At 38.2% G+C, this 126110-nt stretch overlaps 8 protein-coding genes and 1 long non-coding RNA gene across 9 annotated transcripts in view; 2 read left to right on the forward strand and 7 right to left on the reverse strand.

Annotated features, from left to right (window-relative positions):
* Positions 1–4611, reverse strand: part of LOC306902612 (myosin heavy chain, fast skeletal muscle-like) — a gene marked incomplete at both ends in the record, with an annotated part of 9698 nt that extends 5087 nt beyond the window's left edge. The window contains 21 exons of the mRNA XM_079471319.1: positions 1–93; positions 173–428; positions 542–678; positions 772–895; positions 982–1099; positions 1209–1296; positions 1382–1446; positions 1570–1870; positions 1957–2127; positions 2212–2361; positions 2446–2564; positions 2659–2797; positions 2882–2985; positions 3058–3156; positions 3234–3297; positions 3409–3501; positions 3603–3711; positions 3817–3844; positions 3949–4105; positions 4189–4332; positions 4405–4611. The exon at positions 1–93 is cut by the window's left edge and continues 150 nt beyond it. Coding sequence (XP_079327445.1) covers positions 1–93; positions 173–428; positions 542–678; positions 772–895; positions 982–1099; positions 1209–1296; positions 1382–1446; positions 1570–1870; positions 1957–2127; positions 2212–2361; positions 2446–2564; positions 2659–2797; positions 2882–2985; positions 3058–3156; positions 3234–3297; positions 3409–3501; positions 3603–3711; positions 3817–3844; positions 3949–4105; positions 4189–4332; positions 4405–4611 — 2766 coding nt within the window. The remainder of the gene's footprint in view (positions 94–172; positions 429–541; positions 679–771; positions 896–981; positions 1100–1208; positions 1297–1381; positions 1447–1569; positions 1871–1956; positions 2128–2211; positions 2362–2445; positions 2565–2658; positions 2798–2881; positions 2986–3057; positions 3157–3233; positions 3298–3408; positions 3502–3602; positions 3712–3816; positions 3845–3948; positions 4106–4188; positions 4333–4404) is intronic.
* Positions 4612–13279: 8668 nt separating this feature from the next.
* Positions 13280–26446, reverse strand: LOC306891154 (myosin heavy chain, fast skeletal muscle-like). The gene is made up of 41 exons (XM_079451189.1): positions 26389–26446; positions 26218–26255; positions 25616–25841; positions 25394–25537; positions 25159–25315; positions 25030–25057; positions 24815–24923; positions 24620–24712; positions 24432–24495; positions 24259–24357; positions 24083–24186; positions 23859–23997; positions 23654–23772; positions 23405–23554; positions 22940–23110; positions 22558–22858; positions 22371–22435; positions 22198–22285; positions 21764–21881; positions 21554–21677; positions 19133–19269; positions 18792–19047; positions 18470–18712; positions 18211–18387; positions 17982–18127; positions 17809–17899; positions 17338–17727; positions 17133–17259; positions 16870–16988; positions 16592–16788; positions 16316–16499; positions 16065–16230; positions 15820–15944; positions 15057–15365; positions 14762–14965; positions 14559–14684; positions 14285–14455; positions 14013–14117; positions 13824–13919; positions 13582–13713; positions 13280–13395 (listed from the first exon to the last, which is right to left on the reverse strand). The coding sequence occupies exons 1-41, from the start codon at positions 26431–26433 to the stop codon at positions 13381–13383; spliced, it is 5898 nt and encodes a 1965-aa protein (XP_079307315.1). The 5' UTR covers positions 26434–26446; the 3' UTR covers positions 13280–13380.
* Positions 26447–37277: 10831 nt separating this feature from the next.
* Positions 37278–47102, reverse strand: LOC306891156 (myosin heavy chain, fast skeletal muscle-like). The gene is made up of 39 exons (XM_079451191.1): positions 46890–47102; positions 46674–46817; positions 46434–46590; positions 46302–46329; positions 46087–46195; positions 45899–45991; positions 45718–45781; positions 45542–45640; positions 45366–45469; positions 45142–45280; positions 44928–45046; positions 44676–44825; positions 44421–44591; positions 44034–44334; positions 43844–43908; positions 43671–43758; positions 43444–43561; positions 43234–43357; positions 43004–43140; positions 42635–42890; positions 42312–42554; positions 42033–42209; positions 41801–41946; positions 41631–41721; positions 41160–41549; positions 40956–41082; positions 40617–40735; positions 40330–40526; positions 40055–40238; positions 39721–39886; positions 39481–39605; positions 39040–39348; positions 38710–38913; positions 38501–38626; positions 38217–38387; positions 37945–38049; positions 37766–37861; positions 37527–37658; positions 37278–37389 (listed from the first exon to the last, which is right to left on the reverse strand). The coding sequence occupies exons 1-39, from the start codon at positions 47094–47096 to the stop codon at positions 37375–37377; spliced, it is 5796 nt and encodes a 1931-aa protein (XP_079307317.1). The 5' UTR covers positions 47097–47102; the 3' UTR covers positions 37278–37374.
* A 3879-nt stretch (positions 47103–50981) lies between these two features.
* On the forward strand, positions 50982–53216 carry LOC306888883. The gene is made up of 5 exons (XR_013786141.1): positions 50982–51080; positions 51588–51757; positions 52314–52374; positions 52547–52647; positions 52915–53216. It is a non-coding gene; the product is annotated as an uncharacterized lncRNA (long non-coding RNA).
* A 16025-nt stretch (positions 53217–69241) lies between these two features.
* On the reverse strand, positions 69242–82385 carry LOC306891155 (myosin heavy chain, fast skeletal muscle-like). The gene is made up of 40 exons (XM_079451190.1): positions 82188–82385; positions 81631–81856; positions 80610–80753; positions 80375–80531; positions 80247–80274; positions 80032–80140; positions 79838–79930; positions 79660–79723; positions 79487–79585; positions 79311–79414; positions 79087–79225; positions 78882–79000; positions 78633–78782; positions 78173–78343; positions 77786–78086; positions 77599–77663; positions 77426–77513; positions 76996–77113; positions 76786–76909; positions 75129–75265; positions 74789–75044; positions 74467–74709; positions 74208–74384; positions 73979–74124; positions 73806–73896; positions 73335–73724; positions 73130–73256; positions 72847–72965; positions 72569–72765; positions 72293–72476; positions 72041–72206; positions 71796–71920; positions 71032–71340; positions 70737–70940; positions 70534–70659; positions 70260–70430; positions 69975–70079; positions 69786–69881; positions 69544–69675; positions 69242–69357 (listed from the first exon to the last, which is right to left on the reverse strand). Exons 2-40 carry the CDS (start codon positions 81835–81837, stop codon positions 69343–69345), a joined length of 5796 nt encoding a protein of 1931 aa, XP_079307316.1. The 5' UTR covers positions 81838–81856; positions 82188–82385; the 3' UTR covers positions 69242–69342.
* A 1119-nt stretch (positions 82386–83504) lies between these two features.
* On the reverse strand, positions 83505–93236 carry LOC306902619 (myosin heavy chain, fast skeletal muscle-like; the record flags this gene model as incomplete). Its single annotated transcript, XM_079471329.1, has 39 exons — positions 83505–83519; positions 83654–83785; positions 83896–83991; positions 84084–84188; positions 84356–84526; positions 84634–84759; positions 84839–85042; positions 85164–85472; positions 85563–85687; positions 85809–85974; positions 86075–86258; positions 86351–86547; positions 86630–86748; positions 86904–87030; positions 87128–87517; positions 87600–87690; positions 87794–87939; positions 88022–88198; positions 88332–88574; positions 88684–88939; positions 89036–89172; positions 89271–89394; positions 89480–89597; positions 89701–89788; positions 89872–89942; positions 90019–90319; positions 90402–90572; positions 90658–90807; positions 90920–91038; positions 91254–91392; positions 91474–91577; positions 91664–91762; positions 91843–91906; positions 92026–92118; positions 92221–92329; positions 92436–92463; positions 92568–92724; positions 92808–92951; positions 93030–93236. The coding sequence occupies 39 exons, from the start codon at positions 93234–93236 to the stop codon at positions 83505–83507; spliced, it is 5802 nt and encodes a 1933-aa protein (XP_079327455.1).
* Positions 93237–104442: 11206 nt separating this feature from the next.
* On the reverse strand, positions 104443–111147 carry taok3b (TAO kinase 3b). The gene is made up of 8 exons (XM_079451318.1): positions 110638–111147; positions 109273–109509; positions 108680–108808; positions 107398–107601; positions 106882–107121; positions 106466–106678; positions 106056–106238; positions 104443–105931 (listed from the first exon to the last, which is right to left on the reverse strand). The coding sequence occupies exons 2-8, from the start codon at positions 109456–109458 to the stop codon at positions 105770–105772; spliced, it is 1317 nt and encodes a 438-aa protein (XP_079307444.1). The 5' UTR covers positions 109459–109509; positions 110638–111147; the 3' UTR covers positions 104443–105769.
* A 1607-nt stretch (positions 111148–112754) lies between these two features.
* On the forward strand, positions 112755–114447 carry m17 (IL-6 subfamily cytokine M17; the record flags this gene model as incomplete). Its single annotated transcript, XM_079471345.1, has 4 exons — positions 112755–112836; positions 113304–113461; positions 113802–114222; positions 114428–114447. The coding sequence occupies exons 1-4, from the start codon at positions 112785–112787 to the stop codon at positions 114445–114447; spliced, it is 651 nt and encodes a 216-aa protein (XP_079327471.1). The 5' UTR covers positions 112755–112784.
* Positions 114448–116452: 2005 nt separating this feature from the next.
* Positions 116453–121154, reverse strand: tescb (tescalcin b). Its single transcript, XM_079450965.1, has 8 exons — positions 120860–121154; positions 120223–120292; positions 119903–119983; positions 119333–119472; positions 119117–119178; positions 118909–119016; positions 118198–118245; positions 116453–118071 (listed from the first exon to the last, which is right to left on the reverse strand). Exons 1-8 carry the CDS (start codon positions 120921–120923, stop codon positions 117994–117996), a joined length of 651 nt encoding a protein of 216 aa, XP_079307091.1. The 5' UTR covers positions 120924–121154; the 3' UTR covers positions 116453–117993.
* Between the last annotated feature and the right edge of the window lie 4956 nt (positions 121155–126110).

The following is a 126110-nucleotide window of genomic DNA, read 5'->3' on the forward strand; positions in this document are numbered from 1 at the left end:
CTCAGTCGTCTCTTTGAGTTTGGCTTCAAGCTGGATTTTGCTCTTGATCAGACCCTCACACCTCTCCTCAGCATCTGAGAGATTATCAGATTCCTAAAGAAAAAAAAGATTCCTTTTTAAAACAAATATAAATACATTTCAAATAAATTGGCATTCTATAAAGTATACTCACAGAGGCTACTTGCATCTGCAGATCATTTTTCTCTTGCAGCAGAGAAACCATCTTCTCTTCAAGCTCCTTCTTTTTAGCTTCAGCCTTGGCAAGATCTTCTTTGCATTTCGCAAAGTCCTCTTTCATACTTGACAGCTCCTTCTCAGTTTCCGCACTCTTTAGCAGAGGCTTAATCTTGTAGTAAACCTTCATCCATGGCCAGTGTTTGACATTCATGAATGAGCGTATGTTGTATTGAATGGTGAAAATGGACTCCCTATGAATGAATTGTCATAATTGTCAAATGTGGGATTATGTTATTAAAAAAGTTTTTTATCATCTTTAATGACATTAAAGATGATATTAAATATGATTCATGACATCACTCACCTCCTCTCCATCATCTTCACGAACTCTCTCCTCATGAGGTAACCACGGCAGAGAGCCTGGGTCATTGTGACCAGAGTAGCCAGCTTCTCATCACGCATCTCCTCAAGAGTACCCAGAAGACCAGCTTTGAAGAACACCTGTATTTATGAACAATAACCCAGAGATTAATTTAAACTAAACTAGATATCATATTTTCTGTAATTTTGCACATTTTAAAGCAGAATGTGAACCTTTGTGTGTCCAAATCTGTACTCTTCGTGGTCAACATCGATGGAACCCAGGAGTTTCTCAGAAGCTTTCTTGTTGTCCATGAATTGTCCCTCAGGGATAACACTGGCGTTCAGCACCTTGTATCTGTGGATGAATCAAACTGTTTTACATCTTTGAATAAATTAAGATTAGACTCGAACAGAAAACGGTATTTCCATGGTCCCATTTACCTCTGTTTGAAGTCACCATAGAGGATTCTGCTGGGGAAGCCCTTTCTGCAGATTCTGATACCCTCCAGTACACCGTTACACCTTAGCTGATGGATAACCAGATGGTTTTCCATGAGACCTATAAAAACAGGGGATGGCATGAATTTGGTAGATGGAGAACACCTCTCATTAACATAACTGTGTGTCCTTTTAATAGCAGAATAAATGTTAGTGCTTCATGATTTTACCTGGAGTCTTGGACTCATTGGGAATCAGACAACGTACAAAGTGAGGGTGAGTGCTCCTCAAGTTGGTCATCAGCTTGCCGAGATTTTCCTGTACCATTGCCCACAGTTTCAGCGTTATCATTCATCATTAAATCTATCATTATTTAGTTTTATAATTTTGGACAATGACATACTCTGAACTGAGAAGACACAGTCTGCATGGAACCACCCTTCTTCTTGCCTCCCTTCTTGCCAGCCTCTATTTAAAAAAAGATGAAGATGAACACATATAATAGGATGAAAATAAATCTGTCCAAAACATATTAAGAGTTTGATGAATTTGAAATATCATTATATTTACACAGTAGGTTTTTTAAATTACCTTCAACAACAGGTGGGTAGAAAGTACCCAGCAGTTTGACAGAAGACTTCTGGTACAGCTGCACAACAGACTCGTTCAGTGGATCCTTGTTCTTGTCCAGCCAGCCAGTAATGTTGTAGTCCACAGTTCCAGCATAGTGAACAAGAGAGAAGTGGGCCTCAGGCTTGCCTTTGACAGGCTTTGGTTTCTGGAAAGCATTACACTTGCCAAGATGCTGATCATACAGCTTGTTCTTGAACGTTGTGTCTGAGGCCTTGGGGAACATGCACTCCTCTTCAAGGATGGAGAAGATACCCATGGGCTGTTAAAAAAAGTTGAGTTTTACTTGTGACACACAGATTGAAAATGGAAAAGGTTTGCATGAAGAGTTTATAAACCAGTCAAAACCTTCTCAATGAGCTCAATGCAAGCAGCCAAGTCCATGCCAAAGTCAATGAACGCCCAAACTATGCCCTCCTTCTTATACTCCTCTTGTTCCAGCACAAACATGTGGTGGTTGAAAAACTGTTGCAGTTTCTCGTTGGTGAAGTTGATGCACAGCTGCTCCATGCTGTTGTACTGGAGAGAGAGAAAAATAAACATTTACTGGTAACTGGATATGGAGCAGTCAAATTTGAATGGAGATAAGTGAATCATTATTACATCAAAGATCTCAAAGCCAGCAATATCCAGCACACCAATGAAGAACTGTCTGGCTTGTTTTGTGTCCAACATCTGGTTGATACGAACAACCATCCACAAGAACATTCTCTCGTAGATAGATTTGGCCAGAGCGCTAACAGAGTTGTATACCTGGAGAAAGAATACAGTGTACAATTAATCTGGTTTTATTAATATAAGGCAATGTTTAACAGCTGTTTGCATGTTAATACATACCTGTGGCACGGTCTGACCTTTGGTCACAAACTCATTCCCGACCTTCACTCTTGGGTAGCACAAAGCCTTAAGCATATCAGCAGAGTTCAAGCCCAAAAGGTAAGCGACTTTGTCAGCCTCTGCAATTTTGTGGTCGAAAATGAAAATTAATTCAACTGAATGCCATGAACAGTTAACATTTTTTGACATGCCAATAGACTAATAAAGTCTCACCCTCTGTGCCATCAGGCTCAGCCTGTTCCTCACGCTGCTTCTGCTTGAACTTCATGTTACCATGATGCAGCACAGCTCCAGTGAACTTGTAGATGCCCATCTTCTCCTCACCACTGAAGCCCAGAATGTCAATAGCAGTCTGGAAATCACAGATGGTTTAAACCATAGCACCTGCCAAATATATGTAGAGTATCATTGCCATTGTCAAATAATAATGACTCACATCAGTGGCAACCAGCTCCTCTTTATCATCAATGCTTGCCACTGTGATTTGACCCTGACTGCACATGGGAAAGTCATAGGGGTTGGTGGTGATGAGCGTCATTTCTGTAAAATACAAAGTGCATTGTTGAGTATTTTACAACATTATCTACCATTTTAAAGTTCTGAATGACCTACCAATCAGCTCAGGCTTGTGGTTGGTCATCATCTGGTAGAAGATGTGGTAGCCTCTCTCATCTGAAAGCTGGAATGTCACTCTAGACTTCTCCAGCAGGTCTGGTCAGGGAATTAAGTACTTAGGCAATTGTTTGAATACTACTATGTCAGACTGAAAATTGTTACTTGTCTCTTACATGTCTCAATATCAGCACTAGCCAGTTTTCCAGTTGTGCCAAAGTGAATTCGAATGAATTTACCCTGTTTAAATCATACGAAGTTTTACTTGCTATTGTGGCAACAAGACTTTCACAATAAATGTCAAAGCATTAAGAGAAAGACTAATTGTAATGTATGAAAATAAAAACTTACAAAACGAGAGGAGTTGTCATTTCTCACAGTCTTGGCATTACCATAAGCCTCAAGCAGAGGGTTAGCAGCAATGATCTGGTCCTCAAGAGATCCCTGTGAAGTTAAGAGGGTAATATATTAACAAAAGTAATGATAATAATATTAGAAGAGATTTTTATTTTTATGTATTAACTACATCGCTTTTTGTATCAAACCTTCATTTGGCTGGCAGATTCTTTCTTCTTGTCAGTATGCACTGCAACTGTGGCAAAGTACTGAATGACACGTTTGGTGTTCACAGTCTTTCCAGCACCAGATTCTCCACTGGTTTATAGGAGATGATTATCAGACAGAATAAGACATGTAAAAGTTTCTTGAGAATGATATAAAGTAGAACTGTTTTAAAATCTCATAAAAGTAAATACATACGTGATCAGGACAGACTGGTTCTCTCTGTCTGTAAATTGAATGGTAATTTTGTTTAGATAATTGTTTCATTAAAACCAGAAACCATAATTTCACAAATAAGAATGACCTTTCCATTCAAAGTGAAGCTCTTACCAGTGAGCATGAACTGATAGGCATTGTCAGAGACAGAGAAGATGTGGGGTGGGGCCTCCATACGCTTTTTGCCTCTGTAGGCAGCGACCACTTCTGCATCATACACTGGAAGCCACTTGTATGGGTTCACAGTAGCACAGAAGAGTCCTGAGTAGGTCTGACACAAACAGAGAAACCATCCGATTGCAGCATCACAGTCATGATGAACTTGAATGCTGTTTAACTTTCTGCTTAACATACATAGATCATCCATGCTGCGTAACGCTCTTTGAGGTTATACAGCACAGAGGGTTCATTGAGATGGGTCATCATGGCCATGTCCTCAATCTTGTCATACTTGGGAGGATTCATTGGGCAGACATCTTCCTCTTTAACAGTTTTCTCCTATTAAAGTGATTCAACAGACATTAGGTTTGTACTTTTAATGATTATCTTTGAGAAATGTGTATATTTTACCTGTTTAGTGTCATTCACAATAACAGTGACTTTGGCACCATCTTTGCTCTTGATTGTTCCTTTGACGTACAGCTCTTTGTCATCAGTCACATAGCAGGCAGCCTTGGCGTCAAAGGGTTTGCTTTGAGCCTCAATTCTCTCCTTCTCAGGCTTACGGAGGTAAATGGCAGCTTTGCCATAAATGGCCATCTCAGCGTCTGTACTCATGGTGGCGGCTTACTGGAAAACAATTGATAGAAGTCAATTGGTAATAAAAAAGAATAATAAAATTTTATTAATAAAATTCCTCAATCCCAATATTTAATGCATCACACATGCTATATATATATATATATATATATATATATATATATATATATATATATATAAGGGCTAATTTAGCAAAAAACATTTGCTTTAGGAGGTGGCAAACAATGAAAAATAGCTACTCTAACCCCGCCCCCAAACCTAACGTCACAGGGGCAAAGTCAATTCATAACAAAACATATGATTGAGAACGTAGGAAAAAGGTATTCACTCACTCGACAAGCCACTTTGTAAAATATGCATAAAAACACATCAGATTGCGTTGATATTTATATGTATGAAAGATACAGCGTATTAAATACGTTAGACTAAAAGACTTTTAATAGATTACAATTCGTGACAATATCTTAGGTTACCAGAAAAATAGGCCTTGAGTGACTGCATAAACACTCAACACAGATGAAAGCATACATTCTAAGACAGTAGCCTAGTGAAAACTACCTACCTTCCTTATCCTTGTAACCAGACTTATTTCCCAATGCCCTGCAAAAAAAATACATTTAAACTTGAACTATTTTTATTTTATTTTGTCATAAAAAAATCTCATTTTGAGGTCACTGTCAATAAGTAATTGTAAAGTTAAGAGCAAAGACGCTTACCACCAGCTGGCTCCTCTAGTCTCCACTAGGGCTCATCATCCCCTCCTCTCTTATATGAGAACTTGCATTCCAGGCAGACGCTAAATATGGCTATGCATTGCAGGTTTAATTGCTGTATATAGAAGCTGTCCATTCACAGAAAGAAAGGATGTAACAGTCTATAATAAACCAGACCCAGGAGAAAGCAATACGTCATTTAAATGAATATTCATTCAGACAACCTAGGGATGTCTGTGCGGATGTCTTTAGATTATTAAGATGTCTGCAAATATGTATTGGCTTAATAAGAAATGTTATTTTAACACCTTAATTTGAACAACGGATTGTAAGTTTGGGAATGTTCTTTATTTATGAACATAAAATATCCCAATTTGTGGACATGGAGAGTTTTTGTTCGAGATATTTGTATTAATATGCTTAATAAAAGATCACAATACATGTAAACCGAAACCCTACACACGTAATAATTCCCATAATCCTCTAATATGTCAGTTAGCCTACATTTCGGACATGCTGATCAGTGTGCATTGGACTGAATTTCTTTCATTGTATTTCTATTTACGTCCTGCACAACTAATGCGTTATATCTGGGCATATCGCCATATGGGGCGGAGAATCCTGTGGTGGTGTTCATTTATGTCACTTTTATGGTCACTTTTATGGACAATATCCTATTTCCACGGTGGATTGTCCATAAAAGTGACAAAAAAATAGTGGCCACGTAATTAAAATGTTTCATGTAGTATGATCATATGCAATGTATTCATACGCTAGATTATGAATAGTATCAACAGATAACAGTTTTCTTTCTTCTATCGATATTATTTTGTTTAAAAAATTGTTGAAGCAACCAAACCAACCAAATATTTTAATCTACAGTAGGCTAGTTTATTCCTCGAAAATATGTATACATCCTAAAGACCCAACATTACGACTTTAATGAAATAATATTCTTAGAACATTCATTTTATTTGAATGGAAGTATTTAGTTAGATCATCAAACGTTATATAGCTACGTGTGATGAGGGAGCGTTGTCTTTATAGACCCTTGATAAAACATTAAAATGTTGCATTTAAATCTCAGGCACAGCTCCTATAGCACCAGCTACTGTTTTCGCCGGTGAACAGCACGACATTTTCGGCCAAAATCCCAAACCTTGTTTTTGTTGTTATCATCAATGTGTTTCAAAACCTTATTCTTTATATGCAAGATACGAATTCCATGTGCAAATCTCAAATTAGCCTAAAGGTACCGCACACGTTGTCGAGGATGACAATCCAAGGACGAGATTTGTTCCTGCAAAAGGTGGCGCCAGAGGTGTAGGAACGATATAAAAAGGGAGCATTGGACACGTTATGATCTCAAGTAAGTTAAATGATCATTGCTTATAGGGAATTTCTCAAGCAATGGATATTTGCTTATATAGTAATGGTCATGCTTCTGCATACATCTTACAATTTACATGGTTTAAGAAAAAATTATAGAATTACTGAATTTGTTGACATTCTTAAAAGGGTATAATGTTACTCTATGACTGTTATGTTTTGTGATAGTTATTTATGAGTATCTTGCTTGTCCTGAGACATTCAACTATCCACTGACCATCAGAAAACGCCCTTCGGGTCTTTACTTTTGCAGTATCTTTTGCATATTTGACCCCTGCCCAGCAGTGACTGTGTGATATTGAGACTGATCTTCACAGTTGCACAGTCAGGAAAATTAAAAGACTAAGAGACAATTAAGAGAGAACTATTTACAAACATTCATAGAACACAGTACAGTTCACTCAGCATAAAGTCGGGTGTATGTAAACCTTAGAATAAATGGTGTAAATTGTTATTATTTTGTATTATTATTATCATGTATGCTGTATATCTTATTTACCATCTGCAATACATATCTTGTATCTTTCTGTCCAGTGACAGTAGGCGCCTACTAAAATGGCTAGCAATGCAAACCCAAAGACCCCTTCAATCAACATACAGCCCTGTAATGCACTCCTGGCTTGGAACAATGCATATTCATAGACTTTAAGTCACTAATACTCCTACAGTTACTTACTTGCTAAACTGATTACCTCAGGGTGTCGTATACTATACAGTATATGCCATCATTACCACTAAGACTTTATTCTCTGTCTGGATCATATATAGTATTGTTAAACCAAAGACCAGTTAATGTCAACTTGTAATGTTTCCGCCCAGGTTTGTAGGTTGTTTGAGCTTTCCAGTCTTTTATTATGTGGATCTGTCTTTCTCTTTCAGTGCTGCAGTGCAGACTTACAGTGGCGGTTCTTTATTTAAATACATTTTATCTTGTGTACTGCACCATTTATTATAACTTTCAACTTTTTATTTATAGCACCGTTCAACATTCATGCTATAAACAGCATGAATTAAATGACAGAACAGCACAGAGGAACCAAATAGAAGAGTTAGCCAGTGCAATTAAAAGCAAGAGAGAAAAGTATCTTTTGATTTAAGCTCATGAATTGTTACAGCAGATCTAACATGAACTGGTAGGCTATACCACAGTCTTGGCGCAGCAAGGAATAGCAAATGCTCCATCTCCTCTCACTTTAAATTTAGCACAAGGAACGTCTAATAGCCTCTGGGTGGATGACCTCAGAGACCTTCTAAGATTATTAATGGATAAAGAATCGGACAGGTAACCCGTTCATTATAATATACTGTAGGCATCTACGGTTGAAGTCAAAAGTTTACATCACCGCTTGCAGAATCTGGAGAATGCTAAAAAATGTAGGAACAATTATAAAAATTAAGGTTTATTTTTAATTTAGTTCTGCCCTAAACAAGTTAATTTACGAAAGAAATCTTAACGTAAAGTTTACACCAAAGAATAATAACAGAAATTAGTTTTTTGATGTGTTACTTTTCGCAAAGCAGCATTTTACAGATTCTGCAAGGGGGACTTCAAATGTTATAGCGTACAAATTTGTTTTATTATCTGGGATACTGTAACAGATATGTGATCTGTCTTCTGTACCTAATAAAACGAGTTACAGTGTCCAAATGTCTTAAAGGGGTCACATGACACAAGTTCATGCCCATTCAAACAGAGGGGCCTGATGCTTACAAATGGCTCTTGTGATACGTTGTATTTGTCAGGGGTTTGGTAGGAAGAACCCAAGCGCAGGCAGCCGTGAAGGGGTTAACATATAACACGATAAAAAACAAAAACCCATGAGGGGGAAAAAAACAAGAACCGGGGACACGATAACAACACACGAAATACTGATAAAGAACTAAACACACTGGACAAGAACTTAAACTGAACACTCAAGTGGACTAGAATATAACAAACACAGAGGATTTCAGGACAAGCGAACTGGGAACAATTTAACAAGAATCCTTGGACAAGGCAACAATCACAAGACTTTGAACAAGAACAGATACAGTTACAACGACCGAGCACAAGACAATAGACATGAGTGCATTAAATAGTATACACTAACAGAGGATAATTAAAAAGGGACAGGTGTGGGTAATGAAACACTCAGGGGAACCTAACAAGGAAACGAGAGGGGCGGGCCAGGGAGACCGGAGAGAATGACAGTATTAGTCTGCGTAGTCAAACAAAGTGAATCACTTTTATGTTACAGTTCAATGTCATGGTGCAACGACTGACAATACTCTTAAAGAAAATATATTTTCTCAAAATAATCCATCAATCTAAATTTTTATAATTGAATATCAATTTGGAAATAAATAGAGTGGTATTTAAGTTTTATTATGCAATATTTTATATAAATCATAATGAATTGACACTTTTCAATTATTAAGATGCACTTAAATGAATGTATTATGTAATATATTGCATTATATATTTTTGTTTCATAATGGAAGGAATTTTGTAATGGATAATAAATCTGTATTATGGGCAATATATGCTCTCTGTTGATTAGTATGCAAACAATTTCTCTTTAACTACTATAGCACAAAATGTACAAGATATACAAACCACACCAGACTGATACATTTACCCTAAAAATTCTTTTTACTGGGAAGAAGATTCATGTATCAATCAGATTGTGTTTTAAATTTAATTCTCGCAAGGATTTGTGCAATGTTTTGAATACACTTAAGAGATATGCTCTATAATATTGCTTTAAATGTATGTATTTGTACATATAGACCATGTTTCTGTGTGTTGTGCACACTATGCCCCTGTAAAATAAATGGATGCATGACGCCCCACATGACACAACTAAAACGAACATTATCGTTTGTTTTAGATGTAATGCAATGTGTATACACGATTTAAGGTTTAAAATGCTGTATTTTTCACATACCTATAGCATGTTCGTCTCTCCTTTTTGTCCCTCCTCTCTGAAACACACAGATGTTTTACAAAAGTCATCGCTCTGAAAAAGCGAGGTGTGCTATGATTGGCCAGTTAACCAGTGAGTAGTGATTGATCGAATACTGCAAGCGTGTGACAGAAATGTGACACTTTTTACCATATTTGGAACATCGGGTTCCAATTCAATTGTACTGACAGGTACGCCCACCTTACTAGCCTATACATTTGGGCAGTCTTAGTCAAATCATACCACGAACTGTCATGGTTTGTGGGTGTGTGTGTGGTTACACGAGGCGTTTCAGGAAGGTCTGGGTGAGCATTCGCTTTTACAAACCCGATTCCAAAAAAGTTACAGGGACACTGTACAAATTGTGAATAAAAACAGAATGCAATGATGTGGAAGTTTCAAATTTCTATATTTTATTCAGAATACAACATAGATGTTTAAACTGTGAAAATGCATAATTTTAAATTTCATGGCATCAACACATCTCAAAAAAGTTGGGACAAGGCCCTCTTGTTTTTATAACAGTCTGCAAACGTCTGGGGACTGAGGAGACAAGTTGCTCAAGTTTAGGAATAGGAATGGTGTCCCATTCTTGTCTAATACAGGCTTCTAGTTGCTCAACTGTCTTAGGTCTTCTTTGTCGCATCTTCCTCTTTATGATGCGCCAAATGTTTTCTATGGGTGAAAGATCTGGACTGCATGCTGGCCATTTCAGTACCCAGATCCTTCTTCTACGCAGCCATGATGTTGTTATTGATGCAGTATGTGGTCTGGCATTGTCATGTTGGAAAATGCAAGGTCTTCCCTGAAAGAGACTACGTCTGGATGGGAGCATATGTTGTTCTAAAACTTGGATATATCTTTCAGCATTGATGGTGCCTTTCCCGACGTGTAAGCTGCCCATGCCACACGCACTCATGTAACCCTATACCAACAGAGATGCAGGTTTCTGAACTGAGCACTGATAACAACTTGAGTTGTCCTTGTCCTCTATAGTCCGGATAACATGGCGTCCCAGTTTTCCAAAAAGAACGTCTGACCACAGAACAGTTTTCCACTTTGCCACAGTCTATTTTAAATGAACCTTGGCCTGGGCTACTGGATTATGTTTAGACGTGGCGTCTTTTTTGACCTATAGAGCTTTAGCTGGCAACAGCGAATGACACGGTGGATTGTGTTCACCGATAATGCTTTCTGCAAGTATTCCTGAGCCCATGTTGTGATTTCCATTACAGTAGCATTCCTGTATGTGATGCAGTGCCGTCTAAGGGCCCGAAGATCACGGGAATCCATGGTTTTCCGTCTTTGACCCTTACGCACAGAGAATGTTCCATTCAATTGTTGGATGATACTATGCACTGTAGATGATGATACTTCAAACTCTTTGCAATTTTTCTCTAAAAAGAGTCTTTTTATACCCAATCATGTTGCCAATTGACCTAATAAGTTGCAAATTGGTCCTCCAGCTGTTCCTTATATGAACATTTAACTTTATCCGGCCTCTTATTGCTACCTGTCCAAACGTTTTTGGAATGTGTAGCTCTCATGAAATCCAAAATGAGCCAATATTTGGCGTGACATTTCAAAATGTCTCACTTTCAACATTTGATATGTTATCTATATTCAATTGTGAAGTTTATGAGATTTGTGAATTATTCCATTCCTTTTTATTTACAATTTGTACAGTGTCGCTACTTTTTGGGAATCGGGTTTGTAGATGAAATGGCTTAGATCTTATTTATGCGACCGTTTCCAATATGTAAAAATAAACAATGAGGTATCATGCAAATCGCAAGTCCAGTACGGTGTACCACAGGGCTCAGTACTAGGGCCTATGCTCTTCGCATTATACATGTTACCCCTAGGAGATATAATAAAGCGACACGGAATAAGCTTTCACTGCTATGCTGATGATACGCAACTTTATGTTTCCTCGAAGCCTCACGAAACACAGCAATTCCATCGAATAGTGGAATGCATAGTCGATATAAAAAAGTGGATGAATAGCAATTTTTTATTACTGAACTCGGACAAAACTGAAGTGCTACTTATCGGACCGAAAACCACCCTACGTAACAACCAAGAATACTGCTTAACCATTGATGGATGTTCCATAAAACCCTCATCTTCAGCTAAGAATCTTGGCTTTATATTCGATAGTACTCTGTCATTTGAGAACCAGGTCGCCAACACCTGTAAGATTGCGTTTTTCCATCTTAAAAATATATCTAAATTACGTCATATGCTGTCATCATCAGATGCGGAGAAGCTTATACATGCCTTCATGACATCAAGACTAGATTACTGTAATGCACTATTAGGTGGTTGCCCTGCAGGCCTATTACAAAAACTCCAACTGGTCCAAAATGCGGCAGCTCGAGTTCTTACACGTACAAAAAAGTATGAGCATATTAGCCCGGTTCTGTCAACCTTGCACTGGTTACCTATAAAGCATCGCATAAATTTTTAAATCTTGCTTATTACCTATAAAGCCTTGCATGGTTTAGCTCCTCACTACTTGAGAGAACTTCTTACGTATTATAGTCCATCACGTGCACTACGCTCTCAGGCGTCAGGTCAGTTGGTAATACCTAGAATTTCAAAATCAAGTGCAGGCGGCAGATCCTTTTCCTATCTAGCGCCTAAACTTTGGAACAGTCTTCCCTGCAATGTCCGGGAGGCGGACACACTCTGTCAGTTTAAATCTAGACTAAAGAAGCATCTTTTTAATCTTGCATACACTACATTATCATAATATATGTATTTCAAAGATCTAGGCTGCACTAGTTAGATCAACCGGAACCAGGGACACTTCCAATAACAACTGATGCATTTGTTGCATCAAAGAGTGCAGAACAGTACTCTACTCTCAGCCAGTCTTGTCTCATTGTACCAAGGTTACAAGAGCGGAGCGGGCAGGGCGCAATCCATTCCTAGACCTGACAAATGCTGGACGAAGGAAGTGACGTCCCTACAAAACTTCAGCCACTATTAGATTATTAATGATAATTTTAAATCTAACTTTTTTATTTTTGCCTTGTTGTGCAAGCACTGTCAAGCTTGTGCAGAGGCTGCAGTTTTTGCCAGAGGGGAACTGGAATCCCCTGGTTAGGCCTGGTTTCCCTCCGAGGTTTTTTTTCTCCTCCAATGGAGTTTTGGGTTCCTCGCCACCGTTTGCATACTGTTTTGCACTGTTTTGCCTAGCCGGGGGGGCTGCTAGAATTTGGTAGTCTTATTTAATTAACACTGCATATAGGAATTTATTGTGTGTCTGATATTTGACCTGTGTTTTGAATTCCATAACCTTTTATGTTTTACTTGGTCATTTTTTCTTGTACAGCTGCTTTGTAACAATGAAAATTGTAAAAAGCGCTACATAAATAAAGCTGACTTGACTTGACTTGACTAGATAGAATGCATCAACCAACACTTTAGTTTATTAGCCAAATTCTGCAGTCTGTAGACCAATGTCTGTCAAATGCTGTGCTGTTTAGCTAGCCTACAATTATAAAGGTTTAAGTACTAATAACTAAAACTACTGAACACAATGCCGTGCTTAAGTGATTTTCTAATGTGTCCCAGTAGTTGTATGCTGGCCTTGACACAATTTCTTAAGAAAATAAAAGAAATCAAGTACATACAGTCTTTATCTTGATTTTTTATTGTAAAAGGACATTCTACAAAAATATCATATTATATGACTTAAGTAGTTGTTCTCATCAGGTTTATGTTGTAGGGTTTCACTCTTCTTTTGCCTAAAGGAAAAAGATGCAGATTAGACATACTGTCAGTAAACTATGTTTAATCATAATCTGAATGCAGTCTCTATGCTTCTCTTGTATGAATGTATACACATTTTCATTTAAATAAAAAAGAGAAGTTATTTCAACTAAGTAAATGCAATTATATACGCAGTCCCTGTAGAATGTAATTCAATTGACCTTTCCGGAGTCGCGGCTCTTGGCTCTGAGTTTGTTGACCTGAGACTCAGAAATGTCAGCACGTTCCTCAGACTCCTCCAGCTCATGCTGCACCTTCCTTAACTTGGATAGGTAAGAGTTGGCTTGTTCCTCCTTAAAAAATATTTTTTAACATGTAAGCAACTATGCTTTGCAAGTCAGTTTGCTATTGTATCAATTTCTAGTAAAGAATAAACGACAACATCTGGATTTGTTTTACATACCGCCTCTTCAGCCTGCCTCTTATATCCTTTCACTTTCAGCTGAAGCTTGTCAGCCAGATCTTGAAGTCTTGCGACATTCTTCTTATCCTCCTCTGTCTACAAACAATACAAATATTTGATTTTAAATGATTAACGATAAAATACGTCTAATTTTTACACTTGGATCTATAGACATGGTTAGATAGATACCTGATAGGTGAGCTCCTTTACTCTCCTCTCATATTTGCGGACACCTTTAACAGCATCAGCTCCACGTCTCTGTTCAGCCTCAATTTCAGACTCAAGCTCACGAACCTACAGAAGAACATAAAGGGTAATAGAGAAATTAACAATTTGGTTAGTGCCTGTTAGTCATTTTGGTACTTGGTATTACATTGTATGTACTACATCTGTCAATAATGATGATGATAACAACTTCTAGACAAATTCTTTATGAATTATGTTGGTTCTGAAATACTCACTCTGCTTTCCAGTTTCTGAAGTTGTTTCTTTCCTCCCTTCATGGCCAGATTCTCAGCCTCATCCAGACGGTGCTGGAGGTCCTTCACTGTGACCTCCAAATTCTTCTTCATCCTCTCCAGATGAGAGCTGGTGTCCTGCTCCTTCTTGAGCTCTTCGGCCATCATGGCAGCCTGTAATTCAAAAGGACATTCTGTCACTTCAAATTGATTGCAAAAACAACATTACGCTTCAAATAGGTAGGACATATTAAATCTGTAGCTCTCCATTACTCACATCAGTAATGGCCTTCTTGGCCTTCTCTTCTGCATTTCTTGCTTCCTGTACAGTGTCATCAACTTCACTCTGGATCTGAACAAGGTCAGCCTCAAGCTTCTTCTTGGTGTTCATGAGACTTGTGTTCTACAGAATGGAAAAAGACAATAAAATGGAGATCACTGTTCAAAATTAAATAAATAAATAAATACAACAAATGTTACCTGAGAATGCAGCAGTCCAACACGCTCACTGACATCCACCAGCTCTTGTTCAGCCACTTTGCGGCCTCTCTCTGTCTGTTCCAGAGCAACTCTCAGCTCCTCAATCTCAGCCTGCATCAAAGTATTTCTGCGCTCCACCATGGCCACCTGCTCCTTCATGTCTTCTTGTCCTCTCACGGCATCATCAAGGTGGAGTTGTGCATCCTGAACATATCATTGGTTTTTCTAAAAGCCTGTGTCTAAACTCTACCTAAGATACTTCAATAATATTCTACAACGCATATGGTATTCATACCTTGAGTTGTCCCTGCACATTCCTCAGTTGTTTCTGAGCCTCAGCAGCCTGGCGATTGGAATGGCTCAACTGAATCTCCATCTCATTAAGGTCTCCCTCCATCTTCTTCTTGATTCTCAGAGCATCATTTCTGCTCCTGACTTCAGAGTCCAGTGTGCTCTGCATGGATTCAATGACTCTCTGGCTGTTTCTCTTGATTTGCTCCATCTCCTCATCCTTCTCTGCAATCTTTCTGTCAATCTCACCCTTCACCTGGTTTAACTCAAGCTGGACACGGAGAATCTTGGACTCCTCATGCTCCAGGGTGCCCTGTAAATTGAGGAAAACAAGATGGCGCGAGTATATACAAGCAGCACACTGGATATATAGATCACTTTTTCTCTTCTCTCCATTAACATGAACCTTTTGAAAAAATACTAACCTAGCCTTTAACATTAGTTAACTGCATTACTAGTCTACTAATACAACATTTAAAATAGTTAAAATAATACAGCAGTTAACAAACCAATTTGAAAAATGTATTATGTTTTTTCCCGAAAAATGTATTTGTTCTTCTAAAATGATTCTAATGGTATGTTTAAGCAGATAACATATACTGGACAAACATATGGAGATACAATTGCACGCAATTTAAACAATAATGTTGATACGGCACAGTGATTTCCAAAAAATATTACACGGCACATCCTGTATAAAAAGGTTGCCAAAAAGATAGCATTCATCTAAAGTCTACTTTCTTAATCTTTCATCTCCAGATACTCACTTCAGCCTCCTCCAGGGCGGTCTGAATCTCAGACTTCTCAGTCTCTACTGTTTTCTTGGCTTTTTCCAGCTCATGAATGCTCTTACCAGTCTCACCCAACTGCTCGCTCAGATCTGAGATCTCCTCTACAGAATAGATATAAATATTATCAATCCCAAAATGAAAAGCACACATACTCACTGATATTTACCAATCCAGACAACACACATTAAGGTTAATATTGCATTTAACAATGTTGTTCTTACGCTGGAGATTCTTGTTTTCTCTCTTGAGTGTCTCCAGGTGATCCAGAGTCTCCTCATAGGAGTTCTTTAACTTGAACAGTTCAGTGCTGAGTGAGCGAGTCTCTTTCTGGGCACCTTCAAGCTCTGCCTGACCCTCTTCATACTTCTGCTTCCATTCTGCCAGAACCTTTGGGCAGATTAAATATTATTAGTTGTAGAATGTTGAAAATGTTGATCTTATTTCTGAAAACCTAATGACAAAATTACATTACCTTGTCGAAGTTCCTCTGTTTCTTGTCAAGGTTGGCAGCGACTGCATTTGCTCTTTCCACATCAATCATGAGGTCCTCCACCTCACTCTGGAGTCTCTGCTTGGTCTTCTCCAGAGAGGCACATTTGGAGTTTACTGCCTCAATTTGTTCCTCTGCCTCTTGCAGACGCTGAGCCAGCTTCTTCCTGTTTTGTATTTTAAAGTCATCAGTCAGACGAAGCATTCAATTTTATATACTATTAACAAATGTATTTATCATTTCTTTTGATAGTCATACTTGGACTCTTCAAGTTCTTCTGTGCGCTGGATAGCATCCGTTTCATATTTGCTTCTCCACTGAGCCACCTCACTGTTTGCTTTAGACATTCCCCTCTGGAGCTCAGCCTTTGCCTCCTGCTCTTCCTCAAACTGTTCACGGAGCAGGTCACAGTCATGACGGGCTGACTGCACTGCATGGGCCAGGGCATTCTTAGCCTAGAAGAACAAGTCAGATTCTTCTATCTTTGTTTTGTAGTTATTGACAAATGTGAGGGACCAATGCTTCTGTTATATTACCTTAACCTCCTCTTCAGTCTGTCTCTTAAGCTCCTCAATTTGTTGAGTGAAGGCTTGTTTGCCTCTGGTGAGCTGGGAAACAAGAGCTTCCTTCTCCTCCAGCTGACGGCCAAACTCACCTTGTGAGATTTAGAATAATTGTGCTTTATCTCTTTAAGTCAGTTATTAAACTCTATGAAGTAGATTTGTTGCAATCACTCTTTAAAAAAATCCTTTGAATATGCTGTATTCATGTATTGCTAAACACTCTTTTCCTTTGTTACCATTTTCAGTTTGAAGTCTTGCTCTGTGAGCACTGAGGTCATTTATTTGGCGAACATTCTCATCATTCTTGGTCTTGATTTCACTGAGTTGGTCCTCCAGTGTGCGGCACATCTTCTCAAGATTTCCCTGAACAACAACAAAACGATAGATGTTTGAAAAACTAAATCATGTTTTATATATTCCTCTAAAAAATTAATTCTCAACCTTTGCTTTGGCAACAGCCTCCATGTTGCTGGAGAGATCATCAATCTCCATTTTGTATTCACTCTTCTCTTTCTCAAGCTTCTGCTTGACACGCTGGAGGTTGTCGATTTGCTCTCCCAGCTCAGCCACACTATCTGCCTGTTTCTTGCGAAGGGCAGCAGCGGTAGCTTCATGCTGAAGGGTGGATTCTTCCAGATCACGACGAAGCTTCTGTAATTCAGCTTCACGCTTCTTATTCATCTCGATCTGAGAAGCAGTTGCTCCTCCGGCTTCCTCAAGCCTCTCGCTGATCTCCTCAAGTTCCCTGGAGAGATCAGCTCTCTGCTTCTCAACCTTTGCTCGGGCAGCACGCTCAGCCTCAATCTCTTCCTCTAGTTCCTCAATGCGAGCCTACAAGAGCAAATAATGACACATGCTTTAATAATATTAAATTAACCTTTTTAAACAATGTCACAAACAGTCTAACAATACCTGAAGCTCCTTGATCTTCTTCTGAAGTTGAGCTCCAAGAGATTGTTCATCTTCAATCTTGCTGAGCATCTGACTTGTTTCAAAGTCTTTCCTGTAGCCATTTAACAAAACCATGTATGAAACCTCACGAGAAAGCAGTTCAGTTTTTTATTGAAGCATGATTTTTTCATTACTTTTTTAGCCTCTCCTCAGTTTGCTGCTTTTCATTCTCCAGGTCCATGATGGACTCCTGGGCCAGTTTCAGGTCTCCTTCAAGCTTTCTCTTGGCTCTCTCAAGGTCCATACGGAGCTTCTTCTCTTGCTCCAGGGAACCCTCAAGCTATGAGAGAACATAGACAATGTTTTCAAAATAAATGTAAGCAAAACATAATTTTGATTTATTGGTTGAGAACAATTACCCACATCATCAACTTGTTGCTCAAGTTTTGTCTTGGATTTGGTCAGGGTGTTGACTTTGTCCTCCTCTGCCTGGAGATCATCCAGAGTCTGCTGATGTGACTCTTGAAGAGCTTTCTTCTCTTTTGTGAGCTTGGCATTGCACTCATCCTGAGATGCCATTTCCTCAGTCAGGTTCTTGACCTGATATAAGATAACATAAGATTTTGTTTTTTTCAATTCATATTTTATAAGAAATGTGTAACGGCAAATAAAAAACACAAACCTTATTCTCAGTGGCATGTTTCTCCTTCTCAACTTTAGCCAAGGTGAGCTCCAGGTCATCAATGTCTTTCTTCAGTTCAGAACACTCATCCTCTAGTTTCCTCTTCTTGGCTGTAAGTTCAGCATTGATTTCTTCTTCATCTTCCAGTCTCTCAGTCGTCTCTTTCATTTTAGCTTCAAGCTGGATTTTGTTCTTGATCAGACCTTCACACCTCTCCTCAGCATCTGAGAGATTATCAGATTCCTGAAGAAAAAAAAGATTCCTTTTTAAAACAAATATGAATACATTTCAAATAAATGGGCATTCTATAAAGAATACTCACAGAGGCTACTTGCAGCTGCAGATCATTTTTCTCTTGCATCAGAGAATTCAACTTCTCTTCAAGCTCTTTCTTTTTAGCTTCAGCCTTGACCAGATCTTCTTTGCATTTTGTATAATCCTCTTTCATACCTGACAGCTCCTTCTCAGTCTCAGCACTCTTCAGCAGAGGCTTAATCTTGTAGTAAACCTTCATCCATGGCCAGTGTTTGACATTCATGAATGAGCGGATATTGTATTGGATGGTGTAGATCGACTCCCTGTGAATAGTCATATAATGTCATTTACATCAGTATTAGAGTTGTATTACAGTTGTTTATTTTTAATTATTCTCATAATGCTCACCTCCTCTGCATCATCTTCACAAACTCTCTCCTCATGAGGTAACCACGGCAAAGAGCCTGAGTCATTGTGACCAGAGAAGCCAGTTTCTCATCACGCATCTCCTCAAGAACACCTAGAAGACCAGCTTTGAAGAACACCTGCATTTAGGCAAAATAATAGAGAGAATAATTAAATTTTGGGGCAGTTTCCCGGACAGAGATAAATTTAATCCAAGACTATGCTTTTGCTAAATTAAGACATTTAAGTAGTTTTTACAAACATGCCCAACAAGATCCCTTGTGGTGAAAATCAAGTTTTTAATGCTGTTTATAATATGTTTATATGGCGTTTTCTATATGCTTTATAGTCCCAGTAAAATCTAAATGAAATTTATTTCCTTTAATTAAAAATTAATTAGCCTTAATTAGGACGTCAATTTACTGATATGCTCCTACCAGTGGAGGACAGTAACGAAGTAAATGTAATTCGTTACTATACTTAAGTAGTTTTTTGTGTATCTGTACTTTACTCAAGTATTTCAATTTTGGGAGATTTTTACTTTAACTCCACTATATTTCAAAGTCAAATATCTTACTTTTTACTCTACTACATTTTCAAAATCAGTCGTTCTTTTTATTAATGAGTCAGTAAAAACTTAACTGGTAAAACGAGCCGCCAATCACAGTACATTGCGCGCTTTGTTTTGAACTTGTTTTGTTTTGCACCTGTCTCATTTATCAGGAATGAAGATGGGCTATATACTTACATAACCAACAGTCTGCTTTCAAGCATTAAAGTTGGAGAAATGTCTGATTACTTAGCGAGAATGTGCTGTAATACGGTTCAGTGAATCCACTTAGTACATATTTGTTTTTACGATCCTTTTGTTCCATTGCAAGTTTAATTTTAAGTAAAAACTTGGATAACTGTTACAAATAAATGTTAAACCGAAACTGCCGGCTCTCAAGTCCTGTTATTTAATTTTGTTCTGAAGGAAGTTGTTTGGCTTCAAGGTTTTGGGCTTATGAAAATTTAAATAGACATCAGTGTCTGTCTGACTAACTAATGTTGTTTTATTAATAGATTGGTGTGCCAAGTGTGACATTAGAGTCTTCACGTAGACTGAGTAAAGCAAGAGTCTTGTGACAAAAATGATAATAGGACATTATAGCCATAAAAACAAATCATAGTACTTGGATACTTGAGGACATTTGAAGGCAAATACTTTTGTACTTTTACTCAAGTGAAAGTTTAAAGGCAGCACTTCTACTTATACTTGAGTAATATTTTACCTTGGGTATCTCTACTTTTACTCAAGTACATGGTTTGTGTACTTCGTCCACCATTGGCTCCTACGCACTGACAAAATTCCCATTTAGAAGACATAAGCATTTAAAACTGACAGCCTGGCACTTGTGATGGACGTGTGTTAAATAACCGTGTGTTGAATAATGACAGAAGCTGCACATTCAATCAAATAGGCTATGTGGTGTTTAAATGTGAACAGTTTACAATTTGTGTCACGTTTTTAAATCTTAGCAGGCAGATATAGTAAATTGGTATACAAGTGTGGCAATACATTTAATATTTGATTAACTCTTCTGGGATTGTTTGGGGTAGAAAGTAACCAACTTTTTACCTCTTAAAATCATGAAGAAATTATGTTTTTATTAATTTCACATTTGTACCAGTGAAACGTATTGTCATAGCAATGTGGTACTTCCTGTTTCCTTTTCTGCCAGTATGTCCTAAGGAGATCTCGTTTAATTCTAAGTTGAGAATCCTCCATATACCGCATCCTCTAGAGGATGACACCTCCGGAGGACAAAAGGACACAGTCTTACGAAACGAGACACGTTGTGACTTTATGCCATAATCAAAATGCTATTGGTTATTTAAGGTTATTGCAGTTTATCAAAGACAGTTTAAAAATGCAGTTTGAAACTTCTCCAGTTAATGAACCTGTAACGAATTACATCAACTCATTTGACCCCCGTGGATCAAAAGAATTATGCATAATTATGCAAAGATGGCGCATAGATTCCAGCTGAAACAATCGCTACACTGCTGTGTCAGCCCTCAGATTGACTTCAGTTTAAACAGCGTCTGGAGTTCATTGAGTGGAGACAGAGCTAATTTGCATATTACTGTATCTGCGTATACTAAATGAAGCAGAGGTGCTGAGTTACATTCAAGCTATTTCACTGGAAAGATGTTTTGAATATATAATTTTGATGGAGAACGATCAGTTTTAAGTGATACAATTATTGACCACAGGGGACTTTAAGATATATCTGTGAAAGTTGTTTTCAGTTTGGACAGCTCTAACATTTATTTTATTCTAGGACTATTAAGATGCCCAGTCCTGGAAACCAACCCTTATAGTTTACACTAAACATCATGATTTCTGAAAAACAGATAATCGTAAAGCAGAATGTGTACCTTTGTGTGTCCAAATTTGTACTCATCATGATTAACATCGATGGATCCCAGGAGTTTCTCTGAAGCTTTCTTGTTGTCCATGAATTGTCCCTCGGGGATAACACCGGCATTCAGCACCTTGTATCTGTGGATGAATCAAACTGCTTTACATCTTTGATTCAGTGAAGATACGCCTCAAACAGGAAACAATATTTTCATGGTCCCATTTACCTCTGTTTGAAGTCAGCATAGACGATTCTGCTGGGGAAGCCCTTTGTGCAGATTCTGATACCCTCCAGTACACCGTTACACCTTAGCTGGTGGATAACCAGGTGGTTCTCCATGAGTCCTATAAAAACAGTAGATGGCATGAGTTTGGTAGATGAACAACACCTCTGTGTGTCCTTTTAATATCAGAATATATGAAGAGTTTGATTTCAAAATTAGATAACTACATTTTTTTAAATGTTCAAAAATCATGTTTGTATTATGTTTTTTGTGTTTAAGTTTAATTATTTTTGACTTATTATGTCTTAAATCAAAACGAACCGACTGCAGTTTGATTTAAAATTAGTATGAATGCACAATACAAATTAGCACAAAAAAAGTATTTTTATCTCATTTCGGAACCAAACTCTTCATATGTTAGTGCTTTATGATTTTACCTGGAGTCTTCGACTCATTGGGAATCAAACAACGTACAAAGTGAGGGTGAGTGCTCCTCAAATTGGTCATCAGCTTGCCAAGATTCTCCTGTACCATCGCCGACAGTTTCAGCGTTATCATTCATCATTAATTCTATCATTATTTACTTTTATAATGTTGGACAACTACTTACTCTGAACTGAGAAGACACAGTCTGCATGGAACCACCCTTCTTCTTGCCTCCCTTCTTGCCAGCCTCTGTTTAAAAAGGTTAAAGACAAACACTTATAATATAGTGACAAGAAATCTGTGCAAAACTAATTTAGTGTTTGATTAATCAGAAACATTATTCTATTAAAGCAGTAGGTTTTTTAAATTACCTTCAACAACAGGTGGGTAGAAAGTAGCCAGCAGTTTGACAGAAGACTTCTGGTACAGCTGGATAACAGACTCATTCAGTGGATCCTTGTTCTTGTCCAGCCAGCCAGTAATGTTGTAGTCCACAGTTCCAGCATAGTGAACAAGAGAGAAGTGGGCCTCAGGCTTGCCTTTGACAGGCTTTGGCTTCTGGAAAGCATTACTCTTGCCAAGATGCTGATCATACAGCTTGTTCTTGAACGTTACGTCTGAGGCCTTGGGGAACATACACTCCTCTTCAAGGATGGAGAAGATACCCATGGGCTGTTTGTAAACAAATGCAAATATTTTTTTTATTTGAATTTCATATGATTTACATGAAGAAATGTAGAAACCTTTGCAAACCTTCTCAATGAGCTCAATGCAAGCAGCCAAGTCCATGCCAAAGTCAATGAATGCCCAAACTATGCCCTCCTTTTTGTACTCCTCTTGCTCCAGCACAAACATGGTGTGGTTGAAAAACTGTTGCAGTTTCTCGTTGGTGAAGTTGATGCACAGCTGCTCCATACTGTTGTACTGGAGAGAGAGAGAGAGAGATAGAGAGAGAGAGAGAGAGAGAGAAAGAAACTGGATATGAACAAAGATTTTTCAGGGGGCGGGGCTCTCGTGAGGCACTTACAGGCACAGTAGATAAGGCGATATCTAAAACAAATTTTTTTTGGCGCAATTTAAGCTTAGCTGGGAACTTCCTATGATGTAAATAGTTGCCCAGAGGCATCGCAAACATGGCCGCCGAGTGGCAAGTCTTCCGTAAATGGACTTTGATATGAATCAGTCAACTTTAAATGGAGATAAGAGAATCATTCTTACATCAAAGATTTCAAAGCCAGCGATATCTAGCACACCAATGTAGGACTGTCTGGCTTGTTTTGTGTCCAACATCTGGTTGATACGAACAACCATCCACAAGAACATCCTCTCATAGATAGATTTTGCCAGAGCGCTAACAGAGTTGTACACCTGGAGATAGAATAGAGTGTACATTTAATCTGACAATATTTATAATTTCCATAATAATTTTCATGTTTACAATGTAGCTGTTTGCATGTTAATACATACCTGTGGCACAGTCTGACCTTTGGTCACATACTCATTTCCGACCTTCACTCTTGGGTAGCACAAAGCCTTCAGCATTTCAGCAGAGTTCAAGCCCAAAAGGTAGGCGACTTTGTCAGCCTCTGTAGTTTTGTGGTTGAAAAAGAAAATTAATACAATTGAATGCCATGACCATTTTCGACATGCCAATAGACTAATAAAGTCTCACCCTCGTTGCCATCAGGCTCAGCCTGTTCCTCACGCTGCTTCTGCTTGAACTTCATGTTACCATGATGCAGCACAGCTCCAGTGAACTTGTAGATGCTCATTTTCTCGTCATGAGTGAAGCCCAGAATGTCAATAGCACTCTGGAATTCACAGAAAGGTATAAGCCATAGCACCTGCCATAGATATTTAGACTATCATTGCCTTCATCAAATAATATTGACTCACATCAGTGGCATCCAGCTCCTCTTTATCATCAATGCTTGCCACTGTGATATGACCCTGACTGCACATGGGAAAGTCATAGGGGTTGGTGGTGAGGAGCGTCATTTCTGTAAAATACAAAGTGCATTGTTGAGTATTTTACAACATTATCTACCATTTTAAAGTTCTGAATGACCTACCAATCAGCTCAGGCTTGTGGTTGGTCATCATCTGGTAGAAGATGTGGTAGCCTCTCTCATCTGAAAGCTGGAACGACACTCTAGACTTCTCCAGAAGGTCTGGTCAAGAAATTCAGTGCTTAGTAGTATTCAAACAATTGCTAGATTTGAAATTGTTATTCACTGTCTCTTACATGTCTCAATATCAGCACTAGCCAGTTTTCCAGAATTGCCAAAGTGAATTCTGATGAATTTACCCTGTTCAAATATAAAAAATAAAAAAAGTTTTACTTGCTTTTGTGGCAAAACGCCTTTCACAATAAATATTTATTTAAAAAAACTTAAAAGACAAGTAATTGTACTGTAGGAATATAAAACTTACAAAACGAGAGGAGTTGTCATTTCTCACAGTCTTGGCATTACCATAAGCCTCAAGCAGAGGGTTAGCAGCAATGATCTGGTCCTCAAGAGATCCCTGTGAAGTTAAGAAGGTAATATATTAAGAAAAATGTATAATAATAATATTAATAGAGATTTTTATTTTTATTTATTAACTACATCACTTTTTGTATCACACCTTCATTTGGTTGACAGCTTCTTTCTTCTTGTCAGTATGCACTGCAACTGTGGCAAAGTACTGAATGACACGTTTGGTGTTCACAGTCTTTCCAGCACCAGATTCTCCACTGGTTTATAAGAGATGATTATCAGACAGAACATGATAAGACATGTAAAAGTTTGATGAGAGTAATTTATAACAATAATACACATTTCATAAAAGTAAATACATACGTGATCAGGACAGACTGGTTCTCTCTGTCTATAAATTGAATGGTAATTTTGTTTAGATAATTGTTTTATAAAAAAAAAACATAATTCCACAAATAAGAATGACCTTTCCATTTAAAGTGAAGCTCTTACCAGTGAGCATGAACTGATAGGCATTGTCAGAGACAGAGAAGATGTGGGGTGGGGCCTCCATACGCTTTTTGCCTCTGTAGGCAGCGACCACTTCTGAATCATACACTGGAAGCCACTTGTATGGGTTCACAGTAGCACAGAAGAGTCCTGAGTAGGTCTGAAACAAACAGAGAAACCATCCGATTGCAGCGTCACAGTCGTATTAACATTTAAATGTACTTTCTGCTAAACTTACATAGATCATCCAGGCTGCGTAACGCTCTTTGAGGTTATACAGCACAGAGGGTTCATTGAGATGGGTCATCATGGCCATGTCCTCAATCTTGTCATACTTGGGAGGATTCATTGGGCAGACATCATCCTCTTTAACAGTTTTCTCCTATTTAAGTAATTCAGCAGACATTAGGTTTGTACTTTGTAATGATTATCTTTGTTTTAAGAAATATGGATATTTTACCTCCTTGGTATCATTCACAATAACAGTGACTTTGTCACCATCTTTGCTCTTGATTAATCCTTTGACGTACAGCTCTTTGGCATCAGTCACATAGCAGGCAGCCTTAGCATCAAAAGGTTTGCTCTGAGCCTCAATTCTCTCCCTCTCAGGCTTACGGAGGTAAATGGCAGCTTTGCCATAAATGGCCATCTCCGCGTCCGTACTCATGGTGGCGGTTTTATTTAAACTGGGAAACAAAAGAGTGATGACATAGACTCCAAAATAACCATTCACTCAAAGGATTTTACAACAAGATTTTGTTCTTACATTTTATAGTTTAAACAAAATATTTTCCACAACAAAGAGCCTCTTCTGAAATAGAGAGGTTCTTCATGGAATCATTAGACCCATAATAGTTGTTCTATGACATATCACCCTAATTTTGAGTGTATTTTTCTTTACCACATACATGTAAATGACTATATACTGTAGTTGATTAATATAACAATGTGACAAATACTCTCTTGATTCTCTTGACTCAATTATTAAAGACTATAAGCATCCTGCAAAAAAATAATTCACATACATCTTCAAAGCAGTAATACAACTTAAGTGTTAACTACCTTGCAGCTCCTTGGAATAAGATTAAAAGTCCACAGCCCTGTCAAGTAATTCAGGTACACATAGATTACATTTAGATGTCATTGGTCAAACAAGATATAATATTTTTTATGCACAATGTGTAGGGTCTATTCAAACTACGTTACGCATTGAAAGGTACTTCAGCATCTTACCACAAGTTGTATCTTCTCCGGTCTCCGAGCTCCTCTTGCTCTCATCCAAACTTATATTGAAGTTATCTTGCACACTAAGCAATGGCTATATATGGACCAGCATGAGTGACCTTATGAAAACAGATATGACAGCCTTTGACATAACAGTATATATGTATGAAATCAATGTGATTGATTTGAAATTTGATTCATCTGATTCATCATCATATTTGATAGACATATCAAATATGGTCATAATCATATGTCTTTTTGTATAATGTGTATGTGAGTGTACATACGTGTGCTTTTCAATGTCACATTTAATATGCATATAAGATGCATATACATTTTTATTTGTGAAAAATAGTTTCAGTTGCTAATTAAAATACATAAAAACATGATAAACACACATGACATTAAGGCCTCACTATTTTTATCACAAGCAAACACTTCATATAACCGTCCTTATAAAAACTGGTTGACAAGCAGATCAGAAGCAAGGCTGCCTTATAAAACATGTCCAGATGGTTTACTGCCAGTGCATGAGTATTATCGTGCCTATTTATACCATTTTGCCACTGATGCATTTTATAATATGGATGAGTGGACTATATCACTCGATGAAGTAAAAGTGCTTCTCTTTGGTCTTCGGTCTGCATCAGTAGACCAAAAAACATGATTACTACAGTTTTATTATAAAAGCATGATTCATTTTCATATGGGTTGTCCTCTCTTCCACCAATGCATTTGCAAGTTCCTGAAGATTTGTGGGAATATAATGGCCCTAGAGCCGTTACTGGGAAAATCATTTGTCATTGTTCTTCAGTAGTTTTATGCTTTAATGTTAAACAGGCCAAACTGTCAACCATGTTACCCAGTGTAACACAGGTTCAACGGGAAAGGAAGGAGAAGACGCTCCCCTCGCCACACCCAGTAAAGGTAAAAATACAATAAAAGTTTAAAACATCCAACACACTGTCAAACCTAGATTTGCCAGATAGTAATTCATATGTATAGGTTATTTAAAGGTTATGTACTGTAACGTCATGCTTTTGTTTTGACAAAAATAAAATCTTCAAATGCCAAATGTACCCACAAATATATTGTCATGATCCTGTCCTTCTTGTCAGTAGTTTGCTAGCTCGCTTTCTCTAATTGTATTTTAAAGAAGGAAAGATTGGAGTCAAACATCGGGAACAGAAAGCGAGAGAGAAGATCTAGATGAAAGAAGGAGGAGTATAAGGTAATGGTAAAGTTTATGTCAAAGGAACTAAATGTCTTAAATCTGTTAAAACTTACAAAACCATTGAGGAAGACGGTCATTGAGAATGCAAAAATGCTACGAGAAGGTAGACTGATTGTCTTTTTTATGGATAGTAAACAGCAGAAGTTGATTCAGGAATTAAATCTTTTCTTGGACAAAAAGTGACGTGTACTATTGAGGAGAGAAGGAAATGGTTGAGGAGGTAATTACAGGTATTCCTGTTGACAGGGACGTGCTCAGGTTGCCCGGGCAACTGCCCATTCTCGACTCACGTTGCCCTTCCGAGGTGGAAAATAAATAAATCATACAATGGATGCAGAATTTCACATACGTCTAGATAAAAAAAACACGAAAAGCCTCATTCACTTCCGTATTCGGGCAACTAAAGTGAAAGTCAGAAGGGGAAGGATAAACTCTGTTTACATGGCTGCAGCCCTGCACGCGACCGGTGTTATGCCGAGAAATGCACCCCTGCCAGATTATGCACCCTCCCTCCCCACAATGGTTAGGGTAAGGATTAGGTGTTAGGGGTGGGGTTAGGATTAGGTGTGGGGAGGGGATGGGTTAGACAGCCAATCGGTCAGCCGAGTTATTGTAGGTGCATTTCTTGGCACAACACCGGCACCTGAGCTGAGACTGCATGAGTGGCCCTAGAAGAAGATTGTCGCGGTTGTCAGGTGATACGACTCAACGTTGTCTATGGCGTCTGGGGCAGCCTCAAACCGGACACTCATTTGTCTTCCTTTTTGGAGTTGTGCTGAATCGGCCTAAACAAAACCCGCTTTAGAACATTTATTGGGACGCAGCAGCATAGCGTCTGATGCCGTAAGATCTCCGGTCAAACAAATGATTGGCTGAAAGAGGTATCAAATGAATATCTGATATATCATTGGTTAAAACGTAAACAAGCCTTCACGACGTGGAAGTGGAGTCCACGTGCAGGCTTCGTCACATCATAACGGTAACTTGCTGAAACGTCAGACCACATTTAATCCGGAATGGACAAAAGAGCACAACTTTATATAAAAAAGCAGTAGAGACACTTTTCATGGATGTCGCTGTGAAGTGGACGTTAGTAGTCAAGGGACATGCGACATGCCAGCACAGAAAAACAAAAGTAACCGACGAGCTGCAGGAACATCTTCCCTTAGGCTTAGGTCAAATCTTTTTTCAAAAAATTGTCTTGCAATGAATAGAGTAGGTTGTTTCAGAATCACTGTATCTTGATACCGTCGATATGATGCACAAAATTGTACTGTAGTTGCGAGTACACCAGAGTCCTATGCAATTATTCTTGCCTCACTAAATGCTGCAAAGTGTCCTCCTTTTTGGTGTTATGGAAATGGCCACCCTAACGTTGTTAGAAAAGGTGAGTTTGTGTTGTATAACAAACGAACGATCATCATCATCAAGTTTTATGAAATGAATTAAAATCTTCATAAATTCAGGCTGAGTTTGCCACGTTTAGCCTAAATAATAAGACAGATAGCTTGCAGACAAGCAGCCTGCTACTATTTATTTTGGTAGGTAGGCATTAGGCAAACTAAGCTACATGTCTGCTGATAGTTAGTTTCTCACATTTCGTTTTAGCAAGAAGAATGAATGATGGAAGCAATGCATCACATTAATTATTTTATTCTAAACGGTTAAATGCCTAAATCCTATCACTATGTTGGGTATTGTTTGAAGCCAAGATGCCCACTAAAAAGAGGCGGATTCAGAAGAGGGAGAGACAATTCAGGAAGTCATGTTTTTCTGTATTATTATTAGTACTAGTAAAGGTGATTGAATGCTGTATTTCAGCGTTTTACTTCTTTATAAATATATTTTAACAAAGACCCTGTTATTCTCAGTCCGTCATATAGCCTGTGAGTTTTTATCAAGTATCAAGACAAATGTCTGTCTTAAACATTCACCCAAAGTAGTTTGAATGAATGTATATAACTTCTGGAATAACTAGATTTGCAGTAACTCATTTAACCAAGATGATATGTAGATCATGTTTGGGGTCTATGAGATTAATGTTAATGTTTGTTGTGTTTTGGGTTATTATTTCTATATTAAATTTATCCACTTCTTAGAAGTTTTCTTAGAGGACATCAGCTTCCAAATGCAAAACAAGTCCTGGAAGACGAAGACAATTTACTTTCCCTCCAAAAGTGCCCTCTTCTGATTGGGTCAGTCACATCGGTAGGGCATGACATCCTCACATCTTGAAAAGACAACTCCTCTCTTTCGCTTTTTGACCTCTTCCTACATACCTGCCTTGACCAGAAACCAGTTTGTGGTGTATCTTCGAAGACCGCCTTTCCCCTGGGGAAGAAGGAACAATGGACTGCGGCCTGCCACGAGGCCGGCACTTTTCCAGCAAGAACGCATCCTGAAACCAATTGAACCTTTCCATCTCTCCAAGCGCATACGGATACACATCTAGCACTGAGCTTGCAAGTATCCGTTTCTATTTATAGAATAGCTGCGTTAAGTTTGTGCCTCTTAAAGATGATTTTTATTGGTGTTCAGAAATCGCGGCCATGCTGCTCTCACAATCTATCCCTCTCTTTCACTCTCAGCGCTCCCAAGCACATGTGCAAGTTCAAAGAGTTATGTGAAATCAAAATGACAGGCATGGAAGTAAAAGGAGATATAGATGAGCTGAATAATAGAAATAAGTATGATTCTTTGTGGTACAGCTTAGAAAACTAGGAAAAAATTAAGGAAGAAAAAGGCTGTACCCTGGATGTAGTGAAGTAATTAAAATTAGAAATAAAGCATTAAAAAAGTGAAATTAACATACTCATTTGATGACTTTATAGCATATAAACGAGCACAGGCAGTAGTGAGAAGAGTAAATAGGGTAAATAAAATAAATTACTGGAGGAATTTTTGTGATGAAATTGGCGACATTGTCAGGATCGCGGAAAGAGAACCCAAGTGCAGGCAGCGAAACAGGGTTTAAACAGGATTTTAATAAATAATAAACAGGAACAAAACAAAAACCCGCGAGGGGGTAAACCGGGAACACAATAAACTGAAGACTAACACTTGACAAGAACTACAACTACAAAAACACCTAGACTAACAAAACAAAACACTCACACTGACTTGACTAGACTATCAATGACAAAGACTCCATGGCATGGCAAAAAGCATGAAACATGTACAACGAACGAGCACAAGACAATAGACAAGAGGGTATTATATAGGGAGACTAACAAAGGGGATAACGATAGGCAGGTGTGGGTAATGCGACACAGGAGGAGAGCAATACTAGAAACGAGAGGGGCAGGGCCAAATGACGAGACAGGAGAGAACGCATATTATGTCCTGATTGACCATAATATGATCCTCTCCACATAAAACACGTGGGTCTGTCATGATTCTGCCCCTAGACCAGAAAATCAAGACAAGAGCAGGCAGAATCATGACAGACATTAGTTCTGACATTAGTGAATTGTGGAATATGATTAGAAAGATGGGAGGGATCCATATAAAGGTGTCGCAGCTTTACATAAAGGAGATAAGTTTGTCATAACTAATGAAGAAAAGGCGGAGGAGCTAGCAGATGCTTTTTTAAAGAGTCATAGTAACAGTAACATATCAGAAGATATGAGAATGTGGAGAGACCAAAGTATGAGTAAGAATCCTAATATACTTATCCAAAGAATGCCTGACGGTGACGTGTTGAATGAACATTTATGAGTTGAAACAGGCACCTCAAAGGGTTAGGCAAACATGTTAAATTAATGGAAAGAATGGTGGTAGCCAGGTTAAATGATACAATAGAAAAGGAGAGTATTCTATGTTATACGTTTACCTTTGGAAGTAGCAGTGAACAATTATTTGAACCAGAAGTATAATGACAGTGTCCAGATATTCACAGATGGGTCCAAAAATCCAGAATCAGGAAATACAGCAGCAATATATATATCTCACATGGGTCAATACATTGTTAAAAGGCTTTTTAATTCTGTTTCAGTACAGAGCTAGTGGCAATATTAATGGCAATGATGTGGGTGGAAGAATCCAATATAAAAAATGTAGTCATATGCTCGGATTATTTTTAAGCAATGTACAGTTTAAAATGTGGTAAATCAGAAGCTAGACAAGAAACCCTGTATGACAAACTACAGATCCTACACAGAATTAATCCGCTAGATACGTATATATTACATCTATATGGGTACCAGCTAACGTAGGAGTGGAAGGGAATGAGATGGTGGAAAAAATGGCAAGGGAGGGATTAAAGAAGAATGAAGTTGATATCAAAATACCGCTAAACAAAGCTGAAGCGAAGTGTATAATAAAGAAAGCTGTTTTAAGAATTGTTAAAAGGAAGACACCATTTTAGTATCCAAGACAAGGTAGGGAGTGAAAGGAGTAAATATGGAACCAGAAAAGATGACACTATTATATTTAGGCTACGTATTGGTCAAACTAGACTAAACCAACATTTGCACCTGATAGGGAAAAGTGAGACAAGTGGGTATGAGCACTGTGGGGCGAACAGAAACAGTGGAGTATGTGTTACTACATTGTGAGGCATATAGTAGTGAGAGAACTAAACTTGTTGAAGATCTTAAAGAATTGAAAGTCCAACTAACAATTAAAGAATTATTTCAGAGTGCACAGAAAGAATCTAAATTAAAGCTGCAAGTAGCGATGTTCGGGCCCTCGCGCATGTGTGCACCGTAAACCACCATCCGTCGGAATCAGGAACAGTGAACGGCATCAGCATCAGAGCAAGGCGGATGTAACTCAGACACTTTTCTAACCGGCATGCATCTCGCGGTGATCACCGGTGATCAGTTCTGCACAGATTTTGCTCATCTCAAACAAGCCTATTGTTTTGCGACTTATTGCGGCTAATTGTATCATCTTTAAAATGAATGTATCATTTATTAGCCTACTTCTTTTATTACTGTTGTGTAATCCAGGGATTTTTAGAACCAGAAGGTACTGGAGGAACATTTTAGAGAAATAAAAAGATAAAAATGACAAAAGTCTAGTGAAAATTATTACTGTTTCATATAAATGTATTAATTTTTCTTAAGTGAAGAAAAAACATTTCTTAGAAAATATTTAAATTGTTTCACTTTATTCCAATAACAACAAATTATTAATTATTGTAAATGCATGTACTTCTTTTGATGGCAGTGAGCCTGGGTCCTCTCTTATATTATATTTACAGTAAGCCTCTCACAACACTGACGGCTTGTGAATTAGTTTAATCCTTTTATGCCTTCTCATTGTACAAAATGTGTTATCATTTGATACAGCACCACCAGGAAGAAGAGCTCAGAGAAGGCCTGGAGAAGCCATCAGAGGTGGAGCGGCAGCTCCTAAAAGCACTCCGGACCCGTCGTGTAGCCCCACCGCCGCCTCCACGATCCGAGGATGAGCTCTTCCTTAATTAAAATAATTATGGAAAACATTTGTACATTCACTTTAATTATATCCTATTGCAAATACACTCACAATAGTATAGTAAAAAAAATGATTTGTGATTGGACCAGTGTTGTTGTACAGTGTTATGTGAGAGATTCATTGCTCCATTCAAAAACTATAACAATCTAAACATGAAAAAAATGATGGATTTACACACGTTAAGGATAAAAAAGATAGCAAAATTTACAGGAGAGGTTGAAAAGATGTGATTATTTACAATATATAAAGTGTGGAAATCAAAAGAAAAGACAATAGGATGGGAATAATTATAGGAGCTAAACATAAAGAACATAAACAGCACAGTATTTAATGAACAAAAACTATTCTGTTGGCTGCCACGGGCAGAGATGGTAAGTAACGAAGTACAAATACTTCGTTACTGTACTTAAGTAGATTTTTTGGTATCTGTACTTTACTTCACTACTTATTTTTCCGACAACTTTTTACTTTCACTTCTTACACTTTTAACCAAATATCTGTACTTTCTACTTCTTACATTTTCAAACCAGACTTGTTACTTTAATCTGTATTATTTTTTGTCATGCGCGCTGTTTTTAAACAAGAAGCCTGTTGGTTTATTGGTTTTTAGGTGAGTCAGACATCCCAAGTCTCCCGTAAGTTCCGGGAGTCTCCCGCATATTGATAGCGGCTCCCTGATGCCCGCAAATGAGTTAAAATATCCCGGAATCTAGAGCGAGAGATCAAGAGCGCGCATGCGAGACAGAGACTCAACACATGTAGCGCGCGCACAGCAGAGAGGGAGCGCGAGACCTTGCGTGTGTGTGTTTGTGCTAGTCTGCGTGTGTGCCTCGTGAAGTGCAGGTAATACAGAGAGCATCCTGATTGGCCCGTTTCGGTAAATCAACCAATCAATTGTCAGTGTGGGCGGGCTTTTATCTCTTCTCCCTAGTCCCGAACTGAACACTCTGTTCAGTGTATATCTGGGTTAAATGATTGTAAAGACATGTTGAGGTGAGTTCATCAAGTTTTATTTGATTTCATTCGCATATTATTCAGGTCGGATACGTGAAAACACCTTAGACATATTTAAAATGGCAATGGAATGTAAATAAAAGCAGTTTACATGAGAGAGAGAGAGAGAGAGAGAGAGAGAGACAGAGAGAGGGAGAGGGGGGGGAGAAGAGATTTTATTTGTCATTGTGCAGTAGTACCATACAACTAAATTTGCTTGTGCATCCTCTAAAACAATACTCACTTTCATATACACACTCACACAATAAATAAAGTATAAAAATATAAAACAATAACAGGGCATCCAACATTACTCTGAAGTCCCATTGCATAAAAGCCCCTATCTATAAAGTGCAACTGTGCTGACTGGGTGGTAGGGGTGTATGATTGTTCAGTTCTATGATGGCTCTTGGGATAAAAGTATAAATAGAATAAGCAGCTTATATAAATAGTAAAATTAATCTACATATAAAATGAAAGCTTGCAAGAAAAGTAAAAGGCATATGATGTAGGAAATAGGCCTAGGCCTACTACATTTGCAGTGTGTGTAAATAGTTATTTTATTCATTCATTGTTGTTATATTCAACTGTATTTCGCTACACAAGGAAAGTGCAGTTCTGTGGTGAATTGTCATATCCTTGTCCTTCATTTTTTTATGGGGGGGGGGGGGGGGTCTTCGGGACACCTCCCTGAAATGACTTTTTGCAGGTTGGGATGTCTGCATTCCTAATCACCCATGGCCATATATTCGGGAGATGTTTGAAATTGTCGGTGTTAAAAATATTTCCGTAATTATAGTCTATTTTCTATGTTTGCTAAGTCTGTAATGTTATCATGAATTCATATTTTGCTAGCGTGTTAGTTAGATGTTGTTCATTGTTCACACTTCGCATCTTTTTTGACCAGAAAAAGAACACACACATACACTCACCGGCAAACACACACAATAACTTAATGTAGTGTTGCTTGCCTGTTATTTGTTTTTAAGTTTTTCTCTCCAATTTTTTCAGTTTTGTTAAAGGGATGTTGCTAGTGCTGTTCGTGCTGTTGGCACACACTTTAATATTCAGTCTTTAGCACAAATTGTTTAAGCCAGCGAATAGGATTATCTAGAAAGTTGCCAATTTGAGCAGTAATGATTTATAATATTTTCACTAGGCCTATTAATCTGTCATCTGGTAAACTAGGTGAGGTGTGAATTATAATGATACTTTCACTCTTGTTTGCATTTCAGTATAATTAACAATGTAACTCACTTTTGTCTGCCTGTGTTCTCTATAGCAGTTGTTCATGGATACAGGCTAAAGCAGGTAGTAGTAATGGCTACTTTTTACTTAAGTATATTTTAGAGCTCGTACTTTTTTACTTTTACTTGAGTAAAAAATTAAGTCAGTACTTCAACTTTTACCAGAGTATTTTTAAACATGAGTATCTGTACTTCTACTTAAGTAAGGGATGTGTGTACTTTTGCCATCTCTGGCCACGGGACTGCTCCCTCGGCAAAAAAGTGAGCCATTACCTGTCCCTGACCCGGATGGCCTCTCTGGCAGAATTATTAGCTGCAACCTGACCAAGACTCTGCAGCTATTCCTCTGCACCTTGCAAAGATCATGCAGACTGTAGAGACACCAACTCGGAAGCTGCTAGCGATGATCCGGAAGGAGTCTCCAATGGCTGTATCTGCATACTTTACCTTTATTTAGCATATTCTCAGATTTGCATGCTACATTGCAAAAACAAACTATAATTCAATATTATAATATAGCAGTTACCTGCACAATTCAAAACCCACGTTGAGAGACAGAAGTTCATTGCAAGTGCTGTATTGATAACTGTGTGTTTAGAAGAAAAGACCATGAAGAGTTTGGTTCCAAAACGCTTTAAATCCATTTAGATTAATTTATAGTTTTCTTTTTAAAAAAAAGTGGCAAGATGAGAACCACTATTTTCTCTTTTAAAGTTTCACATAGCATCTTATAGCATTTTAAAATTAAAGTTATTTTTCACATTGAAACTGTCAAAAATAGACAAGAAAGTGAGTTAATCAACATATGACAGCCTCTGAAGTCAATACAAAACTAATCTTACATACAGGCAATAGAATAAAAAAATAGATTCAATCATTCATCGCTACTAAAATGAATTGTAATCAAACTCTTCATATATATGTGGAGGTTCTCAGTCATTAATTACTTGAAATCACACAGAATATTAAATGATTTAGACTACTGCCGGAGTCATGTTACTGTGTTAAATGTGAATATTGAGAGTATTACAGTGGCTGTTAATGACTAATCGTTGCTTTGCCTTGTCTTTGCAAGGTCAGGTTTTTTCCTCTGGGTTCTTTTTTTCCCCAGGTGTCTCCGATTTGGTTCCTTCATTTTCATCGCCTCCTGCACCCCGTTCCCATTAACGGAATATTCAGCCACACGGACACTGAACTAAGTTAAACTCTTGTCATTGCCTGAGTAGCTAATTCTGTTTGGGTGTATTTGTGTATTTGCCTGAAATTCATTGCTGTTATTGTTAAAGTTTTATTTTTGTTGTCTATTTTGCCATTTATTCAATTTTTTTCTATTAGCCAGGCTAATATAGCTGAACATAAAGCATACTTATTTTCATTTATGACCTTGTCTCGAGTGTTAATTTCCCTCGTCTTGCTGGAACGCTGGCTCCAGAGCGAATGTAGACTTCCTATTTGGCCCAATGCAAATTGACTCCTTTTGACTGTGGTTTGATCCTGACTGAGTTGTCATACCTTGTTAGGTGGGTTAAACATGCCCTGTATTTGATTTGATTCAATTTATTGTCATTACACACATACAAGTACAGTGCAACGAAATGTATTCTTGATCCTTGTTAGTGTTCTTGATCCTATCTTGATCCTTGTTAGTGTCCCTATATAGTTCCCTTCGGTTTATTGTCCCGTGTAGGTTCATTGTGTTATCTAGCCTCGTCTTGTTTTCGTTTTGGATTACCTTGTTCCTGTTAACCATCTCCCTGTCGTGTGTTTGGAATTATTATTTATTTAATCCTGGACCTTGTATATTTTGGCCCCTAGTGGGAAGTTTTATGTTTGAGCCTTGTTAGTTTATTGTTTGCCCCATCGCGGGTTAATTATTTCAATAGTCCTTATTTAACCCTTTTTTCCTGGCGGATCTGCATGAAAATCATGACATACTGTATATAATGACCCAAAAACAAAAATATCACAGAGACAAATGAAATGCTGATATGTAAAGGTTTATTTCACAAGAGCAAGAAAGGTACAAAGCAATCCTATTACATGACTGAAGTAGATGCTTCAGTTTTCAGTTTTGTAAATTCACTCTTCTTTGGCCTAGGAAAGAAGAAAGAGGTAAATTAGACACAGAGTAAGTGTAATTCTACTAAAAAAAACTCTTCATTAAACTCTTAACATTCTAGTAAATATGCTTTTTGATATAGCTTCTTTAAGAAGCTATATCATCTACTGACCTTTCCAGCATCACGGCTCTTGGCTCTGAGTTTGTTGACCTGAGACTCAGAAATGTCAGCACGCTCCTCAGCCTCCTCCAGCTCATGCTGCACCTTCCTCAACTTGGACAGGTAGGAGTTGGCTTGTTCCTCCTTGAAAGGGAAATTCAAACGTGTTCGAAACTATCCTTTGCAAGTACGTTTTCTTTTTCAATTACTAGTAAAGACAAAACGAAAACATCCAGATTTGTTTTACATACCGCCTCTTCAGCCTGCCTCTTATATCCTTTGACCTTCAGCTGAAGCTTGTCAACCAGATCCTGAAGTCTTGCAATATTCTTCTTATCCTCCTCTGTCTACAAATATTTGATTTTAAATGTTTTACTATAAAACATGTTTAACATTTCACTTAGATTTATAGACATGGTCAGATATATACCTGGTAGGTGAGCTCCTTCACTCTCCTCTCATATTTGCGGACACCTTTAACAGCATCAGCTCCACGTCTCTGTTCAGCCTCAACTTCATTTTCAAGATCACGAACCTACAGAAGAACATAAAGGGTAATACAGAAATGAACAACTTGGTTAGTGCCTGTTAGTCATTTTGGTACTTGGTATTACATTGTATGTACTGTATCTGTCAATAATGATGATGATAACAACTTCTAGTGAAATTCTTTATGAATTATGTTGGTTCTGAAATACTCACTCTGCTTTCCAGTTTCTGAAGTTGTTTCTTTCCTCCCTTCATGGCCAGATTCTCAGCCTCATCCAGACGGTGCTGCAGGTCCTTCACTGTGACCTCCAAATTCTTCTTCATCCTCTCCAGATGAGCGCTGGTGTCCTGCTCCTTCTTGAGCTCTTCGGCCATCATGGCAGCCTGTTATTCAAAAAAACATCCTGTTGCTTCAAATCGAGTGCAAAAACATTAAATTTCTAATAGGTACGACCATATATACAATATTTTTTACTCTGTAGCTCTCAATTACTCACATCAGTAATGGCCTTCTTGGCCTTCTCTTCTGCATTTCTTGCTTCCTGTACAGTGTCATCAACTTCACTCTGGACCTGAACAAGGTCAGCCTCAAGCTTCTTCTTGGTGTTCAGGAGACTTGTGTTCTACAGAATGGAAAAAGACAATAAAATGGAGATCATTGTTCAAAATCAAATTTTGTTGTATATATTAATTTATTTATTGTTACCTGAGAATGCAGCAGTCCAACACGTTCACTGACATCCACCAGCTCTTGTTCAGCCACTTTGCGGCCTCTCTCGGTCTGTTCCAGAGCAACTCTCAGCTCCTCAATCTCAGCCTGCATCAAAGTGTTTCTGCGTTCCACCATGGCCACCTGCTCCTTCATGTCTTCTTGTCCTCTCACGGCATCATCAAGATGGAGTTGGGCATCCTGGAAATATCATTGGTTTTTCTATAAGCCTGTGTCTAAACTATTACCTAAGATACTTCAATAATATCCCTCCAAAGTCGAAGTTCTTCATATACAGTATGCTAATGTCAAAGGGAAGTCAAATACCTTGAGTTGTCCCTGAACATTCCTCAGTTGTTTCTGAGCCTCAGCAGCCTGGCGATTGGCATGGCTCAACTGAATCTCCATCTCATTAAGGTCTCCCTCCATCTTCTTCTTGATTCTCAGAGCATCATTTCGGCTCCTGACTTCAGAGTCCAGTGTGCTCTGCATTGTTTCAATGACCCTCTGGCTGTTTCTCTTGATCTGCTCCATCTCCTCATCCTTCTCTGCAAGCTTCCTGTCAATCTCACCCTTCACCTGGTTTAGCTCAAGCTGAACACGGAGAATTTTGGACTCCTCATGCTCCAGGGTGCCCTGTAAATTGAGGAAAACAATACTAATATAATGAAAACAATATTATAAAAATAAAATAATTTGTATAATATTTAATTGATAGCATAATAACCTAAAGTCTACTTTCTAAATCTTTCATTTCCAGATACTCACTTCAGCCTCCTCCAGGGCGGTCTGAATCTCAGACTTCTCAGTCTCTACTGTTTTCTTGGCTTTTTCCAGCTCATGAATGCTCTTACCCGTCTCACCCAACTGTTCGGTCAGATCTGAGATCTCCTCTAAAGGCAAGAAAGACAATTTTTCAGGATATATAAAAAATTATCCTGCCCCAGTTTCACATTTGTACATTTAAACACATTTAGATTTAATATGTATTCAAAATGTCATTCGTACGCTGCAGATTCTTGTTTTCTCTCTTGAGTGTCTCCAGCTGATCCAGAGCCTCTTCATACGAGTTCTTCATCTTAAACAGTTCAGTGCTGAGTGAGCGAGCCTCTTTTTGAGCACCTTCCAGCTCTGCCTGACCCTCTTCATACTTCTGCTTCCATTCTGCCAGAACCTTTGGGTCAGATAAAAAAAAATTAGGTTAGTGTAGAGAAAACCTCTTTGTTTCTGTTTAAAAAAACTATAATTTTTTGTATTGATGAACTGTCATCTCTTTTGTATTAAAGTATGTCGAATTGTAATTTTGTTTGTGTAATTGTATCTTAATGAGAAAGGACTTTACCTTGTCGAAATTCCTCTGTTTTTTGTCAAGGTTGGCAGCCAATGCATTTGCTCTTTCCACATCAATCATGAGGTCCTCCACCTCACCCTGTAGTCTCTGCTTGGTCTTCTCCAGAGAGGCACATTTGGAGTTCACTGCTTCAATTTGTTCTTCTGCCTCTTGCAGACGCTGAGCCAGCTTCTTCCTGTTGTGCGTTTTGAAGTCATCAGTAAAACGAGGCATACAATGATATATATATTAACAAATATATTTATCAGTTCTTTTGATAGTCATACTTGGACTCTTCAAGTTCCTCTGTGCGCTGGATGGCATCCGTTTCATATTTGCTTCTCCACTGAGCAACCTCACTGTTTGCTTTAGACATTCCCCTCTGGAGCTCAGCCTTTGCCTCCTGCTCTTCCTCAAACTGTTCACGGAGCAGGTCACAGTCATGACGGGCTGACTGCACTGCATGGGCCAGGGCATTCTTAGCCTAGAAGAACAAGTCAGATTCTTCTATCTTTGTTTTGTAGTAAGTGAAAAATGTGAGGGAGCTTCTGAGCTTCTGCTTCTGTTATATTACCTTAACCTCCTCTTCAGTCTGTCTCTTAAGCTCCTCAATTTGTTGAGTGAAAGCTTGTTTGCCTCTGCTGAGCTGAGAAACAAGAGCTTCCTTCTCCTCCAGCTGACGGCCAAACTCACCTTTTGAAATTTAGAGTCTTTGTCACATTGTGCCAATATTTATCCAGTTTATTGCACTACCTTAGCACTAATTCAGAAGGCAATTAAGTTATATTTCTCAAAACTAAATCTGGCAATTACAAATTTGTGTTCATTAGAAGGCATTTGTTACATAAAACAAAACAAATATTAATAAAAGGTTTAATCATTTTGAAATAAATAACAAAATGAACAATGTTACCATTTTCAGTTTGAAGTCTTGCTCTTTGAGCACTGAGGTCATTTATCTGGCGGAGGTTCTCATCGTTCTTGGACTTGATTTCACTAAGTGTGTCCTCCAGTGTTCTGCACATCTTCTCGAGATTGCCCTGAAAACAACAAAACATTAGATCTTTGAGAATCTGAATCATGTTTCATTTATTCTTCTAGAAAATAAATTCTCAACCTTTGCTTTGGCAACAGCCTCCATGTTGCTGGAGAGATCATCAATCTCCATTTTGTATTCACTCTTCTCTTTCTCAAGCTTCTGCTTGACACGCTGGAGGTTGTCGATTTGCTCTCCCAGCTCAGCCACACTGTCTGCCTGTTTCTTGCGAAGGGCAGCAGCGGTAGCTTCATGCTGAAGGGTGGATTCTTCCAGATCACGACGAAGCTTCTGAAATTCAGCTTCACGCTTCTTGTTCATCTCGATCTGAGCTGCAGTTGCTCCTCCGGCTTCCTCAAGCCTCTCGCTGATCTCCTCAAGTTCCCTGGAGAGATCAGCTCTCTGCTTCTCAACCTTGGCACGAGCAGCACGCTCAGCCTCAATCTCTTCCTCCAGTTCCTCAATGCGAGCCTACAGGAGCAGGTAATGAGACAGACTTAAAGAATCTTGAATTATCTTGAGTAATATATGTATATTAGTCCAAATTAATACCTGAAGCTCCTTGATCTTCTTCTGAAGTTGAGCTCCAAGAGATTGTTCATCTTCAATCTTGCTGAGCAGCTGGCTTGTTTCAAAGTCTTTCCTGTTCAAATTTAACAAAATCTAGAATGAAACCTCACGATACAATAGTACAGTTTTAATTGAAGCATGTTTTTAATTACTTTTTTAGCCGCTCTTCAGATTGCTGCTTGTCATTCTCCAGGTCCATGATGGACTCCTGAGCCAGTTTCAGGTCTCCTTCAAGCTTTCTCTTGGCTCTCTCAAGGTCCATACGAAGCTTTTTCTCTTGCTCCAGGGAACCCTCAAGCTACGAGACATCAACATATACAATGTTTTCAAAATAAATGTATGCAAGCAATCTTTTTTAATACTAAGTGAAAAACAGTTACTCACATCATCAACTTGTTGCTCAAGTTTTGTCTTGGATTTGGTCAGGGTGTTGACTTTGTCCTCCTCTGCCTGGAGATCGTCCAGAGTCTGCTGATGTGACTCTTGGAGAGCTTTCTTCTCTTTTGTGATCTTGGCAATGCTCTCATCCTGAGATGCCATTTCCTCAGTCAGGTTCTTGACCTGTGTAAATTGTGATCTTAGATTATTTTATTCCATTCATAATCTGTAACAAAATATAAATTTAAAATAATAAATACAAAAGTACTCTTTACTATCACAAACCTTATTCTCAGTGGCATGTTTCTCCTTCTCAACTTTTGCCAAGGTGAGCTCCAGGTCATCAATGTCTTTCTTCAGTTCAGAACACTCATCCTCTAGTTTCCTCTTCTTGGCTGTAAGTTCAGCATTGATTTCTTCTTCATCTTCCAGTCTCTCAGTCGTCTCTTTGAGTTTGGCTTCAAGCTGGATTTTGCTCTTGATCAGACCCTCACACCTCTCCTCAGCATCTGAGAGATTATCAGATTCCTGAAGAAAAAAAAAGATTCCTTTTTAAAACAAATATAAATACATTTCAAATAAATTGGCATTCTATAAAGTATACTCACAGAGGCTACTTGCATCTGCAGATCATTTTTCTCTTGCAGCAGAGAAACCATCTTCTCTTCAAGCTCCTTCTTTTTGGCTTCAGCCTTGGCAAGATCTTCTTTGCATTTCGCAAAGTCCTCTTTCATACTTGACAGCTCCTTCTCAGTTTCAGCACTCTTTAGCAGAGGCTTAATCTTGTAGTAAACCTTCATCCATGGCCAGTGTTTGACATTCATGAATGAGCGTATGTTGTATTGAATGGTGAAAATGGACTCCCTATGAATGAATTGTCATAATTGTCAAATGTGGGATTATGTTATTGAAAAAGTTTTTTATCATCTTTAATGACATTAAAGATGATATTAAAGATGATTCATGACATCACTCACCTCCTCTCCATCATCTTCACGAACTCTCTCCTCATGAGGTAACCACGGCAGAGAGCCTGGGTCATTGTGACCAGAGTAGCCAGCTTCTCATCACGCATCTCCTCAAGAGTACCCAGAAGACCAGCTTTAAAGAACACCTGCATTTATGAATAATAACCCAGAGATTAATTTTAACTGAACTAGATATCATATTTTCTGTAACTTTGCACATTTTAAAGCAGAATGTGAACCTTTGTGTGTCCAAATCTGTACTCTTCATGATCAACATCGATGGATCCCAGGAGTTTCTCAGAAGCTTTCTTGTTGTCCATGAATTGTCCCTCAGGGATAACACTGGCGTTCAGCACCTTGTATCTGTGCATGAATCAAACTGTTTTACATCTTTGAATAAATTAAGATTAGACTCGAACAGGAAACAGTATTTCCATGGTCCCATTTACCTCTGTTTGAAGTCACCATAAAGGATTCTGCTTGGGAAGCCCTTTCTGCAGATTCTGATACCCTCCAGTACACCGTTACACCTTAGCTGATGGATAACCAGATGGTTTTCCATGAGACCTATAAAAACAGCGGATGGCATGAATTTGGTAGATGGACAACACCTCTCATTAACATAACTGTGTGTCCTTTTAATAGCAGAATAAATGTTAGTGCTTCATTATTTTACCTGGAGTCTTGGACTCATTGGGAATCAGACAACGTACAAAGTGAGGGTGAGTGCTCCTCAAGTTGGTCATCAGCTTGCCGAGATTTTCCTGTACCATCGCCCACAGTTTCAGCGTTATCATTCATCATTAAATCTATCATTATTTAGTTTTATAATTTTTGACAATGACATACTCTGAACTGAGAAGACACAGTCTGCATGGAACCACCCTTCTTCTTGCCTCCCTTCTTGCCACTCTCTGGTTAAAAAAAGATGAAGATGAACACATGTAATAGGATGAAAAGAAATCTGTGCAAAAACATATTAAGAGTTTGATGAATTTGAAATATTATTACATTTACAGAGTAGGTTTTTTTAAATTACCTTCAACAACAGGTGGGTAGAAAGTACCCAGCAGTTTGACAGAAGACTTCTGGTACAGCTGCACAACAGACTCGTTCAGTGGATCCTTGTTCTTGTCCAGCCAGCCAGAAATGTTGTAGTCCACAGTTCCAGCATAGTGAACCAGGGAGAAGTGGGCCTCAGCCTTGCCTTTGGCAGGCTTTGGTTTCTGGAAAGCATTACTCTTGCCAAGATGCTGATCATACAGCTTGTTCTTGAACGTTGTGTCTGAGGCCTTGGGGAACATGCACTCCTCTTCAAGGATGGAGAAGATACCCATGGGCTGTTAAAAAAAGTTTAGTTTTACTTGTAACACACAGATTGAAAATGGAAAAGGTTTGCATGAAGAGTTTATAAACCAGTCAAAACCTTCTCAATGAGCTCAATGCAAGCAGCCAAGTCCATGCCAAAGTCAATGAAAGCCCAAACTATGCCCTCCTTTTTGTACTCCTCTTGTTCCAGCACAAACATGTGGTGGTTGAAAAACTGTTGCAGTTTCTCATTGGTGAAGTTGATGCACAGCTGCTCCATGCTGTTGAACTGGAGAGAGAGAAAAATAAACATTTACTGGTATCTGGATATGGAGCAGTCAAATTTGAATGGAGATAAGTGAATCGTTATTACATCAAAGATCTCAAAGCCAGCAATATCCAGCACACCAATGAAGAACTGTCTGGCTTGTTTTGTGTCCAACATCTGGTTGATACGAACAACCATCCACAAGAACATTCTCTCGTAGATAGATTTGGCCAGAGCGCTAACAGAGTTGTACACCTGGAGAAAGAATACAGTGTACAATTAATCTGGTTTTATTATTATAAGGCAAATTGATAATTTCCTTGTTTAAAATGTAGCTGTTTGTATGTTGGTACATACCTGTGGCACGGTCTGACCTTTGGTCACAAACTCATTCCCGACCTTCACTCTTGGGTAGCACAAAGCCTTAAGCATATCAGCAGAGTTCAAGCCCAAAAGGTAAGCGACTTTGTCAGCCTCTGCAATTTTGTGGTCGAAAATGAAAATTAATTCAATTTATTGCCATGAACAGTTAAAAATTTTTTGACATGCAAATAGAATCATAAAGTCTCACCCTCTGTGCCATCAGGCTCAGCCTGTTCCTCACGCTGCTTCTGCTTGAATTTCATGTTACCATGATGCAGCACAGCTCCAGTGAACTTGTAGATGCTCATCTTCTCCTCACCAGTGAAGCCCAGAATGTCAATAGCAGTCTGGAAATCACAGATAGGTATAAGCCATAGCACCTGCCAAATATATGTAGAGTATCATTGCCATTGTCAAATAATAATGATTCACATCAGTGGCAACCAGCTCCTCTTTATCATCAATGCTTGCCACCGTGATTTGACCCTGACTGCACATGGGAAAGTCATAGGGGTTGGTGGTGATGAGCGTCATTTCTGTAAAATACAAAGTGCATTGTTGAGTATTTTACAACATTATCTACCATTTTAAAGTTCTGAATGACCTACCAATCAGCTCAGGCTTGTGGTTGGTCATCATCTGGTAGAAGATGTGGTAGCCTCTCTCATCTGAAAGCTGGAATGTCACTCTAGACTTCTCCAGCAGGTCTGGTCAGGGAATTAAGTACTTAGGCAATTGTTTGAATACTACTATGTCAGACTGAAAATTGTTACTTGTCTCTTACATGTCTCAATATCAGCACTAGCCAGTTTTCCAGTTGTGCCAAAGTGAATTCGAATGAATTTACCCTGTTTAAATCATATAAATTTTACTTGCTATTGTGGCAACAAGACTTTCACAATAAATGTTTATATTAAAGCATTAAGAGAAACGACTTATTGTAATGTTTGAAAATAAAAACTTACAAAACGAGAGGAGTTGTCATTTCTCACAGTCTTGGCATTACCATAAGCCTCAAGCAGAGGGTTAGCAGCAATGATCTGGTCCTCAAGAGATCCCTGTGAAGTTAAGAGGGTAATATATTAACAAAAGTTATGATAATAATATTAAAAGAGATTTTTATGGATTAAGTACATTGCTTTTAGTATCACACCTTCATTTGGCTGACAGCTTCTTTCTTCTTGTCAGTATGCACTGCAACTGTGGCAAAGTACTGAATGACACGTTTGGTGTTCACAGTCTTTCCAGCACCAGATTCTCCACTGGTTTATAGGAGATGATTATCAGACAGAACATGATATGACATGTAAAAGTTTGATGAGAGTAATTTATAACAATCATACACATTTCATAAAAGTAAATACATACGTGATCAGGACAGACTGGTTCTCTCTGTCTATAAATTGAATGGTAATTTTGTTTAGATAATTGTTTCATTAAAAACAAAAACCATAATTTCACAAATAAGAATGACCTTTCCATTCAAAGTGAAGCTCTTACCAGTGAGCATGAACTGATAGGCATTGTCAGAGACAGAGAAGATGTGGGGTGGGGCCTCCATACGCTTTTTGCCTCTGTAGGCAGCGACCACTTCTGCATCATACACTGGAAGCCACTTGTATGGGTTCACAGTAGCACAGAAGAGTCCTGAGTAGGTCTGAAACAAACAGAGAAACCATCCGATTGCAGCATCACAGTCATGATGAACTTGAATGCTGTTTAACTTTCTGCTTAACATACATAGATCATCCATGCTGCGTAACGCTCTTTGAGGTTATACAGCACAGAGGGTTCATTGAGATGGGTCATCATGGCCATGTCCTCAATCTTGTCATACTTGGGAGGATTCATTGGGCAGACATCTTCCTCTTTAACAGTTTTCTCCTATTAAAGTGATTCAACAGACATTAGGTTTGTACTTTTAATGATTATCTTTGAGAAATGTGTATATTTTACCTGTTTAGTGTCATTCACAATAACAGTGACTTTGGCACCATCTTTGCTCTTGATTGTTCCTTTGACGTACAGCTCTTTGTCATCAGTCACATAGCAGGCAGCCTTGGCGTCAAAGGGTTTGCTTTGAGCCTCAATTCTCTCCTTCTCCGGTTTACGGAGGAAAATGGCAGCTTTGCCATAAATGGCCATCTCAGCGTCTGTACTCATGGTGGTGGCTCACTGGAAAACATTTGATAGAAGTAAATTGGTAATAAAAAGAATAATACAATTTTATTAATAAATTTCCTCAATCCCAATATTTAATGCATCACACCTGCTATATATATATATATATATATATATATATATATATATATAGCTCAAACCCTTAAAACACAGCTGCAAAGGCTAATTTAGCAAAAAACATTTGCTTTACGAGATGGCAAACAATGAAAAATAGCTACTCTAACCCCGCCCCCAAACCTAAATTCACAGGGGCAAAGTCAATTCATAACAAAACATATGATTGAGAACGTAGGAAAAAGGTATTCACTCACTCGAGAAGCCACTTTGTAAAATATGCATAAATTCACATCAGATTGCTTTGATATTTATATGTATGAAAGATACAGAGTATTAAATACGTTAGACTAAAATACTTTTAATAGATTACAATTCGTGACAATATCTTAGGTTACCAGAAAAATAGGCCTTGAGTGACTGCATAAACACTCAACACAGATGAAAGCATACATTCTAAGACAGTAGCCTAGTGAAAACTACCTACGTTCTTTATCCTTGTAACCAGACTTATTTCCCAATGCCCTGCAAAAAAATACATTTAAACGTATTGAACTATTTATTTTATTTTGGCATAGAAAAATCTCATTTTGAGGTCACTGTCAATAAGTAATTGTAAAGTTAAGAGCAAAGACGCTTACCACCAGCTGGCTCCTCTAGTCTCCACTAGGGCTCATCATCCCCTCCTCTCTTATATGAGAACTTGCATTCCAGGCAGACGCTAAATATGGCTATGCATTGCAGGTTTAATTGCTGTATATAGAAGCTGTCCATTCACAGAAAGAAAGGATGTAACAGTCTATAATAAACCAGACCCAGGAGAAAGCAATACGTCATTTAAATGAATATTCATTTAGACAACCTATTAGGGATGTCTGTGCGGATGTCTTCAGGTTATTAAAATGTCTGCAAATATGTATTGGCTTGAATAAGAAATGTTATTTTAACACCTTAATTTGAACAACGGATTGTAAGTTTGGGAATGTTCTTTATTTATGAACATAAAATATCCCAATTTGTATACATACACTAGCTATGGAGAGTTTTTGTTCGAGATATTTGTATTAATATGCTTAATAAAAGATCACAATAGATGTAAACCGAAACCCTACACACGTTATAATTCCCATAATCCTCTAACATGTCAGTTAGCCTACATTTCGGACATGCTCATCAGTGTGCATTGGACTGAATTTCTTTCATTGTATTTCTATTTACGTCCTGCACAACTAATGCGTTATATCTGGGCATGTCGCCATATGGGGCGGAGAATCCTGTGGTGGTGTTCATTTATGTCACTTTTATGGTCACTTTTATGGACAATATCCTATTTCCACGGTGGATTGTCCATAAAAGTGACTAAAAAATAGTGGCCACGTAATTAAAATGTTTCATGTGGTATGATCATATGCAATGTATTCATACGCTAGATCATGAATAGTATCAACAGATAACAGTTTTCTTTCTTCTATCGATATTATTTTGTTAAAAAAATTGTTGAAGCAACTAAACCAACCAAATATTTTAATCTACAGTAGGCTAGTTTATTCCTCGAAAATATGTATACATCCTAAAAACCCAACATTGCGACTTTAATGAAATAATATTCTTAGAACATTCATTTTATTTGATTGGAAGTATTTAGTTAGATCCTCAAACGTTATATAGCTACGTGTGATAAGGGAGCGTTGTCTTTATAGACCCTTGATAAAACATTAAAATGTTGCATTTAAATCTCACGCACTTTAGCACCGGTGATCGCCGGTACAGAAGGACCCCAGCAAGCAATAGCCGTCATTTCAACGTCTCGGTTAACTATAGACCAGATGTAGTCCGGTTATGTGTAACCAGCCCCGGATTGGCTAATCGGGAGCACCGGGAGAATTCCCGGTGGGCCGGTCAGTTTTTTTGGCCGCGAGGGCCGGTATTGTCATGGCACGGTTGAAATGTGGCTTTCCCTAGGCTGCCTTTACTCACAGCAGCCCTAATCTTTTTATTTATTATTTTATCGCAGCCCCACTCTTTTTTGTTTCATATTTGTTCGCAGCCCAACTCAGAGCGCAGCCTGCAGGTTAATGATGACGTGATTATCTTTTGACTCCCTGGCCCCGCCCCCGACAGCGCCACTGCAAGTTGCTCAAAATAAAAAACCGTCAGAAATAAAAATGGATGACAGAAAGCGCAAAGGCGGCGCTGAAAAGTCCAGAATAAAAAGCAAGAAAGCTCTGGAAACTGACGCGGCCAAATGTTCTAAGAAGACCACATTTTTTCTCAAAGCAAATGAAGACGACGAGACGGCCGGTAAGCTAACGTTAAGGTATTTAGGAATAGGAGCACTGCAAGGTGCTAGTGGCCGTGCAAAAGCATGTCTCAATAGGTGCAAGCTAGCTCATTGTTAGAGCGCCCGTCCCCCATTCAGACCGACGTCGGTACGAAGCCCGCGTTAATTAATGTTTTAGAGTTGTCCATTTTTCCTTGAAGCTACACTTATGCAGAGGAAAAAGAGATGAAACAATCATTAGAAATCATTGTGAAAGAAAAGTCAGATAACAGTCCAATAGTTTTATTATTTAACTAATGTTCTCATATTTGTAAAAAAATATTTGAAGTTGTAAAGCAGATGTTTATTTAAAATAAATTATAGTGTCATTAGACAGTGCAATACATTTTATTTTAATCTTTTGTAATTTATAATTTTTTCCTTATTTCAATGTTTGGATATTTATGAACACTAATTCTTAAAGAAAATAGATTCTGATACTGTCCTGTTCTAATAAATCTTCACTGTGAAGCAAAACTTAGGCTACTATATTTTTACTGAATGACAATGAATTCAAGGCTGTAGAGAACAGTGCGCTATTGCAGACTTAGGTTTTAATTATCATTATTTTAATATAGTCAGTCGTAAACTAAAGTGGGCCGGTCTAAGGCATGAAACTCCAGGGCTGAAAATGAGTCCCAATCCGGCCCTGTGTGTAACCCACTTCTAGCCCAAAGAACCTAGAATTTTGTTTAAAGTCGTTTTTGGCTAAATAACTTGTGAGATATATGATATTACATCATGTAAGCAAAATGAACAGCGTTTATAAGGTATTTGGTTTAATTTCTTTGACATGTTGAATAGCCTGAGCGTATACGCTATTTTGCTCGTCGTCAGAGCAGCTATTTGTAGCCCACACATAGTCCAAACTGAGGCACTATAGGTTTTGTCCAGGCAGCTGATTACCAGGAAGTGCATGGTTCATATCCCTTCATGTTCGCCGTCTCAACATCTACACAAATACAAGTGTTTCTTGACATGGTCTATATGTAGCCACGTTTTAGCACTAAATTGGACGGGCTACGTGTAGTCTGCTTTTAGCCCTTGGGCGAAATGTTTCCCGTCATGTTAGCATTATCAATAATATCTAAACAATAAGTGTTATTTCGTGACATCTGTAGCCACGATTTATCCCTGAATTGGACAGGCTGTGTATGGGCTAAACGAAGGCAATCTGTGGTCTAATTTCAACGACTTGGCTATAGCCCTATATTGAACCAGCTAGTCTAAAATTGTTTACATGTACAGCGTGTGGGATGCATGACATCATAACAACAAAGTAATTTTGGCCAAGTTTTAATTTGCATTATTTGTACTGTCACACATTACATTTCCCGATTAGAATTTTTTACTTTGTTAAATAAACATGCAATTACACATCCCAACCTGTAGGTAGCAATTTGCCCTAGTACTGAGACATGGCCACTGCCAACGCGAGACTTGGAAGTTGGTAGAGAATTCGGCCAGATCTCGCGATAAACAAAACCGCCGACGCCATTTTTTTAAAAACCAACACGTGAGCAGAAGCCACAGGTGTAGAAGCTAATCAACGCGATCAACAGACGGGCAAAAGGAATACGTTCAATTTTCTTGTAAGTAACTGTGTTATCTCTTTGTCATGTTTCCATTCTACATTTCATATTTTGTAGGGACCGTGAAATTTTAGCAGATAGCAGGGCTAGAGTATGCCATTTAGTGGTTATCTCAAAGCAAGGGATTTGGTTCAAAAGCACTTTGTGTTATGTTGGTTGGAAATCGCTTCATATCCCGATGGCAATCACCAAGATACGTGGTCTAAATTATTTTATATCTACTGTTGAAGTCAATTCAGTATGAATACCTCAGAACTGAAGTGATGTGATCCACGTTCTTTGATTTAAATGCACTAAAAGTTTTATTGATAATTATCCAGTGAACAAAGCACAGCAATAAATATGCATAACAAATATATATATATATATATATATATGTGTGTGTATATATATACACACATGCATGCATGCATACATACATGCTCATATTGTCATGCTAAGTTTTTGTTATGGAAGTATTTGAGTGTTGTGAGTATTTGAAATTAACACTGCCTTTGTTGCATTTAGGGTTTCAAAGAAAGGTGCTAACGCTTCTTGTTGAAATAAAAGAAGAATTAAAAAGAGTTGGCCAAAGGGTGGAAACAGACACTGGTGTCCAACTGTCTGCATTGGCCACTATGGAGGATTTCCAATGCTTGGAAAGGCAGCTGGATTGTATGGAGACCCGGGCAGCAATGGTAAAACAACAACAACATGCCCTCACTAAAGCTTTCACCTTTCATAAAGTCCAAAAATAATTTAATCTGTAATATTGAATGTGTGACAGTGCAATGGCTTGTTGCATACAGAGATAGATCTAATAGAATAGACCTTTTTGTTACGAAGTACCATAACAAAGTTTGAAACTTCAAAAATAATTGCATATTACAGTGTTAAAAAAATTCAAATTTAAATTGTCAATATAAAATTAGCGATTACAAAAAGTATCTGTGTGTATTAGAATAGTGCTGTTGATGTACAGTTGAGGTTTAAATGTTTACTTGACTACTTTTTAGTTACTACCACAGAGTTAAATTTTGGCAGACAGTATTGAGGCAGACACCGATTGTGGGGGGACCTACAGGGGGAAAAACTATTTCTCAGTGTGGGCCAGCAATCTGCTTGAATAAAGAGTTTTATAGGGCTAATGATGGAAAACTTGCAGCTCAATGGTCATTAACATTTAAGGTCAGTGCACACTTGTACACTGAAGCATATATTTCTATCTGCCTGACATTGACATTTGTTACTCAGGTGTCAAAACTGTGCAAAGTCGGTGGCAGAAATGTTAAAGACGTAGAAGGATGCTGGAAAGGTAAAGCCTTCAAAACATGCAACATAAATCAAACATTGTGGTGACCATACTCACTAATTATTCCATGTTTTCACAACAAAGTATTGTAATATTGTAAAAGTATTTCCAAAAAAATAAACAATTTGTCATGTTCGTATTTGTTACCAATTGTTAACCTTTTTTTTTGTTTTAGGGTTTTGCAAAACAGCCTCATGTCCAATTTTAATATGAAGGTGGGTGGTACGCTGCAGAAGGCAGCTTTTGAGAAGACCACTCTGTTCTCGGTCACTGCAGGTATGTGCTTGTGTTTGCATGTAAACATTGCTCCCAGAGCTTATGTCTGTCGTTTGGCTTAAAGGTGATGTATACTATCATTTTAATGATTTAATGTATTTTCTTTATGACATCAGTCTGTGTTGATATAAAAAAATTCCAAATCAGTATATATGTCAGCGCTATATTACCGAGCCCTATTATCAAATCCGTTACAATTAATGTATAAACTAAAACACGATGATGTCCAAAAAGCCTTTTATCATGCTTATTTTTTTTTCTTTGCAGATGCCGTGATGACCAACTTTCCAATGGCAACTGAATTTGAATTGAGGAATGCCATTTTAAGCAAGCACCAGGGAGAGTTGGGGGGGGGGGGTGGGGTGTAGAAAAAAATAATAATGAATCAGTTTACTATTGTTAGATTTTCTTGTTATTTGTATTATTATTGGTTGTCCTTTATTTAAAAAAATTGTAAAAAAGTTCAAATCTTAATTCATTTGATTTTGTTGTAACAAATATATTATTTCTTAAGTTTTCCATTTTGTCTTTTTTACAATTGTTGGTTTTATTAATAAAGGCTTTATATTTAATTTGTTTGTATTAATTGCTATTTATGAGAAGAACATGTTAAATTTAGTTAACAAAAAATATTTTGGGTATTGTGTGGTTATCTATTATGTAGGCATTCATAATCTGTCTATTTGATGATTATGGTTAGACGTATTAAATTTTCCCTGACAGCCAAAATTCAGCTTTGTTGTAACTTAGAGACCCAAATTCACCGTCTATTAGACGTCTACGTGTATTCGTTTAATAGCGGTCTATTTGATGACTAGGCTATTCTGTGGCTATAGTTGTACGTCTATTAAATTTTCACTGACAGCCCAAATTGAGCCTTGTTTTAGCTTAGAGACCCAAATTCACCGTCTTTTAGACGTCTACGTGTATTCGTTTAATAGCGGTCTATTTGATGACTAGGCTATTCTTCGGTAATGATTAGACGTCTATTAACTTTTCACTGACAGCCCAAATTTAGCCTTGTTTTAGCCTAGACGTCTGGGCTGGGTTTAGACGGCTAATAGACGTCTTTTAAACCAAAAATTGCTTGCTGGGACAGCACGACATTTTCGGCCAAAATCCCAAACCTTGTTTTTGTTGTTATAATCAATTTGTTTCAAAACCTTATTCTTTATATGCAAGATACGAATTCCATGTGCAAATCTCAAATTAGCCTAAAGGTACCGCACACGTTGTCGAGGATGAAAATCCAAGGACCAAGGATAGAAGGTTGTTCCTTTACATCACATATGTCAGAGTCAAGGCCCGCGGGCCACATCCGGCCCGCGAGAAGGTTTTTTACGGCCCCTGGGATGATCTTGATTTATTATTAGAACCGGCCCGCAGACCGCAGCAAGCCGGCAGCCCGCAGATCTTTTACACGCACCAATACTACATTTCCCACAATGCAACGGTGACGCACCGAGCAGTAGGCTGCTTCATCTCAATATTTATTGGCACAGCAGTCGTCAGCATCACAGTAAAATTAACTTTCAGATACCCATCAAAAATGGCAAAACGGAAGGTGGACACTGAGAACCGGGGGTTTCAAACAAGGTGGGAGTCGGAGTATATGTTCACGGAGGTAGCTGGAAAACCTGTGTGTCTTCTGTGTGGAGAAAGTGTGGCGGTACTGAAAGAGTATAATCTGAGACGACATTATGAAACGAAACACGCGGACAAAAACAAGAATATGGACATGGAACAAAGGCTACAAAAGGCAGAGGAATTAAAACGAGGCCTCAAATCTCGACAGGCTCTGTTCAAAAAAGCCAAATTACAAGGCCAGGCTGCTGTCAAGGCCAGTTTTATTTTGGCAGAAGAGATCGCTAAATCAGCCCGGCCATTTACGGAGGGGGATTTCATCAAAAACTGCATGATTAAAGTTTGTGACGAAGTTTGCCGAGAAAAAAGGCAACTCTTTTTAAATGTGAGTCTGAGCAGAAACACCATTGCCTCTGAGTAACACTGTATGTAACATTTTAATCATATACCATGTTTTTGGTTGTTTTAGCAGCTACACTAATCATATTTCTGTGGTGAAACAGAATAGATTTTAAATTCATTTTACATGGCTATTATTCATAATATAATTCGTAAAATTCATCAAACAGGTCAGAGAGTGTTTAATTTAAATTCAGATTAAAAATATAACAATTACTTTGACCATAACACGACTGTTTCACCCTCAACCTCAAACAAGTGAACATTACTGTGCAATCACATATTTAGAGCCATAAGAAAATATTGCTTTATTTATCTGATCATATTGGAATATATTTGTTAGGTTTTCAGTAGGTTCAATTAGGTTCACTAGACTATATGCGTCATTTAAAAATTTTTCAATGAACATTCGAACAGTCCGGCCCTCGGCTTGTAGCTAAATTTTTTATTTGGCCCTCCGTCCATTTGACTTTGACACCCCTGCTTTACATGGTTTAAGAACATTTTATAGCTGCCGTCAAAGTCAACACATATATTTTCGTTCAATATGGTTCACAGTTAAAATATAAATATATATGAGAGATTAAAATCATATGTTTGAAATAAATAATGTCTCATGGCTAATTTCATGTTTATTTCGTTTTGGTAAAAACTTTGTGGAAAAGGTGGGAACTTATTTTTTGTTCCGTGTGGAACTTATCATTTTTTGTTGTTATGTGGACACGGTATGGGTGCACTCGCAAGGATCGGAGAGATATGTGCGGCGATTTGAGAGTCATCTGTCTCAAAATTCGCGGAAGATTGTAATAAGTTGTTGGTGAAGCGTAAAGATGAAGTTTACCCTCTCGAGTCTATGCGGCCAATGAGGTATATTTGTCTTTACTTGTCATTTATTTGTGTTACGCATATGCATTTGTAACAAGCTAACCAAGATATTATTTTACATGGCATAAATGTATGCTTTATTTTTCAGTTTTTTATGTGATTTTATTTTGCATTGCCTGCAAGTATGTCAAGAATTTAAGGTTTATTTATGTTTCTGTGTTTTATTTATACCAGTTCTGACGGCAATGTGAACGAGCAATAAGGGGACATGTAAAGACATGTTTGAAGACCTTGTCATCGAATAAATGCCCGTTAAAACCCAAGAACGACTTGAGCCTTTATTAAACCTCGAGGGGAGTAGCAGTCAGAACTCAACCTGCTCCGTACGTGCTGGAGGAGAAGATAGCGGTGCCAGTTACAACGGAGCCAGCATCGTTAACAACGCTCGCGAGCATCAAAGGCAACACAGACTGGTGCACGGAAAACCCGACAAGTGGCAACCAGAGTCCAGATGTGTCGTGGGGTCAAGCTACAAGGAAGTAACACATTTAAACAAGTTAAATGTTAAGAAGTAGTTTAATTCTGCTAACGTTAAGGGGACTCTAAAGTATTAAAGGCGGGTTATGTGCATGCAATTCAAGTTTAAGTGTATGTTTATTATTTTGAAAGGTAATTATTCTAATTCCAAGTCTAATCACAAGTACTTTGCTCAGTTAAAGGTGCCTTATGGCATTTTAAAGGGCAAGTAAAATTGTTTATTTTACATTGAAGGTAATTTCTGAGGTGAAAACAGTCAATAATTTGCACTAAGGTGTTTTAACACATTTAAGTTAATACTAACAGAGTTCATATTTACAGTTAAGAGTATTATATCTGTAGTTGTTCACAATAATTTAGGTATTCTTACATCTTCACAAAAACTGATCTTAAGTCAATACACATACATCAGCTCAAGTAGTGAAATGGCTGAGCCTGAAGTCCAAGGAAACGAAGCAGTGAAATTACAGGAGCAAGCAAGTCCTGATGAAGAAAATGTAGACTTAAGCCCACAGCAAGAGGCAAATACAAGTCAAGTAGCTGAAGAAGATGCTTTGAGAAAAGGCCAAAGAACCAGAAAGCTTACTGAAAAGGGCCAAGCTCTACACGAAGATAGAGTGAATAAGCTTCAGTGTCGCTTTAAGACCAATTATGACAAATGGAAAGCTATTGTCAAACAAGCTAAGAGAGCACTCGATGGACCTAGCACTGCAACCTTACAGGACCACATCGTAAGGGTCCAAAATGCTTTAGGTGAAGTAAAGCAAAGTTATCACGAATTGAGCAGCTACGACACTCCGGACAGTGATACCCGTCGTCGAGTAGACACATGTCATGCTGTTTCTGTAAGGATAATAGAACATGCAGTTGAGATTCTTAAAGAAAACGAAAGTGGTAAATACACAGCTAAAAGGTCAACTCACTGGAGTGAGGCTGGCTTTGTGTTCCAATCAGCAGCATCTCACATGTCCAAACGCACGGGTAGTGCAATCACACGTTCGAGCCATTCAAGCAAGTAATCTGCGAAGAAACAAGAAGCAGCAGCAGAACTGGCAGCAACTGAAGCCACCTTGAAAGTGATGCAAGAAACGGAGCGTGAGCAAAGGCAACTTGAAAATCTTGAAGTTGAAAACAGAAAAAGACTTGCACGACAAGAAGCGGAAAATGCTGAAAAACAATTCCCATTAGAAGAAAAGAGAAGGCAGATAGAACGCTGGGAGACTGTCAAGAAAATGGAAGCCGCCAAAGCGCGTCTGAAAGTCTACGAACAAGAATCAACTTCAGATGAAGAAATATCAGACCTTCTACACAGTGAGTCCAAGCGGAAAGAAGCGGCACCTTACCTGGTTAGTTTCCTTATCACATTACACAACTCACTGCTAATCCGCAACAACGCACTGTGCCACAAGAGGCCACAAGTCGGCAACATACTACAAATGCTACACAAGAAGATAGCACTGCTGCATTAGCCAGAGTGTTGGCGGAATCAATCAACATAAGTCGTTTACCAGTACCAGAACCTTCAGTCTTTATTAGAGACCCACTCAAGTACAAGGATTGGGAAATGTCTTTTCAAACCCTGATAGACAGGAAGAACATCCCTGTAAATGAAAAGCTCTACTACCTCCGCAGGTATGTTGGTGGGCCAGCAAGAAAGGCAATTGAGAGCTACTTTCTGTTGGGAACGGACACAGCTTATTTTGCAGCATGGGACATTTTAGAGGAAAGGTATGGAAGCTCATTTGTTATCGCCAAAGCCTTCAGGGATAAGCTAATATCATGGCCAAGGATTGGACCAAAGGGTAGTGCTGAATTACGAGAGTTCTCAGACTTTCTCAGAGGCTGTGAAGCAGCAATGTTCCAGATGAAGAATCTTGAAGTTCTCAACGACTGCAGTGAAAACCAGAAAATGCTCAGCAAGCTTCCAGATTGGTTAACAGCAAGATGGAATAGAAAGGTCATTGAGACTCAAGAGCAAAGTGGGTCATTTCCAACATTTAGCAACTTTGTCACAAGAGAGGCCAAAATAGCGTGCAATCCAGTAACGTCGCTTCATGCACTTAAGGCAAGTGACTCAGAAAAAACTAAGTTCCCAAAGACCCGACGTGTTGACGCAAAGGTGCTAGCAAGCAGTTCAATAGAGAACCCAGACATTAAGAGGTGTATCTTCTGTGAAAAGCATTCATGTTTGCCGAAGGTTCATGGACAAGTCAATTACCGACCGAGTCAAGTTTGTACAAACAAGGGGCTTGTGCTTTGGATGTCTCAGCCCTGGTCACCATTCAAGGAAATGTGAAAGGAGAAGTGTTTGTAACACATGCAAAGGAAAGCATCCAACATGCTTACATCAGGAACGTGACAAGGAGGTCAAAAAGACAAGGATGCTGACAAGGAACAAAAGGACACAAGGGAAACCAAACAACCAAGTAAAGAAACACCAAACGAGGCAATATCCAACCGTATTGTACAAAACACTAACAGTGATCTCACATTCACAATCATTCCAGTTTGGTTGTCCACAACAAGTGATCCAGAGCATGAGGTTCTTGTTTATGCCCTTCTGGACAGTCAGAGCGACACTACATTCGTTCTTCAAGAGAAGGCAGACGCTCTAGTCACAGAATAGAAACAAGTGCAGTTAAAACTTTCTACACTGTCATCCAGGGACACAGTTATTGCAAGTAAAAGGTTATTTGGGTTACAAGTCAGAGGCTTCTACACATCCAAGAGAATACCTCTCCCAACAACATACACAAGAGACTTTATCCCTGCCATTCCAAGTCATATTCCTACACCTAAGACAGCAAGAGCATGGCCTCACCTAGAGAACCTTGCTGAAGAGATCGCTCCCATGATAGAGTGCGATGTCGACCTGCTTATAGGGTACAACTGTTCGCAAGCTCTGCTACCCAGAGAAGTGGTGTCAGTAAAGGACAATGAACCATTCGCTCAAAGAACAGACCTTGGCTGGACTATAATCGGCGGTACTGATCCCTGTGTGGACTATGCTGACGCTATAGGAAGCAGCCACAGAGTTATAGTCAAAGAAGTGACACCTTCTGTTCAGTCACCAAAACCCTTAGCAAATGATGTCATGTACGTCTGTCGTACACAAGTCAAAGAGCTAGTCACACCACTAGATGTGATCAAGGTACTGGAGTCTGACTTCAATGAACGTCGCGTGGAGGACTCTCACTTCTCCCAAGAGGATCTGCGTTTCATTTCCATAATGGAGGAAGGAGTGAAAATGAAAGCAAATGGTCACTGTGAGTTGCCCTTCCCTTTAAGAAGTACAAACCAAATCTGCCAGACAATAAAATCTGTTCCGAACACCGACTCAAATGTCTAAGGAAAAGATTTGAGAAAGACATGCAATATCACAAAGACTATGCAAAATTCATGAATGAAACAATAACGTGTGGAGATGCGGAAAAGGTTCCACCTGACGAACTGGACAATAGGCCCTCCTGGTACATCCCTCACCATGGGGTTTACCACCCCCAGAAACCTGGAAAAATAAGAGTCGTGTTCGACTGTTCGGCAAAGTACGAAGGTGTGTCATTAAATGACTTTCTGCTCACTGGGCCGGAGTTGACCAACACCCTGGTTGGTGTTCTATGCCGGTTTCGTAAGGGTCAAGTAGCGGTGATGTGTGACATAGAACACATGTTTCATCAATTTCATGTCAAGCCAGAAGAACCTTTGTGGCGCCTTTCGTCCTACTCGGGAAACAAATACTTCAACAGATGTGTCGGGAGAAGATTGACTGGGATGAGCCACTGTCGAATGAGCTAAGGTCACAGTGGGAGTCCTGGTTCTTGGATTTGCAGAATTTGGCCGATGTCAAGATTAAGCGATGCTACCTACCAGTAGATTTCAAGACAGTTCACAAGTATGAAGTCCACCATTTTTCAGATGCAAGTGTCACAGGGTATGGAGTCTGTACTTATCTAAGAGCAACGAGCACAACAGGACAGATACACTGCGCCCTAGTCATGGCAAAGGCCAGAGTATTCCCCACAACGGTAACCACTGTGCCAAGACTCGAGCTATCCATAGCAGTTATAGCAGTACGCACAAGTGACATGCTCAGAGGAGAATTGGAGCTTGAAGACGCCCAAGAATTCTTTTGGACAGATTCCAATGTCGTATTAGGATACATTAACAATGAAGCGAGACGGTTTCATGTATTCGTGGAAAATCGCAAGGAAAGTACAAACCCAACACAGTGGAAATACGCTTAAGGCAAAAGAGCTCATTGCTTCCAATTGGTTCAGTGGTCCAAAGTTTCTCTGGCAGGAAGAGCTTCCAAGCGGTGAGGTTAAGGTGAGAGAACTTGATAACAGAGATCCAGAAGTGCGCAGGGTCATTGTGCACCAGACCTCAACCAAACCAGATTTGCTCACTAATCGCTTTTCAAAGTTTTCAAGCTGGACAAGACTAGTGAAAGCAATCGCCAGACTCCAAAGATTTCTCAAGGAGTTTAAGGGTACAATACAGAGAACCAATGAAACCACAAGTCTCGAGGAAAGACAGGATGCGGAGCTTATCATCATGCTCATTGTACAAAGGGAAATCTTCTCCAAAGAGATCAGTGATCTTGAGTCACAAAGAGACATGACCAAAGACAAAACCAGTAGGTTGTACCGACTCAATCCCTACTTGGACCACGGGGGCATCCTTAGAGTGGGAGGTCGATTAGTGCATGCTGCAATGCATCCACACATCAAACATCCAGTCATCCTACCAAAAAACAACCACATAACAAGGTTACTGATTGATCACTATCACAGAAAGGTGCAACATCAGGGGCATGGCATGACCATAAACGAGACCATAAACGAGTTGAGATCAAATGGTATCTGGATCCTCGGATGTAGTCAAGCTGTGTCATCAGTCATCTACCATTGCGTCAAGTGCAGAAGGTTTAGACGTCACCCTGAAGAACAGAAAATGGCAGACTTGCCGCGTGAGAGAATGGAGATAACTCCTCCTTTCACGTATAGTTGGATGGATTGTTTTGGTCCATTTTACATCAAAGAAGGTCGAATGGAGCTGAAACGTTATGGACTATTGTTCACATGCTTGTGCTCTCGCGCAGTGCACATAGAGTTACTTGATGATCTATCAACCGATGCATTCATCAACTCACTTCGCGCTTTCATTGCCCTACGTGGAAATGTTCGCCAACTTCAATCAGATCAAGGCACCAATTTTGTTGGAGCGAGGCGTGAATTCCTGGAAGCAGTAAAGGGAATGGATCAAGAATGCCTTAAAAAACTAGGATGCGATTTTGTCATGAATCCTCCTTCTGCTAGCCATATGGGTGGAGTTTGGGAAAGGCAAATCCGGACGATCCGAAGTGTGTTAACTTCCCGAACACTCGACAGTTCATCCTTACGGACGTATCTTTACGAAGTGATGGGAATCATAAACAGCCGACCTATGACAGCACACTTACTCAGTGACCCAACAGGTCCTCAGCCTCTTACGCCCAACTTACTTCTGACAATGAAGTCCTCAATAATCTTGCCTCCACCTGGAAATTTCGTAAAGGAAGACCTCTACCTCCGCAAGAGATGGCGTAGAGTCCAATACCTTGCCAATGAATTTTGGCACAGATGGAAAAAGGAGTACCCATTGAGTTTACAAGAAAGACAGAAATGGCACAAGACAAGGAGAAATGCGAAAGTCAATGAAATAATAATTGTTCAAGACGACACTGCACCCAGAAATGCATGGAAGCTGGCTAAAGTCACCGCTGTGTATCAAGCTGAAGATGGATGTGTGCGGTAGGTCCAGTTATTGATAAGCAACTCAGCACTAGATGATCAAGGAAAGAGACTCAAGCAAACCAGTCTATCTGGAGAGACCTATCCACAAGACAGTCACATTACTTGAAGCTGACTAATATGACTTTATAACTTACAGTAATCGCTCACACATAGTTCATTGGTTGAAATCACAAGTGATTTAGTGGAAGTGTAGCTGCCGTCAAAGTCAACCCATATATTTTCGTTCAATATGGTTCACAGTTAAAATATAAATATATATGAGAGATTAAATTCATATGTTTGAAATAAATAATGTCTCATGGCTAATTTCATGTTTATTTCTTTTTGGTAAAAACTTTGTGGAAAAGGTGGGAACTTATTTTTTGTTCCGTGTGGAACTTATCATTTTTTGTTGTTATGTGGACGCGGTATGGGTGCACTCGCTAGGATCGGAGAGATATGTGCGGCGATTTGCGAGTCATCTGTCTCAAAGTTCGCGGTCTATGCGGCCAATGAGGTATATTTGTCTTTACTTGTCATATATTTGTGTTACGCATATGCATTTGTAACAAGCTAACCAAGATATTATTTTACATGGCATAAATGTATGCTTTATTTCTCAGTTTTTTATGTGATTTTGTTTTGTATTGCCTGCAAGTATGTAAAGAATTTAAGGTTTATTTATGTTTCTGTGTTTTATTTATACCAGTTCTGACGGCAATGTGAATGAGCAATAAGGGGACATGTAAAGACATGTTTGAAGACCTTGTCATCGAATAAATGCCCGTTAAAACCCAAGAACGACTTGAGCCTTTATTAAACCTCGAGGGGAGTAACATTTTATATAATTACTGAATCTTTTTAAGGATTTTTTTTACATTCTTAACAGGGTATAATTTTACTCTAGTCTACGACTGTTATGTTTTGTGATAGTATCTTGCTTGTCCTGAGACCAGTGGCGCAAAAAGTGGGTATGAGCTATATGCGGCGCCGCACCATGGGGGGCGCCAACGCGATGGTTTAAAAATGTGAAATAATAAAAGTTATATACATTTTTATAAAATTTATATAGGTTATTGTATATATATAAAAGTTACATACATTTAAGAGGACTAACAGGCTAGGCGGCACCGGTGCCCTCATAAGATTCCATCATATAATTTATTTAGACATAGAAGGGTAATATCGCGAGTGGGCGGGGCGCCGTGAGTTACGTTAAGTACGCAGTAACGTTGGTGAGTTGTCGTTGAAATTTGAATTTGAAAAAGATGGACAAACCAAAAAAGCTGTCGGGGGCTAAAAATAGAAAAAGAAAGATGGAAAAAGGAGACGTCCTGTCAAGGGATGCGACAGCAGCTAAATACGTGGATGGTGAAAGGCAACAGGTAGGATTCAAAATGTGACGTCTATTCTTGCAAATACAATATTCATGTTAACAGACTAACGTTAGCTAGCGAGCTTGCTGAGCAACCGACCGTGGAATAATGAATAAATTTTTCTACCAAACTTGGAGGCTTGCAAATATAAATATTGCCTGCAAGTGTTTGCTAACTTAATGCAAAATAATGTTGCTGCTGATATCTACATTTAGATTTTGGTTAAACCCTATTGTACCAATGCCATGCATGACATATCTAAATTTTATTGAAGTAAAATAAGAACTGGTAAATATAAGGTAGCATGCACAATAAATGACTAGAAGCTGGAAAACATTCCTTATGCAATAAGGCTGGTTTATCATGGATTTTATTTTACCATTAGCTTCATGTAAGCTCAGCTGTGCTGTCAGACACACAGGCTGCTTTACATCTGCTGGGTGACATGGAAGCTGCAAGGGCCACATTTCTCCTTCTTTAAAGATCTGTGTTATATGTGTATGTATGTATGTATGTATATATCAGCACAGACCTTTAAACAGAGAGAGATGTGACCCTGTAATTACTTTTCTATATGTATGTATGTGTGTGTCATATTTGTACTTTTTAAAATCCCAAATGTTAATGCAATTTCAACAGCAGCACAACCTTACTGAATAATAGTTCTCTTATCTGATGCCATCCCTAGGCTGATTTAAAAAATTAATTTAGGCTGCTATATTTAACAGCAAAGTTCATTTTATTCAGGTGTGAGGATGGTGGATTAGGAAAGACAGGGGAAAGCAACAGGTAGGTCTAACATTAGGTGGAAGTGTAGAGGGAGCTTGATACCAACTTGATACCAACAGATTAATGTCTTAATATTATTAATATGGAAAAGGTAGGGGTGTAATGGTTCACAAAATTCAGGGTTCGGTTCGACACAATACACTTGTGTCACATTTCGGTACGTTTTAGATACGGCAAAAAGAAAGAAATGGCAGAGAAATTTCCATGAATACATTTTTATATATTTGTGTCCATATAATTATGGTAGGCTTACAGTAGCTGTCTGATATACTTTTTAAATAAACCTTTATTATTTCAAGCCCATACATGATCTTTTAAAAGCCCATACATGATCTTTTAAAAGCACACTTTTTTATTTAGGGGGGCGCCAAACCTGTTTCTGCATACCCCCCTAGCACTGAGTAGTTGCGCCCCTGCCTGAGACATTCAACTATCCACTGACCATCAGAAAACGCCCTTCGGGTCTTTACTTTTGCAGTATCTTTTGCATATTTGACCCCTGCCCAGCAGTGACTGTGTGATATTGAGACTGATCTTCACAGTTGCACAGTCAGGAAAATTAAAAGACTAAGAGACAATTAAGAGAGAACTATTTACAAACATTCATAGAACACAGTACAGTACACTCAGCATAAAGTCGGGTGTATGTAAACCTTTAAACAGAATGAATGGTGTAAATTGTTATTATTTTGTATTATTATTATCATGTATGCTGTATATCTTATTTACCATCTGCAATACATATCTTGTATCTTTCTGTCCAGTGACAGTAGGCGCCTAGAGTTTGCCAGTGCAATTAAAAACAAGAGAGAAAAGTATCTTGCGTTTGGATTTAAGCTCATGAATTGTTACAGCAGATATAACATAAACTGGTAGGCTATACCACAGTCTTTTTACTGGGAAGAAGATTCATGTATCAATCAGATTGTGTTTTAAATTTAATTCACGCAAGGATTTGTGCAATGTTTTGAATACACTTAAGAGATGCACTCTATAATATTGCTTTAAATGTATGTATTTGTACATATAGACCATGTTTCTGTGTGTTGTGCATACTATGCCCCTGTAAAATAAATGGATGCATGATGCCCCACATGACACAACTAAACGAACATTATCGTTTGTTTTAGATATAATACAATGTGTATACACGATTTAAGGTTTAAAATGCTGTATTTTTCACATACCTAGCATGTTCGTTTCTCCCTCCTCTCTGAAACACACAGATGTTTTACAAAAGGTCATCGCTCTGAAAAGCGAGGTGTGCTATGATTCGCCAGTTAACCAGCGCATAGTGATTGATCGAATACCTCAAGCGTGTGACAGAAATTGTTTTTATAACAGTCTGCAAACGTCTGGGTTGCTCAAGTTTAGGAATAGTAATGGTGTCCCATTCTTGTCTAATACAGGCTTCTAGTTGCTCAACTGTCTTAGGTCTTCTTTGTCGCATCTTCCTCTTTATGATGCGCCAAATGTTTTCTATGGGTGAAAGATCTGGACTGCATGCTGGCCATTTCAGTAGCCGGATCCTTCTTCTACGCAGCCATGATGTTGTAATTGATGCAGTATGTGGTCTGGCATTGTCATGTTGGAAAAATGCAAGGTCTTCCCTGAAAGAGACTACGTCTGGATGGAAGCATATGTTGTTCTAAAACTTGGATATATCTTTCAGCATTGATGGTGCCTTTCCCGACGTGTAAGCTGCCCATGCCACACGCACTCATGTAACCCTATACCAACAGAGATGCAGGTTTCTGAACTGAGCACTGATAACAACTTGAGTTGTCCTTGTCCTCTATAGTCCGGATGACATGGCGTCCCAGTTTTCCAAAAAGAACGTCTGACCACAGAACAGTTTTCCACTTTGCCACAGTCTATTTTAAATGAACCTTGGCCCAGAGAAAATGCCTTGGCTACTGGATTATGTTTAGATGTGGCGTATTTTTTGACCTATAGAGTTTTAGCTGGCAACAGCGAATGGCACGGTGGATTGTGTTCACCGACAATGCTTTCTGCAAGTATTCCTGAGCCCATGTTGTGATTTCCATTACAGTAGCATTCCTGTATGTGATGCAGTGCCGTCTAAGGGCCCGAAGATCACGGGAATCCAGTATGGTTTTCCGTCTTTGACCCTTACGCACAGAGATTGTTCCATCAATTGTTGGATGATACTATGCACTGTAGATGATTGTCGTGAACGTGGAGGGTGGAAGAACCCAAGTGCAGGCAGACACTGGGAGGGAGGGGTTAACACAAGACTTTAATAATCACACTAGAACAAAAACACCCACGATGGGAAAAACACTGACCAAACTAAAATCCAAAACTGAAAACAAAGACTTCCCACAAGGGGGGCAAAAAGAAACAACAAGGAATAACACTAAGCACTATACAAACAGGGTACAAGAACATGAACTTTACCAGGGAACAAGTAAAGCATTCAATGAACGAGCACAGGACAATGAACACGAGGATGTCTTATAGGGGAACAAACACAGGATAATTAACAAGGGGCAGGTGCAGGTACTGAAACACTCAGGGAAGGTTAACGAGACAAAAGGGCGGGAAACACTGACGAGACACGAGAAAGCACATAGCAAGTCAGAATCAAAACAAAGCCATGTCTTTCTCACACAAAACCTAAGGCTATGCCATGACTCCGCTGCAAGACCAAGAATAAACATGACATGATAGCGGAATCATGACATAAGCCCCCCCTTAAATGAACACCTCCAGGTGTTCATCAAGGGGTAGACTGACAAGACAAGGCAGACTGGGACAACGACAAGACAAGGCAAAACATACTAAACAAGATTAGGGGCAGACAAGAATACATAACAACAGGGTTGGGGTGACATAATAAAAATAACAAACAAGGGAGGGGGGGAGGGGGAACAACAAAGTTAATGGGGGGAACAAATGAGTCAAAGGGGGGAAGTCCAAAGGGGTTGGGACAAGGGGGAACAGTCTTTGTCCCTGGCGCTCGGAAGTGCGGAGTCCCAGGGGACTTAGGGGACACCCTGGGGGGCGGCGCTCGAGAGCGCGGAGTCCCAGAGGTTCTGGGAGGGACCGACTGGCAGGCCGGCTGAGCAACAGGACTTGACGCCGGCTGGAATGCCGGCTGAGGAACATGTCAACTTGGCACTTGACTTGAGACCACCGGACTTGGCACTTGACTTGAGACCACCGGACTTGGCACTTGACTCGAGACCACCGGACTTGGCACTTGACTCGAGACCACCGGACTTGGCACTTGACTCGAGACCACCGGACTTGGGACCGCCCTCCGTTGCCTCTTCTTCTTCAGCCGAGCCACCCGTCTGGTGGTCGGCAGTAGGAAGGAGGTGAATGGCGTAGCTGTCTCCGGGTTGGAGGCCTCTGACGAGGACCCCAGGGATTCTCGCCTTCCCCTCTTGCCACCAAGGCTGACTGCGGGTGGGGAGACTGTAGGAGGTGGTGCGGTGGAGGTCGCAGAGGGTGAGGAGAGGCCCACAGCCCCGATTTGCAGGGTACGGCCCTCGGGGATAGCGGCCAGCGGGGGGGGAAAGACTGGGTTGAGCTGAGACACTGGGCTCTGGCCGATTCATGGCATACCTGATCAGGTCAGTGAAGCCCAGCGGTCTCAGCATTTGCATCTCCCACCCCGCTAGAGGTTGGTTGAGGCCGCCATTGAACAGGACCATCTGTTCCTGCTCACTGTAAACCATCTCCCCTGCCACCTCAAAAAAGCGGTTTACGTCAGAGTGCCCCTGACGTAAACACAGGAGGCGACGAGCCTGGGTCGCTCGCCTTGCCTCCAATCTGCCTGCTGGGTTCTGCTTTGGATCGTTCATTCTGTCGTGAACGTGGAGGGTGGACGTGGTGGAAGAACCCAAGTGCAGGCAGACATGGGGATGAAGGGGTTAACACAAGCAGTCTCAGCATTTGCATCTCCCACCCCGCTAGAGGTTGGTTGAGGCCGCCATTGAACAGGACCATCTGTTCCTGCTCACTGTAAACCATCTCCCCTGCCACCTCAAAAAAGCGGTCCGCAAACTCTAAAACGTCAGAGTGCCCCTGACGTAAACACAGGAGGCGACGAGCCTGGGTCGCTCGCCTTGCCTCCAATCTGCCTGCTGGGTTCTGCTTTGGATCGTTCATTCTGTCGTGAACGTGGAGGGTGGACGTGGTGGAAGAACCCAAGTGCAGGCAGACATGGGGATGAAGGGGTTAACACAAGACTTTAATAATCACACTAGAACAAAAACACCCAGGATGGGAAAAACACTGACCAAACTAAAATCCAAAACTGGAAACAAAGACTTCCCACAAGGGGGCAAAAAGAAACAACAAGGAATAACACTAAGCACTATACAAACATGGTACAAGAACATGAACTTTACCAGGGAACAAGTACAGCATACAATGAACGAGTACAGGACAATGAACACGAGGATGTCTTATAGGGGAACAAACACAGGATAATTAACAAGGGGCAGGTGCAGGTACTGAAACACTCAGGGAAGGTTAACGAGACAAAAGGGCGGGAAACACATGACATGATAGCGGAATCATGACAGATGATGATGCTTCTAACTCTTTGCAATTTTTCTCTGAGAAACTCCTTTCTGATATTGCTCCACTATTTTTCGCCGCAGCATTGGGGGAATTGGTGATCCTCCGCCCATCTTGACTTCTGAGATACACAAAAAGAGTCTTTTTATACCCAATCATGTTGCCAATTGACCCAATAAGTTGCAAATTGGTCCTCCAGCTGTTCATTATATGTACATTTAACTTTTCCGGCCTCTTATTGCTACCTGTACGAACGGAATGTGTTGCTCTCATGAAATCCAAAATGAGCCAATAATTGGCTTGACATTTCAAAATGTCTCACTTTCAAGATTTGATATGTTATCTATATTCAATTGTGAAGTTTATGAGATTTGTAAATTATTCCATTCCTTTTTATTCACAATTTGTACAGTGTCGCAACCTTTTTGGAATTGGGTTTGTAGACAGAATGCATCAACCGACACTTACATTTTTGCAATTTTATGTGTCTAATACATGCAGGGCAACTTATAGCTCAGCTTCCTAAAACATGCAGTTTAAGTTTATTAGCCAAATTCTGCAGTCTGTAGACCTTGAAAACTCAAATGCTGTGCTGTTTAGCTAGCCTACAACTATAAAGGTTTAAGTACTAATAACTAAAGCTACTGAACACAATGCCAACTGAGCTGAGTGCTGAAGTGATTTTCTAATGTGTCCCAGTAGTTGTATGCTGGCCTTGACACAATTTCTTTAGAAAATAAAAGAAATCAAGTACATACAGTCTTTATCTTGATTTTTTATTGTAAAAGGACATTCTACAAAAATATCATATTATATGACTTAAGTAGTTGTTCCCATCAAGTTTAGGTTGTAGGGTTTCACTCTTCTTTTGCCTAAAGGAAAAAGATGCAGATTAGACATACTGTCAGTAAACTATGTTTAATCATAATCTGAATGCAGTCTCTATGCTTCTCTTGTATGAATGTATACGCATTTTCATTTAAATAAAAAAGAGAAGTTATTTCAACTAAGTAAATGCAATTATATACGCAGTCCCTGTAGAATGTAATTCAATTGACCTTTCCGGAGTCGCGGCTCTTGGCTCTGAGTTTGTTGACCTGAGACTCAGAAATGTCAGCACGTTCCTCAGACTCCTCCAGCTCATGCTGAACCTTCCTTAACTTGGATAGGTAAGAGTTGGCTTGTTCCTCCTTAAAAAATAATTTTAACCATGTAAGCAACTATGCTTTGCAAGTCAGTTTGCTATTATATCAATTACTAGTAAAGAATAAACAAAAACATCTGGATTTGTTTTACATACCGCCTCTTCAGCATGCCTCTTATATCCTTTCAGTTTCAGCTGAAGCTTGTCAACCAGATCTTGCAGTCTTGCGACATTCTTCTTATCCTCCTCTGTCTACAAACAATACAAATGTTTGATTTTAAATGTTTAACTATAAAATATGTTTAAGGTTTAGACTTGGATCTATAGACATGGTTAGATATATACCTGATAGGTGAGCTCCTTCACTCTCCTCTCATATTTGCGGACACCTTTAACAGCATCAGCTCCACGTCTCTGTTCAGCCTCAACTTCAGTCTCAAGGTCACGAACCTAGAGAAGAACGTAAAGGGTAATAGAGAAATGTACAACTTGATTAGTGCCTGTTAGTCGTTATGGAACAGTATAATATTTGATTTACTGTATATGTCAATGTCTATAATGACGACAACTTTGTAGAGAAATTCAATATACAGTCAATTGTGTTGTTTTATGTGATTCTAAAAAACTCACTCTGCTTTCCAGTTTCTGGAGTTGTTTCTTTCCTCCTTTCATGGCCAGATTCTCAGCCTCATCCAGACGGTGCTGCAGGTCCTTCACTGTGACCTCCAGATTCTTCTTCATCCTCTCCAGATGAGAGCTGGTGTCCTGCTCCTTCTTAAGCTCTTCGGCCATCATGGCAGCCTGTAATTCAAAAGGACATTCTGTCACTTCAAATTGATTGCAAAAACAACATTGCGCTTCAAATAGGTAGGACCTATTAAATCTGTAGCTCTCCATTACTCACATCAGTAATGGCCTTCTTGGCCTTCTCTTCTGCATTTCTTGCTTCCTGTACAGTGTCATCAACTTCACTCTGGATCTGAACAAGGTCAGCCTCAAGCTTCTTCTTGGTGTTCAGCAGACTTGTGTTCTACAGAACGGAAAAATAAAATAAAATGGAGATCACTGTTCAAAATTAAATAAATAAATAAATACAACAAATGTTACCTGAGAATGCAGCAGTCCAACACGCTCACTGACATCCACCAGCTCTTGTTCAGCCACTTTGCGGCCTCTCTCTGTCTGTTCCAGAGCAACTCTCAGCTCCTCAATCTCAGCCTGCATCAAAGTGTTTCTGCGCTCCACCATGGCCACCTGCTCCTTCATGTCTTCTTGTCCTCTCACGGCATCATCAAGATGGAGTTGGGCATCCTGAACATATCATTGTTTTTTCTATAAGCCTGTGTCTAAACTCTACCTTAGATACTTCAATAATATTCTACAACGCATATGGTATTCATACCTTGAGTTGTCCCTGAACATTCCTCAGTTGTTTCTGGGCCTCAGCAGCCTGGCGATTGGCATGGCTCAACTGAATCTCCATCTCATTAAGGTCTCCCTCCATCTTCTTCTTGATTCTCAGAGCATCATTTCGGCTCCTGACTTCAGAGTCCAGTGTGCTCTGCATGGATTCAATGACTCTCTGGCTGTTTCTCTTGATCTGCTCCATCTCCTCATCCTTCTCTGCAAGCTTTCTGTCAATCTCACCCTTCACCTGGTTTAACTCAAGCTGGATACGGAGAATCTTGGACTCCTCGTGCTCCAGGGTGCCCTGTAAATTGAGGAAAACACGACACGAGTATTTACAAGCAGCACACCAGATATATAGATCACTTTCTCTCTTCTCTCCATTAACATGAATTTTTTGAAAAAATACTAACCCAGCCTTTAACATTAGTTAACTGCATTACTAGTCTACTTATACAACATTTAAAATAGTTAAAATAATACAGCAGTTAACCAACCAATTTGAAAAATGTATTATGCTTATTCCCTAAAAATGTATTTGTTCTTCTAAAATTATTCTAATGGTATGTTTAAGCAGATAACATATACTGGACAAACATATGGAGATACAATTGCACGCATTTTAAACAATAATGTTGATACGGCGCAGTGATTTCAAAAAAAGATTATACGGCAAATCCTGTATAAAACGGTTGCCAAACCCTGAGATAGCATTCATCTAAAGTCTACTTTCTTAATCATTCATCTCCAGATACTCACTTCAGCCTCCTCCAGGGCGGTCTGAATCTCTGACTTCTCAGTCTCTATTGTTTTCTTGGCCTTTTCCAGCTCATGAATGCTCTTACCAGTCTCACCCAACTGCTCGGTCAGATCTGAGATCTCCTCTACAGAATAGATATACATATTATCAATCCCAAAATGAAAAGCACACATACTCACTTATATTTACCAATCCAGACAACACACATTAAGGTTAATATTGCATTTAACAATGTTGTTCTTACGCTGGAGATTCTTGTTTTCTCTCTTGAGTGTCTCCAGGTGATCCAGAGTCTCCTCATAGGAGTTCTTTAACTTGAACAGTTCAGTGCTGAGTGAGCGAGTCTCTTTCTGGGCACCTTCAAGCTCTGCCTGACCCTCTTCATACTTCTGCTTCCATTCTGCCAGAACCTTTGGGGCATATTAAATATTATTAGTTGTAGAATGTTGAAAATGTTGATCTTATTTCTGAAAACCTAATGACAAAATTACATTACCTTGTCGAAGTTCCTCTGTTTCTTGTCAAGGTTGGCAGCGACTGCATTTGCTCTCTCTACATCAATCATGAGGTCCTCCACCTCACTCTGGAGTCTCTGCTTGGTCTTCTCCAGAGAGGCACATTTGGAGTTTACTGCCTCAATTTGTTCCTCTGCCTCTTGCAGACGCTGAGCCAGCTTCTTCCTGTTTTGTATTTTGAATTCATCAGTCAGACGAAGTATTAAATTTTATATACTATTAACAAATGTATTTATCATTTTTTTTGATAATCATACTTGGACTCTTCAAGTTCTTCTGTGCGCTGGATAGCATCCGTTTCATATTTGCTTCTCCACTGAGCCACCTCACTGTTTGCTTTAGACATTCCCCTCTGGAGCTCAGCCTTTGCCTCCTGCTCTTCCTCAAACTGTTCACGGAGCAGGTCACAGTCATGACGGGCTGACTGCACTGCATGGGCCAGGGCATTCTTAGCCTAGAAGAACAAGTCAGATACTTCTATCTTTGTTTTGTAGTTATTGACAAATGTGAGGGACCAATGCTTCTGTTATATTACCTTAACCTCCTCTTCAGTCTGTCTCTTAAGCTCCTCAATTTGTTGAGTGAAGGCTTGTTTGCCTCTGGTGAGCTGGGAAACAAGAGCTTCCTTCTCCTCCAGCTGACGGCCAAACTCACCTTGTGAGATTTAGAATCATATGTCACATTGTGTCACATTGTGCTTTATCTCTTTAAGTCAGTTATTAAACTCTATGAAGTAGATTTGTTGCAATCACTTTTAAAAAAAATTCCTTTGAATATGCTGTATTCATGTATTGCTAAACACTCTTTTCTTTTGTTACCATTTTCAGTTTGAAGTCTTGCTCTTTGAGCAGTGAGGTCATTTATTTGGCGAACATTTTCATCGTTCTTGGTCTTGATTTCACTGAGTTGGTCCTCCAGTGTGCGGCACATCTTCTCAAGATTTCCCTGAACAACAACAAAACGATAGATGTTTGAAAAACTAAATCATGTTTTAAATATTCCTCTAAAAAATTAATTCTCAACCTTTGCTTTGGCAACAGCCTCCATGTTGCTGGACAGATCATCAATCTCCATTTTGTATTCACTCTTCTCTTTCTCAAGCTTCTGCTTGACACGCTGGAGGTTGTCGATTTGCTCTCCCAGCTCAGCCACACTGTCTGCCTGTTTTTTGCGAAGGGCTGCAGCGGTAGCTTCATGCTGAAGGGTGGATTCTTCCAGATCACGACGAAGCTTCTGTAATTCAGTTTCACGCTTCTTATTCATCTCGATCTGAGAGGCAGTTGCTCCTCCGGCTTCCTCAAGCCTCTCGCTGATCTCCTCAAGTTCCCTGGAGAGATCAGCTCTCTGCTTCTCAACCTTTGCTCGGGCAGCACGCTCAGCCTCAATCTCTTCCTCTAGTTCCTCAATGCGAGCCTACAAGAGCAAATAATGACACACACTTTAATAATATTAAATTAACCTTTTTAAACACTGTCAGAAACAGTCTAACAATACCTGAAGCTCCTTGATCTTCTTCTGAAGTTGAGCTCCAAGAGATTGTTCATCTTCAATCTTGCTAAGCATCTGGCTTGTTTCAAAGTCTTTCCTATAGCCATTTAACAAAACCATGTATGAAACTTCACGAGACAGCAGTTCATTTTTAATTGAAGCATGATTTTTTTTATTACTTTTTTAGCTTCTCCTCAGTTTGCTGCTTGTCATTCTCCAGGTCCATGATGGACTCCTGGGCCAGTTTCAGGTCTCCTTCAAGCTTTCTCTTGGCTCTCTCAAGGTCCATACGGAGCTTCTTCTCTTGCTCCAAGGAACCCTCAAGCTATGAGAGAACATAGACAATATTTTCTAAATAAATGTAGGCAAAAAATATTTTTTAATAATTGGTTGAGAACAATTACCCACATCATCAACTTGTTGCTCAAGTTTTGTCTTGGATTTGGTCAGGGTGTTGACTTTGTCCTCCTCTGCCTGGAGATCGTCCAGAGTCTGCTGATGTGACTCTTGGAGAGCTTTCTTCTCTTTTGTGAGCTTGGCATTGCTCTCATCCTGAGATGCCATTTCCTCGGTCAGGTTCTTGACCTGATATAAGATAACATAAGATTTTGTTTTTTTCAATTCATATTTTATAAGAAATGTGTAACGGCAAATAAAAAACACAAACCTTATTCTCAGTGGCATGTTTCTCCTTCTCAACTTTAGCCAAGGTGAGCTCCAGGTCATCAATGTCCTTCTTCAGTTCAGAACACTCATCCTCTAGTTTCCTCTTCTTGGCTGTAAGTTCAGCATTGATTTCTTCTTCATCTTCCAGTCTCTCAGTCGTCTCTTTCATTTTAGCTTCAAGCTGGATTTTGTTCTTGATCAGACCTTCACACCTCTCCTCAGCATCTGAGAGATTATCAGATTCCTGAAGAAAAAAAAGATTCCTTTTTAAAACAAATATAAATACATTTCAAATAAATGGGCATTCTAAAAAGTATACTCACAGAGGCTACTTGCAGCTGCAGATCATTTTTCTCTTGCATCAGAGAATTCAACTTCTCTTCAAGTTCTTTCTTTTTAGCTTCAGCCTTGACCAGATCTTCTTTGCATTTTGTATAATCCTCTTTCATACTTGACAGCTCCTTCTCAGTCTCAGCACTCTTTAGCAGAGGCTTAATCTTGTAGTAAACCTTCATCCATGGCCAGTGTTTGACATTCATAAATGAGCGGATATTGTATTGGATGGTGTAGATGGACTCCCTGTGAATAGTCATTTAATGTCATTTACATCAGTATTAGAGTTGTATTACAGTTATTTATTTTAATTTTTTTCATAATGCTCACCTCCTCTGCATCATCTTCACAAACTCTCTCCTCATGAGGAAACCACGGCAAAGAGCCTGAGTCATTGTGACCAGAACAGCCAGTTTGTCATCACGCATCTCCTCAAGAGTACCTAGAAGACCAGCTTTGAAGAACACCTGCATTTAGGCAAAATAATACAGAGAATAATTAAATTTGGGGGCAGTTTCCCGGACAGGGATTAATTTAATCCAAGACTAGCGTTTTGCTAAATTAAGACATTTAAGTAGTTTTTACAAAGTTTTTAATGCTGTTTATGATATGTTTATATGGCGTTTTTTATATGCTTTAAAGCCCCAGTAAAATCAAAATGAAATTTATTTCCTTTAATTAAAAATGAATTAGCCTTAATTGATTTTGACTGCCAATGTCTTTATAAGTTAAATCATGAAAGAAACTACCAAATCTTGCCACAACACCCATGGCCTTACGTGATTTTTTTGAAATTGTTGAAAAGAAGAACGAGTCTTTCATTTTTAAGTGCCTTCTCTGAGTGAAAAGAATGGAGTACACCTATATACTTAAAAAACCAACAGTCTGCTTTCAAGAATGAAAGTTGGATCCTTTTGTTCCATTGCAAGTTTAATTTTAAGTAAAAACTTGGATAACTGTTACAAATACATGTAAAACCGAAACTGCCGGCTCTCAAGTCCTGTTATTTAATTTTGTTCTGAAGGAAGTTGTTTGGCTTCAAGGTTTTTGGCTTATGAAAATTTAAATAGACATCAGTGTCTGTCTGACTAACTAATGTTGTTTTATTAATAGATTGGTGTGCCAAGAGTGACATTAGAGTCTTCACGTAGACTGAGTAAAGCAAGAGTCTTGTGACAAAAATGATAATAGGACATTATAGCCATAAAAACAAATCGTAGTACTTGGATACTTGAGGACATTTGAAGGCAAATACTTTTGTACTTTTACTCAAGTGAAAGTTTAAAGGCAGCACTTCTACTTTTACTTGAGTAATATTTTACCTTGGGTATCTCTACTTTTACTCAAGTACATGGTTTGTGTACTTCGTCCACCATTAGCTCCTACGCACTGACAAAATTCCCATTTAGAAGACATAAGCATTTAAAACTGACAGCCTGGCACTTGTGATGAACGTGTGTTAAATAACCGTGTGTTGAATAAATGACAGAAGCTGCACATTCAATCAAATAGGCTGTGTGGTGTTTAAATGTGAACAGTTTACAATTTGAAGAATTATGCATAATTATGCAAAGATGGCGCATAGATTCCAGCTGAAACAATCGCTACACTGCTGTGTCAGCCCTCAGATTGACTTCAGTTTAAACAGCGTCAGGAGTTCATTGAGTGGAGACAGAGCTAATTTGCATATTACTGTATCTGCGTATACTAAATGAAGCAGAGGTGCTGAGTTACATTCAAGCTATTTCACTGGAAAGATGTTTTGAATATATAATTTTGATGGAGAACGATCAGTTTTAAGTGATACAATTATTGACCACAGGGGACTTTAAGATATATCTGTGAAAGTTGTTTTCAGTTTGGACAGCTCTAACATTTATTTTATTCTAGGACTATTAAGATGCCCAGTCCTGGAAACCAACCCTTATAGTTTACACTAAACATCATGATTTCTGAAAAACAGATAATCGTAAAGCAGAATGTGTACCTTTGTGTGTCCAAATCTGTACTCTTCATGATCAACATCGATGGATCCCAGGAGTTTCTCTGAAGCTTTCTTGTTGTCCATGAATTGTCCCTCGGGGATAACACTGGCATTCAGCACCTTGTATCTGTGGATGAATCAAACTGCTTTACATCTTTGATTCAGTGAAGATACGCCTAAAACAGGAAACAATATTTTCATGGTCCCCTTTACCTCTGTTTGAAGTCACCATAGACGATTCTGCTGGGGAAGCCCTTTCTGCAGATTCTGATACCCTCCAGTACACCGTTACACCTTAGCTGGTGGATAACCAGGTGGTTCTCCATGAGTCCTATAAAAATAGTGTATTGGCATGAGTTTGGTAGATGAACAACACCTTTGTGTGTCCTTTTAATAAAATAATATAAGAAGAGTTTAATGCTAAAATTAGATAACTAAACTTTTTAAAATGTTCAAAAATCATTTTGTTTTATGTTTAATTGTGTTTAAATTAGCTGTATTTTTTTAGTTATTATGGCTTAAATAAAAAAACAACTGCAGTTTGATTTAAAATTAATTGGAATGCACAATAAAAAAACATGACTAGGATTTTTATCTCATTTCGGAACCAAACTCTTCATATGTTAGTGCTTTATGATTTTACCTGGAGTCTTCGACTCATTGGGAATCAAACAACGTACAAAGTGAGGGTGAGTGCTCCTCAAATTGGTCATCAGCTTGCCCAGATTCTCCTGTACCATCGCCCACAGTTTCAGCGTTATCATTCATCATTAATTCTATCATTATTTACTTTTATAATGTTGGACAACTACTTACTCTGAACTGAGAAGACACAGTCTGCATGGAACCACCCTTCTTCTTGCCTCCCTTCTTGCCAGCCTCTGTTTAAAAAGGTTAAAGACAAACACTTATAATATAGTGACAAGAAACCTGTGCAAAATTAATTTAGTGTTTGATTAATCAGAAACATTATTCTATTAAAGCAGTAGGTTTTTTAAATTACCTTCAACAACAAGTGGGTAGAAAGTACCCAGCAGTTTGACAGAAGACTTCTGGTACAACTGGATAACAGACTCATTCAGTGGATCCTTGTTCTTGTCCAGCCAGCCAGTAACGTTGTAGTCCACAGTTCCAGCATAGTGAACAAGAGAGAAGTGGGCCTCAGGCTTGCCTTTGACAGGCTTTGGTTTCTGGAAAGCATTACTCTTGCCAAGATGCTGATCAAACAGCTTGTTCTTGAAGGTTACGTCTGAGGCCTTGGGGAACATACACTCCTCTTCAAGGATGGAGAAGATACCCATGGGCTGTTTGTAAACAAATGCAAATATTTTGTAGTGTGTTTGAGAATTTCATATGATTTACATGAAGAAATGTAGAAACCTTTGCAAACCTTCTCAATGAGCTCAATGCAAGCAGCCAAGTCCATGCCAAAGTCAATGAATGCCCAAACTATGCCCTCCTTTTTGTACTCCTCTTGCTCCAGCACAAACATGTGGTGGTTGAAAAACTGTTGCAGTTTCTCGTTGGTGAAGTTGATGCACAGCTGCTCCATACTGTTGTACTGGAGAGAGAGGGAGAAAGAAACTGAATATGAATTTTAAAATTAACAAGACTATTTCCAGGGGCGGGGCTCTCGTGAGGCACTTACCCGCCTTCGTACAGGCACAGAAGATAAAGCGATATCGAAAAATTAGATTTTGGGCACAATTTAAGCTTAGCTGGGAACTTGCTATGATGTAAATAGTTGCCCAGAGGCATCGCAAACATGGCCGCCGAGTGGCACGTCTTCCGTAAATGGACTTTGATATGAATCAGTCAACTTTAAATGGAGATAAGAGAATCATTCTTACATCAAAGATTTCAAAGCCAGCGATATCCAGCACACCAATGTAGGACTGTCTGGCTTGTTTTGTGTCCAACATCTGGTTGATACGAACAACCATCCACAAGAACATCCTCTCGTAGATAGATTTGGCCAGAGCGCTAACAGAGTTGTACACCTGGAGATAGAATAGAGTGTACATTTAATCTGACAATATTTATAATTTCCATAACAATTTTCATGTTAACAATGTAGCTGTTTGCATGTTAATACATACCTGTGGCACAGTCTGACCTTTGGTCACATACTCATTTCCGACCTTCACTCTTGGGTAGCACAAAGCCTTCAGCAGTTCAGCAGAGTTCAAGCCCAAAAGGTAGGCGACTTTGTCAGCCTCTGTAGTTTTGTAGTTAAAAAAGAAAATTAATACAATTGAATGCCATGACCATTTTCGACATGCCATTAGACTAATAAAGTCTCACCCTCATTGCCATCAGGCTCAGCCTGTTCCTCACGCTGCTTCTGCTTGAACTTCAAGTTACCATGATGCAGCACAGCTCCAGTGAACTTGTAGATGCTCATCTTCTCCTCATGAGTGAAGCCCAGAATGTCAATAGCAGTCTGGAATTCACAGAAAGGTATTAGCCATAGCACCTGCCATAGATATTTAGACTATCATTGCCTTCATCAAATAATAATGACTCACATCAGTGGCAACCAGTTCCTCTTTATCATCAATGCTTGCCACTGTGATATGACCCTGACTGCACATAGGAAAGTCATAGGGGTTGGTGGTGAGGAGCGTCATTTCTGTAAAATACAAAGTGCATTGTTGAGTATTTTACAACATGATCTACCATTTTAAAATTCTGAATGACCTACCAATCAGCTCAGGCTTGTGGTTGGTCATCATCTGGTAGAAGATGTGGTAGCCTCTCTCATCTGAAAGCTGGAATGTTACTCTAGACTTCTCCAGAAGGTCTGGTCAAGAAATTCAGTACTAAGTAGTATTCAAACAATTGCTAGATTGGAAATTGTTATTCACTGTCTCTTACATGTCTCAATATCAGCACTAGCCAGTTTTCCAGAATTGCCAAAGTGAATTCTGATGAATTTACCCTGTTCAAATATAAAAAATGAAAAAAGTTTTACTTGCTTTTGTGGCAACAAGCCTTTAACAATAAATATTTATAAAAAAACAACTAATTGTACTATATGAAAATAAAAACTTACAAAACGGGAGGAGTTGTCATTTCTCACAGTCTTTGCATTACCATAAGCCTCAAGCAGAGGGTTAGCAGCAATGATCTGGTCCTCAAGAGATCCCTGTGAAGTTAAGAGGGTAATATATTAACAAAAATTAATGATAATAATATTAATAGAGATTTTTATTTTATGTATTAACTAAATCGCTTTTAGTATCACACCTTCATTTGGTTGACAGCTTCTTTCTTCTTGTCAGTATGCACTGCAACTGTGGCAAAGTACTGAATGACACGTTTGGTGTTCACAGTCTTTCCAGCACCAGATTCTCCACTGGTTTATAAGAGATGATTATCAGACAGAACATGATAAGACATGTAAAAGTTTGATGAGAGTAATTTATAACAATCATACACATTTCATAAAAGTAAATACATACGTGATCAGGACAGACTGGTTCTCTCTGTCTGTAAATTGAATGGTCATTTTGTTTAGATAATTGTTTCATTAAAAAACACATAATTCCACAAATAAGAATGACCTTTCCATTTAAAGTGAAGCTCTTACCAGTGAGCATGAACTGATAGGCATTGTCAGAGACAGAGAAGATGTGGGGTGGGGCCTCCATACGCTTTTTGCCTCTGTAGGCAGCGACCACTTCTGAATCATACACTGGAAGCCACTTGTATGGGTTCACAGTAGCACAGAAGAGTCCTGAGTAGGTCTGAAACAAACAGAGAAACCATCCGATTGCAGCATCACAGTCGTATTAACATTTAAATGTACTTTCTGCTAAACTTACATAGATCATCCATGCTGCGTAACGCTCTTTGAGGTTATACAGCACAGAGGGTTCATTGAGATGGGTCATCATGGCCATGTCCTCAATTTTGTCATACTTGGGAGGATTCATTGGGTGGACATCATCCTCTTTAGCAACTTTTTCCTATTAAAGTGATTCAGCAGATATTAGATTTCTAGACTGTAGGCAGGGGGGGGGGGTTCGGGTGGTTCAAAAGAACTGCCAAAGGTCCAGAATTTAAGTAGGTTTTTTTCATGTGATTATTGTCATCATTGTTTTAATCAATGCTAGTGACAAATTTCTGGGTTGCTATTTCAAATTAATATGATTATTGTTGCTGGACAGGTGTGTGTGTGCGTGCGTGTGTGCGTGCGTGCGTGCGTGCGTGTGTGCGTGGGCCGCGCCTGCAGACAGGGAGAGTTCTCTCAATACATTTTTTAAAGCAACGTGAAGAAGCATCCACTCTGAATGATGGGGGGAAGGGTTATATATATATATATATATATATATATATATATTTAATTAAAAAGCATTTATCCACTCATTAGGCTACAATATAATAGCCATATAAACGTAGCGTAATTATAATAAAAAAACATAGCAAAGAGGCATTGACAGAGAGTCAAGAAACGATGATGAGAAGAATTATTATTAATATTTCAGTAAAGTTCATTAAATCTATTCTGTTGTTAGTGTGGTCTTTAAACTTATGAACTGTGTATGGACTGACAAAAGTGTTACATGAGGAAGCAAGTTGACAACAATGCAATAAATATTTTAGGTGCATCAAAAAGCGTGCTGGTTAAGATACCATCAGACAAGCTAATCCAGCACAAATTAGTACATAAAAGGTCACCAAAATGAAGCATTTTAACCTCATAATTAAATACAAAAGGAGGAGAAAAACTGCAAAAAGGTCCACATTTTGAAAAAATAACCTCCCCTTTCAATAGTCTGGCTACGGACCTGGATTTGTACTTTGTAATAATTTTCTTTGTTTTAAGAAATATGGATGTTTTACCTCCTTGGTATCATTCACAATAACAGTGACTTTGCCACCATCTTTGCTCTTGATTAATCCTTTGACGTACAGCTCTTTGGCATCAATCACATAGCAGGCAGCCTTAGCATCAAAAGGTTTGCTCTGAGCCTCAATTCTCTCCTTCTCCGGTTTACGGAGGTAAATGGCAGCTTTGCCATAAATGGCCATCTCAGCGTCCGTACTCATGGTGGCGGTTTTATTTAAACTGGGAAACAAAAGAGTGATGACATAGACTCCAAAATAACCATTCACTCAAAGGATTTTAAAAGAACATTTTCGTTCTTAATTTTTTTTGTTGAAATGAAATATTTTCCACAACAACGTGCCTTTTGTGAAACAGAGAGGTTCTTCATGGAACCATTAGAACGAAAATAGTCAATGTGACAAATATAACTCTTGACTCAATTATTAAAGACTATAAGCATCCTGAAATAAAAATCCAAATTCCTACTGTAATATTCACATACATATTCAAAGCAGAAATACAACATACAGGGTCTAGACAAACAACGTTACAAAGTACTTCAGCATCTTACCACAAGTTGTATCTTCTCCAGTCTCCGAGCTCATTGTGCTCTCATCCAAATTTATATTGCTAAGCAATGGCTATATATGGACCAGAATGAGTGACCTTATGAAAACAGATATGACATCGTTTGACATAACAACAACCGTGGTGGAGCATTGGGCTGGTGGTTAGAGCATTGGGCTGGTGGTTAGAGCATTGGGCTGGTGCTTAGAGCATTTGGCTTGTGATCAGAAAGTTGCCGGTTCGAATCTCAGTGTCAGCCGGTCATGACTGAAGTGCCCTTGAGCAAGGCACCTTACCTCTGATTGCTGTGCAGTAATGTGCCACTGTAAAAAACAAAAACTACTTGTAAGTCGCTTTGGATTAAAGCGTCTGCTTAATGAAAATGTAACAGTAATATGTATGAAATCAATCTGATTCATTTGGAATTTCAGCAAAGATCGCATATTCAGATCATATTTGATAGACATATCATATATGGTCATAATCATGTCTTTTTTCATATACATGTTTAATGTGTGTGTGAGTGGGCATGTGTGTGCTTTCGAATGTCCCATTTAATACAGATGGAAGACAGTTTTATTTGTGGAATATTTCAGTTTCAGTTGCTTATTAAAATGCATAAAAAAACATGAGAAACACACATGACATTAAGGCCTAACTATTTTTATCACAAGCAAACACTTCATATAGCCGCCCTTATAAAAACTGGTTGACAAGCAGATCAGAAGCAAGGTTACCTTATAAAATATGTCCAGAGGGTTTATTGCCAATGCATGAGTATTATGGTGCCTATTTATACCATAGCATTTTATAATTTGGATGAGTGGACTATATCACTCTATGAACTAAAAGTGCTTCTCTTTGGTCTTCGGTCTGCCCTTTATCTGAAATATCAGATATAATATATATTTGATCATAAAAATATCTAAGTAGAAATAAATGTTTGTAGGCATTCAGTTTATGATATGATCATTAGATTTTTTATTAACCTCTGAACCTCGTTTGTCAGTATCTTGTTATTTTTTTAACTCACTGTACCCTGCTATACATGCTGCAGAAAAGAAAGAATTGTATTTCATAACTATAGGTTATTTAAAGGTTATGTATTGTAAGGTCATGCTTGTGTTATGACAAAAATAAAAACTTCTCATTTTCAAATGCCAAATGTACCCACAAATATATGTATAATGACCCAGAACTAAAATATCACAGAGACAAATGAAATGCTGATATGTAAAGGTTTATTTCATAAGAGCAAGAAAGGTACAAAACAATCCTATTACATGACTGAAGTAGATGCTCCTTTCAAGTTTTGTAAAACTCACTCTTCTTTGGCCTAGGAAAGAAGAGGTAAATTAGACATGGAGTAAGAGTAATTCTAATCATCAAAAAACTCTTCATTAAACTCTTAACATTCTGGTAAATATGCTTTTTGATATAGCTTCTTTATGTAGATACTCATCTACTGACCTTTCCGGTATCGCGACTCTTTGCTCTGAGTTTGTTGACCTGAGACTCAGAAATGTCAGCACGCTCCTCAGCCTCCTCCAGCTCATGCTGCACCTTCCTTAACTTGGATAGGTAAGAGTTGGCTTGTTCCTCCTTGAAAGAGAGTTTCAATCATATTAGCGACTATGCTTTGCAAGTACGTTTGCTACTGTATCAATTACTAGTAAAGACAAAACGAAAACATCCAGATTTGTTTTACATACCGCCTCTTCAGCCTGCCTCTTATATCCTTTGACTTTCAGCTGAAGTTTGTCAACCAGATCCTGAAGTCTTGCAATATTCTTCTTATCCTCCTCTGTCTACAAACAATACAAATATTTGATTTTAAATGTTTTACTATAAAACATGTTTAACATTTCACTTAGATGTATAGACATGGTCAGATATATACCTGGTAGGTGAGCTCCTTCACTCTCCTCTCATATTTGCGTACTCCTTTAACAGCATCAGCTCCACGTCTCTGTTCAGCCTCAATTTCAGTCTCAAGCTCACGAACCTACAGAAGAACATAAAGGGTAATAGAGAAATTAATAATTTGGTTAGTGCCTGTTAGTCATTTTGGTACTTGGTATTACATTGTATGTACTGTATCTGTCAATAATGATGATGATAACAACTTCTAGAGAAATTCTTAATGAATTATGTTGGTTCTGAAATACTCACTCTGCTTTCCAGTTTCTGGAGTTGTTTCTTTCCTCCTTTCATGGCCAGATTCTCAGCCTCATCCAGACGGTGCTGCAGGTCCTTCACTGTGACCTCCAGATTCTTCTTCATCCTCTCCAGATGAGAGCTGGTGTCCTGCTCCTTCTTGAGCTCTTCGGCCATCATGGCAGCCTGTAATTCAAAAGGACATCCTCATTTCAAATTTATTGCAAAACCATTACATTTCTAATCGGTTGGACCATAACTATATTTTAATTATGCAGCTCTCCATTACTCACATCAGTAATGGCCTTCTTGGCCTTCTCTTCTGCATTTCTCGCTTCCTGTACAGTGTCATCAACTTCACTCTGGACCTGAACAAGGTCAGCCTCAAGCTTCTTCTTGGTGTTCAGCAGACTTGTGTTCTACACATTGGATGAAAAACATTAAAATCGAAAGCACTGTTCAAATGAAATTAATAAATATAAGAGAATATGTTGTTACCTGAGAATGCAGCAGTCCAACACGCTCACTGACATCCACCAGCTCTTGTTCAGCCACTTTGCGGCCTCTCTCTGTCTGTTCCAGAGCAACTCTCAGCTCCTCAATCTCAGCCTGCATCAAAGTATTTCTGCGCTCCACCATGGCCACCTGCTCCTTCATGTCGTCTTGTCCTCTCACGGCATCATCAAGATGAAGTTGTGCATCCTGAAAATATCATTGGTTTTTCTATAAATTTGTGTCTAAACTTTTACCTGAGACACTTTAATAATATCCTTCAAAGTCTAAGTTCTTCGTATATGCTAATGTCAAAAGGGAAGTCAAATACCTTGAGTTGTCCCTGAACATTCCTCAGTTGTTTCTGAGCCTCAGCAGCCTGGCGATTGGCATGGCTCAACTGAATCTCCATCTCATTAAGGTCTCCCTCCATCTTCTTCTTAATTCTCAGAGCATCATTTCTGCTCCTGACTTCAGAGTCCAGTGTGCTCTGCATGGATTCAATGACTCTCTGGCTGTTTCTCTTGATCTGCTCCATCTCCTCATCCTTCTCTGCAAGCTTTCTGTCAATCTCACCCTTCACCTGGTTTAGCTCAAGCTGGACACGGAGAATCTTGGACTCCTCATGCTCCAGGGTTCCCTGTAAAAGTAATTTACCAAAGTTTTCAGAACTAGAATACAATCCATGGTCAAAGACTCCAAGAATCTTTTTTAATCTTGAGATACTTACTTCAGCCTCCTCCAGGGCGGTCTGAATCTCAGACTTCTCAGTCTCTATTGCTTTCTTTGCCTTTTCCAGCTCATGAATGCTCTTACCCGTCTCACCCAACTGCTCGGTCAGATCTGAGATCTCCTCTACAGGTAAAACATTTAATATTATCAGTATATAAAGAACATCACACATTCTGTGCTGATTTCACATGTGTACATTTTAACACGATTCGATTAATACTATATTTAAGAATTTCATTCTTACGCTGCAGATTCTTGTTTTCTCTCTTGAGTGTCTCAAGCTGATCCAGAGCCTCTTCATACGAGTTCTTCATCTTAAATAATTCAGTGCTGAGTGAGCGAGCCTCTTTTTGAGCACCTTCCAGTTCTGCCTGACCCTCTTCATACTTCTGCTTCCATTCTGCCAGAACCTTTAAGTGGGATTAAATATAAATTAGAATGAACGAAAACCCTATAACCCTATTATATGTTTCATCTCAAAGAACAACTCTAATGGCAAAATGTCTATACCTTGTCGAAGTTCCTCTGTTTTTTGTCAAGGTTGGCAGCCAATGCATTTGCTCTTTCCACATCAATCATGAGGTCCTCCACCTCACCCTGGAGTCTCTGCTTGGTCTTCTCCAGAGAGGCACATTTTGAGTTTACTGCCTCAATTTGTTCCTCTGCTTCTTGCAGACGCTGAGCCAGCTTCTTCCTGTTGTGCGTTTTGAAGTCACCAGTCAGATGAGGCATGCAATTTTACATAGTATTAACAAATGTATTTATCAGTTATTTTGATAGTCATACTTGGACTCTTCAAGTTCCTCTGTGCGCTGGATGGCATCAGTTTCATATTTGCTTCTCCACTGAGCCACCTCACTGTTTGCTTTAGACATTCCCCTCTGGAGCTCAGCCTTTGCCTCCTGCTCTTCCTCAAACTGTTCACGGAGCAGGTCACAGTCATGACGGGCTGACTGCACTGCATGGGCCAGGGCATTCTTAGCCTAAAAGAACAAGTCAGATGCTTCTATCTTTTTTTTTGTAGTTAGTGACAAATGTGAGGGACCAATGCTTCTGTTATATTACCTTAACCTCCTCTTCAATCTGCCTCTTAAGTTCCTCAATTTGTTGAGTGAAAGCTTGTTTTCCTCTGCTGAGCTGAGAAACAAGAGATTCCTTCTCCTCCAGCTGGCGACCATATTCACCTGCATAAAAATTATGATATATGAGACGAGACACGATATCTAAGAGACGTTAAAGAGGTACATGGTTTTCATGAACAGAAAACACCTGGTAAACAGTAGATCAAAACAATATTAAAAAATATAGAGACAGATAACCAAAATCAAATAAACAGTACCATTTTCGGTTTGAAGTCTTGCTCTTTGAGCACTAAGGTCATTTAACTGGCGAAGGTTTTCATCGTTCTTGGACTTTATTTCACTGAGTTGGTCCTCCAGTGTGCGGCACATCTTCTCGAGGTTGCCCTGTAATTCAGAAGTTTAAGAATTATGACAAAATATTGTTGATTGCTTTGTGAGTGTATATGTTTTCAATACATTTTCCAATGTTTTTGTTGCACACCTTTGCTTTGGCAACAGCCTCCATGTTGCTGGAGAGATCATCAATCTCCATTTTGTATTCACTCTTCTCTTTCTCAAGCTTCTGCTTGACACGCTGGAGGTTGTCGATTTGCTCTCCCAGCTCAGCCACACTATCTGCCTGTTTCTTGCGAAGGGCAGCAGCGGTAGCTTCATGCTGAAGGGTGGACTCTTCAAGATCACGACGTAGCTTCTGAAATTCAGCTTCACGCTTCTTGTTCATCTCAATCTGAGCAGCAGTTGCTCCTCCAGCTTCCTCAAGTCTCTCGCTGATCTCCTCAAGTTCCCTGGAGAGATCAGCTCTCTGCTTCTCAACCTTTGCTCGGGCAGCACGCTCAGCCTCAATCTCTTCCTCCAATTCCTCAATGCGAGCCTACAGACACAAATATTAAAACGCATTTTAAGAATTTTGAATATACCTTATTAACCAAGTACCAAACAGCTCAAATAAATACCTGAAGCTCCTTGATCTTCTTCTGAAGTTGAGCTCCAAGAGATTGTTCATCTTCAATCTTGCTGAGCAGCTGGCTTGTTTCAAAGTCTTTCCTGTTGACATTTAGAAAAAACATGTATGAAATGTCACAAGAAAGAAGTACAGTTTTAAAAAAAAGTATTTATTTCGTTTTTTGTATTATGTTTTTAAAAATACTTCTTCAGCTTCTCCTCAGATTGCTGCTTGTCATTCTCCAGGTCCATGATGGACTCCTGAGCCAGTTTCAGGTCTCCTTCAAGCTTTCTCTTGGCTCTCTCAAGGTCCATACGGAGCTTCTTCTCTTGCTCCAGGGAACCCTCAAGCTACGAGACATCAACATAGACATTTAAAAAATGAATGTGGGCAAAAACCTTTTTAAATAATAGGTTGTGTACAATTACTTACATCATCAACTTGTTGCTCAAGCTTTGTCTTGGATTTGGTTAGGGTGTTGACTTTGTCCTCCTCTGCCTGGAGATCGTCCAGAGTCTGCTGATGTGACTCTTGAAGAGCTTTCTTCTCCTTTGTGAGCTTGCCAATGCTCTCATCCTGAGATGCCATTTCCTCAGTCAGGTTCTTTACCTGTGAAATTTTTTATCACAGATTATCATTTTCAATTCATATTCAATAATAAAATATAATATGTCATAATGACTATACAAAATGAAATTAAAATGTTGAAATGTTTAATGTTAAAAAACACTGTGTCACAAACCTTATTCTCAGTGGCATGTTTCTCCTTCTCAACTTTAGCCAAGGTGAGCTCCAGGTCATCAATGTCTTTCTTCAGTTCAGAACACTCATCCTCTAGTTTCCTCTTCTTGGCTGTAAGTTCAGCATTGATTTCTTCTTCATCTTCTAGTCTCTCAGTTGTCTCTTTCAGTTTAGCTTCAAGCTGGATTTTGCTCTTGATCAGACCCTCACACCTCTCCTCAGCATCTGAGAGATTCTCAGATTCCTATTTTTATGTTTAAGAAATGCACAAAATATGTCAGCATACACATTAGTATATCCTGTCAGGTTTTTCTTGAACTAATGATAATACATGTTTATATTGATCCACTCACAGATGCTACTTGCAGCTGCAGATCATTTTTCTCTTGCAGCAGAGAAACCATCTTCTCTTCAAGCTCCTTCTTTTTGGCTTCAGCCTTGGCCAAAGCTTCTTTGCATTTTGCAAAGTCCTCTTTCATACTTGACAGCTCCTTCTCAGTCTCAGCACTCTTTAGCAGAGGCTTAATCTTGTAGTAAACCTTCATCCATGGCCAGTGTTTAACATTCATGAATGAGCGGATGTTGTATTGGATGGTGTAAATGGACTCCCTGTGAATAGTCATTTAATGTCATTTACATCAGTATACTGTATATACTATACGTAGGTATTACAAATATTTATTTTATTTATTTCAAAATGCTCACCTTCTCTCCATCATCTTCACAAACTCTCTCCTCATGAGGTAACCACGGCAAAGAGCCTGAGTCATTGTGACCAGAGTAGCCAGCTTCTCATCACGCATTTCCTCAAGAGTACCCAGAAGACCAGCTTTGAAGAACACCTGCATTCAGGTGAAATAAGAGAGATTAATTCAATTTAGAGTTTAAACTAAACATTATGATTAATAAATAGTACATCATTGTGAAGTAGAATGTTAACCTTTGTGTGTCCAAATCTGTACTCTTCATGATCAACATCGATGGATCCCAGGAGTTTCTCAGAAGCTTTCTTGTTGTCAATGAATTGTCCCTCGGGGATAACACTGGCATTCAGCACCTTGTATCTGTGGATGAATCACATTTTTTATATCTTCGATTTATTTAAGATGAGCGCACACAGGAAATACAATTTCATGTGGGTCTTTTTACCTCTGTTTGAAGTCACCATAGAGGATTCTGCTGGGAAAGCCCTTTCTGCAGATTCTGATACCCTCCAGTACACCATTACACCTTAGCTGGTGGATAACCAGATGGTTCTCCATAAGACCTATAAAAACAGTGGATGGCATGAGCTCGGTAGATTAACTCCTCTCGTTAGGATAACTGTTTGTCCTTATATCAGAATTCATGTTAGTGCTTAATGATTTTACCTGGATTCTTGGACTCATTGGGAATCAGGCAACGTACAAAGTGAGGGTGAGTGCTCCTCAAGTTGGTCATCAACTTGCCCAGATTCTCCTTTAACATCATGGAAAGTTTATGTTTCTCATTATTCTCAATAATTAAATAATTTACATGCAGTATCTAAGACAATGACATACTCTGAACTGGGAGGACACCGTCTGCATGGAACCACCCTTCTTCTTGCCTCCCTTCTTGCCGCCACCACTCTCTAAACAAACATTGAAAGATAAGTTAAAATGCTACTTAGAATTATGTTTTGAAATACTTATAAATAATGTAATTACCCTCAACAACAGGCGGGTAGAGGGTAGCCAGCAGTTTGACAGAAGACTTCTGGTACAGCTGCAATACAGACTCATTCAGTGGATCCTTGTTCTTGTCCAGCCAACCAGAAATGTTGTAGTCCACAGTTCCAGCATAGTGAACCAGGGAGAAGTGGGCCTCAGCCTTGCCTTTGGCAGGCTTTGGTTTCTGGAAAGCATTACACTTGCCAAGATGCTGATCATACAGCTTGTTCTTGAACGTTGTGTCTGAAGCCTTGGGGAACATGCACTCCTCTTCAAGGATGGAGAAGATACCCATGGGCTGATAACAAATGAATAAAGAGAATTAATAAGATCACAGAGTTTATTAATTAAATACTATTTACTGGAAGAGAGTTATGAACCTTCTCAATGAGCTCAATGCAAGCAGCCAAGTCCATGCCAAAGTCAATGAACGCCCAAACTATGCCCTCCTTTTTGTACTCCTCTTGTTCCAGCACAAACATGTGGTGGTTGAAAAACTGTTGCAGTTTCTCGTTGGTGAAGTTGATGCACAGCTGCTCCATACTGTTGTACTGGAGAGAGAGAAAACGAAACATTTACAAAAAAACTGGTTATACATCATTTAACTTTGAATGGAGATAAAAGCATCATTCTTACATCAAAGATCTCAAAGCCAGCAATATCCAACACACCAATGAAGAACTGTCTGGCTTGTTTTGTGTCCAACATCTGGTTGATACGAACAACCATCCACAAGAACATCCTCTCGTAGATAGATTTGGCCAGAGCGCTAACAGAGTTGTACACCTGGAGATAAAATACATTGTACATTTAATTTGAAGCTCTACTTCTTTAATTATTAGGCAGATTCATAATTGTCATGTTTAAAATGTTGTTGTTAGCGTTTGTTAATACATACCTGTGGCACGGTCTGGCCTTTGGTCACAAACTCATTTCCGACCTTCACTCTTGGGTAGCACAAAGCCTTCAGCATATCAGCAGAGTTCAAGCCCAAAAGGTAGGCGACTTTGTCAGCATCTATAAAATACAGTTTAGAGTGTGAGTTTTTTGTCCATGTACAACAAAGGCAAAGTACTTTCAGAATGTCTATAATCTAAGCACACACTGAATGATTGACCAATAAATCACACTGTTTAGTAAGTGACCAGGTATGTTGAGTATTGTATGTAGTGTATTGTTCAAACTGCAACAAAAACAATTTGTCTGCTGTAGGAAACACACAACAAGCTCACCCTCTGTGCCATCAGGCTCAGCCTGTTCCTCACGCTGCTTTTGCTTGAACTTCATGTTACCATGATGCAGCACAGCTCCAGTGAACTTGTAGATGCCCATCTTCTCCTCACCATTGAAGCCCAGAATGTCAATTGCAGTCTAAAAAACCCAACGTATTCAGTATAATATAAAGTGCTACATAATAGACTTTCTCTAGCTGTCACTTGTTAAAAATCTCACATCAGTGGCAACCAGCTCCTCTTTATCATCAATGCTTGCCACTGTGATTTGACCCTGACTGCACATGGGGAAGTCATAGGGGTTGGTGGTGATGAGCGTCATTTCTGTAACATACAAAGTTATTTTATGACAGAGTGTTTTACAATATTAAGTGGCATTTTAAAGCATTGAATGATGTATGTGCACCTACCAATCAGCTCAGGCTTGTGGTTGGTCATCATCTGGTAGAAGATGTGGTAGCCTCTCTCATCTGAAAGTTGGAATGTCACTCTTGACTTCTCCAGCAGATCTGGTCAGGGAATCAAGTACCAAGTAGTATTCAAACAATTGTCTATGTCAGATTGAAAATGGTTATTACTTGTTACTTACATGTCTCAATATCAGCACTAGACAGTTTTCCAGATGTACCAAAGTGAATTCGGATGAATTTACCCTGTTCATTTAAAATAAGTTTTAGTTGCAATTGCGGCAATGAGGCTTTCAAGAAAATGTTTTTATAAAATTTAAAAAGAAACAACTGACATATTGTACTATATGAAAATAAAAACTTACAAAACGAGAGGAGTTGTCATTTCTCACAGTCTTGGCATTACCATAAGCCTCAAGCAGAGGGTTAGCAGCAATGATCTGGTCCTCAAGAGATCCCTGTGAAGTTAAGAGGGTAATATATTAACAAAAATGTATGATAATAATATTAATAGAGCTTTTTATTTTTATGGATTAAGTACATCGCTTTTTGTATCACACCTTCATTTGGCTGGCAGATTCTTTCTTCTTGTCAGTATGTACTGCAACTGTGGCAAAGTACTGAATGACACGTTTGGTGTTCACAGTCTTTCCAGCACCAGATTCTCCACTGGTTTATAAGAGATGATTATCAGAGAGAATATGATAAGACATGTAAAAGTTTCATAAGAATAATGTATAACTGTTTTTAACATCTCATAAAAGTAAATACATACGTGATCAGGACAGACTGGTTCTCTCTGTCTGTAAATTGAATGGTCATTTTGTTTAGATAATTGTTTCATTAAAACCAGAAACCATAATTTCACAAATCAAAATGACCTTTCCATTCAAAGTTCAGCACTTACCAGTAAGCATGGCCTGATAGGCATTGTCAGAGACAGAGAAGATGTGGGGTGGGGCCTCCATACGCTTTTTGCCTCTGTAGGCAGCGACCACTTCTGCATCATACACTGGAAGCCACTTGTATGGGTTCACAGTAGCACAGAAGAGTCCTGAGTAGGTCTGAAATAAACAGAGAAACCATCCGATTGCAGCATCACAGTCATGATGAACTTGAATGCTGTTTTATTTTCTGCTAAACTTACATAGATCATCCATGCTGCGTAACGCTCTTTGAGGTTATACAGCACAGAGGGTTCATTGAGATGGGTCATCATGGCCATGTCCTCAATCTTGTCATACTTGGGAGGATTCATTGGGTGGACATCATCCTCCTTAACAGTTTTCTCCTATTAAAATGATTCAACAGACATTAGATTTGTACTATATAATTATAATCTTAGTTTTGTGAAATGTGGAAATTGTACCTCCTTAGTGTCATTCACAATAACAGTGACTTTGCCACCATCTTTGCTCTTGATTAATCCTTTGACGTACAGCTCTTTGTCATCAATCACATAGCAGGCAGCCTTAGCATCAAAAGGTTTGCTCTGAGCCTCAATTCTCTCCTTCTCAGGCTTACGGAGGTAAATGGCAGCTTTGCCATAAATGGCCATCTCCGCGTCCGTACTCATGGTGGCAGGTTAACTAAAGATAAAAGATAAGAGGCATTCATTTGAAAATTCAAGAGCATTGGATGTGTTATTAAATCAAGACTCTTTCCTGAAATCATATGAATTGCTCATGATGAAGTAATCTTCTGTTTGGGCAACAAAAACAGAAACAATATTTAGAAGTCTTAATAGCTAAAAAAATTTAAAAATTCTTAATTTATAGTTTAAAACAAAAAAATGATCAATTATATTTCATTCTTACCTTGGGAAGACAATATGTAATCTAACAATGCAGAATGTGTCTTGTTTAACACACACATGAATGAATAATTCCCACTACCCTTCACTACAGATTACAAAATAAATGCTTTAAAAAGTAATTTGTAATGTATTTTGTTAGATTACACACGTTTTGTAATTTAACATAAATACTTCAGAATACTTTGGAATACTAATAAGGTAAGTTACACAAACGGGCCACCAAACAGAGGACATGGTTTTCCTCTGCATATTTGAAACAACATCAGTTTAGCACAATATGTCTCAAAGCAAAAAAAGCAAAAGGAAAAAATGATAATGGAACACAATGCATTAAGAGTTGGAGTGTAAACCTTTTCGAAATGGAGGCTAAATCGTACTTATTTTGTCTTCTGGGAAACATGGGGTTATACATGTGAAGGGCAATACAAAATATATTTTTTATCTTTGAACAAAATTTAAAGAAAAATATTTTCACATCACCCTGTTTAATCATTTTCATCACCTTGTCTGAATGCATTGCATTTCATGGAAACTTGTTTTCGATTACTAAGTAAAAATGTGAAATGGTAATTTTTCAGAACTGCGCAGTTAGTTATGAAATAAGAATTGCATGAAAAACTCACAATTGCGTATTTGACAATTGAACGTATTTATTATTAGACGTCATTACTCCTCCACCTGTGTGGCGTCATCAACTAGATTGTTGTACCAATTTGGTTCAAACAATGATCTCCCACAGAGTTTTTACGGTTTTGGGAAACAGTCGTACCTACATTGTTAATTTCCCCAACGACGTATCTTACTATGGTGGTTAACCAGCGAGTTATGTCGTTGTTCGAGAAACGCACCCCAGGACAGTACTAAATCAAATGAATGTACAATTTCTATGAAGATTCCTCTTATTTTGTTCAAATTATTCCAATTTAGCCTATTCTGCAAGGGGTATAAATCCTATGAAGAATTGTGGTTTAGGATGCTTTTGCAGATCACCAATTGCTATTTACAATAATTGCCACAGTCAAGCTAAGATAAGCCATAAATTTAAATTAAATAAATGTAACTTTAATTGAATTACCACCATTTAAAAAGTAACTGTGATGAAATATAGTTACTCACATTTTGTATATTAAATACGTAACAAAGTCAAATGTATTTTATTACTGCCCAGCCCTGCCCTTATATTTACACACAGTTTTTTTCAACTTACCTTTTGTTCTAAGAGACCAGATGAACACTTACACCACCCTTCAATTAAATGATTAAAAAAGTTAACCACAATTATCTATTTATACACAAATTAAAATAAACACATAATAATTAGTAATTATAATCTAAAGGCCCTGTCAGCACAGGTTCTTACCACTGCAGGAAGTTCTTATGTCTCCTCTGCATCTCCTTTACTGTCTCCTCTTGGCTTTTATGCAAGTAAACTAGCACACTAAGCACAACCTATACATGGGCATGTGTACGTTTCTCAGCATTCAGTCATAAATCTGACAGGCTTTTTTAGCTGTGGATGCAATGGAATTTATTACCAATCCCAAGAATGCAAATATTCTATTCAGTTTTAACAAAAAAAATTATTAACAGAAACCTTAACAGACATTTGTCAAATATTTAAGTGTTAAATAGACTGTAAGATCACTTTAATTTAAGTTAAACATTCAAATAATAATGTATTTTATAGTCTTTAAAATATCTGTTTACAGTATTGGTAATTTTTTTCAAAGAACATTCACAGAACATTTTTCAAAGCTATATTTTTAAAGCTATATTGTGTTTTCATATTATATTTTGTTTATTGTGTTTGTTTGCTGTTTATTTTTTATCCAAACAACCAGACTGCCGTTTGATTGATATCACCTGGAATGCACTATACAGAAATGTGAATTTCATTTTTTTGCAAGTTATTTGTTACTTTGTTCGTGTAAAACGTTTATGTGTGTTCAAGCACTCAGCTTGTGTGTTTAACTTAAAATTGTATTAGTCTCTAAAGTCTATTAAAATCTCACTTAAGTGATGGAGTCCTTTTTTGGAAGGATCATATAAAATGTAATAGGCACTTTCTGAAGTCATGAGTGTTTCATGAGGGGCAGATTCATTGCTGATATGTATGTATGTATTGGCTATTAGTGTTAATGAAAAGCCCTGTATGCAAATTGAAGTTATGCAACCTTACAGTGATACTAGTTTTTCTACTTACAGCAGAAGAAGAGACAGAACTGTAAAACAAAAAGTAAATTATTTTGTGAATCTCCAGTATCTAAAAATGGCTCATTCCCATCCTGAAAATGTTTAACGGTTGAAACATGTGTCATGTGACCGTTAAATATGTAGCAGCTGAATGTAGACTATGGACAGTTGGTCGTAATTCAACAGCCTCAGGGAGGTTAAAATGAGTTTCAGACACAACGTACAACTAATTGATTTAACTGACCACACAGTAGAAAAACTGTACTGATTTGCCTGTAACAATTGAGAAATGTACTGTATGTTGTGACTTAATCCAGAAAAGCAATCTCTATAAAAGAGTAATATAGTAATATTGAGTATAGATGGAGTCAGTATGAGAATATTAAAAATTTGGAGCATGGGGTGAAAAATTACAAAAAATAGTAGTCATTCCTTTATTGCCACAAAAAACTATTGAGTTAGAATCTTTCCATTTACAATTGTTTTTAAATAGAAAATCTGGTTCTAAACAAACATGTATTTTGGTATCTTCATGTACATGTATAAGAATATTACGGAATATAGCAAATAGAAGGCTGCAACTCAGCAAATACCCTAAGCATTATTATTAGACAGCAATATCTCATTTGAAAATCTCATGAAAAAAGGCACAAACACATATTCTTCCACTTAAGCAACATTGCCAAACTGCAGATTATTTTATGTGTTTCAGATGCTAGAAACTAAATACATTTCTGACCTCAAGACTCGACTATTGCAATGCATAGTTGTCCTGCAATAATCACACTACAGTTAGTTTCAAATACAGCAGCTAGGTTTTTACCATGCAGGTCAAGAAAATATGATCACATAACCCCATTATTGGCATACCTAAGTATATTGGCTACCCATTCATTTCCTTATTGACTACAAAGTATACTTAATCACTAACAAAACCTCAAACTGTTTTGCTCCTGCTTCTATCACACTACAACCTATCCCGCAAAACTTTAACGGGATACTTCGCCCCAAAAACTTAAATTCTGTCATCAATTAATCAGCCTCAGATTATTCCAAACCTGTGTAAATTTAATTGTTCTGCTAAAAGCAATGGAGGATTATAGGCAGAATGTCAGTAACCAAACAGATCTCATTCCCCCATTGAATCCCATGGTATTTACTTTCCCTACTTAGGCAGTTAATGCAGGATGAAATCTGTTTGGTTACTGACATTCTTCAGATTTTTGAGTTAACTATCCCTTTAATAGTACCTGGAGAACTAAATCCACCAAGGGGGTATAGATCATACTGATATGTTTATCACCTTAACTCTGGATAGCCCTCCTGATACTATTCAAGGGTCAAACAAATGTCCCAGTTTAAAACTGGATTAAATACAAATCTTTTCAGACAAGCATTTACACGATATTATATTATATTATGAGCAAGCAATTTATGCTATGTGTTATTATGTCACAGCATAGGGCACATGCTCAGTATACGTTGTTTGTCCAACTGTCAACTACCCTAATGCAGTCCTACACCCTTCCGAAAGCAGGTGGATGCTCCATTAACTGGTGTCTATTGAAGACTTTATAAACAGAAATAGATATATGGATGGATGGATTTACATGGTTGTGGTATCCTAAACATAATGCTGCAGCTCTGGAACTGGGGATCTGTTTTTTTAAAGTGTTTTACACGTTAAAAAGTGACCACCCAAACTTGTATACTGTATATTAATCTACTTTGGTTTATTCTTAAAGCAGTTTATACCCTCCCAGAACAATCATGCCACTTTGACATGACCCAGTTGGCAAGTCTGCTTTATACAAATACACAAAGACACACCCCTTTATGTCTGTTATGTTACATGATTTGACTCTGCCTATAATAGGCTCAAATCTCATAAACATTCAGAGGCAGGGTAACATATTGATTGTTTGTTTTCTCTAAAAAGCGTTTGTGTCTTGATTTACTGCAGGCCACCTTTCTGACTAAAGTCGGAGAAGAGAAACAGAGGAACATGAAACAACATTTTAAATAACAACATCAGGCTTCTTTTTTAATAAATACATTGTTTATGTTGAGAGTTCTGTTAAGTGCTGAAATGAACGATATACCAACTGAACACAATGACCAAAATAATCCACCTACATTACATTCCATGATATTTTGACTCCGGTCATATGCTGACAACTGTTACAAAGTCACCTGAAAGTTGGTTTATTTTGGATGTCACATTTTTTCAATAGAACCTGTTGCATGAGAGCTTTGAAGACTTCACAAAATTGTCAGCTGTTGGGAGAAATTCCCAGTAGGTCCCATTCTAAAAAACAGGTGAAGGTCATGATATTATACGAAATGACCTAATGTTACTTCTGGCTGAGGTACCAAGACATTACCTTTTAGGGTTTAACACTAAAGGAGATTTAGTTCACTCACATTTAATCCTCAGCTGTTGGAATCTGACAGACAGTTTTATGATCCACGGGGTGCATGCTAATAAGAGCATCAAAACCATGCACTTGGAAACATTAGCTTAACTTTAAATAAAAACAGGGACACTTCCTACTTGATACATAATGGTTTCCAGTAAAATATTCTTTAGGTTATAGACTTAGTGGATGACCACTGTACACGTGGTTTGAATTTGTAAATCACCAAAATTATGATTTGAATACAGAACTATAAATGTGGATGCTTGCCAAATATGTTTGTTTTTGTGGCCCCTTGTGACATGAATGGGTACTGCAGACTAGAATGACAGTTTCTCTGTCCTGTATGGAAGACATCAGATGTATTAAAATGTCTACATCTGTTAATATTTGTGAACTATAAAATGTATTTGATGCAATAAATACAACAGAAAGAGAACAAATGGGCAATCATAAAGAGCTTACTTTAAGTAACCCCCTTTCATCATTTACTTACCCTAATGTCGTTACTAACCTGTATGACTTTCTTCTACATTTCTTAACACTACATAGATTTCCACTGATAGTGGATCCAGTGGGTATGGATACAAAGCTACCGAGACATTTCCTAAAATATCTTCTTTCGAGTTTCACAGAAGAAAGAGTAAGTTGCATGAGAGTGAAAAAACGATGACATCCCTAAATGACAAGAGTTTTATTTTTGGGTGAACTATCCCTTTAATTTGTCTCAGTTGGCTAATGTTCTTTATAACTCATGAATTGCTTTTTATTTCTTAAACAATCATGACACATTCTATTCTATAGTTGTAGAAAAGATGTCCAAAATGTTTGCTAGGAAACATGAAGATTGGACTGTAGAGTAAAAGGCTGTGTGGCTTAATAAGTTCAAATTCATCCTATCCGCTTGTTAAGTCATGTTCAAGGTCAGAGGGTCAGAGCCTCCTCTTACTTCCAGAGTGAGGAAAGGGGCTCAGAAAATCACTCTGGATCCCTCACATCCCAGTTACCCCATCTTTGAACTTTTGCCATCTGGCCGGCGCTTCAGAGCCGCAAATCCCAGGACAGTCAGGCACAAGAACAGTTTCTTCCCCAAGGCAATCTACCTCATGAACAGTTAAATGTTCCCCGGTTAGGCAATAAAAATTAATAAATATCCTTATATTAATTTGTTACCCCTCCATCCTAGTACATCCCTGCATCTTACTCAATCCTATTCTATTATAATTTCTAGCACAATTGTTTATACACTTATTTATTATGCCTATTTTTTGTCTGTGTGTTGTTGTCTCTGTGTACTGAAAACGTATGTCACTAAAACAAATTCCTTGTATGCGCAAGCATACTTGGCAATAAAGCTCTTTCTGATTCTGATTCAATGAAAAGGATATTATTAAAACAGTCGTTTATGAGTGTAACTGGTCTGTTGTCTGTGTTGTGTATTTAGAAGAACAGGACAGCATTTGCAGTTTCGCTGATCTTTTATTCCCTGATGTACACAAACAAATATAATCAGCCTCTTAGTGAGAGTTGCCCTCGGTTACTCTATAAGACAAATTTGATATACACTTATCACATGTGCTCTCATTTCACTTTTAGGCCCAGACGCAAAAATATAACTTAAACAGGATGAATTGACAAAAATAACCACACAGATAGGTAAAATAATATTATACACATAAATTAGATTAAAAATATAGACATAAAAGCAACAATAAAATTAAGGATTAATTAAGATTATCAGGAGCCCAAAATAACCTCACCTCTCCACTGCATAACCAATGCAAAGAGGAAGAGGAGGGGACAGAACAGGAAATTATATGGACTCAAGTCACATCAATTAAAGGGGAAAGGCACTCAATTCACTTAGGCAGTCATCAGGTGTATGCAAATGAACAATTTTGTGAGAATTCTAATTAATAATACAAATATTTAACAGTACACTTTCTGTACCTGTTACGTGCGCAATGTTAATTTATATCACACATTTAAACAAAACATTTATAAAATCATGGTGAACATTACATTCTGGTAAATGTACAAGGTGAGTAGCAATAATGTATGGTTCGTAAGTGAATATTTTATTTGAGGCAGTTCATTTCAGTGAATTAGACAATGCTGTTGATTTTGAATGATTAACTTTTCTGGAGCTGCTGGTGTGTTAAACAATATGAGACCCTGTTTTGTGGTGGGGCCCGTGGTGTCCAGAAACCCCAGCCCATCATGCATACTGTACTGCCCACTGGACACAAGTCCATGATGGTAGCTATTCACACACACAAGGATTGTTTCTTCCCTGATGATGCAGGAATATTTCAGGATATGATGATTGAGTGGGCTCAAATTTTGTAAGAATGGTTCCATGGGGCGTTAGGAATCATTTATACAATGGCCACAACAGAGTCCTGATATTTGGATATGCCAGATTTCGCTTATTAATACAAGATTCTGGCTAAAAAGTGAATGCACAACAAACACAGTGAATGCATTTTTACAAAAAAATTAACAGGTGAGGAAAACATAAAGGCTACACATAAAGTGAAGAATATTATTGGGAGAAACTGCAAAGTAACATTCTGACAATTACTTGAACATACTAATTAACAGAAGAAATTAATAGAAAAATAATACAAAATGATAATAATTTACACTGATGCTACTGTTAAAAAATGTACATCCATGTACCATGGTAATCAACACAGTATGCACAAAAGACTACATATATGAAATATTTCTATAGAATATAGTTTAAATACTGTAGTTTCTCATGCATGCACACAAATTGCTTTTTTAGCTAAATTGAATAATTAATCACATTTGTCATCCCATGCATTCAGCTCTTTACCGCTTTTAAAGCTATTTCCTTAATGATTCAAAATCCTTTGGCGAAACAGTTTTTTACAGAAGAACCAAACTTGTTTGGCATCCTATTCACGCCATCCTGTAAATGTTGCAAACCTTGGGGATCTCCCTAGGGCAGTCACATACTCTGCTCCAAGCCAAACCGTCTACAGAAACACATACTATTTATATACTAGCTTGCATGTCAGTTTGAGGATCTAAATGACAGATGTCTGTGACGCATGAGCCTCAAAAGGGTAATAGGGTGAGTTAAATCCTTGTTCAATTCTTATAATGCCACCAAAATAATAATACATACATAATAATAACGTGTTTAAAATAATAATATTAAATACATTTTAAAGTTTGTGTTTGTGTGTCTTATGGATTACATTTTAAGACCTGAAGTTAAAATAGCTTGGATCAGTATGTACTCTAATAAACCATGTCTGGCATAAAAGTAATGCCAGCCAGACACATGCCAACGAGCTTTCGAGAAGCATCCAGTTGGCCAGCTTGGCTTCATAGACTTCTTAAATTTTAATACACAAATTCGGGTGAGGTTGTGAGCTTCACACCTGCTGTGTTTATCGCTGCTTTTCATACTTTGAGATCAGCAGTTCATCAGAGCTTCCCCACAGGATTAATTTATAGCCACAAACCAGTTAAGAGATATGAAACCACTCATCGCTGCACTGTATTAAACATTCTCAGACAGATTTCATGTCATTAAACATAAACGTTTAAGGCAAATTATGACTCACTTAAACTGGTTTCATGTTGTATTTTATTTGTTAAATTCTGTAACTATTCTACTCTCATTGATTATTCTGACTCACAAACATTGCTGTGTAACTGTGTACAGATATATTTTTGTAAAATCCAATTGAACCCAATAGCTCAATTGAGCCATCTTCTCAGTGTACACTTCTGGTGTACTAACTACTAGTTTTATTTATTTAATTATTTATTTTAAAGACTGACATATTATATCAACATGATCTTTAAAAGTCATTTACCATAAAAGGTTCGGAACACTTAGTAACCCTGCATCAAATATCCCCTGATACATGACTCCACCTCTGACCGCTTCCTTTTCGATGTCAAGGCTACATTTATTTTTGACGGTGTCATCTGCTAACATCAACAAAAAACATACGGAGTGAAAAAACAGCTGCAAGCTTAGTTCAGCAAAAGCTGTTTGGCTTTTATAGACATGTCCTTATTTAGTTGACTATTGAATTGAGTCGTGTTTATCTTTAGCTGATCTTTAATATAAATGTATAACATCAACTTGGAAGCGGAAGAAAATGAATGAATTAATGAACATCAACGTGCTAGCAAAATTCAGGTTCTTTTTATTCACCGTAAGTGTTTATTGTGACAAAATTCATTTTAAGAACAAAATACTGTAAGTGAACAGTTGCAATGTTAATGAAATTAAGTAATGATGGCTCGTGGACATTTGATATTACAAATATGTGTCACACTTTTTTAAAGTCTTTTTTAAAACGATAAACAAATAGCCTAACGTTAACATTGTAGGCCTATGTCATTGAACAAGTGCCTTTTCTCCCTCGCGTGGGCAATTAGTGTAACTGCACAAGAACCTTTTCATCACAGTTTATTTATTTTTAGCCATACTAAAGTAAACCAGTACTTGGTTCTGTTTTATTTATATTCATGAGTTGACAACTTCTTTATTGTATATGCAACATTTTTCATTCTTAAACAAACAGGTTTCGTGTATTTAACTCGTTTTGACACATCTCAGGCTTATACAGAATAATCAAATAAGCACATTTTGATGCTTTATTGGAGTTTACTTATTGATACGAGTTCAGTGTAATACCTAAATCAATACTTTAACTAATACTATTATCTCGCGTTGTTCTCATGACCGTTTTACTGTAGCCGTTTTACTGTTTTTGTCCAGGTATGTACTCACATGTTCTGAAATAAAACCTAGGTCAAAGGTAATGTGTAGACTATAGGACTGTATTGAGAACAGCCTTCTGAGGTGTGTGGTGGCAAATGATAACTACGGAACACTTTATCTCCTGCCACCTTCATTTATTGGATGGGTATAGGTGTAGCCAAAACATCTGTGTTCCTGAGGTATGTAGGTTTCACACTGAATAATAACAAAAAATTCATGCATGTTAGCATTCAACGGCTATTCTATAACAAACAATATTAGGATTCGAATTCAATGGGACACTGAAGTAGTTGGGTTTTAATCTTACAAATTCATCTTTCCATGCGCACGTACATCCTTTTTGTTCAGTGTATATTAGTACTGCATGCCATTTACATTCCGGTTTCATTAGCATTACCATTTAAATCTGCTACAAGTTAAACCAGAGGAAATAAAAGCAGGACTGGCGTTGTTTCTCTAAGAAATGTAATGTCACCATCTTGTGGTCACTGAGGGGAACTGCAAAGAAGATTATTAATGAACAGTTTGGTTCCAAAATGAGATAACTTTTAAAATGTTTTATAGTGCATTCCAATTTCTATCAATCAAAATTAAGTTGGTTTGTTTTGATTTAAGCTATAATACCTAAAAATAATACAGCTAACTCAATAAAACATGATAACATAATAAAAAACATGATTTTTGAACATTTTTAGTTATCTCATTTAGGAAACAAACTCTTCATTTGTTATTACGCAAAGGTGCAATCTGTCATGTAGAATTGTTTGAGGTAAGTTTAGTTTAATATGTAACTTTCCAAATACGAATGAAGTAGCTGTTTCTTATTCCGTAGCGTTGTAGCATGAACATACTTAATCACGAGTCAGAAGACATTTGTGTCAGGTAAAACTACTGTCCATAGTTCTTTCCAAAGTCTTACTGGGTTAGGTATGGTTTGATGCTGGTTTGCGCTGGTCAGGTGCTGGTTTAAGCTGCTCATGTCCTTGTCCTCAGCTGATCATGTGCTGGTTTAGGCTGGTGAGGAACCAGCACACTATCACATTGAGCAACACATTATCTTTTATAACATATATCTATAGTTCACAGAGAAGCTAGTCCCTATTGTGAAAAGCGCTATATAAATACAATTTAATTGAATTTTTATCATTTTTTCTCAGTTAGGTTTAAAATGACAACTGGCTAAAAGTAATCATGAATTTGACCAAATAATAAATGCGAATGATGTGGGTATGACTTCTGCACTGGAATATGGAGCCAACTTCTCAATGTATAAGTTGAAAAGGCTTTAGATTGGACAATATTTTCCATAATTGTTCCACTTATTGAAGCATGGTCCATGTTAAATAGTAGTAAATTCTCACCACCATGCCACTAGCCGATGTTTATTTATTAAAACATAATTTAATTTGTGCAATGGCAGTTTTCACAATGGATTCGTTTGAGTTGGGTTCGTTTGACCCTAAATGACAAGTAACAGGAAACTACTTTGCATTATCATTCAGATTATCACTAATAAAACATTATGAGACACCGTGAATACTGTAATGACAGTCAGGGTTGATCAAAGATAGTAGTTGGTCAGGCGCAAATAATCTTTTATTACACACCACAAATCTGCCTACAAAGTACATGGTTTTAAGAATTAAAAATCAACAGAACCCCTTCTAGTTGTCTCCCTTAAATGACAGAAAGCCATGAACTGTTACACAGAGGTGTTAGCATTAAAGCTTCACCAAACATGTCAGCTGTCACATGATGCACGAGAATATAATTAACCCATCTATTCTTTCAGTTTTACTTACAAAAATAAGTTTGCATTCCACTGCCTCTACTCAATAAGAGTCTCATAGATTTGTTGTTGGCAATGATTGATCGATACATCATATGTAAACCCTATTTAGGTTGTCATATACAAATATTTTTATAAAAAAATTTACAACACAAATTGCAACATTTTCCCTGTACAAGAGCAGTGATATGTCCACATTGAATGAACCACAATTCAACAGATTGTGCAAAATAAGGAAAACAAAAACATTCATCAACATAACTTAAAGGCATTTGGCAATTTGGCGGGTATTTATATCAAAGATAAAGCTTATGTTCAGTATCAATAGCCATGAAAACAAAACTGCTATGACCACTTTTATTTGTACACGGCTAAAATCTCTGACAGATTCATGCTCCACTTCACAACCTGAATTTGTCTTTTAAAGTGCATGCAATAATACCAGTAACTGTGACAGAACTGATTCAATGAAAGAAATCCACATCCTGATAAAACTAATGCCAATTAATTGAGGATACTGAACAATGAATACATTTTTTTGTTTTCTATTATAAAATAAATTACGAGTGGGTTCCACAATATGAAAGTAAATAAATGCTCTTCATGTATTCACCATATTTTAAAATCAGACACTGCTTCAAAATCTGCTTCTGCGTAAAGTTTTCGTCAGTGGTATCACATTCTCTGTGATACATACAAAACAGCTAATAGCCACGGTGAAGACGCAGGACACATTCTACAGTCGTAATGTCCTTTGATGACACCAAAGGCATATCGTACTTCTTATCCACCTCACATGATGGGATCGTACTTAACATATCAAAGTGCTTACTTGTACTAAAATATCCTGAATTACTAATTGAATACCAAAATTGGGACAATGGCATGGAGAAAAGGTCAGTTTGTCCTTCTTGGTTCATGAGCTTAGTGATGCACCGCGAAACCAATTAGAGTCTGAGGCTGTTTAGCTTCTTCTCTCTGTGAAGTTCTCACAGCCGAAAAAAGATATTGATCCAGCATGGTCACTGTTTGGGGGTCTTGGTAAATCCGACAATCGGGGACAGTGCAGGCACAACATGTTCAGAGATGTCTGTGTTGAACTTTAACCTCTGTGGGATCATCTGCCCTCCTCCTTGGGAAAGTCAAACGAGGCCAAGCTTCCGAATCCAAGCCGAGAGCTTTCCAAATCAAACATTTCTAGTTCTCGCTCTTGACGCTCAAATAAATGATTAATTTTCTCAGTCCGTTCCTTATGAAGCGAGGCCAGCTCTTCTTCAATCTGTAAGGAGAATCAAAACATGCAACCAAAAGCCTGAATTTGTATTTTACGATGGTGATGCATGAATGACACCAAGCTTGCACATTCCTACGAATTTAACTGGTTAATCTTCAAAACAGCCCACCTTCTGTTCCAAGTGAGCCCGACGCAAGGATGCTTTCTGTTCCAACTTCTGCACCTCACGCTCATGTTGTTCCTCCATCTGCGCCTTAGTTTTGTTCTGGTAGGCATCCAGGAGCTCCATCTCCTGGTGTAGCTGATGCCTTAAAGCCTGGCATTCGGCTTCTTGCTCTTCGTCTAAACGTAACTGTGAGAATCACATACTACAATAATTACCCAAAATACTGTTGAGGTTCAAAGTCGATAATGCTGATCAATGTCGAACACTTTTTAGCACTTTTTCCAGAGTAAAACATATTTGTAAAGTTATTAAAGAATTAAAAGAATTAAACTGAAAAACTAAATTTCTTTATGGCACATTTACAGCACTCCACCACTAACTGTGAACAACTTTTTTGTCTTTGCGGTTCTTACCGACTGGGAGGCCATCATCTCATTAATGCTTTGCTCATATTGTTCTGCCAGCTGTGCAAGCTTGCGGGTCTGCTCCTCCTTCAGAGACTTCAAAAGGGCTTTGTGGTCACTTTTTGGAGAGACCTCCAGCTGATGGTTCCTCAGAGCTTTGTACTGCTTGTTTTGCACCTTACAGGTATCTTGGAATTGCTTTTTGATCTGCATCTCCAATGTCTAGAAGAGAGTCAAAAATACAGGAAAGGATTACACATGTATTTTTCCCATTATTAAATACTACATTATGTACTCCTATTTACCTGCTTCACAACTGTTAATCTAACACCATAACCTGACAGTCTGTGAAACGTTCTGGTGGAAGAATTTCCGATAGTTGGTTGTACCCATCATTTCGTCTCTATTACATGACTAAAGTTTACCTTAAGGTTTCTGGGCTGCTGTCGGCGTTCCAGAGCATGTTTCCTGTGTAGCTCCCTCTGGCGTCGGTTGTTGTACTCCTCCTGGTTTTCCAGCTCTGTTTGATGTTGTTGGCGCATAAGCTCAAAGCGTAGCCTTTGTAAGGTTTGTAACTGCCGGCTTTCCAGCTCCTGGGTGGATTCGTCCTGCCTGATCATCAAGGCATGCTCCATCTCTTTTTGTGTCTTTTTCTTGTTAAGTTCCTTTAACACAAAATCCAAATTCTGTATGAGTAATAGTTCAATAGTCTGTGACATGAACAACAACACATTAGATACACTTTAAAGTTAATTCTGATTTACGTTGATATGTTAACTGAACTTCACTCTTTATGCATATACCTTATTTCATGTTTTGACATGTTTTGGTTTTGTTGAAAGAGTAATCTGATTAACACTGTGATCAAATGTCTAAATGAATTCACACGAATGAAACAATTCTTTGAGAAAATGTTTGTGGTGACTCAAATGATTCCTTGCCTCCCGCATTTGTTCTTGTTCAAATTCATGCTTCTTAATCAGGCTTCTTCTTTTTAAAGCACGACAGCTCCTTTCGTAAACCAGTCTTTGCTGGTTCAGCAGCTGGGCCTCATCCTCTGCCTGGGAGTGCTGCATTGTTTCCTTGTGTCGTGACAAACGCTCCTGTTTCTCCTCTTTTGGCGTATCAGAGTCTTCATTCATTTCCTGTTGTAAAAAAGACCAGTTAATGTAAATGGAAACAAGCCTTCGGTTTTAAATTGTGGTATGGGTTGCCACCTCCTGGTGGTGTGTGACACAACAGGAAATTGTCTACACTACATGATGCCCAGCTTAAGTATTTTACATTAAATCATCCTATTTAATGTAAAGAAAATTCTGTGAAAATAGTACCTTGATATCTTTCTCAATCTTTTATTTACTAAAAGGCCATGTCAAAAATGTTTATCAATTTTCTTGGGTAAAATTAGCTAAATGTAGTGTTGATAAAATCATTAATTTCAGTATTTATCATATTATAAAAAACCCAATTAGGACAATATGCTGACATTTATTATATAGTCTATCATTTACAGCAATAAACATACCACCTAGTGTAGGCATTTTATATATAGCCAATCCAAAAAATGTATTCGGTCTTTCTGAATGATCAAAAAATGTTCATTTTTGTTTCATTCTGTGAACTATTAACAATATTTCTCCAAAATGTCTCATAAAAATATGGTTTCTATTTGTATGTATTTAAGGAAAACGAAAACTGGAGAAACCGGTTCAATTAACCTCGAATACTGCAAAGAAAACAAGTTTATATTCACTTTTGAGAAATATAACAGTAATATTTGTATACGTATTGAGTAAAAGTTCAAAAATAACTTATTTATCTGATAACCTCAATCTTTTATCACAGTTTTCACGTGTTTTGTTAAGGTGTCAGTCTTTCACATTGCTGGTGGGTGACTTTAATGTCACTCCTGAGGTTGGATTTTGTTGAAATTCTGGAATACATTGGAATGGCCACAATACATCTAGGAATGTTGATTAAATGGAAATTTTGAATGGTCTCTAAATGTTTTCCGTATAGTAGGCTATATATTTGTATAGTAGGCCTATATATATTTCCAATGTTAAATAATCGTGTATATGTGAAAATTTGTTAATGTTTAATATAGTTTTATGCATAATTGTCATACAATCATATTATTACATACATCAGTATTCGGGCAGGACCACTAAGATTCTCTACAGCTTAATCATTAGGCCTGGGAAAGGAGTTGGCCCTGCTCACCTCTTTCATCCTTTCTCTGCATAGTCTGTACTCCTTTTTCTGTGTGTCCAAGAAGGTGGTCAGTTCCTTCTTCTGCTGGACCAAGATCTGTTGCTGGATTCTCTTCTCCTCTGCGGCTGTGTTTTTTATCTTTTGAAGAAAAGAAAATTACATTTGTGTACACCAGACATTCATTCATTCAGACAGATTCATCATCTCGATGCAGGGGAGGATGAGTGTCACCAAAAGTTTACTGTGGTCAGCTAACGATATGTAAACTTTACCATACAGACAAACATTTGTGAAAACCCCCTTATAATTAACGGGTTCAGCTATTTCATTCATTTTCAAAATATTAATGATGTCATACAAAATGACAATCCAGAGAATTTTAACTTTGTTGCAATAGTTTGGAAGTGTACCTTTCTATTTGAGCAAAACAATGCCTTCTGCACAAAGGCCCTACACCGTAGAAATGGTTTGCACAGACTTTGCTGTGTCTGGTGTGAAAAACTTTTTTAACAGCCAAACATGTGAATTAGAATGTTCTTCACATGTATGAAATGTCACATATTTGTGCATACTTAATGTACTTTTGGTATACAACCACACACCTCCTTGTCCATTTGTACAGCTTGCTTCTTGGCCAGCCGCTCTAGTTCGATGTAGGTGTTATTAGCCTGGGTCTCTACTTCCTTCTGCAGCCGGAGCTTGTGCTCATCCATCTCGGCCTTTAGCCTATTCTCCAGGGCGATCAGCTGCTTCTGGTGCTGCCGCCGCATGCGCTTGTACCCTGACATCTGCTCACGCCACACAGCTTCCTGCTCATGCTCCTGGATCTGCTCACTGACCTGCACAGTGTGTTAAGGGTCAAAGGTCAGGCAAGTTTAAGAGTCAAAACAAACACCCTGGCATTTGTTTTTAATTTAATTGGAGTTGTTGTAGTTTTGCAAAGCATATTAAATTGGTGATTTGGGTCTTATCAAAAAGGAGTTGCCCTTTAACAGTGAGCTCTTATATCCTATAGGAAACACCATAGCTTTCAACTAGGGTCAGTGGTTTCAGGTTATAGCAATGACGGCAGATATATTCAAAATAATAATAAAAATGCAAATTAGCCCTTTGTGTGGCTACGAGAAAAGCAAAATAAATACGCTTTCAACTTTTAGATGAGAGGATATATAAGATAGGAAATATATTGATATTATATATTTATATAGTGTAGTTATAGATTGTACATCTAATGGTCTTTGTGGCTAATACTCATGTAATATGCTTGTGTTATTGTCAAACTGACAATAAGTGTGTAAATGTCTTGTACATGTTGGACCAATGCATGGTAATATGAAAACACCCCAATGGTTGCTTCTGAGAAAATTTTTGCTTGCTTTTGTGTTGCGTTGAAGCAAAACCACTGCCACAGAATAAACTGTAATAAATTTGATACATGTATAATAACGTCTTACACATAAAGTAGCCTACTAGACAATCAAACACAAGAATGTAAATAGCCATTCATTTTACCCTTAAGGGAATAGGCCAATACGTATGTTATATTTAAGAACTGTATATTGAATATAAAAAAATGGAAGAACCAAAATATGTTGTCATTGTCGTCTGTTTTCTCTTCTCATTGTAGCATTTCTTTGATTTATTGACTGCTTTGCTAAAGTCTACTGGCAAGATATATCTATATAGAGATGGAGAAGCACCGTACATTATGTACACTTTAAGGAAAGACCTCTGAATACATCACATCTTAGTATGTTAACAATTACGCGATATATCGTTGTAATATGTCCCAGTAGTAAAAAATAAGCCTGCGCTCCAGAGACAGAAAGACACGGGGGAGATGAAAAGGCGCTTATTAACAGGATGTGGTTGCCATGGCTACTGATGTGAGGTTGAGTGGATGACCATGGCAGGCCTGCATTTCTTATGCAAAACCGAGCGGAGAAGACGAGAGATAGGCTGCCTACCAAAGATGCTGGTGTGATGATGGCAAAGCGTTGGCGGATGCTGCGATGATGACGAGCCCGGCTCTTGCGATAAGAAGAAGGCCGCAGCTCTGGCCTGATGTCCCTGTCTCCAGCCTCATCCCTCACGCAAGCATGCTTCTGCAGGGGGGGAGGAAAAGACGAAGCGAGTGGGGGTGGGCGCTAACCGAGCGCCCTGCTGCTGCTGCTGCTGATGCTGAGGACGATGCCGCTGCTTCTCCCTGCTGCCCGCACACAGCCTGCTTCCAGCGCATCGTTTTCGCCGTTCATCAGCTACTTGCGTATGTCGTTCATATGTCCCTGCAGGAACGGGCAGGGCAACGAGATGGATGTCGCGGAGATGGTCGGTACTGCGAGAGTCCGGAGTCTCTCTTTTTCAGACTACTAGCGGCTGCACTTCCTGAGAAGGAGGAGGTGGAAGCAAACGGATCCGGTGGGATAGAGTGAGTTACGCAATGCCTACCATGAGCAATCGTGTGCGCGCGCGTGTGTAACGCTACAAAAACTTTACTACAATGACAACTTAATATATTAGTCATAAAATAGCCAACCACTAAGAAATATATTTGTTCGTTATTTACTTGTTTGTTGTCTTATTTTAAATCATTAAAATCACCTTGAGACCTTTTATAAATTGCAATATATTATAAAAAATTCACAACATCTTTTCGCAATCTAATCTGTTCAATCTAATCGTCTGTTTACATATGTGTTTGTCTGTTAAATGGCAATTGTCGTCATTCTCATTTGCAACAGTGACAGATTGCGCATGAATTTGGTTTGAAGTGAGGTTAGACTTCCAAAGAGGTATTGATGATTATGAGAAATACATCAAGGAGACCTGGGGATTTCCTTAGATTCTAGTAAAGCATTTCCTGTGGTTTACAGGTTAAAATAAAGTTTCATTTACCTATTTGCCCAATGCTTACATGTACTAATGCTGCTGAATTTTATAGATTTGACTGAAATTCCAATACTTGGCAAAAGGAAAGTGTCCTCTCAATCTCATCTCAAACTTGGATGTGACCCCACATCACAGAAATTGACATAAAAATTGCATTAAAAGACATCTGCATACTTGTATACTGTCATTCTTTAGATTAGAATTGTGGAAAGTACCAGTTACTGAAGTGCTGTAATGTTTTGCTGAGAAGACACTGATTTTCCCAATGGCACCACCTAACCACATCAGCATTAAACTAAAGACTTGTGTTTTAACAGATGGGTGTCTTATATATATACTATAGTAAGTTTGTGCATGCTTGAAGTTTTTAACTCTGGGATTTCCCTGTTAGGCTGAAGTCATGAGGGGACAGAATACAGCTTAGCTCACTGTTAACATCATAGTAGTGTTTTAGTTTTGTTAAGTAATTCTACATGTACTGTAATGCAATAAAAATACAGTTGCATCATGCAAAAATGACATCAATTAGAGTTAAAAAAGTTCTTTGTCTCCTTCCTTTCTGGTTTGAGTGCACTAGGTTGAAATTTCCAGATTTGTGCTTTTGCGTCAACAGATATACTGAAAATCGTATGTTGAGAAACTACCTTCCTATTACAAGACAGCTTCCTGTTGAACCAACAGGCACAGAGTTCAGAGAGCTCTGCTGGACCGCCGTTCCCATTCAAAATTAAATATCCAATATTACTGTCTAAACAAAAACCAGAGTATGAAACTTGTCAGGAAATATGTTTGTTTCCAATAAATATCTCCATAGATAGACACATCACATACAGAAATATTGTTGATCATCATGCAACATACAAATCTTTTTTATGTCTTATTCAAATGTATTTAATCACATATATTAAATTGGCATTTTACTCATAAGCAAATTGAACAGTGACACAATGACAATTAAACAAATGTACATGCAACTGCTCAGCCAACACGGTCCTGTGTCGCCGGAGGAAACGCATCTAAATGAAATTTGGGTGGCAACTAAAGAAGGAGGGAACATTACACATGTGATTTGAAGAAGCAAAGAGAAAAATATTCTGGGAAATCTTGTTGCTTCAGAAAGCTGTCCACGTCATTTCCTTCAATGACAAATGTGTGGTTTCAGACTTTAAAAACTTTTTCAGAGTTGTGATTATGACCAGTTTGAAACCTTGTCTGTGAACGGAGAATGAATGTTAGGAACATGATCAGGCTACCTCAGAGATCACAAGCAAAACATAGTAAGTACAACAACCACATGCTTACGCTCACACTTAGTGGTAAAAAATATAATATTGTGGTGGTTGCGATACAATTTGGAACCCATTTACAATATATATTAAATATATATTTGTTTGTGAAATACAGTTGTTTTGCAAATGATATCATATTTGTGCACTCATAAGATAGCTAGAGGGAATCCTAGTGCACTGAGCGCTTACAGTACTGCATATGGGTGCTTCGTCCAGGAAACCTGGATGCTCAATCTCTTCCTGAGGACTAGTTTCAGCCATACTTTAAGATGCTGTAATTTTATATAACTGTGTACCTGGTCAACATTGTCTCAGAAAGTGATAGACAATTATAATGTTGAATAATAGCACTATAAAATATTTGTATATAACAGTTTGGACCTAACCTCAGCAGTTGATTTTTGGAAAGTTACTTTAATGTTTGATTTTGTTTTGTTTGTTATTTGCTTTTTCAGGAATAATCTTTGTTGTCCTCTTCCTTACTGCTGTTGAGTCAACGCAACCAACCAAACAAGCAAGATGCGAGAATCCAAGCTGCAGCCAGCATCTTCACAGGGGTCTAAAGCTCATCAAGTTTATGAACGTGACCACTGCACAACTTCTAAAAACATATGTAAGTTCTGTCTAGGAATACTTGTTGACTGAGGTTTTTGAATGAGGAACTACATAGATGACATTCTTAGTCAATTCATTCCTCTTAACTTTTGTGGTGCTTGGTACATTGGTAGGTGCTCTGACAGGATACGCCTAATATGGTCAAGTGCTTTGGTGGTTTACACTTGAAATTGGTTGGTGATGACTCTCATTGACAAACTGGTGTTTTTCGATTGTGGGTGGGATCTGTGGGTACATGTAAATATAGATTTGAAAAAATAGAAATAGAAATGTGCATACTTGTTCTTCAAGTATGAAACCAACATTGCTTTGCCTAATGTCTTGTCGTTCTCATGCAGAAAGCCAGTAACGGGGATTCTATGGACCTGATCTGCGATATGCAAATGGTCAACGTTCCAGTATCGACCATCTCTGGTCAGAGCATATCCGAGCGCATCTCCAGTGTTTATACCCGTCTAAAAGAATTCCTTCCTCACCTAAAGACAGTAATGGAGCAACAGAAAGACTTCGAACCTCCAACCAACCCTGTGGCTGAAGGACTTAAGCATTTGATTGCATATGTTGACCTAATTTCTCCAATTGTAAACTGTCTCCTCCAAATTCTGCAGCCAAATATGCCTATTCCTGAACCAGCTGAAAGACCAACAGGAATGCCCCCTGCGCAAAATACTTTCCAGCAGAAGGCCTATGGATGCATTGTCCTGTCGCGGCTACAGGAGTTCCTTAGTAAAGCATTTCACGAACTGAAGTCTCTTAGGGGTAAAAGAGTAAAAGGACACAAATACTGTCACTCAACTAAAATGCGTTCAGTGACCGGAAAATTATGTCTGTAATTTATTACTATTTATCTATGTACATACATTCCTGAAGAGATGTGTAAATTAGTTCACGGTTTATTTTATATATATACAGTATTTATTTAGATAATTTATTTCTGTCTTAATTGTCTTATTCTTATATGCAGGGAAAGATAACATTATGTAAACTGATAAGTGTTGCAATCATTTGGATCATCTTATCTAGCGGTCTTCAACTGGTTTACTGTAGGTCCTCAATACATGTTATTCAGTTATAGTTTGTAACATTATAAACATATTTATATATATATATATATATATATATATATATATATATATACACCAATACCTAGTCTCGCGTAGCCAGACCTTCATACTGGAGGTCTGGAGCTCATGGCCGCTTTCTTTGGCCAAGGCCCACCCAAGAGGCCATATGACTGACAGGTAAAGCAACCAATCACATTTCGTTTTGTTGCCTTGTCATGTTTAGAGGTGTGGAAATGTATCTGCAGTAAGAGACCGTGTACATTCACGAACGTGTCAAAAGTTAACTAAGTGTTAAGTCGATCATGATGTCTTATAGCAACCATTGTAAACACAATAGCTTACTTCTTTGATCAGACAGCTTCATGTTGTATCTAGGCGGACCGTTAAAAAACGTGACATGCACTTCTCCCAGAAATCCTGTGAAATTCAACCAATCAGATGACGACTTCGAACATGCTGAAGTGTTTCCAGAAAGGTGTGCCTTATGCATCAGACGTTTAGCCAACCTCCCGTAGGCGTGACATCTGAGACTAACCTATACCTGACCACACGTTCTGCCCCCTTTGGCCTATAAAGGTTAAAACCAGTTCAATTTCTTAGTTAAATTCCTTGTGAGGTTATGTATGTCATCACATGCATTTGTTTTGATAACAAAGATATCGACTATGATGTAACACGTTAGCCAGATTGGGCTTTGTAGTCATTGCAAATGTCCGGCAAGACTTTAGTACCCTGGTAAAGTACCGTCTGAGACATAGCCTTGTGTTGAGACCATTTTAGCAGACAGGAAGTGCAAGAGACGGTGATATCAGCCCTTAATGACGCATTCATTTCACCACATCATAAAGGAAAGAAACTGACTAGCCGTCTCCCCCGTCACAAGGTATGAGTGTGTGTTTCTGCCCATATGTGTTTGTGAGCGAATCTCAATCTCTTCCTTTGATAATAAAGACTTGAACGTTTACAAATATCTCTGTGAAGAAACTTTGCTTCTTTTTTATAAATCCAAAGGCACAAACTTAGACATTTAAAACCAGCTAATTTTTTTCTATAGTAAACACCTTAAATCAAGCTGATTAACTACAAATTCAAAACACACTAATATCATAGTGATATTATGAACTACAATACAAGAAAATCAATGTAACAACATTACATGATACACAGTAACAATAATTAATTTGTTAAATGTTTTACTCAGATGAAATAATGCTGTGGAAAAAATGCCATCTTAAGCACTTTGTCCTAGTCACACGCTTCTGTGGAAATGGAAGTAGAGAGATTCATTGTAGGTCAAGTAATGAGTTTCATCAGGAAAAACAATTTCATGAAAAATAGCATCATTGCTTTAGCAGCAAACTATTCTAAAGCTGTGATATTAAATAGAACTTCAATAAAAGAATTCATATCAAAAATTTGTTAAAAAACATTCTAATATATTTTAACTTTTTAAACTACACAAGGTGCACAAGCTTCGGACAATACAACGCCTTCTTTTTAAGTGGCATTTGGTTTTCTTAGCAAAAATCCCCACATTATACTTGTGAGGCACTCCATTCAGTTTTCTGATGCCTGAAAAGGTATTGTATTAACTTCTGTAAAATTACAGATGGGGATTTTGTAGCGGTGCATTGCTTACAAGCAATAGAAGGCAGTGGCACATTTTATGAAACACAATTTTCGTGAAATAAAAACGAGGGTAGTGGGTCGTGGAGCCTTTCATGGCAGGTTGTGGTGGGGGAGACCCCTAATCAAACAAAACACATAGGTGCTTGTGTGAGAACCACCTTCCTGTCTTGTTTTGGCAACCTCACATGACACTTTCACACGAAATATGAAAGTGATCATTTTCTTTTTCCTGTCAAATACTAAAGCGATCTGAGAAATGCTCAGAGTTCTTTTAGAAAAAAAACACCAACAAATTTCAGTAGTGCAAGATGCATGATTTATTGTGGTAGATGCAGTTTTCATGTAAAACATTTACTGCCATTACCAGAAGAAACACCAATTTCATAGTTTTGTGACAGGAAATGCTCGGTTCATTTTGCAATGAAATTCACTATGCAAAGCATATTACTTTAACATGAATTTGCTGTGCTCTACAATCTCTCAGTACAATCAAAGCATAACTCATAAATTATTTATTACTTTTGTTATTGTTTAAAGGTCTTTGGTATACACTAGCAATTACGGATATTACAGTACCAAGCCTATTGCTATATTATGCGTTACACAATATATATGTATTATATATGGTCATATTGTATTGTATGGTTTGAAGTGCAATATTTTTTAAGTTTACATGCTTCTTGGTTATATAAGTACCTGTGCATACCTGAGTAGTGTTATACCCAACCAAAATAATGACATTAGTGGCACCTGCTGGTTTTTGGGAGTAACTGCGGTTTTGACATTAAGGCTGTGTTCACATTTCTAGTTTTGTTCTTTTGGTCCGGACCAAAAAAATCGACTTATTCCTGATTCACTTAGCATTCAGACTGGCATTTTAACAGCGAACCCAAAGATATCGAACCCAACAGCTTACGTGCAAAGTCGCAACATAATTGGAAAGCTTTTATCATTTATATTTTAAAACGGAACTTGACCGACATCCAAAACAATGCTGTGTGCACAGTGCTGCATGGGTTATACATGTTCAGTGTATGCCTGTGCATATGTGGGTAATTTTAGCAAGCAGGTAACTCGCGAAAACCTCATGAAGTGTTTCAAGCAGTAAAATGGTGCCAGGAATTTCTCAGTTACATGCCCTGGCATATATCTAATAATCACTCCTTTTATATTACCAAATCACTTGATATACTGGTCGTATATTGTTATCACTTCCTGTTTTTGATTCTGGCCGATGCCTTTGGTCTGTGTTGCTTTCATATTGCATTAGAACCGCACCAAAGTTCGTTTGAAAGTCGAACGAGACCCATCTTTTCAGCGGTCTCGGTCCGCTTGTTTGGTGTGCACCAGGGTTCGAACTTACACAAATAAGCCGCACTAATAGCAATCGCACCAGAGTTTGTTGTAATCGTACCAAAAATGGCATATATGAACACACCCTAACACATCTGAAATACTATTTGTACATAAAGTACACAATTTTAACATAAGGAAAAATAAATATTTGAAATTATACAGAAGCATTATTATTTATAAACATTTAACATGCAGTGAGAATAAATAGAATTGAAGTCCTACAAACAGTCTGTAATCTCTTTCCCAAAACAAAACAAATAAATTAAAGTCTAGTTTTATAACTTACTGTAACAAAACACATGCATGCAAAGCCAAGTGCGTTTCAAATGTCAAGTTCATTTTTGTTATTGCAGATTGTCTTTAGAATGTACATTCTCAGTTCTCTAATAATAAATAAAGATCTACACAAACAATTGCTCTAATCTTATAAAGTGCAAAGAGAGATCCAGTTACCAGAAACTGGGCCTGCAGCATCACGTCATTATTTGCACAGCACGGTTGTGTCCATGTTTAAGAAGCGAATGTTCATTCTTGTGTCAATTTCAAGTCCTTTAAGAATCTGTTGGACAGGAAACATGTTTAAATGCATGTAGCACTACGTAAGGCTCATGAGCTTTACAGTGTACAACGATGCCAAAAAACTATGTAATGCCCATCTCGCTTGTGCAAAGAAATGTAAACTAACCTTCAAAAAATGCTCAAATGTGATTCCTTCATAAAACTCATCAGGTGCCTAGAACAAACAAACACACAGATAAATGCTAAAATTCGTTGAAGAGCAATTGTTTTTTTAAACACCCTGAAAATAATGTTTTACACCTTAAAGGGATGAACATTCTGTCATCATTCACTAACCCTCAAGTTGTTCCAAACCTGTATACAGTGTTCCTACTACGGTAGTCCATGCTGTCCCAGAACTGATAGTTGCTAACATTTTTCCAAATATCTTGCCTTGTGTTCAATAGAACAAAGAAATTGACAGGATTGGAACTTGGGGGGGGATAATTCATGACAGAATTAAAAATTTTTACAATGCCAAAAGGTTTGGGACAGGGCAAGGACTGGGGTATAATATATAAAATGACTGCATCTAAAAAACCATTACAGCTTTCTTTTTTTGTACAAAAAAAATGCTATAAAATGTAAAACATTTTGATGTTATACATAAACCCCCCCACATTTTTCATTTATTTAAAAGATTTGCAGTAGAGCTAGAAGAAAGAAAAAATATCAATAACAATGAAACTATATAGGTCAATGAAAAGTACCCAGCAAGACACAAACATTTGTGAGAGAAATAGATCGATGACGGATCAATGCATATATCAATCCTTAAAGATACACTGACTGTTTGATGTATTCTTCACTGTGTTGAATATAGAGCTGAATAACATACCATGTGACCTACTGAGATGCTGGCAACCTCTAGCATTGCAGCATCTGCAATGCCCTTGGCTGTCTCTTTTCCAAGTGATCCACTACGAGAAAGTAATTCTTCTACTACCTAGTAAGAGAAAACACAGCTAATCATGAATCCCAAGTCATTTTAAGCATCTATTATTTAAAAATGGAATTTGATTGAACAAATTAGAGCAGCTACATACATGTCTGTATTCTTCCAGTGTTATGGTTCCATCATTGTCTGTGTCATGCATATTAAACAGGACTACCAAAAAAGACAATTAACAGTATTGTTATTTCATCTCCTTGTTAACTGATCGCTTAATCTCCATGCTTCCCAACATTAATAAAGATTCTGGTTTCAAGAGAATGTTTTGAATATCATTTCTGCTCATTCAGGTGTTACAATATGTTCTTACAGCGTAGTTTTGCCCTCCTTATTTCTTCTCTCTCCTCTTCTGTAATGTGAAGGGCCGGGGCTCTGAAGTACGACATGACAGTCAGGAATTCCTCAAAACCAATTTCCTCCATTGGTCCGACCCCATCCTTCTGGAAGTTTCTGTGAAGATTGAGCATACGTTTTCACTTATATTTACTGCTCATAAGAGTATGGGACTACACTTAAGCCTTGTCTGTGGAATGGACCTATATGTAACAAATCCTAACATGCAGTACAGCCAAATAATGAACAAAACTTTCATTTTAAAGTAAACATATCAAATATGAACAATATCTTAAAATATTAGCAAAAAATGCCTAAAAGAAAGTCTAGAATCATGAGCCACAATATTGTAAGAAATACACAGTGAAGCAACAACCCCACATTAAAAAAAAACTTTATCAAAAGGTTTATAGTTTCGTATCCTTGTGTAAGAAAGACACTACGACATTTCTAAGCTGACTTTTAACATTTTCTCATAAAACTTAAGAGAATTATTTAAACAGGAGAAAATAATTGTATGCTTCAATAGACAATTGCAATTACAAACCTTCTATCGAAGAAGGCCTCTACAATCTCGTAACGAATTGGGTTGTCTTTCAGGTCTTGAACTTTTTTAAAATCATCTCTCCTTTAAATGAAAACACAATGGATAAATGGGTTATATGCAATGGGGGCAGGCCATTATTGTTCATTTATACTGTAAACTATGTTGTGTAACCAGCCAAAGCAACTTTCTAATACCAGCACAACAGGTTTGCTTTGATTGTTGAAAACAAGTAATTCTATGTAAATCCTCAGACTGAAACAATTCTGCAGAGTGACTTGCCAAACAAAGTCCTACAGTATAGACGACACTGTGAGATTTACCGTAGTGTTTCCTCGTTGAGACTGAGCTGTCTGAAACGATTGTGGAGGATTCCGATCTGCTCCAGTGAAACTATGACAAGAGGGTAAGAATTGAGACTCTCAACAAACAGATAGATGTGCTAAATGCGCTATCGATAAGCAAATGTCCAAGATGACAAATAGGTTGTCATTTTATCCTGTTTTATTGTTTGATTGTTTATTATCTGAATATCAGAACGATGTGAGTCATCAGATTAATTATACATATTTCGAGGCTGTGGGACACCTGCATACAATTAAGCATCTATAACTTTAAGGCAGATCCTCTTGGCAGTCTTTGATAACATCAGCAATGGTAAATATTACTGTGCTGTATTCTGTATACTTTATATGTGCATGTGTCGTGTATTGAATATAAATTATAATACAAAATGTACACGCACTGCATGTAAATGTATCAAACTTTTAACACAATATTGAAAAGGACCTAAAGTTGTTACAGGCACACACTGCACACAGGGACTGTTTTTATTCGCATACGTTTCCTGTGTCATACAGTGCCCCCCAACTGTCAAGCATTACACAGTAGCCTAAAAATAATGTGACATTAAAACGTTAGATGTTTCAACGTAATGAATTGTTGCTGAAAGATACTCACAGCCTGTGTTCTTTGACAGAGTTCGATAATGATGGTCATCCGGCAGAGATTGAAAGCTTCCCATCACGATAATAGTCGCGCACCAATACGCGCTTCCTGCACAGTATGTTTGTTTCTAGATCTTCCGGTGGTTTGGGTTTCACTCGTACACCCGTGTTTGCTTTGCTCAACAAATGTATGCAAATTGCGTTGTGCCTTGGGGAGGTTTAGGACAGCTCTCCGGGGTCCTAGCGCCCAATAAACGCCCCCGCTGATCTGTCGTTCAAACACCTGCTGACTTGTTATTCCAGTTTCTGAAGGTTGACCACAGCCAGTTAATAGCAGTTAAAATGTCAAATACCATGTTGACTTAACAAACGCCGAGTCATGGCTATTTAAAACGGGAGCCACATTCATTTATAATACATGCGCTGCAACAACACCCATTCTTGGAAACAGAAATGAGACACGGATGTTAAAGAAGGCCACAAAAGACGTTTGATGATTTGAGAAGAAAAGAGCATCGTTTTGTCACTCAGATAAAAAATCAATCAAACCAATTTGATCAAAAGTCCTCATATGTGGAAAGCAATTTTTTGTCATTTAGGATTTATTTATTTTGTCGTTCAGCCACGTACAGCAAAGGAGACATAACTATTTCTATATATTTGACAAAATATCCTTCTTTGTCCACAAATCTGGAGCTTAATTTAATTCATTTCATTTATTTAATTTACTCAATGGGCTCAAATTTAAATTATACTTCAGCTAAAAAAGGAAAAGTGAAAGCAGACAATCAAACAAGTGTCACCGGTATTTATTGCATTAAACTGTATCTACCACACGGTGGCGCTGAAGCTCATGTTACTGGACCGCTGCAGGATGTTGTCGTGTAACACACGTTTCCCCGGGGACTGGTGTTGTCATACAAGTTGGAAAATGGCTCATGTTTCAAAGGTTAGAAATGCTTTCATTACATTTGTTGGCTTAATAATGGTGTGATAATTCTGTATGCCACATTGCTGTTGCATAAACTCATCTGTATCTACTCATCTGTCTGTCTGTCTGTCTTTTAATTTTGTACTTAATATACTAAAAGTTATTCTCTAGTACTTCTTAAAATAATCTTAAAAACATCTAAATATACTCAAACATGTATTTAGTTATCACTTGAAGTACAGTAGCCTACACTTGGACACATCTTTTGTACACTGTATTCAAGTGTATTACAAACGGTAACTAAATGCATTATTTAATACAGAGATAGTGTATTAAAAGCACCCTTTTCATATTCATGGTGTTTCTTTTGGATCTTTTTAAATGTAATTAATTCATAATAAATCCTAATGTTTACTTATCTAAACTCTTCCATTAAATGCACTTTATGGTGATTATAAATTCATGATGAAGTAAAGTCCTCTGCCTTCACCAGTGGTGTGCAGCATCTGTAATGCAACAAAAGCCATAATGCACCATAACAGACTTGACAAACTTGCTATCAGTGGACAGGAGAGTACATGTAGCGTGTCCATCTGTACAGAGGATTATTATAAGGCCAATGGAGAATATCTGTCTGGTGCAAAAGGATTCACACCTGCTATTTTTACGAAAACACCTTTTTACTAACCTAGAGAGACCAGATCTCCATTTAACATCTCATGTGAAAGACGGTTCAGGTGCAGGCCCAGTAAACTGGATTTGCCTTCATTGCCTATATCTGTGGATTACATCTCTAAGGTTGTCATCAATTGCAAATTTGCCTCTGCATTAATTCAATAACATAAGACGTTGTTTACAAAACCAATCCTTAATTTTTTGGGATCTTTATTTCAGGTGAAATGCAATAGAAATAATTTGTGAAGTGCATCAAGTAAATCAACCACCGTAGTGTTTGGTTGCACCACAACAAGTGTGTTCCCAAGAGCCGTCAATTTATTTCCATCTTAATTGACACGCCGTCATGCAACCAGTCACGCAAGTCAAAGATAAGCAGCAAGATGTTGATGTTAGTTTTGGAGACAACAGGGAAAAGAGACAGAATAATTCCAGTGCAAATCCTGGCTCTGGCTTTCGGCCAACTTTTGATGCACCTCACGCTCCGGCCGCCCCCACCAGCAGAGAGAGAGTCATTGTCTGTGTCTCGGTACCCCCAGGACGCCCTCTCATTCAGAGCAGCTGTTGTCTGAGAGCTCGAGGCAGCTCTCTGACACTCTGTCAGATTCTTCTCTCGCAACCACTCTTCTGCATGCCAAACAGCCAGCATCTCCGCTTGTTCTCATGTAAGTGCTTTAATTAACAGCACCTATCTTAAATGAAACCGCCATTAAAGTGCATCAGAGGCATAAAATTGTGTCATTTCGTCGATAGCATTTACATTTTGACAGGTGGGGCATTGTATAAACAGAAGATGCACGATGACCCCGGTTGTTTGATCTGTCAACTCGTATCAGGTGCGTGAAATCCAGAAATGTGAACTGTTTTATAGTGAACATACACAGATTTGTTATTATTCAGGAAGCAAGAGGGCTGCCTTCTTTCATTGTCAGTTATGTCACATTTTAGCGGATAGGAATGGACATCATGTCCTTGAGCCTTATACCAAAGCCGCAGTCGAAAAAAAAGAAACCTATTACACCTCGAGACGACTGCCCGCTCCCTCAGTAAACAACATAATATCCCAAAGCCCACGAGAGGGTCTTACTGATCAGCCTACATATATTCCCTAATACCATCTGTGATTAAAAATATTTAATTTGACAGTAGGAATCACAGACATTATCAGGTCATCATATTCAACAGTTTCTCCTCCATTTCTGTAAAACTCCATTAGTCCTGACCACATCCAGTTTCTTTAAGCAGTCACATAAGCCTTTGTGTGTACAAGAGCGAACAGAACAAAATTCATATTGCTAAGCAAACTTTGGTATATGTCACAGATTCTAGAAGGTATAGTTTGTTTGGCATTGTTACAATTCAATTAACAGTACATTTCAAAACAGAAGAGGCTCTATCAACATGTTTTTTTTCAACTACACAGCGTCTTAAAGCTTTTTATGTGAGTAATGATCAAACCTGGTTGATATCCGATATAAGAAACTTGTCCTCAGATGTGTAAATGCATTTGCAAAAAATGTTTGCAATGTATATACTGTATGTATAGGGAATACTTGTGTTTATTTATATTTACCAATAATTTTAATTATATATAAATGTTTATTCATTTTTATATTTGTCTTAAATATATGCATGTATGTGAATGTGTTCATAAATACAAAATTATGATGTACAGTACACAGACAAATATTATGTAAACAAACATTTATTCTGGATGCGATTAATTGTTTGACAGCCCTTCAAAGAAATGTAGTAAAACATTTTGTTTCAAAGAAAGTCATTGGAAATCTCACCAATATCGTTCTAAATAAGCAGGAGATTAGATTTAGTCAGATTTAGAGGCTGCAATAAAATAAATATTTAAAGCACTCTGCATATGGTTTACTTTTAGCTAAGACTTCTGCAGTCTTATGGGCTAAAAAACAAACAACTGTGCCAAAGTACAGCTCAGAACCTCTTGGGATTTTGCAGAAGTCAGTATTCATCATACTGTGAAAAATGAGATGTCTTGGAACAATGTTATTATACACTTTATAAAACATATTTTGCCAAGTGGTGCCATCTGTTTCTATCTGAATATACTTGTGGTGTCAAAATCATTAAGATCGGAGAGAAATTGCCAGAGTCCATTAAGTTACATTATGTAGCAAGCTGAAGAGGTACATGTACAGTGTATTACTAATGTGATTGCATAATAGCCATTTCACAGAGGACTTCACATTATAAATATGACAATTCAGGTACAATTAGACAATTTAGAAAAAGAATATAGAAAGACAAAGGGCATATTTGGGAAGTGAGGAGACTGAAAATGAGAACAACTCCCCAAAGTTATCCTGGGGACATGATGGCATCATTAACAATTTGCAATTGAATACATTTTTAAGGATGCATCTCATCCGACTCTCTAGCTCGCTATGAATCTGTGTATTGTGAGAACAAATTTGGGCGCTAATGAGGGTTGATTCACCAAGAATCGGTGAATGAATACCAAGAAACTAATGACTCATTTACCTAAAACACAAATACAATGTCACACATAAAAAACGCAGCTGTTAACTTGCCGTTTAAAAATAGTATTGGCTGTTTTTTGTATATGTTACAAAAGACATTGCTATTTTGAAACATATAGGCCACTCACAAAAATAAAGTTTTGATACATTCATTGTTCATTGTATTCATTTACAAAATATCTCCATGGAACATGATCTTTACTTTACTCAATATCCCAATGTTTTTTTGACATAAAAGAAAAATCTAATTTTGACACATACAATGTATTTTTGGCTTTTACTACAAATGTGCAGAAGAAGAAAACAAGAATTAAACCCAAAATGCTGTGTAAGATCAGGCTGTGTACTATAATTTCTTCCTGATATGACCCTGAAGATATAAACACTATAGATGTAACTGTCAGACCCATATTTGTAGGTTACCGGACAAAACATTTTTATTAATGCAGCATAAGTATTTTGTCTGTGACATTTTCCAATTTTAAAGCATTTGTGCTACACTAAAGGTAAATCCAGGCTTGAGATAAGGGCATGTCCGGTTATGTATTAAGCAGACGTTTAGACAGGAGCTCCTGTGTTAGTTTCAGAAGATTGCACTAGATTGATAATTATCAATCATAACCAATGATGTGACTGTGAACATAGAGATTCAGCTCTATTCAAGATACATAGGGCCTACTAATACATAAAATGTAGGGTTGGGGACCGAAACCCATCCGGTATGGACCGAATCAAAACGCAGATTTCGGTGCCACGTGATGCTGCCTGAGCCGTCGATTGAGACATTAACCCTCGTTCACGTGAACGAAAGCTCAGATAATACAAATTGATCTGTGATCCGCGCGGATCGCGCTAGCCCCACGGATCGGAACGCGTGACACGTGGATTCATCATACTGGAAGACTCTCTCTCCCCATCCCTCCATCAGCATTCATCAATTGCCGCCGCTGCGTACGGCAGGTTTTACAGTGAAAATGACGTTCATTCGAACATCACGCGTCTGTAATGCAAACGATCACAGTAAAACTGTTTGCGCGTGTTTAAAATCAATAGGCTAAAGGTGGAGTGAAGCTCGTTCTTAACAATGTAACGCATTTGACAAGACAGACCAGTGAGTGAGACAAAGCAACGAAAGTGCAAAACTA

This window comes from Barbatula barbatula (assembly GCF_947034865.1).
Source record: "Barbatula barbatula genome assembly, chromosome: 2".
Taxonomy (NCBI): Eukaryota; Metazoa; Chordata; class Actinopteri; order Cypriniformes; family Nemacheilidae; genus Barbatula; species Barbatula barbatula.

Bases quoted from the DNA above. Each gene is read 5' to 3' on its own strand.
- LOC306891155 (XM_079451190.1), bottom strand. From the start codon at position 81,837: ATGAGTACGGACGCTGAGATGGCCATTTATGGCAAAGCTGCCATTTAC. The intron at 75,266-76,785 runs GTACACATTCTG...GCCTAAATGCAG, and splicing joins ACAGATTTGGACACACAAAG to GTGTTCTTCAAAGCTGGTCT. The intron at 70,660-70,736 runs GTAACATTTGTT...TCCGTTCTGTAG, and splicing joins TTGGACTGCTGCATTCTCAG to AACACAAGTCTGCTGAACAC.
- LOC306891154 (XM_079451189.1), bottom strand. From the start codon at position 26,433: ATGAGAGCAAGAGGAGCTCGGAGACCGGAGAAGATACAACTTGTG. The intron at 24,187-24,258 runs GTAGGTCATTCA...TGTATTTTACAG, and splicing joins CCACAAGCCTGAGCTGATTG to AAATGACGCTCCTCACCACC. The intron at 18,713-18,791 runs GTGAGTATTCTT...TTTTTTCTTCAG, and splicing joins TGCAGCTGCAAGTAGCCTCT to GAATCTGATAATCTCTCAGA.
- tescb (XM_079450965.1), bottom strand. From the start codon at position 120,923: ATGGGAAGCTTTCAATCTCTGCCGGATGACCATCATTATCGAACTCTG. The intron at 120,293-120,859 runs GTGAGTATCTTT...CTCTTGTCATAG, and splicing joins TCTGTCAAAGAACACAGGCT to TTTCACTGGAGCAGATCGGA. The intron at 119,017-119,116 runs GTATGTAGCTGC...TTCTCTTACTAG, and splicing joins CACTGGAAGAATACAGACAT to GTAGTAGAAGAATTACTTTC.
- LOC306891156 (XM_079451191.1), bottom strand. From the start codon at position 47,096: ATGAGTACAGACGCTGAGATGGCCATTTATGGCAAAGCTGCCATTTTC. The intron at 45,782-45,898 runs GTAAGTTTTTAT...TGATTTAAACAG, and splicing joins ATGACAACTCCTCTCGTTTT to GGTAAATTCATTCGAATTCA. The intron at 40,736-40,955 runs GTAACATTGTTC...AAATTTCAAAAG, and splicing joins AAGACTTCAAACTGAAAATG to GTGAGTTTGGCCGTCAGCTG.
- taok3b (XM_079451318.1), bottom strand. From the start codon at position 109,458: ATGTCAGGGTACAAGCGCATGCGGCGGCAGCACCAGAAGCAGCTGATC. The intron at 106,679-106,881 runs GTAAACTTTAGT...ACTCTCTTCTAG, and splicing joins AGCAGCCCAGAAACCTTAAG to ACATTGGAGATGCAGATCAA. The intron at 106,239-106,465 runs GTAAGAACCGCA...TGATTCTCACAG, and splicing joins AGATGATGGCCTCCCAGTCG to TTACGTTTAGACGAAGAGCA.